Source organism: Dysidea avara, chromosome 13 (genome assembly GCF_963678975.1).
Source record: "Dysidea avara chromosome 13, odDysAvar1.4, whole genome shotgun sequence".
NCBI classification, from domain to species: Eukaryota; Metazoa; Porifera; class Demospongiae; order Dictyoceratida; family Dysideidae; genus Dysidea; species Dysidea avara.
The window spans coordinates 5,316,106-5,460,284 of record NC_089284.1 but is presented as its reverse complement, the minus strand read 5'-3'; the positions used below and the strand labels follow the sequence as shown (position 1 = coordinate 5,460,284).

Genomic DNA, 144,179 nt, shown 5'->3' with positions numbered 1-144,179 from the left:
AACTAAAGTTTGTATGTAAGTGCCTTTACTTGACACCAGAACAGTGTAACATATGGGACAGATGTAAGCAAGTGATTAGTGGTCCTTATGGAAGTGGTAAAACTATTTTATTACAGTGCAAAGCAATGGAACTGGCACGTGGAGGCCATGCAGTTCTTGTGATTGTACCACTTCATTTAAAACCAGCATATGAAAAGTTTTTCGCTGACAACCTTAAAGAAAAGAAACGTAATAATATTGAGGTATTTTCAGTGGAGGAGTTTTGTAAAAACTTCAGTGGCTATGAGGTATTAGCAAGAGTCAGTCACGTTTTTGTGGATGAACTGCTTTGGCGATACAAAAATTCTAGTAGTTCTTCAAGTGGTGAGTTGACGTATTATGGTAATACTAAAACGGCATACTATAAGCATGAACGTGGCAAATCTCATCTAGTGTCGGCCACACGATCAATACGGCATTATATTGAATCCGTGCGTGCAGATACTGAGGATCATCGTAAAAAATCAGAAATTAAATTATTGGATATGTTGCATTATCTTTTCAAATGTGACAATGACTTGCATGTATGGATTGTTCCTAGTGTATTTGCTATGCTTTCCAAGGTATTAGTTAACCAAGCACCATATGAAGTATACCACTTTGAAGAATTATTTTCTATTGAGCCTGTTTCAGAATTAAATACCATCATGCGTACATGTAGAGAGGTTCATGAACATATAACAAGAGCAGAATTTAAAGGTTTTTGTACGTGGTGTAAATATTGTGATGATGCATATTTTGATAAGATTTCAACGGACAACAGACTCAGAATAATGTTTGGTGGTTTTCTTGGTCATTCAATACCAGGGAATAAAGTAGAAGTAGTTAGCTGTCTTGAGGGAAATTTTCTAATACACTGTCTAAAAACACTACGAGATACAATAAATCGGTTATTAGGGTATAAAAGCATAATCAGAAACAACAGTGGATCTTTTAAATTAATTCAAACCTTTAAACCTAGATTCATTGCAGTTATTGCCAAAACTCAAGAAGAAAAATATATAAAATTGGATACTATTATGGACATTATAAATAAAAAGCAAAAAGATATAAAACAAATCTCTGATAAGAAATGGTATCTGTGTACAATTCAGGAATATCATAGTCAAAATGATGAATATGGAATCCCGATTTGTTATTCTAAAGATGTTGCATCCCTGGAATGGCCAGTAGTCATACATATTAGATATTCTAAGACAGTATTTATGTATGAAGGTGGCTTTATTACAAATTGTCCTAGTATAGAAGAAGAAGACAATGTGATCCCTTCACGGTGTATGTTATATTATATTTTAATATGTCGCGAAGACGAGAAAATTCCTGGAGGCTGTAATTCTCCTAAAAGTATCAAAGAGTGTAATGATTTTGCTGATTTGTTTAAGTTACCTGCACTACTTGATGAAAAGTGATTTTTTGTAACCATTTGCACACCAGTAGGCATTTGATTTACTTACAGGCATAGTTATGTAACTGCACTGTATGTGTATGCTTATAATTGTGATAACATAATTTATAACAATCTATCTATTTATATTAGGGTTTCCAACTCAAAATAGAAAGGTGCTTGTTTCTCGAGATGTTCAGTTTGTTCACACAGACTGACCTTTATAATAACAACCAAGCTTTAAACATCAGTGCCATTCATGCCATGCGGCATGCATGGTGATACCATTCTTAATACCACCATCTTGCAAAGTACCGAAGCATGCAGGTACTCCTGAGCCTGCAGAATTGCAGTACTGTAGTAATGTGTATGCTTATAACGTACAGGGTATGAACAATGCATGTGGATGGTTCTAGTATATAGTATCTGTCCTATTATGCAGGCTATATACATGTAGCATCATTTATTGGTACCTGCCCTACAATGCAGAAGCTGCCATATTGCATACTATTATTGTGTTGGGCACATAGCTAATGTAATGGAAACCATACATTAAAATTCATTGTAACAGTTGCATGTATAGTGAATATCACTTTTAAGAACATGGATATAACAGCAAAGCTGAGTGTATATAGTTGCCAACATTTAGCTTACTGATAACAAAAAGAAATTACATAAAGATGCAGTATACATGCCTACGGTGCAGGCTGAGTTAACAATACTACACTCCCTATAATGTTCCATTTACTACACTACAACCTATACCTATTGTCATCACCTCTAACCTCCATGATCCCTACATTCTGTATGATATTTTGATTAAACTATTATCACCTATTGTCATCACCTTTCTACAGCTACTATTAACTATCATCAACCAATACAGTGGAACCTGTTAATCAGGACACCTGCATAACCTGAACACTTGGTAATGGTCCTAAAGTATCTCTTAGCATGTAAGTTGACCTGAACAGTCAGGAAACCTTGATAATCAGGACAATTTTAATTTTGGTCAGTGCCAAGGTGTCCTTAATACACAGGTTTTACTATAAAAAAGCATGAAAAGAACACAGCCTGTTACCAAAATGGAAAAGAAGTAGTAGCAAAAAAGGTTGTTGAAGAAGGAAAAACTTGTAACCAAAAGCCGGGTTTGGAAAAAGAAAACAAAAAGCATTACAACTGGGATTTGAATTCATACCCTATATGCATTTATGACAAGGATTTATACAGCAAGGTTTCCAATTTTTTCTAAAAACATAGGTGTGTGTCTATAACACATGCATGTACAGAGTTACATGACGGTTTTGATATATATCAGTAAATTCTCCAACCCGCTTTCTTGTTTTGTTCATGAGTTCTTTGATTTCAGTTTTGTCCAAATTTCTGGATAGCCACAGGATCTGATAGATATTTTGTAAGTTCTTCCACAGTTGCTGAATCTTTTACCCATTTGGTAATTCTGGAAAATAAATCTGGTATTTCAATATTTTAAAACAAATTTCAACTTTTCAGGATCTGTCAAGTCCCTCCATTTTAAATGCTTAGATTCCTTGTCCATGTACATGTGAAATGAAATTTTGCAGGTTACATTTAAGAAGGTAATGTACTGATGTAAATTTTTAGCTTTTGTTTGGTTAAATTGATTTCCCTAAGCTTAAGCTTTTCTAGTCCATCCAATCTTCACAGCCCAAGTATCAGCAGATTAATCAACACATCACTGATCCTTAGGAACAGGTGCAATATGTCAGGAATGACATGGTCAATTGGAATGGATGGGAATAGGGGTTGTCTTATGCAGCCATACTTCTCAGTCTTTTTTTTCAAGGCAAGTTATTGAATTTCTTTGATTGTTCTTAATTTATCTTCCCATGATTTAGAGATCATGTGCCTTTCATCTGTGGGACACTTGCACCAGATACAAGAGTAATCGGCCCCAAACAGATTACTAGATATTTCATGTCTGCTCCAAAGAAATATTCAACGTGAATGTATGACCGTCAATGGTTAGAGATTGAGTTGACTTAATTTCATCTTCAATATCGTTTATTGTAACTGACAGCGGCTCATATTTCTCTTCTGCATTAAGCATGGTGATAGGATGATTTCCAGTAAGTGAGTTTGGGTTTTCATCCCCATGTAAAACACTAAAAGCAATTACAATTATATGCATGCTCCGACTAACCTGTAGGATATTGACTAATCACACATTCCTACCTATTAATTAATACATCATATGACTGCACTTGTATGGTAGCTATTACCACCTGTCTGTACAAATAGCGTGTCAATATACATCATGATCAGTTATCTAGGCTAACCAACTACCACCTGGGTCGTCACCGGCCCAGGTTCCTACATGGCGCTGCGAGCATAAACGACCTTGGCTGCTGCGAAGGAAGAGTGCTCGTATCAGACGAAGCACTTGTGTATCAGACACCAGGCCGCAGCGTGCGTCCGACCACAGGGTGTACGGTAGACTTCACCAAGCAAGAGCTACCCAGTTTCTTCGTACCCTTCTATCACAGGATACACAGGGATAACCAAGTGTCGCGTAAACAACCTAGGCGTGACTCAAGCACACCTAACAGCCTCGACGATAGCCTACGTGCCTACTGATGAGTCCCACGAGAGAAGGACAGAAATAACTCCTGACCATGCAACGAAGAAAAGAACATCGATTAATAAAGCCCCCACCCACCAATGACAGCCAAGAGAGCTATTCTACGCAACATCACGTCCCTTACGACAGTCAATGGGCTAACGGCAACCAGGCACAACATCCTCAGCGAGCAGGATCGCCAGGGACGCCAGAATCGCCGCCCGTTTGTGGAGATTCCTCGAGTCCAGTCTAGTCAATTTCGAAGACCATGCCGGCAAGACCTATCCTTCCAGTTGAGGTCAACCTTATCACTTACCTTTCCACCCCGCCATGGGGGAGGAGGAGGATGAACAGGGAACTTGAGGGGGAGATGTAGGATATTGACTAATCACACATTCCTACCTATTAATTAATACATCATATGACTGCACTTGTATGGTAGCTATTACCACCTGTCTGTATACAAATAGCGTGTCAATATACATCATGATCAGTTATCTAGGCTAACCAACTACCACCTGGGTCGTCACCGGCCCAGGTTCCTACATAACCCTTGTCCCATCTCCAGTTAGTTTGACCTTAATGTATGCCTTGTCTGTCATACTAGGGTACTTCTTGATCAATGTTGTGACCCTTGCTTATTTTCAATCGTTCTTTGAATGACTGCTGCACTCCTTCAATAAGCCCTGGAGTAGGGAATAGTGAACTTTTTGTATCCATTTTTTGACTGTTTTTTTTTTGTTTTCTTTTATACTGAGCACTGTACTCAGACCATGACTTATTGTGCATAGTAACAGTTTTTCTTGATAGCCTTTTGTTGGCTTCTTGTAATCTTTTTATTTCTATGTTAGCCATCTTCAATGATTCCTCACAGCTCTTTAATTCCTCTTTTGACAAAGCAATTTTCTTTACCTGGCTTTGCACAAATACGTTCTCAGCTTTATGTTTCTTTGATTTTGGTACAAATTCACCTTGATGTAATTCTATTGTCCATGTTGTTGCTTGCCATTGTTCAATTTGATTTGTTCTGCCCCCTCCACTCATTTGTTGCATAATTTTCACCATCCTATGCAACTTGTTTCGAACAATAACCTTATTCGATCATCGATGATGACATCACAATGGTGGTAAGCAAATGTCTTGCAAATTACTCTCTCAATCAGTAATTGGTTGTGTGTCAATGTAGATCCTGATGTTTTTATTATTTATTATTATTATTAGCACTTTACAGTGACCAGCACTGAAGGTCTGACAGCAACATGTGCTGCAGCCTTAGGATTACCTAACCTAATTTCAGGGACTTAGACCTAATGACTTGACTTACTGACTAACTGAAAAGGTGTAACAGAAAAGGGGCCAAAGTAAGGAAAAAAATCCCTCCAACCCCAGGATTCAAACTGCAGGTCACCCAATGTCTAGTCGGGGCCACACTCAGTCTTCCTCCAGGAGGGATGGATTTTCTTCCTTAAACCTAAAGTATTTATTATTAGCACATATTGCATTCTGCACATCTTTATCTGCTGACAAATCTACTTGAGGCACCCCATTCTTTGTTGGGCGACTGATGTTGTAGATGAAATAGCTGTAGCACATAATTTGCATAATGGTAAACTTATTTACTTACAGTATAGTTGCTAGTGTCTGTATGTACTACTAGTACGTTTGTAATATACTTGGAGGCGTGATTTTTCACAGTAGCACAAAGAAGTTTTTGTATCCTATTTCTGTAACACAAAGCTCTTTAGTAACATAAAGCACATCACTTAATTTTATTTTTCTAAAATTTCATGTATTAGTAAATGCATGGTTTCTGTACCACAAACCACAAGCTTGTACACAAACTACGCTATAACATCTAATACAGTTAAGTACTTGTTAATATCAGCTTTCGCTATGTACAGAAATCCTATTGATCACGTGATCACTATTTTAACCACAAAATGATGTTATACAGGAAACTTCACTTTTTGCATACTTGCACAATTTGCATGAAACTATTTATACTCTATGGAGTCAGTGGTGCTGCTAGGACTGCTGTAGCTACTTAGCTATGGAATGCCAAATGCGACATAAATCAGGTAAAATTTTTATTTAACATCGATATTTTGAATTTTGAATTTTTTAAAGTATCATACAGTACTATCGGACGACGAAGATGTGGGCATGGTCTACGAAGATAAATCAAGCCAAAATCATCTTTGCAAACCCTTCACGGCCACTTGACAGTATTGGTCAGGTATAACCAAACCCAAACAGGCCTTCAGAACGACCAGAAGCATTTTCGATTAGGTGCTACGAAATTTAAAAAAAAATTATTTTCGCGAATTTTCTACTGCCTCACTGCCTGCCTCACTGCCTGCCTGATGCGTTCAGTCAAGCGTAGCGGAAAATTGGCTACAGCTACAGCCTTACTTCTTTGGCGGAAATGCTTCAAATTTCATGGAGATGAAACTTTTAGTATTTTAAATATCCTACAATGTATGCGCTATTGCTTACTGATTTCCTTTGATCCTTCTTTATCGTGGCCATTGCTCAGCAGTAGGGCTTCCATAATCATTGTGAATACACGTGTTATCACACCAAACTTTTAGAATACATTTGTGATTTGACGTTTGGTTTATACAGGATCTATCGTACGTCGTCGACAAGATACACGCGTAAGACATCTTGTTTAGTATTAGTGTGTTTGTTGTTTAGCAGCTAGATTTATCTGCTTGCGTTTCTAAACGCATTTCTTTGCGACTAACACATTCTTCGCTATTACCATTTCTTTATGTATCCTTGCATGTGCTTACTATTGTCTACACAAGTCAGCAAAACCATATACATACATGATTGGAATAGTCAAATAACTATCTAAAGCTGTTAACACTATTAAGTGTAAAATGCATATACAAAACTTCTAATTCAATGCATGAATAATAATGTATTAAGTGCATAATCTCATAGAAACCCTGCATATTATGTTTTGTCACAATTCCTTGTCAGTTGTCAGTCGCTCCAGCAGCATCGTCCTTATGTGCAACAATTACTTGTTGTGTTTCACCATATTCCCACTACAATGATCAATGTGTACTGTATAGCTAACCTATGACAGGTACAAAGAAAGCATAGCTTATTTGGTAACATCATTGTTAACAAAGTTATAGCTAACGAATGCCGTAAAAGGTAGAGTAGGGCTTATCATACAGTATGATAGTAACTGTATAGTAGGGACCACAAAGGAGTAGGCGTGACACACAAAATAATATCACCCAAACATCAGCCTTAATTTTCCCTTATAACGAAGAGGTAGTATTGGTGAGGTAAAACTAAACCCAAACAAGCTTTCAGATCGACCCGAAATGCTTTCAACAAGTTCTTGATTAAAATGCTGTGTAACGGGGTTGAACATAGCTGACAACGAAGTGTAATGGTAACTTCACTTTTCACACAATAATTGATATAGCTGGGGCACGCGGTGCCTTTTCAGATGCAATATGCGTAGGGTCACCAGCTATAATAAAATTATTTACAAAAAAAGTTAACAAACAAGTACACGAAAAAATTTGGAATTTTCAACTAGAGTAGGGACGACAGCACAGTAGGGATATAACACATCTTATTATTTAACTGTATTTTAGTATTGTTCACTACTCCTATGCACTTGTTTCAGTACTTTTTATCAATGTACTGTCGTCCCTACTCTAGTTGAAAATTCCAAATTTTTTCGTGTACTTGTAATTAATTACAACATACACATGTGAGCTAAAACAATAAATATACTAATTAAACAGTCAAAATGGAAGGGAGATGCTGGGCATAGTGGGGAAGGATTGATTGATTGAGACCATTATTAATAAATAATGAGAAGACATACAAATCCACAAAAAAACCTCGGTCTCATGCAACCACAGAGTACAGGGTAAATGGGGAAAAGTGAGAACTGGTAGGTACCAGTGGATTGAATGAAGAGATGAATGGATGGTAATCATTGGGTAGCATTAAAGTCAGAAGCCAGTTCGTTAACAGATAGATCTAGTCCAGAAAGTGCTAAAGGTCTACTGGCGGATGATAAAGGGGCAATTCTAATGGGTAGTGAGCTTGTGCATCAAATCATGTGGTTGCCCATCACACAGAGTTTCAGAAGCAATTCCATCAGCAATAACTAAAGGAGAGTTCACAGTATCTGGGGGTGCTGAAGTTACCAAATGTTATTAACATCGATCAGATCGATTTAAAAACATCGATGCTGTAACTTTGATTACAAAACAGCGATCACATTAATATAAGGCCATACCTATTTGATCTTATGTTGCGCGGGCCCGACCGACTGTGTTTTTCTTCAAATGAAATAATTTTGAAAATCACGTGTGCGGATCACGTGTTCTTAATTACAGACAACACCCTCGTGATATAGTCCAAAAGGGACCATTGAAGATCGTCCAATGCTCTAAAATTGTAGAATACGATGGGAAAGCTCTTTTGGAGATTTATGTTTAAAACTGATGCTACTAGAACATGAAACCTAGATTATTAACTATGTATGTACTATTATAGCTACATTCATTAGGCCCCTATTCGGTGATTATTAGTTTCTCATCCAGCCTTTCTAATTATTATGATGCGGGCGGGAGGGTATTACCATTATGCCATTATTTTATAATATTAACACACTGATGTACAGACCTTGTCCAAATTGTCTTTCTTTCTTACTACAAACATTTCCTTCACCAGCTGATTCTACTTTTCGTGATCGCCAACTGTTTTTAGACAGTCAACTGAAAGCCTGCTTTGATGAAGTCGATAGAGCACGATTGCAACTGGCACTGCAGCAATTTGCTATGGAAACAACAGTTCTCCTGGCGATACATAGCGCATTTTAGCGTTCATCAACAAAAAATTATAACAGTTTGGTATCACGTGTTCTTCTGAGCATGCACAGGGTAAATAATGGCTTACCATGCGGTAGCTTAAGAAGGATGCGGGCGGTGGATGAGAAACTAATAATCACCAAATAGGGGCCTTATTTGCATTTTGTATGCTTGTGTTTAAAATTTTTATCATTTTCATTTTCAAACCAACCTACCTATAGCTACCCAAACTTAAAATAATTTTGCCCGCGCAACATAAGATCAAATAGGTATGGCCTAAAAACATCGATGTGATATGGTTTTATCGAATTCAAAATTTGGTCAGTTCACCCCCATTCTCAGGATGATTGGTTGCAGGGTTGTTCAGTGGGGATTTGCCCCAAGACGTTGTCGAGGGAGATGACAGTCAGCCCTGTGCAAGGGGCCACTCACGCTCAAAATCGCGTACGAAATTTGAAATTTCTCAGATTTTCATAAAAATTTCAAGGTTTGAGCTTGAAATTTCAAATAAACTTAATACTACCGTTTTGTGTTGCAATCATGTAAATCCAGGCAGTAAAAGATAGCAGTGCATGCAGGTAAGTAACAAACACAAGGCCGGAGGAGACGGTCCGGTTGGTCAGGCCTGAGCCGGACCAATAATCTGGAGTTGAACCAACTAACTGACCAGTTCGAACTAAATTACTCTCATGCAATCTTTGGACGATCACATCTACATGTAGATACGTACATTTTACAGATGTTATTGAAAATGCATGGTACGAGTAGTTACCTAGTTTCTCAGCCTAACTAAAGCACAGAACTACACGTATAGTACCTCCAATTACCTTACAGTACAGCATAGCATTCTTATCGTTTTGTACAGAAATGATTGTGGGTTCTACGTACAGTATCACGTGTGCCGACAGTTGGCATTTATCACGTGTAAGGCAGGTGCCTTCTTTGATTCTAAACCAGCATACTTATATCACAATTCAATCTTCATAAAATAATCATTAGCATTCCTTGGCTTGTCTCTCTTGGTTTCTTTTACTGGGCGAAGGGCTGGCAGTGACAAACCAGATGACTCATTCCGTGGCAAGAAGCTGTACACCCATACATTACATGGTGGCCATCTGGATAAGATGTTGAGTAGAAATCACTCCTCTTCAACTACCCACTCGTCCTGTCGAGATACTGAACAAACTCTCAGTCTCACCCACATCGTGCCATTTTCGAATACTGATTGGTCTCGTGACGGTCCACCAGTATATTTACGTGATGATCCGTTCACTTCATACAAACCAGTATAGTAGTATACTGTATTTTTGTAGCTGTGTAGCTTTTTATTGTAGCTGTGTGAATTCACTGTATAGTAATTATATCCTAACTAAAGGGGGCCATGCTGCTGTGAAATTTGGGGGGGAAAGTTGCTAGCTAGTTTTACTTTAAAATTTAGCATCAATTTTAAATTTTAAGGCATTTTCAAACCTATAAATTGCAAAAATTCTGCAGCTCCTGGGGGTTGCACCCCCAGACCCCCCTTGAACTTCTAATTGCTAGCTATAACTAAATGAACCATACAGCAAGTTTCATGCTGTGTCCCCTGTATGTCAGGTCTACAATTATACATAGTATAGAAAGTCTGAAGAACAACAGATAGGCTTGAGCATATTTATATAGCTAGCTAGCTAGCAGTGAAATATCACTAAAATTGCATATCTGAGTGTCTAAGTTTCAAAAATTTCCTGTGGAGGCATGCCCCCAGACCCCCTTAGGATGCTCGTGCTTCGCACTTCGCAGTGTGCAAAACAGCTCCTCTCTCATTGGCATGTATATAGTAGCAATTTCAACATTATAGTTAATGGCCTGACCAACTCAATTTTCCCTCCTCCGGCCCTGAAACAACATTAGCTATTATATAGTATGCAATACATTATTGTCTACATTGTTCACAGAACCAGTCATCATCTTTAACTTCATCATTTGGAGATATGCATTCGTCTTGGTGGAACCATTCTTGACATTGCTCACAAAACACCATTGTTCCTCCATCTAAACAGACCAGACAAATAAATAACTTCACCTGTGTTCTCATATCACTCATTAATCTTCTTTTTCTAACCACTGGAAACTCAGTCAAAATTCCATTTTCTATGCATGATATTGATATGCTGTACACCTTGGTCATCCCCTTGTACTTTTAGACCACCCAGAATTAATTACTGCAGGACTAAAATTAATATTTATACACTATATACTTGCGTGCAGACACAAAGGTATCACAGTACCATTAAATTAATGAATATACCCTAGCTACAGTATAGGTACCTTAGTTGGCACATGCAGTATACATACATATGTACATATGTAGAATTGTATAGAGCCATAAATGAGGTTATATACTGCCTTATAATTATCGTAAATCATAATAACAGCCACAAAATTAAGCCTATTCTCATTATATAATTATAAAGACATACTGCTTATGTCAACACAGTATGACTGTCACAAGTGCATGCTCAGTGCTGGATGTAAAATAGAAAGAATCCTACATAGCTAGCATCAGTTTTTTTTCAATATCACATTTATAAATAGCCAATTTAAGCTAACAGCCCATGCATTTCCCGACATGAAAGCTACCATACACAGATACAAAATCCAGTATAGCTAAATTTATATAGCTTGCATATATACCTCTTGAATGAATGTTAGCTACTAAAGCTGCAAACAAATCAGTTGTTCCTTGTGAGGTCCACTGAAATCTGCTATGCCTATAAAGACTGAAATCTGAGCTGTAAATTTTATTGAAGCAGTAAAAAATGAAGACACTACAGAATTGTGGTTTCTAAAATGCCTTATATGTACAACACTTAAATGATTTCTATTATGTAATAGCTTGCATAGACGTGGAAATACAGATGATGTTATGATAATTGGGCTAGCACTAATAAAAAGTCTGTGCCAAAAATTTCTGATTTCATTTCAAATTTTGAAATTAATTTCTGTGAGGTTGTACGAAATTTCATAGCGTGAGTGGCCCCTTGGCCCTGTGCCAATGTGAGTGAACAAAGTTGGACAAAACATATCAAAACATATGTATAGGATTTGTCAAATCAAGCATTTTCAGGTGGTCAACATTAAAAGTTTTCAAACACTGGGTTAAACCTTTAAAAATTAAGAATTATGCATTAAATAAATCTAATATCTGTTTAATATCCTTTTTGAAACCTCAACTTGGTAAAACAAGCTGATCATAAAATCTCATCATTTCTTGTCATTTTTTGTCCAATTATACAAAATACATGTATTTTACACTACACACAAAAACACTAATTTACAACCTTTAACTCACAAAATTTCTACTTATTATTATTATTATTATTATTATTTAATGGGCTTGTAGATGCCAAGGCAAGCTAACTTGCCAGGCTAGGCCGCAGGCCTTTGAAGGTGCCCATATCTAGATTGCTTCCAAAAATTATCCAAGCGCAGCTTGAAGGTTGCAACTGTTGGTGCTGAAATGATAAAGTCAGGTAAGGAGTTCCATAGATTGACTATTCTATTTGTAAAAAAGTTCTGCCTAACAAGTAATCTTGATCTTTCTTTAAAAAGCTTAAGAGAGTGGCCCCTGGTGGTAGCAGTATTTAAAGTAAAAAATGTAGATGGGTCCAAGTCATAATGTCGTTTAAGTATCTTATATGTTTCAATCATTTCACCCCTTTGACATCTGCAATACAGAGAATAAAGATCCAGAATTTCAAGACGGCTTTCATAAGTCAAGTGGGCTAATCCGCGAAGATGTTTAGTTGCACGTCTCTGAACCTTTTCAAGGGTGTCAATGTCTCTGGCCAAGTACGGACTCCAAGATTGCACACAATATTCCAAATGCGGTCGAACATACATCTTATACAGAAATATAAACATATCAGTAGAGTCAATTCTAAAAGATCGCCTAATAAGCCCAAGAACCTGTGTAGCCTTGACTGCAGCTTTTTGGCAGTGTAGAGATGGCTTGAGATCACTTGTGCACCACACTCCAAGGTCCTTCTCCTCGTTCACTAGTTCTAGGTCAGTAGATACATTTGTAGTGCCATCGTACATGGTGTATGATGCAGGAAGAGAGTTACCAATCTGCATTACTTTGCATTTGGCTGCGTTAAATCTAAGCAACCAAACACTTGACCATTGCATTAACTTGTTGATATCATGTTGTAGTTTAAGGCTGTCATGAAAAGATTTAATGACCGAGTATATCTTGGTGTCATCTGCAAACATCTTCAAATTACTCTCAATGAGGTCAGGCACATCGTTGACATACAGTATAAATAATAAGGGACCCAAGACTGAACCTTGAGGTACTCCACTCTGAACATCAACCCAATCTGACTGAGACCCATTAACCACTACTCTCTGAAAACGATTTGTGAGAAAATTGGATAACCACAGGGACAAGTTTCCACGCACACCGTATGCTTCAAGTTTAGAAATCAATCTACGATGTGGTACAGAGTCAAATGCCTTACTGTAATCCAGGTATACCACATCAACCCCATAACCCTGGTCCATCGCACTTGTCCAGTCCTCAAAGGTTTCCAACAAATTAGTTAAACATGACTTGTTGCACACAAAACCATGTTGCTGATGGTTAAGAATGTTATTTTCTAAAAGAAAGTCAAATAACTCCGTACGAATAATAGATTCTAAAATTTTAACCACAGTAGATGTCAGACTGATTGGTCTGTAGTTGGTAGCCTTAAACTTAGAACCTTTCTTATATACTGGTATTACGTGGGCTTTCTTCCATTCGCAAGGGAGATCTCCACTAGTCAAGGACTGATGGAATAGCATGGTTAAAGGAGTGCAAAGTGTATGGGCACAAGCCTTGAGGACATAAGAATGGATGCTATCTGGACCAGGAGCCTTATTATCTTTCAGAGTACTCAATTTCTCCAATACAATAGACTCAGATATGTTGACATCACATATAGATTCTTCATATCTAAAAGGAGGCGCTGGAATATACGATATATCTTCTTGAGTAAAAGTTGACTCAAAATATCTGTTGAGAACATTAGTAATTTCCTCATCACTGGTAGTGGAAGAGCCATCAGTCTTCTCTAAAGGGCCAATACTAGGCTTAACCTTTTGTTTAGATTTGACGTAGGAATAGAAGGCTTTTGGGTTGGACTTAAATTTATTTAAAAGTGATTGTTCGTATGACTTTTGGGCAGTTCTAAGTTTACATTTGACTATATATTATGTTTGGTCTTGTAGTTAGCATAGTCAGCACAAGACCTAGACCTCCTATATCTAGAGAAAGCAGAATGTTTAGCTTTGATTGCTACAGATATACTTTTTGTCCACCATGGAGGAGATTTGCTAGCCTTAGGAGTAGAGGTAGGAACAAACTGGACCGCAGCAACATTCACCAACTGTTTGAATACCTCCCAATTATCGTCTATGCTATCACTACACATACGATCTGCCCAGTCAATTCCCATGAAGTATTCATTCATACCTTGGTAGTCACCTTTTCGATAATTAAACATGGGAACTATAGGTTTCGAGAGAGGTGGTATGTCATAGCACTTGTATTTCCATACAAGGCAGTCGTGGTCACTGCTTCCCAAACCTGATAAATTAATAACTTCACAGCACACCATACAATAAAAGAAAGCCCTTGAATTTCTCTATCCAATTCCGACCGTACAAATGGGAAAATGTCGCCATAGCGACAGTTATTTACTGCTGATGATGACATAATACACGCTCCATACATTAACCTATTGGAAAATTAAATTATCTCACCGGGAAAATCCCAATTTACAAGTTGTTATCCTCAACCAAATTCGCTTAATTTGGTATCATTCTACGCAGCGAAGGATGCTTAATAAGATCCGACCGTACAAATTGTTAAACAGGTTAGGTTATAGAAATATGTTTAAAAACACGTGTTTTTATAGAAATGTTGCATCCCGTACGCGTATTTTGTCCCATACGCGTATGGGACAACCCATACGCGTATGGGATATCCCGTACGCGTATGGGCATTTTCCCTGTCCCATACGCGTATGGGAATCCCGTACGCGTACGGGACGATATAATTTAATTTTGAGGCGCTTAGCGTTGCTTGCATAGATTCAACTGGGTTTACAAATACGTAGCTTTTGCAGTTCAGTTTCATTAAATATACTTTTGTTTTGGCTGTACTACCTACTGGCATATACTATGTAGAAATTACATAGCTAGCACACTGCTGTCGCGCTTATTTGTAGCTAGCTATAGCTAGCTATTTGTTTGCCTCATAGTACTTCGCGCACGTTTCTTCTCCATGCTATAAGCTGCTATGTGCTGCATGTATCATATATCTGGCCTTCACCATTCAAATCATGTGGAGCATGCATATGTTGATTAAATCGGATGAACTTCTTGAGTAGTCTAGCAACCTTTTGGGCTAGCTAGTCACGAGTCCCTTGAACAAATCAGGCATCATTCTGCCTGTCCAGTAAAATATTTACTTATTTATTTATTTGCAATGTACAAACTCAATTTGAGTATTAATTCTATAATCTATAATTACTAATTGTTCTTAATGGAGTAGCGATGGGCATGTCAGTCTGCCTGTCCAGTATAATAGATAAATAGCAAATTATTTATATAGCACACCATAAATATCTAGCTATTCTATTATGTGACTGGACATATACCAGTGGTCAAATGCATGCTGGGTAGAAATTAATGTGAATTATTGTGTAAGCAGAACTATGGTAAGTTAGTATAAATAGCTACATGCACTTCGTGCATATATAGCACAACATGCAGTACCGGGTAAATCATTAAAATCGATTGAAAGCTGCAATTCCATGAATCAATATAATTATTATTAGCTATAACAAGCCAGGTCATAAATTAATGCATATAAATTAGACATGGACTAAGACTACATACTTATAACATAATAGTGCTGTCAGACCTTCAGTGCAGCTGGTCACTGTAAAGCTTTACAAACAAAAGCAAACAGCACAGCTAACATCTGACCATATCCATGGCTGGTGTACGACTTACAGTCTAGATAAACACATGATGAGTCACAGTGTACTCTTAGTACACTGTAGGCTAGCATACTGCACAGCATGCCCTGCTAGGAATAAAAGGGCATTCTTCCCAATTTTTGAATATCTACCTTCCTGAGATTAAAACTATAGAAGAAAATCTTTTAAGTCTAGGATTTGTTTAACTATTCTTACTACCAACTGCCTATGCTATATAGACTCACTTCTCCTCTACATGCTGTCAATGGTATGAAACTAGTATGTAAATGCATAGCCACAGTATTTTATTATTTTTTGGCAGGAAGTAAAGGCATGCCTATGCAATTCACAGGCCAAGCAAGGTGGGTGCCTAGCCACCCCATCCACTCCCTGGATCAGCCCTGGCCCTGCATGTGTGGCAAAGGCCACATGGGTGAGTGGTTGCTAGGAGCATGTTCGATTGTTGACTGCATGGATAGCCACTTCAGGGGCGGATCTAGGGGGTGGGCTTTGGGGGCTGAAGCCCCCCCCCTTCACTTTTAGGCTTTACTTGATCAATATGCTGAGGATTACAATGAAATTTTGTCTTAGCATAATTATATGATCACTAATACTATAAATACTCATAAAACCACCTTATAAACATCTTTCCAAGGCATTATCAGTGGATTTATGCTAAAAGTTATGCAACAAGGACCCAGATCAGCATTGAAGATGTACAAGATCGAGATACTCTAATAGAACAGTCACCAAACTACTCTAATAGAACATTCAGTGTAAGCATAAAACTTGGTTCTGTTATGGAATTTTTCCAAATCTGCCTGTGCCTATACGTACAATGAAGTGCATTGGTCTGTTTAAAAGGTTTGTTCATCTACTTGTGTAGTTATTACTGGTACCAGTATACTTAATTCAGGTACACAATTTCCATTGAAAATGCCCTCAGGTTCAATCTCGTATCATTCAAATTTCAGTTTCAACATTATTATTCTATCGTGCATGCAATTGTGAGAGGGTGCATCATGTATTGTACTTGGTTGTCTGAACCTACCCAAACCTTTCCGTTAGCAAATGCTGCAGAGAGCCATATATATATATATATATATATATAAAGGCAGTATATAAGATATATCTACAGGCAGAAATATGCATTTTATGTGGAAATGTCTCTAAAATTGCAGTATTGTAGCATCTATTTTTCAAAAATTTCCTGGGGGGGGGGGCATGCCCCCAGACCCCGCTAGTTCCAGCATGCGAAGCATGCTGGGAGGTGTGCTTTGCACGCCTCCACCCAAGAGATTAGTACCTTGAGTTAGCCCCCCCCTTTTATAAATCCTAGATCCGCCCCTGCACTTCACTTCCTGCTTGGATGGCTCCTTGAGGTATTGTTGCTCAGCAGTTGCTATCGGTGATGCTACATATTACTTAATTGCCCCATGCAATGAAGTAATTTTCTCTAGTTATAATGTTGTTTATGACCCACACTGTTAAAAAGGATGTTCCCAGTACACCTTTCGGGGTGTCCCCCACATGTTCCAGAATAGCTAGCTATATATACATTAGCTATACACTCCTGCATTTGTTGCACCTTTGCAATTTTAACTCTTCTAAGTGCTGATAGTTCAAATCAGGATTCAGGATACCAGCTGCTTTATCTATAAGTTAGTTTTGCATTAAGAATAAATATTATATTAAACTTGATATCATGCTATAGCTAGCTTTACTGTTTTATTCACATACAATAGACTGTGTACTACACCTTCATGCAAGTTCCAGTAAAACTATAAAAGTCATTTTTCTCTCCACGCCATGTCAACCCATTGAAGCTGTCGATAGCGAATTAAGCGCCTCTAAAATCATTTATCGTCTAGCCAATTCATTCAGTTACAGCTAGATAACAGTGATTTTGTAGTGCAACAAAGCTATTTGGACAAGATATAGGCGTGCATAGTAAGATGGAACCTATTTCAAAACATCGTCCCATACGCGTATGGGCATCCCATACTTCATTATTATTATTATTATTACTAGGACCGCGTCACATACAACCAAGTACATACACCAACGTGACAGCCCCCCGGTGAGGCTATTAGGTGGTGAATGCATTATCCCCAAATCAACTCAATATGTCACAGTAGTGACAGATATAACACAATAGTGGCATCGTAACTAAAGGCCACCAGTAGCTAAGTGCCAGTACATCATCGGTGTGGTATAAATGGCACAGTGATGTGTACAAAGTATATGTATACAAAACATACAGGAGAGAACTATACATTATTGCAGTATTGTATGCAGCAATACATTATAGGCAACATCACCATGCAGATAAAAATTATTAGCCAATATACAGCAATGCATATCAACATCAACTAGAGCTAAGTAAGGTTCATCAGTGATGTAGCAATGGCACAGTGATGGGTGACACACCATAGTTATGCATACACAACTTTCAGGAGATAGCTACACAATGCTGTAGGCGTATGCAAGCCAGATGAACCAGATAAAGGAAGACAGCCAAGCCACTAGAGCCTAGTAGCTACGCCAGGTGAAGGCAAGAAAGATTAAGCACGTATTGAATTGCCTGACACCAACACAAAGAAAGTTCGCCATGCCAGCTGCACAAGACAAAATTGTTTACTTGTATTTTATATGTAACTGTAAGCTTATTGTAAAGAGCGTGGCATATGTCAGTTTAATGTTTCCTTGTATTGTTTATTTACATGAATGAATCCACTGGCAGCTGGCATGGAGACTTGAGATGTTACAAACATAAAAACTTACTTGTAATCTTCTTGTTTACACAAGTGGCTTCTGGCTCTCCTGCACGGGCGTCACTAATCTTCTTCGCGCAATATGTAAGTAATTAAGCAAGGGTGTGGTACTGGGCGTTATATAGAATTACACGTATGGTCAAGTCATCAGCACAAACAGGAGCGATGATTATACGTTTGTGCCTTCATTCACAGGCGAATCTATCCCCGGTTAGTTCATGTCTCTAGGCCTCGTAGTTTTCTCAAACATTAATTATTAATTATTTAATTATTTATTTATTTAATTATTTATTTATTTATTTATGACGTAATTTTAACCGCGTTTCGTATTATTCTTAGTACTTGGTTATATAATTATTGCTTTATGGTGTAAACACACCAAAGGTCTGTTGGTAACATGTACCAACAGCCGCGAAAGTACATTACATTACATTACTTATTTACCTACTTACTTACTTATATACACACATACATACAGATTCTACAAGTAGTTCAGGTTTGAGGAGGGTGGACGTGACTGGTGGCATCTTGAGCAAGGACAGAGATAGTGTAATGAGCAATTGTTGTTATCTTCAAAGTTAGTTATAAAATGATCCCAGAGAAAAGTTTTTAGTTTTGATTTTAGCAGAGGAAACGTTAGATCCAAGTTAAGGATAGGCATGGCATTCCAGAGAATTGGTAATCTATGGAAATACGCGTACAGGCACCCCGTACGAGTATACGCGTATGGGCAAAATACGCATGAGGGATACAACAGAAATATGTTTAAAAACATGTTTAAAAACACGTGTTTTTATGGGCATTCTGAACACATAAATTTTGCGGTACAAGGCTCCTTTCTAGCTTCCCCTTCGTTTAATACTACACAAAGAAATTACACATGAATCGAATCGCCTTTCATCAAGGAATCTGATAAACCAAACTTCGTGTCCGTCAACCAAAGTACGCGGAAGTTATGGCGCCTTGTTTAGAAGACGGTGTTATTTTATACGAAACGCGGGCGTAACCCATTCGGAAATCCTTACACAAGCGAGTACACAAGTTTTGATATGAGTATCATCTGCACAGCAATAACGCACCTTGATTGTGGATAACGTACCCAGGGAATTAGACACCGCGTAGTTATGAGGAGTAATTAATGTCAAAAATGCATCGCCCAGGTGTGTACCGGTGTGGGTCGCATGCACAGATATGGCGGGGGGGTAACGCCGGGGCTTGTGCAGGCCGGGGCGCGCTAAACTGATACACAGTGCACTCCAGTTTCATTGAGGACGGAATGCTTGCATGCACTAAAAGAACAGGAATGATTAGTTCAGGTATGGCTACTTGTGGCTTTTAAAGCTCACTCAACCTTCTTCCAGGTCATTAGGGGGTGGGGTCTATTTTACGAAACGGAATGATGGACTAAACCACGGAACGGAACGCTTTCTCAAATTGAAGCTTGCAACTCACCATTGCTGAGACTGCCTTTACAAGTTATCAGTGGCACCTACAGTGGGTGATTAAACATAAGACAAAAAATCGATTGTGGGTTCTTGTTGGTTGTCATTAGTAACGAAGTAATGATTGTGGGATCATAGTATATTATCTATGGCATAGATAGTATAGTCATACCCGGGATTGGAAACGTCCAGTTGTCACACTTCTATCCGTGTCCCAACCATAAAAATAAACAAACGCATAGTGACAAAAGCTATACAACATCATGCCAGTACCACAATCAGTTTCTTGAACTTCGTTTTAAACTACACTGTGAATGGCAAGCTCTGATTCAGCGGAGAGAAGTTTGCCAAGTGACCTTACAACGTTTGTACAATATAATTCTTATTGTGTAGCTAGCTATGTTGACTATTATCATTGTTATATGTGTTCACTATTATATTTCACAGGAACTGTGAACACTTACAGATACTTCAAGAAACGATTGCTGGTGTTCTAACAGACCCCTACTTTGAAATCGCTACAAAAGAAGCACTGACGTGTTTAGAGGAAGCAAAAAGTGTTGTGCATACTTTTAGCCAGCCTGATGATACTCAGTTTCAAGCACAACAATCCTTTGCAGCTTGGCTATATAAGAGCTTAGCTGCTATTGTTAGTTCTGCACAAGTGAGTGCTCAGAAATTTAGCAAGGAGAAGATGTGGATCAAATTCCACGAGCTTACATCATCATTACAGTTTTCAGAGAAGTGGGAACTGTTTGCATCTGAATTAGGAATCAGATTGCTCTCACCACTGCTATACCAACACATCACTGGTGTAATATTTGAGAGAATAATTGAGAACAAGTTAACACCTGTATTCTCTGCTACTGATACTTTAGATGATGTCATTGAGGATATTGGCTTAACCTATGGCTTAACGTATGGAGAAGAGAATGCTGTACACTATGTTGGAGGGTATGTGATCAGGCAGTTGAAGTCTGATGTATAAATGCACTATCCCATAAAGACATGACATTTTCTACCTTATATGGTCAGTGGTATGATCTATTATTTTTAGCACTGTAAGTACAAGTATTATGTATATGAATCATAAGGGGTTGAGTCATTGTGCTCAAAAGTCATCATGTCTTTTCCAATGAGGTAGAAATCATTAGAAGAGCATCATATAAATTGCCAGTTTAGTTGACTTAATGTGTACTCTTTATTTCATTTTATTGAAGAGAAATGATATAGTCAGCACTTACCTTTCAGAAAATGATAAATTTTAATAATTCTGGAGCTAAACTCAATTGTTGTCTTTGTAACCTATAGGCTAAATAGGCAAACTTTTGTATTGATCTGGCATGCTGTTGCTGTACCTTTGTGCTGTGTGTCAACTTATATCCTGGCTTTTTATGCTGATTTGCTTTATCTTTGTGACACATTGGCCTTGAGAAAAAATTTATGTAATTATTCTCCTTGCTTCATAGTATAACTATAATTAGGACAGTGTTTCTGTGTCTTGACCTGACTTTTACAGAAAATTGTTCTTGACTCTTGATCTGTAAATTTACATCAAAAGTATCATTCTTACAAACCATGCTTTTCTTGTGACCAACTGCAAATTTCTATAGGCTTATGACTTCTGCTTTGACTGATCAGAGTACAGTATATTAGAGTATAACAATTCCTTGTGAAATCCTTTCCAAATTTACAGTCATCATCATCAAAGTAGTTGTGCCAGTGTATTATTTAATAGTTATACCATGGCCACAAGGGATTTGCCTGATATATATGCCCAAGCCCGAGGGCATATATATTAGGCAAATCCCGAGTGGCCATGGTATAAGTAATATATACCACTCTGGCATGCTCACCTAATAGGTGAAGGAAGACAAACCTGCATTCACCACATTACTTTTATACAGAGGTTTGCAAAAATCGATTGTGGATTTAAATTGTGGGCACAGAAAAGAAATGATTGTGGGTTTCACTGGTTGTAGTGATACCATTTTAAACCAAATAACCACTTTGTGGATGAATAAAGTTACCTAAGCTAGTAAAGTAAACACTTAGACATATAGGTTGTGAATGTTTGAGGCATCTTTTCATGCAGTTGAAATGTACTCTGTAGAAAAACAATCCGGGCCCCACATTGCAAAAATGATTATTTAGTGATTCTTAGTAACTGAACTATGCAATGCTGACTCATTCAATTCTTTTTACTTCACAACAATGCCCCTAACTAAATCAACATGTTTAACTCAAACCCACAATACAAAACTTTAAGCAGCTCTAACTCAAAACCACAATGTAAACCTTTAAGTATCTCTATATAAATAATCAAAGGGAACTGATGCTTTGTAGCTGCCTCAGCATCAAAGGCAGTTGTGGTCAGGGCTATATCATGATATTGCCCTAACCACAGGGCGATATCTAGATATCACCCTGTGGTCAGGGAAATATGTGATATATAACCCTGTGGTTTCCTTTGATCTGAGGTGTCAAAGTGGTATATAATAGCTATATTACATGTATGACCCACCAATGCAAAAAATACTTTGCACTATTCAATCTAACTAGAGCTATAATTGTATAATAGAGTTTGTTGGCAGTATTGCTCTGTGTATTACTCCTTTTACAGTCACCACACCTGGAGTTCTTTGGAAGGTGCTACTGAAACCTACAATGAAGGAGTCAGAGAGTCATTAATTGCTTCCAGAGAATTGAACTATGCAAAAGATTATTTTCGTCTGCATCCTATGAAGCTCGGTATGAAAATTAGATGCTAATCATATAGCTGATGCTTTCATAATGTTCTATGGATGACATTAATGTAGCTTAATGTAATAATTATTCAGTATTCAGTTTTTTTGTAAGCTGTGTATGTTGTTTGTAAAGTCATGCACACATATTATATGAAGCATCTAGCTATTGTGTGTGGTCGTGCATGTGGACGTACGTGTGTGTGCGTGTGTTTGTGTGTGTGCCCACATTATACATATGTTTTATTGCACTAATGTGTTACAGTTGAAGATACTGAAATACAACTTTGCCCACACGAGCTACATCGAAAATCTTTGGCTGAAGCCTTTTGGAATAGCGAAGTTGAAAATGAATTACAAGAAAGAGATGGAATTGATTTTATATTCACACAATTGATTCAAGAGAAACTTTAATGGATAAAATTGATAAGGAAAGAGCAGAACATGTTTATGAACACAACGAGTGCACAGAGGAATGCAAAAAGAGAGGTGGGGATATGTGGTATGTATGGAAACACACATAATTATACATAGTATCAAGACACACGGTAGTGTGTCGTGCGGCCCAAGAAGCCGGCGTGCCACCCGTGAGTATATTAACAGGAAGAAAGAAAACGCAATTTTCACACCTATGTAGCTCTGTGATCCCTTATCCGATTGGAACCAAATTTGCTAGAGAGGTGCCGGCCAGTAAGGGGAGTCTACACACCAAATTTGAAGAAAATCGCTCCAGCCATTTCCGAGATACGAGCGAACAAAATTTCGTTTTAATTTCTTCGTTTTTTTCTTCTACTTCTTCATTTCGCACACTTCGCAAAATCGGCCATAAAACACGAATGCGGACTCGGATCGGGCTGACATTTGGCACACTTAAAGGGCTCATTAAGGCGGATCTCTGTACCAACTGTGGTAGGAATCCGATGAACATTCACGGAGTTATGACCGATTATTTGCGTAAAATAAGGTCGAAGGTCTGTCACGCCTACAGGGTAAACTCCTTTGAGGAATCAGTTGAAAATTGCTATGTAGATGGAGCAACCATCGTAGGAGTGCCTTTTTGTGGTTTGAAAGGAATCGGGATAAAGACCACGGAGATATGACACAAAACCCGACCTGTGTCAAAATTACGCGATCGATTTTTATGAATAAAAAACTATTAGTTTTCGTGTCTATCAGGCAAACCGCTTAGAGCAATGAGCTGAAAATCAGTATGTAGCTGGAATAATCATCATAGAAAGTCCTTGCAGTAGTACAGAAGAATCGGATTACAAACCACTGAGTTATGATTCGAAAGGCAACTACGTGTAACAAATGCGAGATCGAGATACTCTAATAGAACAGTCACCCTAATAAAGCATTCAGCTGCATTTATAATTTACTCAATTATATTACATTGCAAGTTATTCTGTAGGGAATTCAGCTACAAAAAGTTACCCTGTATTCAGATCAGTCAGAAGAAGGTACCTAATAGAGAGTTCAGCTACAAAGAAACCATCATGTAGAGAGTTCAGCTCAAACAAATTGCCCTGTAGAGAGATCAGCTAGAAGAAGTTACCTTGTAGAGAGTTCAGTTACAAAGAAACAATCATGCAAAGAGTTCAGCTACAAACAAATCACCCAGTAGAAAGTTCCGCTATGAACAGATCACACTGTAGAGAGTTCAGTTAGAAACAAGTCATGTTGTAGAGAGATCAGCTAGAAGAAGTAACCTTGTAGAGAGTTCAGCTACAAAGAAACCACCATGTAAGAGAGTTCAGCTGCAAACAAATCACCTGTAGAGAGTTCAGCAGGAACAAGTCACCCTGTACAGAGATCAGCTAGAAACAAGTCACCCTGTAGAGAATTCAGCTACAAACAAATCACCCTGTAGAAAGATCAGGTAGAAGAAGTTACCGTGTAGAGAGTTCAGCTGCAAACAAACCCCCTGTAGAGAGTTCAGCTAGAAACAAATCACCCTGTAGAGAGATCAGCTAGAAACAAGTCACCTTGTAGAGAGTTCAGCTAGAAGAAGTCACATTGTAGAGAGATCAGCTACAAAGAAACTACCATGTAGAGAGTTCAGCTGCAAACAAATCACCCTGTAGAGAACTCAGCTACAAACAAATCACCCTGTAGAGAGTTCAGCTACAATGAAATCATCATGTAGAGAGTTCAGCTGCAAACAAATCATCTTGTAGAGAGTTCAGCTATGAAAAGATCACCCTGTAGAGAGTTCAGCTAGAACAAGTCACCTTTTAGAGAGTTCAGCTACAAAGCTACCACCATGTAGAGAGTTCAGCTGCAAAAAAAAAATCAATCACTCTGTAGAGAGTTCAGCTAGAAGAAGTCACCTTGTAGAGAGTTCAGCTGCAAATAAATCACCTTGTAGAGAATTCAGCTACAAACAAATCACCCTGTAGAAAGATCAGCTAGAAGAAGTTACCTTGTAGAGAGTTCAGCTACAAAGAAACCATAGTTCAGCTGCAAACAAATCACCTGTAGAGAGTTCAGCTAGAAACAAGTCACCCTGTAGAGAGATCAGCTAGAAACAAGTCACCCTGTAGAGAGTTCAGCTAGAAGAAGTCACATTGTAGAGAGTTCAGTTACAATGAAACTCCCATGTAGAGAGTTCAGCTGCAAACAAATCACCCTGTAGAGAACTCAGCTACAAACAAATATGCCCTGTAAAAAGATCAGCTAGAAGAAGTTACCTTGTAGAGAGTTCAGCTACAACAAAGCCATCATGTAGAGAGTTCAGCTACAAACAAATCACCTGTAGAGAGTTCAGCTAGAAACAAGTCACCCTGTAGAGAGATCAGCTAGAAAACAAGTCACCTTGTAGAGAGTTCAGCTAGAAGAAGTTACATTGTAGAGAATTCAGCTACAAAGAAACTACCATGTTGAGAGTTTAGCTACAAACAAATCACCCTGTAGAAAGTTCAGCTATGAACAGATCACCCTGCAGAGAGATCAGCTAGAAACAAGTCACCCTGTAGAGAGTTCAGCTAGAAGAAATTACCTTGTAGAGAGTTCAGCTACAAAGAAACCACCATGTAGAGAGTTCAGCTACAAACAAATCACCCAGTAGAAAGTTCGGCTATGAACAGATTACCCTGTTGAGAGTTCAGTTAGAAACAAGTCATCCTGTAGAGAGATCACCTAGAAGTATCACCTTGTAGAGAGTTCAGCTACAAACAAATCACCTGTAGAGAGTTCAGCTACAAACAAATCACCCTGTAGAGAGATCAGCTAGAAGAAGTCACCTTGTAGAGAGTTCAGCTATAAAGAAACCACCACGTAGAGAATTCAGCTGCAAACAAACACCCTGTAGAGAACTCAGCTACAAACAAATCGCCCTGTAGAAAGATCAGCTAGAAGAAGTTACCTTGTAGGGATTTCAGCTACAAACAAATCACCCTGTAGAGAGTTCAGCTACAAAGAAATCATCATGCAGAGAGTTCAGCTGCAAACAAATCATCCTGTAGAGAGTTCAGCTATGAAAAGATCACCCTGTAGAGAGTTCAGCTAGAAGAAGTCACTTTTTAGAGAGTTCAGCTACAAAGCAACCATCATGTAGAGAGTTCAGCTGCAAACACATCACCCTGTAGAGAATTCAGCTACAAACAAATCGCCCTGTAGAGAGACCAGCTAGAAACAAGTCACCCTGTAGACAGATCAGCTAGAAGAAGTTACCTTGTAGAGAGTTCATCAGCTGCAAACAAATCACCATGTAGAGAATTCAACTACAAACAGATAACCCTGCAGAGAGTTCAGCTAGAGTCAAGTCACCCTGTAGAGAGAATCCTGTAAAGAGTTCATCTACATACAAGCAGATCACCCTGTAGAGAGTTCAGCTACATTTCAAGTCACCCAGTAGAGAGATCAGCTGCAAATTATCCTGTGGGGATTAATTGACATGTAATAAATATATGCTCTCTTTTTATATTATGAACTCTTGATATATACATTATATATATAATTTGTACATTTACTGATAAAATCAGAATGAGTTAGAGTATTTATAAAATCTGCTTCATCTTTTTCTTTTTCCTGTGGTAAAGAAAAATATTTAGGTTAAAAAACCCCAAAGCTGGCCATAGGCCGGCTTTGGGGTATACAAATACAAAAAGAAGTGAAATCTAATCAAAAACAGCCAAGCTGTAAAAAAGGAGTGCGGCCCTTGAAAAGGCTATGGTGAAAAAAGATGTGAAATCCAAGGTGGCGGCCAAGAAATGGCTGTGATGGTAGGTTAATGGTAAAAATTTTAATAAAGACAATTCAGGTGAATTTTGTGCCAATTGACCAAGCGGCACCAAATTCACCTGAATTGTCGTTATTAAAATTTTTACCATTAACCTACCATCACAGCCATTTCTTGGCCGCCACCTTGGATTTCACATCTTTTTTCACCATAGCCTTTTCAAGGGCCGCACTCCTTTTTTACAGCTTGGCTGTTTTTGATTAGATAATAGCTTCATTGAGAATCTTACACGAGTTCATAGCAAACTGCAGTACTAGTGTGATATGAACAAGCCTTCAGTGAGCTAGCTGCCTTGTTTGCTATTTTGCCTGCAGTTGGATTAGCCAGAAAAAAAATTGTAATATGCAATGAGAGTCATATTCCACAATATATCCATATCATTTAAAGATTAAGCAATAAAATTATCAATTTTATGCATGTTATGTGCTGTGTAATATATAAACCTTGATCATAATTATGCATTTTAGGATGTGGAAAGTTGTGGTCATTTGATGGGAACTGGAAACTGGTGTATCCTGTTTGCATGTTCCGTGTTCCAAAAGATATTTCTGGATTCTCCGGCCAATTGCATTATGTGGATGCGTGTCCTAATGAGCCAAAGTTTGGTAAAGCATTTTGTAAAGATCATTGCATAGATGCCAGTGACAGGAACATTCCTACAAAGTTAAGGGAATACTTGAAGTACTGTGCTAGTGCTAACACCAAAGGTATACAGTATATACACAGAAGTATTAGTCATGGTATACAGTGCATTAATTATGTGCCGGTCATTATATATAATAATTTTTGCAAGCTTAAGGGTTTGATTTAATTCCTAGCATGATTAGAATCCTTAGATACTGACCTTGTCATTGATAAACATTCATGGACTTTGTAAAACTATATGGGCTATCACTATGCACGTTCAGGGGCATCAGAGTAAAAGTGAAAGTGGTACGGCTCAGTCTGGGGGGCATGTCCCCCAGGAAAAATTTGAAATTACACATTTTGAGATATGCAGTTTTGGACTGGAATACTGTGTGAATGGTGCTAGCTACTTAGCTAACTACCTGGCAGTTTTCAATGATAAAACTGGTCAGTGATCAAAAAGTACCTGTTTAACACTTAAATCTTACCATTTGAGTTTACCAATAAGAAATAAAGCGTAAGAAATGTTTCTAAAGCAGACACAAATCCAAACCTAAACATAATGATAATTATTTTAGAAGTGCTTAATACAGACACAGTCGACATGAAACTGTTTTGAGCGAAAACAGGTTTAATAAGTGTTGTTTCTGTCAATTGTTGCCATTACATATATGCTAAGTATTGCATGTTCACTACTTTTAGTCTTAGCTTCATCAAGTTTGCAAGTTTTATTTTATTCCAGCCAAAAAGTGGTGAGGCTCTGGCCTCACTGGTCACACCTACTCTGACACCCTTGTGCAAGTTTCTTACGTATGTACGCATACAGAATTGATCTTGCTTTTATTTGGGTTCATAGGGATTATGATTAAATTGCAATCACATAATATGCCACGTATATAATTACTGTGCAATAGGGATGGATGATTCTGAGAAGCAAAAAGAAAGAAGTACACAACAATCTACAAGTGTAGAAGGTAAGACGATTGGATCATCTGGTTCTATAGCTAGCCAAGCACACATGTCAGCTGCAGATTGGAAAGGTAAGTTTTGTAATTGCATAGCTACTGTATGTATGTATGTATATACAACCACAAAACATCATTTTAGTCTTATACTGTATTTATGTGCAGTAATACATACACACTAAGTATTGCAAGTAACAATGTACAAAGATACTAGACATATGTGATCAAATTTTTAAAAACAGTTCCAAACCACACATGAAATCCAGTGTATTTCTTCATGTATTTAATGATATTTCTATATATGCATACCTATTTCCAGGTATTTCTAATATCATAATCAGTAATTTAACCATGTTTGATTTGAAATATTATGGAAAATGTAACATTGCTTATGTGGCAGTAATAAATATACTGAAATAAAAATGTGTGATTTGGAACCATTTGTCAAAACCCAGTCACGTATATATACACCGTATTACAACTTCCTTATGTGTGATAAGTATGGTTGTACTGAATAAGTAGGCATTAGTAGGAAATCATATGGCTTCATATACTTCCGTGCTTTAAAAACAGCTTTGCAATAAATTTTACCTTGTTTTTCTACGAAATGTTGTTTTAGTTTATTTATGGGGTTTTCTATATACATTAAATTGTGACCACAAAATATGCTAACAAAATAATTTACAATAGATGCCGATATGGACGATTCTGAGAAGCAAAAAAAAACAGAAATATGCAACAGCCTGCAAGTATAGAAGATAAGATGATTGGATCATCTGGTGCTATAGCTAGTCAAGCATACATGTCAGCTGCAGATTGTCAAGGCATGTTTTATAATCATGTATATATGTATAAACATCCACAAATATCATAATTAGTCTTTTATGTGTAGTAATACATACATGTGATACTTACATATGCATGCTATTATATCTTCCCATGCCTGCATCTGTTCTACTAGGTGAAAATGCACAGCTTTATTAATTAATTAACCCCTAAATTCCCATACTTCAATTTACCATACATTTTGTAATTTAAAGTTTTAAACGTAGCCATAAAATAGTTTTTTTTTCAGTTTAAGTACAATTATATATATATATATATATATATATATATATATATACATATTCCTCATGTTGTTTCTATTGTAGGTGTAATGTCAGCGGTAAAATCATATCCCCAGCTAGGTGCTCAACTTGACATCAAACATAAAGATGATTATGTACCAGTTTGCAATAAAGATACTGGAGCTAAAAGACAACTGCAAAAGTGGAGCCGTGGTCACTTTTTTGTTGTTCGTGGAGGAGACTCATGGCAACCCCTATATCAGTAAGTAATTTCACAATACATAATAATCAGTAATACTATGCTGGGGTACTTGGTCCTAAATTCCATGACTTTTCTCAGATTAATAAATTAGTGATACTATAATCAGTGGCGGATACAGGGGGCTGCAATGGTTTTGACTGAAACCCCTCTGAAAAGTGCACATGCCACACAATTAATTTACTGAATTAGCAAGCAATAAAGTCGAGAGATTAATTACTCATTGTGTAGTGAAAAATGGACAACTTTCATACATTAGTCCCTTTAAAATCACCAAAAAATGCAACTACAGTGTTTAGCGCCTATTAAAATAATTATCGTTCTATTTAAGATTTTGGCAATATAGCCTGTGCACCAACTCATTATACAAATATGTACATGTCGTCTGTCCAATATGTATCCAGCTTGGCCTTGAAATTGTTTAAGGAGCATGATTCAATAACATGTTGTGCATTCACTACACGGTAACAGAAAAAATTACTTCATAACAAACAGGAAGAATGGTGCTTGTAAAAGTTTTAATTCATGCATGTCTTCTGGTAATTCCTGATGACCATGTGAATAAATCATTAACATCAATGTCTACTAAACTGTTGTTTTAATGATTACAAGCTATTTTAAGACTTTAAATCTTTCTGCAAAGGCCTGGAATGGTAAGATTCAACTACATATGAAACAATGTTTCGGGGTGATTTTATACATTTCTAGCTACCAATGGATGTTTGTTATATAAAACTGACACCCCTTCTGAAAATTCCTAAAATCCCACTGATAGCTAATTATACACTGCTATTATGTAATAATAAAAATAATATTTACCAGTGGCCAAATACTTTTTTTGCAACTACCCTAAACCTGAGGGTTGGCGGCTGGAATACAGTAATAATAATAATATTGTTCAAGGTACGTACATTATTCTGCATTCTGTACTGTCATGCTTGGGAGGCTAAGAGAAGTCTTCACCAATTGGGGGTCTGGGTGAATGCTTCCTATAGGAAATTTTAGTTGTGATGAGATTGAATCTGGAAACAATTTTTGAGAGAAATGAGATCTGAAATAGTGGCTGAAAGAGACAAATTAAAAGCTACATACATAGTAGTTAAGCTGAAGCTATGTTTAAAGGCGATTTTCTTTATGTGTTTATTAGTGGACTTTTAGAAAAGAAAGATTAAAATTAAGCATTTTTGAATTAAATGATGGAGCAACCACAAAAGAGAAATTTTTGAAAAATAGCTAGGTAGCTATCTCAAGATTGGATATGAAGACAATTTCAGTCAAACCACTCCAGGGACCATATAAGGGTAAACACGTGCACATACATAACTTTGACTATACATGATAGCCACAACTAGCCAAAAGTCATTTACAACTAGCCCCCTTTTATCTGCTGATATTTACAACTGATTTGAGCTAGTAATCCATGTATGATCATGTAAGCATAATAATTATATCTTAATAATTTTACATGGTCAACACATTTCCTATTCATGAAAAATTAATATGATGCATGCTGCATCATTGGTAAAGAAACTTGACTTTCATCCTTTCATATTGCTATAACAATGATTTGAATGTGCATCTATGTTATCTAAACTGTAGGTCTGAAGGCCCTGCCCAGGTGTTTCTAATAGCGCTTTCTTGGATGGTTGCAGCACTGGGAAAATTGAGTAGAGAAGAATGAAAAAAGATAACCATTTCCTATGATAACATGTGTCATGTGGATAATCTTCGAGTTGCTAGACAGCCACTTCCACTTCCAGGAGATCTTAGCCACCTTTGGCTTGATGTAAATAAAATAATTGATTCTCTACATATAAAGAATCATAAGGATAAAAAGTGCCATGAAAGGTATCATCCAAGCAAACTTAAGGATGATCACAGTGACTTTAATACTATGAGCTGTGAGCAAACTTTCGCGTGGATCTCCAGGTACAAGAAGATTGTATGCTCAATGGGAAAGCGTCATCATCACTTCTTCCTACATAGAATGGTGAAGAGAAGGAACAAATATATCTCATTCTGTTATGCAAACAATAGAAGGCCAATACAACTAAAAGTACACCATTGCACTGAACATTCTTTATAGTAATATACGTATGCAACAGTGAGATATATATATATATATATATATACAAATTCATCATTGTGTAGTTCAATATCACTTGTGCTAACTCTATAAGTCCCTGTGTATACTCAATATGCTTAGTTCTCACTCATTCCTCAATGCATGGCATGCAATTACTTCAGTTCTGGAGAAAATTCTCTAGTCACTTTGTTTTGAATTCTGATTTACCTTGCACACACAAAAGTCATGCAACCTTCAAAACCCAGAAACCTCTCGGCAAGCCAAGCTGTATATACTTCCCTTGATAATATTTATATCTTACAAACACTTGGTTGGCAAAAATGTCAAGTTTTCCAACCAAAAGCATCGCCTTACAAAGCATTAAATTTTTAATCTTTAAAAACCTAAAAACCTTTATGTCAGTCTAGCTTCATACTTCCCTTACTAACATTCCAACATTATAAAACCCTCGAAAACCTCTATGTCAGTCTAGCTTCATACTTCCCTTACTAAAATTTCAACATTATAAAACCCTCGAAACCCGAAAACCTCTAGCTTCATACTTCCCTTACTAACATTTCAACATTATAAAACCCTCAAAACCTGAAAACCTCTATGTCAGTCTAGCTTCATACTTCCCTTACTAACATTTCAACATTATAAAACCCTCAAAACCCAAAAACCTCTATTTCAGTCTAGCTTCATACTTCCCTTACTAACATTTCAACATTATAAAACCCTCAAAACCCAAAAACCTCTATGTCAGTCTAGCTTCATACTTCCCTTACTAACATTTCAACATTATAAAACCCTCAAAACCCAAAAACCTCTATTTCAGTCTAGCTTCATACTTCCCTTACTAACATTTCAACATTATAAAACCCTCAAAACCTGAAAACCTCTATGTCAGTCTAGCTTCATACTTCCCTTACTAACATTTCAACATTATAAAACCCTCAAAACCCAAAAACCTCTATTTCAGTCTAGCTTCATACTTCCCTTACTAACATTTCAACATTATAAAACCCTCAAAACCCAAAAACCTCTATGTCAGTCTAGCTTCATACTTCTCCTACTAACATTTCAACATTATAAAACCCTCAAAACCCAAAAACCTTTATGCCAGTCTAGCTTCATACTTCCCTTACTAACATTTCAACATTATAAAACCCTCAAAACCCAAAAACCTCTATGTCAGTCTAGCTTCATACTTCTCCTACTAACATTTCAACATTATAAAACCCTCAAAACCCAAAAACCTTTATGTCAGTCTAGCTTCATACTTCCCTTACTAACATTTAAACATTATAAAACTCTCAAAACTCAAAAACCTCTATGTCAGTCTAGCTTCATACTTCCCTTACTAACATTAAAACATTATAAAACCCGAAAACCTCTATGTCAGTCTAGCTTCATACTTCCCTTACTAACATTTCAACATTATAAAACCCTCAAAACCCAAAAACCTCTATGTCAGTCTAGCTTCATACTTCCCTTACTAACATTTAAACATTATAAAACCCTCAAAACTCAAAAACCTCTATTTCAGTCTAGCTTCATACTTCCCTTACTACCATTAAAACATTATAAAACCCGAAAACCTCTATGTCAGTCTAGCTTCATACTTCCCTTACTAACATTTCAACATTATAAAACCCTCAAAACCCAAAAACCTCTATGTCAGTCTAGCTTCATACTTCCCTTACTAACATTTCAACATTATAAAACCCAAAAACCTTTATGTCAGTCTAGCTTCATACTTCCCTTACTAACATTTCAACATTATAAAACCCAAAAACCTCTATGTCAGTCTAGCTTCATACTTCCCTTACTAACATTTCAACATTATAAAACCCAAAAACCTCTATGTCAGTCTAGCTTCATACTTCTCTTACTAACATTTCAACATTATAAAACCCAAAAACCTCTATGCCAGTCTAGCTTCATACTTCCCTTACTAACATTTAAACATTATAAAACCCGAAAACCTCTATGTCAGTCTAGCTTCATACTTCCCTTACTAACATTTAAACATTATAAAACCCAAAAACCTCTATGTCAGTCTAGCTTCATACTTCTCTTACTAACATTTCAACATTATATAACCCAAAAACCTCTATGCCAGTCTAGCTTCATACTTCCCTTACTAACATTTAAACATTATAAAACCCAAAAACCTCTATGTCAGTCTAGCTTCATACTTCTCTTACTAACATTTCAACATTATAAAACCCAAAAACCTCTATGCCAGTCTAGTTTCATACTTCCCTTACTAACATTTAAACATTATAAAACCCGAAAACCTCTATGTCAGTCTAGCTTCATACTTCCTTTACTAACATTTAAACATTATAAAATCCAAAAACCTCTATGCCAGTCTAGCTTCATACTTCTCTTACTAACATTTCAACATTATATAACCCAAAAACCTCTATGCCAGTCTAGCTTCATACTTCCCTTACTAACATTTAAACATTATAAAACCCGAAAACCTCTATGTCAGTCTAGCTTCATACTTCCCTTACTAGCATTTAAACATTATAAAACCCTCAAAACCCAAAAACCTCTACGTCAGTCTAGCTTCATACTTCCCTTACTAACATTTCAACATTATAAAACCCTCAAAACCCAAAAACCTCTATGCCAGTCTAGCTTCATACTTCCCTTACTAACATTTCAACATTATAAAACCCAAAAACCTCTATGCCAGTCTAGCTTCATACTTCCCTTACTAAGATTTCAACATTATAAAACCCGAAAACCTCTATGCCAGTCTAGCTTCATACTTCCCTTACTAACATTTCAACATTATAAAACCCAATAACCTCTATGCCAGTCTAGCTTCATACTTCCCTTACTAACATTTCAACATTATAAAACCCTCAAAACCCAAAAACCTCTATGTCAGTCTAGCTTCATACTTCCCCTACTGACATTTCAACATTATAAAACCCGAAAACCTCTATGCCAGTCTAGCTTCATACTTCCCTTACTAACATTTCAACATTATAAAACCCAAAAACCTCTATGCCAGTCTAGCTTCATACTTCCCTTACTAAGATTTCAACATTATAAAACCCGAAAACCTCTATGCCAGTCTAGCTTCATACTTCCCTTACTAACATTTCAACATTATAAAACCCAAAAACCTCTATGCCAGTCTAGCTTCATACTTCCCTTACTAACATTTCAACATTATAAAACCCTCAAAACCCAAAAACCTCTATGTCAGTCTAGCTTCATACTTCCCCTACTGACATTTCAACATTATAAAACCCGAAAACCTCTATGCCAGTCTAGCTTCATACTTCCCTTACTAACATTTCAACATTATAAAACCCAAAAACCTCTATGCCAGTCTAGCTTCATACTTCCCTTACTAACATTTAAACATTATAAAACCCGAAAACCTCTATGTCAGTCTAGCTTCATACTTCCCTTACTAGCATTTAAACATTATAAAACCCTCAAAACCCAAAAACCTCTACGTCAGTCTAGCTTCATACTTCCCTTACTAACATTTCAACATTATAAAACCCTCAAAACCCAAAAACCTCTATGCCAGTCTAGCTTCATACTTCCCTTACTAACATTTCAACATTATAAAACCCAAAAACCTCTATGCCAGTCTAGCTTCATACTTCCCTTACTAAGATTTCAACATTATAAAACCCGAAAACCTCTATGCCAGTCTAGCTTCATACTTCCCTTACTAACATTTCAACATTATAAAACCCAATAACCTCTATGCCAGTCTAGCTTCATACTTCCCTTACTAACATTTCAACATTATAAAACCCTCAAAACCCAAAAACCTCTATGTCAGTCTAGCTTCATACTTCCCCTACTGACATTTCAACATTATAAAACCCGAAAACCTCTATGCCAGTCTAGCTTCATACTTCCCTTACTAACATTTCAACATTATAAAACCCAAAAACCTCTATGCCAGTCTAGCTTCATACTTCCCTTACTAACATTTAAACATTATAAAACCCGAAAACCTCTATGTCAGTCTAGCTTCATACTTCCCTTACTAGCATTTAAACATTATAAAACCCTCAAAACCCAAAAACCTCTACGTCAGTCTAGCTTCATACTTCCCTTACTAACATTTCAACATTATAAAACCCTCAAAACCCAAAAACCTCTATGCCAGTCTAGCTTCATACTTCCCTTACTAACATTTCAACATTATAAAACCCAAAAACCTCTATGCCAGTCTAGCTTCATACTTCCCTTACTAAGATTTCAACATTATAAAACCCGAAAACCTCTATGCCAGTCTAGCTTCATACTTCCCTTACTAACATTTCAACATTATAAAACCCAATAACCTCTATGCCAGTCTAGCTTCATACTTCCCTTACTAACATTTCAACATTATAAAACCCTCAAAACCCAAAAACCTCTATGTCAGTCTAGCTTCATACTTCCCCTACTGACATTTCAACATTATAAAACCCGAAAACCTCTATGCCAGTCTAGCTTCATACTTCCCTTACTAACATTTCAACATTATAAAACCCGAAAACCTTTATGTCAGTCTAGCTTCATACTTCCCTTACTAACATTTCAACATTATAAAACCCTCAAAACCCAAAAACCTCTATATCAGTCTAGCTTCATACTTCTCTTACTAACATTTCAACATTATAAAACCCAAAAACCTCTATGCCAGTCTAGCTTCATACTTCCCTTACTAACATTTAAACATTATAAAACCCAAAAACCTCTATGTCAGTCTAGCTTCATACTTCCCTTACTAGCATTTAAACATTATAAAACCCTCAAAACCCAAAAACCTCTACGTCAGTCTAGCTTCATACTTCCCTTACTAACATTTCAACATTATAAAACCCTCAAAACCCAAAAACCTCTATGCCAGTCTAGCTTCATACTTCCCTTACTAACATTTAAACATTATAAAACCCTCAAAACCCAAAAACCTCTATGTCAGTCTAGCTTCATACTTCAATTCCCTTACTAACATGTCAACATTATAAAACCCGAAAACCTCTATGCCAGTCTAGCTTCATACTTCCTTTACTAACATTTCAACATTATAAAACCCAAAAACCTCTATGCCAGTCTAGCTTCATACTTCCCTTACTAACATTTCAACATTATAAAACCCGAAAACCTCTATGCCAGTCTAGCTTCATACTTCCCTTACTAGCATTTAAACATTATAAAACCCTCAAAACCCGAAAACCTCTATGCCAGTCTAGCTTCATACTTCCCTTACTGACATTTAAACATTGTAAAACCTTCAAAATCCATAAGCCTCTATAGGCCAGTCAAACTGTATACTTCTCCTGATGATAGCACTAAGCTATATCTTGCAAGCACTTCGTTGGCAACAATATCAAATTTTCCAACCAAATTAGCTAGCTAGTTACTATACTGTCTTAAGAAACATTTTAATCTTCAAAGCCCTCAACACCCAACAACCTCTTTAACATGCGAGTCAAGCTCCATGCATGCTTAATTTCTTCAACTACCAAAATTCAAAAAATATTATATATACAATCTTTAAAACCCAAAACCTCCTTCCCAATCAAGCTACACACTTCCACCACAGATTGAGTTCTCAATAAGCATCACCATGATCTCCTCCTTGTCAGTCAATCAACAACATATTGGTAAAAGCAGAAGTAAGGTTTCCAACCAACTTTTATACCGTATGTCTCTATATGGCGTTTCTGCTATATAGGACTACTTCCTACATCTTCCTAATCGTACATTGAAATCTTTCAACCCTCCACAGCTGTCTCCTGCATGTAGCTACACTTCTCCATTACCACTGCAATACCTTACAAGATTCCCAAAACCTTAAAACCTTTATAACCAGGCTTTATTCACATTTAATCAACTATTTTCCCCTATATTGAGCCATATCTAAGTACTGTAGGTATAAAAATAGTTAAGTAAAAATTAGGTACAATTAATTAAGTATTATTAAGTAAGTTAGTTGTTGATCCCATAATCATTAACAGAGTCACAAAATTTTCCAATAGTTTCTAATTTAACAGCATGATTGGGCTGGCTGTTCCATAATCTAAAGGTGGACGGAAAGAAACCAAATTTATGAACATTTATCCTTGAAAACAGTATCTGATATCTTCTGTCATGGCCTCTGGTAATGGACGTAAATGGGGATAATTCAGATGGTAAATTGAGCATTGCAAGTCCTTGAAGATCTATTTACTTTTCTTCTTGCTTCTAGGCGAGACCAGTTAAAAGATGTAATTTCAAGTGAATGATATACAGACAATATGATTCAAAGTTTTAAAGCCCTTGGTTATCTAGCTATTTATGCAGAAATATGTATAATGTCAAAACCCATAAAGCATTTTATTGTGCCTTAGGCACCCGTAATCTAACTGCTAACTCCTCCAGACCACTGTTGATATGAGTAAGCAATGGCAGCAATTGATTATCACATTACACCCTCAGTGAATATCTAGCTTCTCAAGTTGTCTCATATGTGTTAATTGACTTTCTGTCAATGCCAGTTGGTTTTCTCTCTCATGATTGATATTTTTTTCCCTTTGCAATTCAATTAAAACATCAATAGATAATATGGAAGAAGGCTGTGTTCATAACGTGTTGGAGTCATTTGGAGTACATATAAAATTACTGTCCTTACTTAACTAACAGCCTCTGTAGCTCAGGGTTGTTGTCGTAATGTTCATGATGTAGAACTAAGCCTCAGCCACTAGCATTATAGTGATGAAAATATGTATACATGTAAAGAACAAACACCACAAACTGAAATCAATGCTTTTGTTTCAGGTAAAACTTGAACCAATCTTGTAGGATACATGAGACATCATGATGTCATAATGATTTATTGTAATAAACTGGCTTGACAGGTTTGAGATCACGAGATCATGCCATAGTGCATGGCGTGTTTGCGGACAGAAAAACTTTTGTCCTTGGTGTCCAACCTATTATCTTAAGGTATATGGACATATAGTCCAAAGGTACATGTTGCGTTAGTATGGACTAACGGTCCATACGAGCACTGGATTAGTGTATGGTAGGGGGATACGGATTTGTTGGGTACCGGTATACTAAGCTTTTTTACCAACCTCCGATACTAGCTCGGATACTAGTTTTACAGTGCACCGTAGCCTAGACCAGGAGACCTGGGAGAGGTATAAACTGTGCAGTAGCTAGCTGAGCTACGTAATGTGACAAAATTACATGATCAATGGACACGAAAATTACACATTATAAAGGTTTTCGCTAATCCACGGAAATTTAATACCACAAATTTCTTGCCCTACGGTATCGAGTTATGCTTGTCTGAAGGCATCAGACAGTCAGTCAGTTACTCAGTCAGTAGAAAATTCCGTTAAATATATATATTTTTAAAATTCTGTAGCAACTTGTTGAAAGCGTTTCGGGTCGATCTGAAGGCTTGTTTGGGCTTAGTTTTACCAATACTGCCCCATCCTCGGCCCCATCATCATAATCGAGGCTGATTTTTGGGTGATGTTATTTCGTAGGCCATGCCCACTCCTTTGTGCTCCCTACTATACAGTACTATCATACTGTATGGTACAAATAGGCATGTGAGACCTCAGGCAGCGTGCGACCACAAAATGGAATACATAGAGAACCACTTAGTGCATGCATGGGCATGGCAAGGTGTTCCCCAGGGCACAGTCCTCGGCCCAACTCTGTTCTCTATCTACATAAACGATCTACCAGAAACTATAATACACAGCTCCAGCAACACATCATCATCATCAGCAGCAGCAGCATCTAGCCATGTTTTATAGTATGCCATTGTTTATTGTTTAGGCGGCAAAGTGTGCTGCGGCGTTTTGAAATTCTTGTTTACGATAAAAATGCCTTAGTTTGTCAGCACCGCGGTCGTTTACGCTGTATCACCCTCAGTACATGATGGTCGAGCGTAGCTATTAGAAGTCTACGGTCAGCAGGGGAGGATCCAGGGGGGGGGGGGGGGCTTTGGGGGCTGAAGCCCCCCCCTTCATATTTAGGCTTTACTTGATCAATATGATGAGTATTGTAATGAAATTTTGTCTTAGCATAATTATATGATCACTAATATACAAATACTCATAAAACCACCTTATAAACATCTTTCCAAGGTATTATCAGTGGATTTTTGCTAAAGTTTATGCAACAAGGAGCCGGATCAGCATTGGAGGTGTACAAGATCGAGATACTCTAATAGAGCAGTCAGCTAACTACTCTAATAGAACATTCACTAGAAACATGTAGTTGGTTCTGTTATGGAATTTTTCCAAATCTGCCTGCACCTATACATACAATGAAGTGCATTGGTCTGTTTAAAGGGCTTCATTCTGCTTGTGTAGTTAATATGTATGGAAATACTTAATTCAGGTACACAATTTCCATTGAAAATGCTCTCGGATTCAATCTTGTATTGTTCAAATTTCAAAATTTTCCACTTTCAACATAACATGCACCTATTCAGTGTTGTGCAATTGTGAGAAGGGTGCATCATGTACTTGGTTGTCTGTACCTACCCAAACTTTTCCATTAGCAAAATGCTTCAGAGAGACCTATATAATCTAAAGGCAGTATATAAAATATCTACAGGTATGAATTTTATGTGGAAATGTCTCCAAATTGCAGTATTTTAGCATCTATTTTTCAAAATTTTCCTGGGGGAGCATGCCCCCAGACCCCCCTAGTTCCAGCATGCTTCGCATGCTGGGAAGTGTGCTTCACACACCTCTACCCAAGAGATTAGTACCTTGAGTTAGCCCCCCCCCCCCCTTTTATAAATCCTAGATCCGCCCCTGGTCAGGTCCACCCGAGGTCCGCCGGTTCCCTGAGTACCAGTTGTAGTTAGCTATCAAGGTATTAGCTAGTCATGGCCGCCAACTTTACTGTTATTCTGAATGGTAAATCAAGTGAGTTTGCCAGTATCTCTGCAGTTGAATGATCAGGTATTTAAAGCTGTAAAAGAGCCATCCTAAAAAAAAAAAAAAAAAAAGAACCATCCTGAGGATGGCAATTTTGAAGATTCCGGAGGGTGTGACGTTTTTTCAGTTTAGACTGCATGGCAGACAAACTTAGTGCCATTATGGCACATGCACCTAATTATTTAATGATTTGAAGGGAGACTACATCAGTTCTAAGAACTGCTTTTCAGCAGTGCCCTATACAAAGTACACAATATTATACAACAACAACAAAAAATACTTACACAAGACAAAACAAAATTTACAAAACATAAATATGTACAACACAAAAATTCTTTAATTAACAAACAATTGTTTGTAGGTAGCCTTAAAATTTGACAAGCGGTCAGTACCACACAAATTGGGAGGCAAGCTATTCCAAATAAGTACTCCACAGTAGTAAAAACTACTCTTCCCAATTGATGAATGGATTTGCGGTACATACAATCGATGTTTATTTCTTCCAGTATGCCCTGTATATGCTTCAGTTGAAACAACCAGTCTTTTAAATACCTGGGAGATAGATGATGTAAAACTTTAACCACTTGCACAGCAGTATGAAAACGTCACCTCTCTGCTAGTGTTAACTTGACATAAGAAGAGCAAGCTGAAATACCTTTCAAAAAACGAGAATGTATGCGTTCCAGCCGCACTGTCAAGAAGCTAGGTATACTGCATTCAAGTATCCGAGATTTTTTGCTGGAACAGCTACCTGGCGCAGTTAAACTTGGCCCGCACCGGGCTTTGGGTACTGCACACAATGCCGGGAATATTTAAGGGATACATTGCCTTTAGGTCTAAAGAGAAGATTTTACGCTATGCTCCCCTTTTACTCTAAAGGGAAGATTTTATGCCACTCTTTGCTTTATGTACTTAATGGGAAAATTTTACACCAAACAAATGGCGTAAAACCCAATGCAAGCAATCTCTACAGTATCACACACAATGGGAAGATTTTACGCCAAACCCCACACATTACACAACACAAGAATACTACCACTGACATAGTTTCTATGGAAACAATGAAAAGCTGTGTACTGGGTAACCATGGCAACAAAAATAACTATTCTGACAGGTGGCTGAGATGCTCATTTCTTCAAACTTTCACCCTGTGGCCTGGGTCAAAAGCTGCTGCAAAGAAATTTTTCATTCAGGTCTCTTACTAAGACCAGACACTTATTTGAACCCTGTCACAAGCTATTCAAGACAATACAGTATGTACATTAGTGTATCCTACAAACAATTTTACAAATGCAGCCTCATTGTTGACTTACAATGACCAGTATCCATGGCAACAAGTACAACCTGACATCTGTATCAGGAAAATCTACTTCATGGGCACAGCTTAAATTTGCTTTTCGTCCAGTGGACCAAGCAAGCACTCACTGTCCTTAGCTGGTGCTTACTGTGCCTTCCTCTTAAGACTGAGCAGCATTAGAATGTAGTGTTAAGTCAGGTACACTCCTATAGGATGTTTTCACTCCATCATTTGCAGTAATGTACTAAAGAGCAATGGCTTTGTCATTTTCATAGAATGACTGCATGGCTCCATAGAGCGAAAATTTTCTGTCACAGCTTATGGCTAGAGCATTTGATTTCTCTTTACCATTCGTGTTATGTGGACGCTTGTCCACATGGACGCTTGTCCCAATTTCCAGAGGATATTTGGGAAAATGGTTTGCAAGGCATCTTCAAATGTTTCAGCCTGGTCCACCACTGGACCCAATGCTTTGCCCCTGCCATTTTGATGTCAACAGTCCTCATGCTTGATGGTGTCCAGACCTCCATGCAGTGCCTGCAGTAGTCAAAGATTTAAAATAGTTGTAACACGGGCATGAGGGCTTTGCCTGATATGTATGCTCAACTGCCAGAGGGCCACAGGCCCAAGTGCAGAGGACATACACATCAGGCAAACCCTGAATGCCCCATGTTACAGCTAATATGTAACACTTATCAGCCTGATAGCCTGTACAGGGTGATCAATCACCCAAGCCAATACGAGTGTAGGTACTGAATGTATTATAATTTATATATGCATACCTAAAGTTTTTGATTATGGGTCAGCAGCTAGTATGTCCTGGTCACGTTCAATTACGATGAACGGACATATCCTACAGATATCATGGAGATGCGAGTTTAATGTTTTAATCAGTGCTATTGAATTGTTTATGGACGAAGTACGGAGTTTGCCAAAGGCCTAGACAGGTAAGCTTGCTTGTAGAGTGGTTACTCTGTGCAGAGTGAGCTTCGTGATGGGGGCATGTCCATATTCGAAACTACGTCACAGTGCAGAAACGATCGTTGAATAAGCTATAGCATTACCTCAGCCCGATGTTTTTCAACTCATAGAATGGTGAAGATAACAAAACAGTCTCTCTGTTTAAGTGGTTTTCATGGCGAAATTCAAGCCGGCATGCATCCAAATCACACGAGTATTAATCAATCCCCACTATTGATTTTGGCCTCAACGTCTATATAATCACTGCCCAGTTGTAGCCCGGCTACATTTCGTATGTAGCCCGGCTAGCTGGGCTACATATGAAGTGTATCCCAGGTGGTTCCTTTGATCTGAGATCCCCCCCTTCAAGAAATTGTATACAAGATCGAGATACTCTAATAGAGCAGTCAATTACTTTAATAAAGCAGTCACAATGTCCATGAGGCAGTGTAGCTTACCTATGAAGCTATAAATAGGATTTTATTTTACATAACAGACGTGATATATTTGGTAAAGGATAACTAGCTATTATTGTTGTGACCTTTTTTGTTTGTTTGTTTGTTTGGTCTTCAACTGTTTTTCAGCAAGGTGCCCCCCTCTTTCCAAACTCTGGATCTGCCCCTGTATAGAGCTGCTTAGAGTTTTGCACTGTGGGTTTAAGTTGAACATGTTGGTTTAGTTAGGCTAGGCATTATTTTGAAGGAAAAATAATTGAGTCAGCATTGCATAGTTCAGTTACTAAGCATCACCAAATAATCATTTTTGCAACGTGGGGATTGTTTTTTTACAGAGTACATTTCAACTGCATGAAAAGATGCCTCAGACATTCCCAACCTATACACCAGTGGCGTAGCCAGGAAAAAATTTTACCGAGGCAAAGTTTATATATTGACCTAATTAAGAGGGTCTGCTTCTGACTCAACTGATTCACAATTACTTTCAATTTATTATTTATTATTAAGGCTTTACAGCACAAGTACTGAAGGTCTGTAGGACACCTGGTCCTACAGCCTGTTTAAAGTTGTTACATAAAGTGTGTTTGAAAAGGTGGGGAAAGGAGAAAAAATCCATGACTGGACCCAGGCAGCCTCAAACCTGCAGCCATCCGATTAACACTCGAACGCTTACAGGAGTCTGCCAGGCGGTCAGGATATTTTCTTCTTGTCAATTTTAAGTATATATATATCCATAAGAAAGTATGGGTGATGTAGCATTTTCAGGTTGACTATCTGGTTGGATAGAGGAAACTGTTTCAGAAGACTCTGAGCATTTTTCTACATGCCATAAGTAATGCTCCAGCTTAGTTAATGCTACAGTATACCATGCTTCAATCATTAGACTAGTTTAATTGCATTCAACACACCCTACTCCGGAGATATTTTGAGTGTCAGGCCATCCATGGAGGTCATAGTCATACACACTATACTTTTAAATTGATCTGATGTGATGTTTAAGTCACAGATTATCTCTATCATGTGATGCTCAACTGCATGTGCTAAGTATGTCAAGCTAGGAAGCCTGGGGGCATGCTCCCTCAAGGAAAATTTGAAAATATATACTTTGAAATGGCAAGTGGAGGCTGTTTTTTTGATTGTAACTGCTAATGTATGATACGGATGTAATGCATGATATGGATGATCAATTAGCTCAATGCAATGCCATGCAGTTGACTCATTGGAACTTTTGAAAAGTAATGTAAAGATAATTAACAAATGTAAATGATCAAGCAGTGTATTGAGAACAGTGGCTGTAATCTGTACTGAATGTTCTATTAGAGTATATTACGATGACTGCTCTATTAGAGTATCTCGATCTTTTTTAAATTACAAATTCAAGTAGTTGAAAAGTGGCTTGGTCCAACACCATGTCACCATGGGTTCCAGCCCTGCTTAGCACTACAGCCATAGATTCTCATATTTTGTGTGGTACAGTAATGCTGTCTAGCAACGTTTGAGTAGAAAATCCGGGGTGGCCTGCTATGCCTGTTGTTGAGCATTTTTACCGAGGCAGCTGCCTCGGTTGCCTCAATGGTAGCTACGCCACTGTACACCTAAGTATTTATTTTATCCACAAAGTGGTTAATTAGTTATTTGGTTTAAAATGGTATCACTACAACCAGTGAAACCCACAATCATTTCTTTTTGTTCCCAAAATTTAAACCTATGATTGATGTTTGCAAACCTCTGTATAAAAGTAATGTGGTGACTGCTGGTTTGTCTTTCTTCACCTATTAGGTGAGCATACCAGAATGGCATATACCATGACCACTCGGAATTTGCCTGATATATATGCCTGCACCCTCGGGCCTGCGGCTCTCAGGCTTGGGCATATATATCAGGCATATCCCTCATTGCCATGGTATAACTATTAAATATGACTATATTTTACAAAGTTAAAATAAACAAGTACATTCTTAGGTCATTACTACCAAAAAAATCAGTCATTTGAATTGCAGGTAAAACAACCCGAAATTTTGGGTCATTTGTACCCATTTGAATTTACAGTGTGCTAAACTGGTCCAATTCCCTAACTGCACGCTAATTGGCAATGTAAGTATTGAGATAAAGATTTTCATTGATGGTGTTTTGGATTGCAGATGTTACCATTGACAAGAGCTTTTGTGAGACAGACTTAAATTGACAGGATGATTGTGGAGGTTTCTGCTGGAAGATACCACATCGCTGTGAATAATTCCCCTTATCCACCTCGGCATCTGCAGGAAAAACATATACAAACTCTAATAGAAGTTCATGGATTCTGCAATTGTTTTTAATACAGACATTTGGCAAATGTGGTTGCATTCAGTACACTTCTGTACACCATTGCATTTGGCCATCCAGTAATTGATGGTCTCCTTCTTCCCATGCATTATCACTGATGTTGAATTCTTAGAAGTACTAGCTTTTCCAAATTGAATATCTTGTCACAGATAATGCTCTCCACTATGTTGTGGAAGCAAGGTGACATTTTCTGTGTAGTGAAGAGCATTGCCTACATTATTGTCATGCCAGCTAGGGAACAAGTATCTTTCTTTGTTAGTTGATGTTAACTTCAGCCAGTTTCCTCACCATCATGCAGTCTTTTCAATATTGATAGCATGTGGTTTCCTTTTCCTATTCAGAGCTTTGAATGGCTTTTTGTCCTTGCCCTTCACCTGCTATAGCATTTTGTCCTTTTTGCATAAGTAGCTAGCCTGGATGCTTGTTCCGAAGGTAGCTGGTTTAACAGACCGTAAAATGAAGCCAGCAGCAGAAGTCTGATGGATAAAGATTTTCCACCATTCTTTAGATAAGCTTGGTGGACTCCTGCTATGTGCAGATGGATCACTCCTTACTATCTTTTGCATCCAGGCAGTTTCACCTCCCCATACCCACTCTGTCAGTTTCATGTTCTTAGTTCATCAACTGCTCGAATTAGTAAAGGCGGCTTAGATGTTCTGTCTTCTTGTACCACTGCTGGCATCCAACAAAGATCACAGCAATACTCTGGACAAACAATGGCTACATTGTCTTCACCAAACAATTCAAGCAAAATCATTCTTCTGCACTTTCCTTAAAATGTGCACATGTATAAGGCAGGGCCAAGCTAAATTACTGTGCAGAGTTGTTTAAGTTTTAAAAGCTCTTGTAGCCACATCACCTGAACCTCATCATTATTCCATTTTTGTATGCATCTTGTTTTCCTATTTCCTTCATCTTCCCATAGTAGCCTAATCCCTTTAAATCAGTACAGTAACAATTGCACCTATATACATAACATGCAAAATCAGTGTACACTATGGTGCATTGATCACCAACTAACTGCTTAATTCAATCAGTAAAATTGTTGAAATCTCTTGAGTCTAGAGATACGGTTTGCCTAGATCCATCTTTCCTTTTGAAATTACATGGCTCAGCAGCTAAGTATGCATTGTCACAATTAACCACACTTCGTGACACTACCGGATCTCTTAAAAGAGACTTCAAGGCATCTTCTACTTGGACTGTGACTGTGGCAGAAAGTGTCATGATAGGAACATTTAACAGCAGTACATGCAGCTCTTCACATCTCTTATACTTCTGCCTGAAGTCCCATTCATACACCAAATGTGCCTTATCAATGGCTACTAAACCAAGTTGATTCTGTCTACATGTATATATTTACAGCCTGTATCTTTGCAAGATTTCTATCTGCAGAATCAAATAACCACTCTGGGCTAACAAACAAAAAAGATTATCAGAGATTTATCTGCCAGGGCTTTACTTTCAGCATGCTGGTGATCCTAAGTTGTATTGCAGGTCTCTTTTGTTCAATTCAATGGTGTGGTCTTGCAAAAGACTTATTGTTGGCGTAGCTAACAACTAAAGTTACCAAGTTGGATAGCACTTGCACACAGCAGTGAGTTAGCTGTTTGATATTATTAATGTTAGAACTCTTTTTGGTTCCTTGTAAACTATTATGTCAGACTGTAATGCTGGATTCTTACACCCTGAATACACCCTGAATAATCAGTGCTAGGACTTGGGAAGCATCTTGATCATAGGAAGGGGGGCTGAGGTGCCCCTCAGTCAGCTGAGGGGGGCTTAGCTCCCTCTCAGAATGGTATCTCACCAATATTATCCTTATAAGTGGGGCTGAAAACTGTGATAAAGATCGATATACTCTAATAGAATGCTCAAATACCCTAATAGAGCAGTCAAGGCCTTTGATAAAAACATGAGGAAAACATGCCTTCAGCGGGAATTGAACCAGGTACCTCTTAATTTGAGAGTTGGTATCTTACCACTGTACCAAGTGTCTACAGGTGGCTAAAGGCTGTTTTGTACTGCTTTATATTCATTAACTCTGTAGTCAACAGCTAAACCTTTGCTAAAAGAGGTTTTTATCAACTGTAAATAGCCTACTTTTGACTAAAAGTTGGTGTTTTAGTTAAAATGCTTCAAACTGTACCTATAAATTAAGTTTGGTGAACTTTGAAACATTGTGAAAACTAAAATGGCTAAACTTATGGGGGCGCAACCCCAGACCCCCTGCTGCCAGAGAGTCTATACTCTGGTCAGCCCCCTCGCATCAACTACTTTCTCTGCCACTGATCCTGACAACTGAAAATTGGTATGTTTGTGCTTGTGTGGTTTAATTGATGCACACTATTTGCAGTGCAAACACATGTATTTTTGTTACCATGGTTACCTAATAATGTATAGCTTGTTCTTGTTTCCATAGTAAACCATGTCAATTTGTGGTGTTACTGTTAGGTCATGCAGTGTGTGGGGTTTGGCGTAAAATCTTCCCATTATGTATGATACTGTAGAAACTGTTTGCATTGGGTTTTACGCTATGTGTTTGGCATAAAATTTTCCCATTAAGTACATAAAGCAAATAGTGGCGTAAAATCTTCCCTTTAGAATAAAAGGAATCAACTGTGTAAAATCTTCCCTTTAGACCAAAAGGCAACATACCCCCAAACTACGCTGTTATATGTACGACCCGGGCTTTGCCTTTGGTCGCCTATATAGTAAGTACTGCTTGGCCACCCAGCGGCACTCACATATAGCTATCAGCTCTTTTGTCGCCAGTTACTTTTTATTGGTGGGCCCCTTTTTTACAGCCAAACTGTTTTTTCATGGAGGATATAACTACACCTATAAAACAACTTGTTGTTATTGTTATTATCTACTTTACCAGTTAGGCACTGGAGGGTGTACACAGAAGGGAGAGCCTGTTTGAGGTGTTTACCCATAGCCTAGGAGCCTAAGCGAAAATCTTTGAGCTAAAATATCCTAAAGTGAAATGGGACAAATACTTAGAAGGGCTAAAAAAAAGTCAACCCCATCGTGACTTGATCCAGATTCCGGCCAAGCGCCACAACTTTGGGGAGGCCACCTAAGTAGGGAAATGTTCAGTGTTGGGAGTAACATGTTACTTATGTAACGCGTTACATAATATTATTACTTTTGTGGTAACTAAGTAATATAAACGAAATACACTATAAAAACAGGTAATATAACTCAAGTTACTTTACTTACAAATGTAACGCGTTACCTATGTAATATTGTTACTGTAACGAATCTAATATTACGTAATATTGCTACTACAAGTAACGAAGTTACTAATCTCGTTAGTGACTCTACTATGTCTTGGACCCATCATGTTGCTAATGTGTGCCGTAAAATGTCGTACTATCTATGTTTGCTTAGGTCTCATCGACATGTTGTTGATAATAGTTTGATGAAGATGTTATTAGAATCTCTGGTATTGTCTCATTTGTCTTAGTGTGTAACAGTTTGGGGACCATCACTGGGAAGCACTCTACTGCAAAGACTTCAGAGGATGCAGAACCATGCAGTAAGGTTGTGTTATGACCTAAGGAAATATGATCATGTGTCTGGATTTTATCAAAGATTGCGATGGTTGCTTTTTTTTTTTATTCAGTTTAAATCACTGTGTTTAATGTACCACCAGTACCACCAAGTTAAATGTATTCCACTTGAACCACTGATTGTTTTTGGTGGAACTACTTCTTATAGTACAAGGACACCAGTATATTTTGCGAACATACCTATGTTCCGCTTATGCTTTACTCAACGTTTTTTTCGTTATAAAACCATTCAATGGTGGAATGCATTACCATCATCTGTAACTGACTGTATTAATTCTCCATTTTATGAGTATGTGGATGTCCTTAAGCAGCACTGTGACTCACTCCTTTGATAACTTTAACCTGATTGTGTAACTATATGCATGTTTGTGTGTGCGTGTTGTAAGTTGTTTACCTTGGTTGTCTTTGTATTGGTTATACCTAGTTTTGTGTGTATTATTTATGTATTGTAATGTGTCCTTCCGGGCAAGGAAGAATGGCTGTAGCCGATTGCTCGGAGGTTAAATATATAAATCAAAATCAATCAAATCAAAATCGGTGGGGACTATTCTACGGAACGGAACGGAACGGAACGGAACGGAACGGAATGATGGACTAAACTGCGGAACGGAATGCTTTCTCAGATTGAAGCTTGCAGCTTACCATTGCTGTACAAGTTATCAGTGGCACTTCCAGCAGGTAATCAAACGTTACCCCAAGAAAGATAAAACGAATTTAAGGATCGATTGTGGGTTCTTGTTGGTTGTCATTAGTAAGTCTTAACGAAGTACTAATTGTGGGAATAGCTGACTCAGTGTGTTCATCTTCGGATATATCAAGTAGGGAACTAATGCATGACTTGTTTTTATTAGTATGTGAGTTATTTTTACTTACTTGACTTTAGAATGTACAGTCTGAGGCCCAGCTGCAGCCTTTCTAATCGGCATAAATCAGTATGTGTATAGCTACACTACAAAGGAAACAAGTATGGTGACTAGCTGAATCAACTCAGTCTAAGCAGAATCTAAAGGAATTTTGTGCAGTGTGTGAGGAGCAAACATTCAGATACCTCAAGGAGGCTATATTGTGTGAACATCAATGATTCATTAACAGAGTAGTGGACTATTGTCAGATATCTCAGCCTGAGTACTGAGTTGAATTCTGGATGGGGTCTATTTTACAGAATGGAATGCTTTCTGAATCAACTTGCAGCTTGGCTAGCTGCTATCATTGCTGAAATTGCATTTTATCAGTGGAACCTCCAGGAAAATGGAATAGGATAATTATAAAACATTAATTGATTGTTTAGGTAATCATGACTTTATTCAGTCTAATAAACAGATTATATGGTTGATTGAGTGAGGTATCACTTTCAGAATGTTCAGACGACCAGTGATGAGATGCATGGATTCATCGAATTTTTGTTGTGGTTGGAGACATTAAATATCCAAAAGCAAACTGACTGTATAATATTAATTCACTTTCTTTATATTTTCTCAATTTTGAGCCTGTATACAAATAATTGAATTTTCCTTGTCAATAGAAATCCTAGAATAAGATGGGAGAGAAACTTATCTTTGTTTACCTATACTGTACAACCAAGAGTTCGTAATACTGATTTGTATGGGAGAGAGTGTCTAACTCTCAGTATGGCCTGTACAAACACCCTGCGTAAAGTTCACCTTTCATCAAATCAACACCTTTACTGGGGGATAGAAAACTGTTGATTAGTGTTGCTGAAGAAGGTAAAGCCTTTGTTCTGAAATAAGGCCGAGGTGTTACTTTAAGCAGGGTGTTTGGTGAATGCGTTCAAGTTAGACACTCCACCTTATTATGAACTCTTGGTACAACTTCAAAGGAAAATGAAGAAAACGTACAGATGAATCAATAAAATCACTACAGTAGGGTGAATTACAGACTAGCGAGATCTTGGTTAATTAATGACAGTGGTTGGAGATTAAGTGTGGTAGCTTCTTGTTCTTGAATATGTTGCAAAGTGGAAGTACAAATCAAAATGGGATATCAATTTCATTATGAAAAATACATAAATAATCTAGCATTACTATTTCATTTGTCCTCCACTTAAACATGCTACAACAGTACTAGTGTCAGTACATTGGCAGTGAGTCTACCTTGAAATCTCAACTCTAGAGTAGATCCAACACAGGACAGCCCGCACTGTAACAAATACATGTGATCCCATTGTAATTTCATTGACCAGCTGGACTGGGAACCACTTGAAAATAGACGAACAAATTTAACCTGTTTTGTTTGAAGTGAAGCATGTGAAATGTTACACCTAGTATTCTTAGGTGGTATGTAATTAATGTGAGTGTTCCATTTCAAGTCTGACTAGATACATTGAAATTACACACACATCCTGGTCCAAATCACGCTTGCCTGGTGGCTACAGGCATGGTTTCACATGCGGCTTATAATAGAGATTTGGCTGATCTTGGAGTTTTGGCATTTAGCCTGATTCAAGGCTAGCAGTCAGACACATGTGCAACAGATAAAATCAGCTCACTATTGAATACGGCATTAGTCCACTGCACCAGCTGTTAATATATAAATAACTCCATGCATACACTTCAGTGATGTTTGCAGGATATACCCTCCTTGCGGTCTGCCAAAATATTTGCTCCTCACACACTGCACAAAATTCTTCAAGTTTTAATTCAGCTGGCTCTTTCCTGTTACCAGTATCTTCCTGCTTGCTTTATTTATACACTGACTTATGACTTGAAAGACCGGCCCAGACTGTTTTCTAAAGTCTAAATAAGAAAAACAGCTCACATAAAGTTCCCTTCCGTATGGATGAACATCACTGATACAGCTCATCCCACAATAATACTTCGTTACTAATGACAACCAACAAAAACCCACAATCGATCCGTTAATTCTTTTTATCTTATGTTTAATCACCCACTGGAGATGCCACTGCTAACTTATAAGGGAAGTTTCAGCAATGGTAAGTTGCAAGCTTCAATTTTAGAAAGCGTTCCGTTCCGTGGTTTAGTCCATCATTCCGTTCCGTTCCGTTCCGTTCCGTTCCGTAGAATAGTCCCCACCATCAAAATCAGTGATCCACTGAGTAACGCCTAGCCACAACGAAGTAATGAGGCCTACTGAATGAAGCTCATTCACCAGCTTCTTACTTATAATGCACCTATCAAAGTTTTGCCCCACCTACCCCCATGCGGGAAAACGAGGGGCCTAACGAAGGGATTAGACTAAAAATTTGACCCCGGGTGCGGGGCTTTAGACTATGCTGCTTATTTTAATCATATAACTTACTTCTGCACCAAGTTACCGTAACTCCAGCATACCATCTGTATATCGCCGTCATGAATTACAGAAGAAGCGAGAGTATGGCGAACGTGTCCAGGAGGTGGAACAGGCTTCCTTTACTCCTTTAGTATTTTCCACAACCGGCGGAATGGGAGGAGAAGCGCTAACATTCTATTGTCGTCTGGTCGACATGCTTTCTCGCCACAGCTCAACATCTTATAGTGGCACTCTGGCGTGGATTCGCTGCACATTGTCATTTTCATTGCTTCGTTCTGCTACAATGTGCATCCGGGGAACACGATCCATCCTTCATTGTTCCAACCATGCTTCCCAGAAAATGGGCCATATTGCTGGCCCTAGGGACTTCTAGTTGTCCCCCTTTCAGTTGTCCAGCACACTTGCTCCTATGTGCTGGGAGTGGTAGGCAAGGGCAGTACATCCAGCCCGGGAAAAAAAAAAACTTCTGTAAAGATATCTTGCTTTCGGCGTAGCTATAGCTATGTATTCAGTCAGTGTACAGAAGCTAAATAACTACCAGCATACCGGTTATTGAATTAATACCAACTGTGGCTGAAAATAGGAAAAGGGAGCAAAAAGAGCAGCAGCAACATGGAGAACTCAGCACCAGCAGTTGATAGAGAAGGGAAGCACGATGATAGTGATAATTTACTTAGTGATGATGATGACAATGAAGAGTACTGTGGAGTTTGTGGAACATTATATGAAGAAGAAACTGATGAAATTGAGAAATGGATTGCTTGTGATGCTGACTGCGGAACTTGGTATCATTGGGAATGTACAAACATTATGGTGGAACCAGAGTTTTATATATGTGTGAATTGTGAATAATGGAGTTATTATTATGTTTGTATTTGAAGAACCCCAGGTTATAAGGAGGGGGATATGTGGGAGAAAGGAGGGGGATTAGACTTGAAATTTTGCCCCAGACTAGGGGACTTAGACTGAGACTTTGGTCAAATCCCCACCTAATTCCCCTCCTTGCCCGCATGGGGGTAGGCGGGGCAAAACTTTGATAGGTGCATAACCAAGATTTGCACATTGCCTAACAACGCAATCACGTCACGTGATAAGGTGGTAGTTTCGCACATGACAGCTAAGGCTGTGGACACAAAGTAATATAATATGTAATATTATAATAGTTGCTTTATTTTATGGGTAATATGTAACTGTAACTAAATAGTTCAGTTGCAAGTAATATGTAACTAGTTACTTTTACAAAGTAACTTGCCCAACACTGGAAATGTTGTTATTCTCCGGCACAGCAAACTTTATGATAGCTCACAAGCTTTAGCTATACAAGTCACATTTTATTTAGTAGCAATAATGTAACTGGGTTAACTAGCTACATAAAATACTCATTTCTTATTACTATCCCACAGGAGATGAGAGACCATCATTGGCAGAGCTTTATCGCAGTGAAGTACCACAATATGCAGCACACTGGGAGGCTATTGGAATAGAACTTGGTCTAGAAAGACATCACATTGATAACATTTCTAAGAATCATGCTCACAATCCTCAAAGAGTATAGTAGGTGGGTGTAAAGAGATTCTGAAAATGTGGCTACAAACTGACACTTCTTCAACGTGGGGTAAACTAGATGATGCTATCAATGTTGCCAGGCAATTTCGAGTGTCGGATGATTGTACTCATGTCATAGGTAATGAATTAAATCATTAGAATGAGTGATATCACGTAGCTATACTATAGGAAAAAGTAAACTCTCAATCTCTTCTCACCTGAAGGACTACTACATCAATACAAGGTTCAGCACTGAGCATAACCAGTGGCCACCAGAACAACCTAAACATTTCATTCCACTAGTACTGGTTCACCAAGAATAGGCATGAAATCTAAGAAAGAGATTACTGATATGGCTTCAGCTACAATGAGAGGTAATATTGATCCATACATCACTGCAACTAACAGTAAGGCCACTAAAGATCTACAGGAGGTTCTACTCCTATTAGAACAGCCATGCAAGAGTGGACAACCACGAACCATTTTAATAGAAGGATCTCCTGGCATAGGAAAGTCAGTGTTGCTGAAGCAAATTTCATACCTGTGGTAGGCACCAGCCTATTATACTTTTAATTTTGCCTATTATGCTATGCTGCAGCGCTCAAATTTTTTGCCTATTATGCTCATAATTATGCTCAAATTTTTCTGATGTTTTGTTGCTTTCTAATGGATAATGATTAACTTTTGCTTATGAACAACTGATTAATAATGTAAAAGTTAATGCTCACTGCGTCGCAATTAAGAATTTGGCTGCATTGTAAACTATAATAATAGTCATGTCAAATAACTATACTCCACTGTGGCATTAACTGTTCTGTCCACCTTTTTCAGTGGCATGAATGTTTGCTTACAGTATGACAATTATTCTGCCTATTATGCTAGCATTATGTTTGATGCTTTCAGGTACCTATTATGCTCAAAATTATGCCGCCAGCATAATAGGCTGGTGCCTAACCTGTGGGCTGTTGGTACCTTATTAAAAGAAAGCGGTTTTCTATTTCTTCTTCATCTCCGAGACCCTGCTGTACAACAAATGAAGTCACTCGATTGTCTTGTCCTTCATTTCTATAAATATTACAAAGAAGCTAAACAAAATGACTTCTCTTGTATCACTCAAGATGGTGGAAAATCTGTCACTATTCTCCTTGATGGTTATGATGAGTTTCCAGCTGACTTAAGACAAAATAGTTTTGTTTCTGACTTACTACAGCGTAAAGTATTTCCGGCTAGTGCCATAGTAATCTCCTCCATCCTCATGTATCAACATGTCTTCACAACAATATCACTTTCCGAGTAGAAATACTAGGTTTCTCTGAAGAAGACCAAGCTCATTTTATTCAGCAATCACTAGATGGACAAAAAGACAAAATTTTACAACTTAATGAATACCTTGCAACTCACCCCAACATTGCAAGTATCTGTTTTGTCATGACCCTGCTTCTGTTCCTCTATAAACTACAAGAACTCCCAACTCGTTTGGTAGAACTGTACAATTTGTTTATCTACCTAACCATTTGTAGACATCTTGCTAAGTCAGGCCAAACTCTGCAAGAAGACATCAGAGATATTAACAGCTTACCACAGCCTTATATTGATATTATCAAACAGTTATCAAAACTCACCTTTGAATTAAGCTTTAGGAAAACATCAACTCACTTTCTCACTATCTGAGGTCAAGGAACACTGTCCAGCAATTGCTGCAGATTACCCTAATGGCTTTGGTCTCCTTCAAGTTTGTGAGTATATTAAACTAATGAGTAAAGCTTGCTCCTTTAACTTCCTTCATCAATGTGTACAAGAGTTTCTTGCTGCTCACTATGTTGGTAACCTTCCACCACACAAAGAACGATCCATCCTTAATGAGTACTTCTGGAGCAATATCCATTACAATATGTTTAATTTATATGTTTCACTTACCAAAGGGCAATGCTAATCATTCAAGCAGTTTCTTTGTGATGGAAATGAGTCAAATGACACGGTTGCTGTTTTACTTCGCAAGACAAGCTGTTATACTTTTTTGCCTCTACAGTGTATTCTATGAGGCTGATGATGATCAGATGTGTCACTTTATTGATGCAAAGTTTACTCAGAAAGAAATTAGTTTTGGGGGTACTACTCTGCTCCCTAATGACTTGGAAGATACAAAGACATTTCTAATCAGGTCACACAATAGAAACTGGAAAGCACTTGATTTCAACAGCTGCCATATTTTTTCAAGATCATGGATTCCGATTACTGCACCGTAACCTGTGTCACAGTAACATAACAATAGAGAGACTCAGGTTGGCTAACAATAATCTTTCTTCATCATCAGGCAGTCTCCTTAGTGATATGATCATTGCCTGTAAGGTAAAAGTAGTGAACATTGGCCACAATATAACTGTTGGAGAAACATATCACTTCATCGCTACCATATTGTCACATCCCTCAACCATGATAGAAGACCTGTACATGTACAAGAACAACTACTCCTCTACCAAATGGGCCACAAATTTGTTTCTTTCCTCGGAGATAACAAAACACTAAAGAGACTGATGATTCATAGGAACAACATTTCTGATGATGTGTGCTATGATATCTGTGAAGCCCTATCTACTAATGATACCTTGAAAGAACTATACATGTGGGATAATCCAATTACTGGACAAGCCTCACTATTGATTCTGGATTCCCTCAAGGACAATGATATGTTAGAAAAACTACAACTTCCCAAATACTCTGAGGATATTAACAAGGAGTTTGCATCGCTACAACAAGATGATGCTGTTTTTAATGTTATTTGTAGTATGTGGTTGAGTTGATGATGTTGATTCACTTAGCAGACCTGTCTATCATACCAGCTGGTTGGTAATATAGCTATCAACTTCACAATACTGTCAATTGATTAATGAGATCACATAGTCTATCACATTGATCTACACCATGATCACGATAAGGCAGCAAGCTCTATAATTTGAACGTAACCTTTCTTTGCTAGCACTAAAGAAGGTACTGAGTTTTTTTTTTGCTATATGCATTATCTACTATATATGCATTCCAGAATTATCAGTTCTTATTTTTGAAATACACCATACACTTATACCAAGAGTACATAATATAAATATATATATTATGTACTCTTGCTTATACTATTCACCTGTTGTGGTCATGATATACCAGTATTCATGCACATAATGTGCTTTTACATTGCAATACAATGCAAATTGTCTAACTCTTGTGCTATATGTATTTCACTCAGTTGCATGTAGTTATATTTATCACTTATTGAAAACATAAAATGATTGTCATTGGAAAGTTGTTTTAAATATAAAAAGTAATAAAAATGCAATAGGACAATTACATAATATAGCTACAGTAATATACATTAGTCAAACTTGCAAGCTTAGACATGTGTGTATGGAATGTTCAGGTTATTTCATCTACTTCTATATATAGCAACAAAGCATCTACTTTTTGCAAATTAGTCAGACTGCAAAACCTCCTCCAGTGGACTGTTTCCTGGATGGAAACTTCTCTTTCAGCATTCCTTTAAAGCTGTCAACACTATGAGATGCAGATCATCCTTAACAATGATATTATCAACAATGTGAAACGTCAGTAGTTTAGGACAGCTAACTGTACCTTCATACGTCACTGTGTGTGTGTACATAAAATATAACATGTAACAATCTGCCTTGAGCTGACACTGTACTCATGCAGGACAGAATAGTGATGAAATGTAAAGCTGCTGTAAATTGCATATAAATGGAAAGGATAGGAAGAGTGAAATAGCACCTCTAGAGTAATCAGTGTAGCCTGAGAAATGCTAACAACTGATCAGGATATTCTTAATAGTGTTGTCACACTGACCTGGCATATTGTGACTATTGTCCAACAAACAATAAACGAGAGATGAAAAGTGGGGCAGTGATGACAGTTAAATAATTTTTACAACTGGGACATCCTTGTCAAGCTCTTAGATGCAAAGCTTTTAAATTTGAACATTTTCATATAAACCAGCAAGGCTTTTCTGCATCACATGATACAATGACAGTATTACACAGCTCTATATGGCTAAATGGGTCAGCTTTATATTCTCATATAATTCTCTACCTCTGAAATTTACAATGATCAACAGCGCAATTTTTTTGGACTATTGCACATAATGGAACTAATAGCAGACCACACTGGTCACCTTAGGTTGTATAGTAGTTACAAGCTTCCCTTGACCTTTTCCTTCCTTTGCCAATATTTCAGCTTCAGTTTGCTAATCTTCCATTCTTAGATACAATAAAACAATTTGGATTGGCAGACCTATAGAACTGGTGCATTTGATGATGGTAGTCATGGTGATATAGCAGTGATACAGAAACAAAGTAATACTACCCAAAGGGATAAACTAAATAATATAATCTCAACTTTGTAACTGCATGTGGCTCATGTACATCGGTCACTTCATTTAAAACACTTTGGAGTCATTGGCTCTGTAATGTGTCCTAATCTTTGAAAACTGAATTTAAAGGGCAAATTCAGTAGATAATTGATAATTGGTACTGGTGTGAGTGGTGGTACTATTTCTTCCAGTAATGCAGTATTGTTAACACTACTACATACAAGTGGTGACATTTAGTCATTTACATGCAGTTACAGCAATGAGCCAGCCATCAAATTGATGGAGCCACACAACAATAAAGTTGGCAGAGAAAATAGCTAATGAAGAAGTATTATAATCTATCATGGCAGCCTTGTTTTGGTGCTAAAACACTTCTATACATAGAGCAGCTCAAAGAACATTGAATTAGTTGAAGCATGCTCAGACCTACCTACTTGCCTATACCTGCCTGGTTGATAACCCTATACTCTTTACATTTTCCCCGACCCATTTTAGCTACTTAGTGTGCCAGGTGTTAGTGACCATGGAGCTCTTAATGAATCAAAACTGGCAGTTTACATCATTTCCCCATCCAGAGAAAAGTTTACCTGTCACAGAGTAAGGATGACTTCTGTTACATTAATGATGATATGGCTTTAGCATAGCAGTCTAAGTCAGTCTTGATTAAATCCTAAAATTCTTTACAATTATTTTTTCCACACAAAGTTCCTGGATTGTTTAATTCTTCTGTATTCTCTTCCAAATGTCACAGCCATCAATCAATTATACTTATATCAAATGGCTAACTCTAAGGAAACATCGCCTGTGCAATAAAGCCTGCTATACCACAACATTGATTTTAACATATTGAACAATCAAGTAATAGCTATAGGCAGGCACAAAACCCTGTGTGCAGTATGAATTTGATCCGCAATCTGATCTCTTCTTGATCCACATTCAACCAGAGGGCACTATAGCGATTATTGGCTTATAAGTCAGTGTTTACTATAGGGAATGTTTTGATGGATACCCTACTATAGGTAATTTTTCCACCTACTAATCTACACAGCACCTACTGGATGAGATCTTGTGTAGTTCAAATATTCAAGAAATGTAGCCACACATCTCCAGCCAAGTATACTGACCAATTTCATTCATGATTAATCTGTAAATATTTGAACTAATTATCATAGTTTCTCTGACAATATTTACCATCCATTTAGTGCAAAAAGATTTTATGTGAACAGCAGCAACACAGCTTTAGAAAAAACATTGCATACTGTCAATGACTTTGCTTCAATAACATGACACACCAGAAGCTATCTCCTTTTATGGTATAAACACTAAAATTTTGTCTATCTAATAAACCTCAGCAAGTTCCAGTGTCCCATAGGGTGTTTTAGGCCCCCTATTTTTTTTCTCCTGTACATAACTAAAAGAATCATTTCAAGCTCTATGTTGATGATACCTTGCTGTGTCGTCTCATTTGAACAAGTGACTAATTCAGTTGTCTGTTGGTATTTAATTCAGACATGTGAACATCTTCAAATAACACTTCTTAAGAAGCACCCCCACAGCACAGTACAGTAAAACAGCCAACTGTAGATTTATGCTTCATCCATCTGCAAATACCATGATAATTACAAGTGATCTTATTTGGTTTGATCATGTAGTTTATAAGCTAACAATGCCAGAGCTTAAATTCTAATAAAAATCTAAAACGCTATGGTATGCTCGTCTCATTCTATATTATTGTTGCACTATGTTGGCTCCACGAACACCACAAGACAGTCTGAAATTTGAAGCAATTCAATGCTGCATACATGGCAAGATTGATTTAAACGACTTCTCTTTCACTACCAGCATCACTCATATGCTTGATAATCCCCACTAGGACACATGCAGTATAGTGACACTAAAACAATACAATCCCTACTCATAACATCCCACACCTTCAAATATCCTATTTTAAGCCGTTACACCTATCATTTTAATGCACCATTTGCAGAAATACAAGCATGTAACTATAGCTATCAGACTATCAAATTTTGTCATGTACTTTAACTAAAAACTGTTCAACAATGGGAATAATTGCTATTTGTAAGCTTATATATTTGCTTTCTAAGTAGCTAGTCTAGCATGTTGTTATGGATGCCATAGTGCAAATAGCTACGAGCCAGGTTTGGTTCACCTATCTAACCACGATCCACAAGGTCTCCAAAGATTTAAAAATTTCACTGTGGTGAACATAAACACACTCTAATTAGAGTGTGCACTATGTGGCTGACACAGATTCATAGGAAAGTAGGGTGTGTTGAGAACACCAAGGCGTGTAGATACTATTTGCTAGTCATTTGTTCAGAAGCCCTTTATGATATATTGCAATGTATCCTCTGCAATGAGGATATATATGTGTTCTATACAGACACTAACAATATAGTGACTGTGTGGAATTAAATACTGATAATTCACAAAACACCCTAACCAACAGACAGAATGTTCAAACAATTAAAGAACTGTGTCATAAGATGATAAATATAACACATTAACACTGAAAATTTGATGATTGTAACTATATTTATACAATTTAATATCATGCCTAGTAAGAATAATGGGTCAGAACTTCAAGGATCTGGCCAGTAATGATGCAAGAGCTAACTCCACATTACCCTGGGTCCTATGGAGTTCTTCAATAGCCTGTTGTCTGGAAAATCCTGCTGCCATTATCCTATGAATGTCTCCTTCTCTAAATTGTGTTTGAGATGACTGTGGTTGTGTTGTTTGTTGAGGTGAACGTGTTGGTTGTTGTGTAGAGTGTGTTGACGGACGTTGTGGTGACTGTACCAGCGGTTGCCGGGGAGATTGAGGTTGTTCAGATCTGGTAAGAGCCTCAGCCAGCTGACGATCTTCCGTTTCCATAGCATCAGAGCTAATACTGCTGGTCTGTCGTATTATTTTCTGATTCCTTGGGATATCCTTCTCTGCTAAAAATGGTGTCTGAGTGTCTGATGTTCTAATTTGTAGTACATTGTTCTTGAGATCGATGCAGCACTATGTAGCAAAGGGCAAGGAAGAATATGTGATTGTGTGTTGTTAGTCTGCATGTGATGTTTAAGTATACAATGACCTAACCAGCAAACTTGAGGTCTGAAATGTGTTTGCGGTTTGGTGGTACTTTTAATTATAATTTAGCCTCCTATTACTTTATATTACTTCAAGGAACACTTAATGTGGCCTACCCTTCCCTTACACACACCACCAACCCACAAACACATTTAGTAGTGTTGCCGAGCCTTAAAATACTGTAACACTTTATAAGAGTACTTTGACACTAACTAACCAGAACAAACCACCACATTGCTTTGAATTACAGCCAGTAAAAGGTTTGGCCATGTTTAGTCAGTCATGGTAACAGACACACGATAGTGTGTCGAGCAACCAAGTAAAGCCAGTGCAGTGCATAACAGACAAGTGTGTATTTTACAGGAACAAAGAAAACGCTGTTTTCACGCATCTGTAGCTCAATAGTACCTGAATGGAAATTAACCATTTTCGCTGTGGAAACCTCTTCAGGATAGGGTACCTCCTGTTCCAAATTTGAGTTGAATTTGTTCAGTCATCACTGAAATATGCGCCTTCAAAGTTAGTCTTACTTTCTTCATATTTTTCTTTATCTTCTTTTGCTTCCTTCTGCAACACTTCACAATTTATAGTCCAATTTTAGTATACACATCAGATACAGAACAAGGGAATTACGCATGATTTTTAAAAAATGCGAAAGCAATTTTTTTTATCATGGCCTCAGGGTAAATCACTGGAAGAAATAGCTTGAAAATCAGTTTGTACACAGAGTACCATTGCAGCGCAAACTTTTTGTGGTTTGAAAGAAATTGTGATAGCAATCATGGAGTTTACACCTAATGCAGGATAGACATACTCTAATAGTGCAGTCACCCTATTAGAACATTCAGCTAAATAATAAGTGACTCCATTAACGCATTGTAACAAGTCAGAGTACAACTGATATGCTGTGTGTTATATTAGAGTATATTGCACGTGAATCAGTGATATATGCAAGAATTGTACTGGTCGGATTTAAGAGGGTTCTGGTCGGTTTTTAGAGGTACTGGTCGCTTTGAACCACTGCCGACCAGTGTGGGGAGAACCTTGCAACTGTATTACAAGTCACCCTGTAGAGAGATCAGTTATGATCGCGTAGAGAGTTCACAAGTCACCTTGCAGAGCATTCAGCCAGGGAAATGTCAGCCTGTACATAGTTTATCTATACATAACACCCTGTACACAATAATCATTTCATTCAGTACAAATATTTCAAAGACACATAGTTGTAAAAAAAAAAGTTAAAAGGAAGCCTCAAAGCCAGCCATAGGCAGTTTGTAATTACAAAACAAAGTGAAATCTATAAACAACAAGTACGCAAAAAAATTTGGAATTTTCAACTAGAGTAGGGACCACAGCACATCGATAAAAAGTACTGGAACAAGTTGCAGTAGTCCATGATATTAAATCACAGTAAAACAATAGGAAGTGTTATATCCCTACTGTGCTCAAGGTACCATAACGGAAATGCACAGTAGGGATATAACACTTCTCATCAGACACTACAATAGTAGTGTATAGTAAGGACCACAAAGGAGTAGGTGTGACCCACGAAATAACAACACCCGAAAAACAGTCTCAATTTTCCCAGACGACGATGAGGCAGTATTGGTTAGGTAAAACTAAGCCCAAACAAGCTTTCAGATTGACCCGAAACACTTTCAACAAGTTGCTACAGAATTTTAAAAATAATTTATTTAACGGAATTTTCTACTGACTGACTGACTGACTGACTGACTGACTGACTGACTGATGCCTTCAGACAAGCGTAACTCGATAACAGCTAAGGCTACGGGCTTGATTTTTTTCATTGTTTGTTGTCGCTTTGGCCCGAGAGGTGCCTTTTGGCATACCACAATACGTACAATGCATTCTTCATGGACTTACCAGTGTCCTCCTTTGTGTCCCATTCATCTTTGCCGACAGCGAAAAGTGTCGATTTGGCAATAGCACGTGATGGCTTCCCTTCGTAACGGAAATCATCTGTGTTTTTAATAGTGGCTGTTTTGATTGCAGAGGGGCTTTTCAAACAGTTTTTGATTTGTACTGCTGTGTAACGAGTTGAACATAGCCAATAACGAAGCATAATGGATACTTCATTTTCAGACGATAATTTATATAACTGGGGCGCACGGCACCAACCCTTTCTTTCAGTATGTGTGGGTTGCAGAGGTGCTTTTCGATAGGCTTGCGCAAATTATGCCGGCATAATTTCGAGCATAATAGACTTACAAAAGCATCAAGCATAATGCCAGCATAATAGGATGATTTTCAAGATTTTAAATTAAATGTGCAATGCACGCGCCAAAAATGTGAACACACCACACTTTGATACTGCATTTCATACAAGAAATTGTGCGATGCTATTATTTTTATTGTTTCTTGGCTGATTATTCAGCTTTCACGGAAATAAGATCGAGATACTCTAATAGAGCAGTCACTTACTCTAATACAGCAGTCAGGAAAGGCTAATAAAACAGCTAACTCTAGAGCATAATCTTGATTCTGAAAGCATAATATGAGCATAATAGGCTGAATTTTTGAGCACTGCACAAAAGCATAATCCAACTTTTCAAACACACCTTAAGTAGTTAAAGTCTAAGTAGCTAAAGTCTTTGAGCAGGCTGTAGGACCAGGTGTCCTACAGACCTTCAGCACTTGTGCTGTAAAGCATTAATAAATAAATAAATAAATAATAGGCTATTTTCAAAGCATAATTGGCTCAAGCCTACTTTTCGAGTAGTTCTTGATTTGTACTGTTGTGTAATGGGTTGAACATAGCTGACAACGAAGCGTAATGGAAACTTTACTTTTCAGATGATATAGCTTGGACGTGTGGCACCATTTCAAATGCGGTATGTGTGGGTTCACCAATCATAATATTATTTACAAAAAGTTAACAAACAAGTATTTCAAAAAATTTGGAATTTTCAACTATAGAGTAGGGACCATACATAGCATATCGATAAAAAGTATTGAAACAAGCTGAAGTAGTGCACGATATTAAATCATAGTAAAACAATAAGAAGTGTTATATCCCTACTGTGCATTTCCATTATGGTATCTTGGAGCACAGTAGGGATATAACACTTCTTATTATGTTGTGCACTACTTCAGCTTGTTTCAGTACTTTTTATCGATGTGCTATGGTCCCTACTCTATAGTTGAAAATTTCAAAAATTTGAAATAATTGTTGTTTTACGGTGATTTAATATCATGGACTACTGCAACTTGTTTCAGTACTTTTATCGATGTGCTATGGTCCCTACTCTAGTTGAAAATCCCTAATTTTTTCGTGTACTTGTTTGTTAACTTTTTTTGTAAATAATTTTATTATGACTGGTGAACCCACGCATACCGCATCTGAAATGGCGCCACGCGCCCCAGCTATATCAATTATCGTCTGAGAAGTGAAGTGTCCATTACACTTGGTTGTCAGCTATGTTCAACCCGTTACACAGCATTTTGAATCAAGAACTTTTCCGGAAGCACCTCTACAATCTATGCATATCAAAAGGTGCTACGCCACAATTTTATTAATTATCGTCTGAAAAGTGAAGTATGCATTACGCTTCGCTGTCGGCTATGTTCAACCCGTTACACAGCAATACAAATCAAGAACTGTTTGAAAAGCACCTCTGCAATCAAAATAGCCACTATGAAAAATACGGACGATTTCCATTTAGAAGGGAAGCCATCACGTGCTTGTACCAAATCGACACCTTTCCCTGTCAGCAAAGATGAATGGGACACAAAGGAGGACACTGGTAAGTCGATGAAGAATGCATTGTATGTACTGCGGTATGCCAAAAGGTACCTGTTGGGCTGAAGCGACGTCGAACAGTGAAAAAATCAAGCCCGTAGCCTTAGCCGTTATTGAGTTACGCTTGTCTGAAGGCATCAGTCAGTTACTTACTTACTCAGTCAGTAGAAAATTCCGTCTAATAAAATTTTTTTTAAATTCTGTGGCAACTTGTTGAAAGCGTTTCAGGTCGATCTGAAAGCTTGTTTGGGCTTAGTTTTACCTCACCAATACTACCTCATCGTCGTCAGGGAAAATTGAGGCTGGTTTTTGGGTGATGTTATTTTGTGGGCCACGCCTACTCTGTGGTCCCTACTATACAGTTACTATCGTACTATATGATCAAGCTGTGAAAAAAGGGTGCAACCCCCCCCCACCCAAAAAAAAAAGCCAAAAAAGCTATGAAATCAAAGCTAGGTGGCAGACAAGAAATGGCTGCTTAAATCATATCTAATGATCACGTGATCCTAAAAAACAACAACAAAAGAAATAAATACTAAGTCTCAAGTTAATGTAAAGTGCTGACACTTTTATGTAATGCCATGAAACAGTGAGATTAAAGATGAATTGAGAAACATTTTATAATGAAGTACAACACAGAGGAGTGAAGTTGATTCCAAGGAATACATGAATGGTGGTCTCAATATATAAATGCTGGCCTTGTCTAGTAGTCATTGATCTTACTCAGTGACTGGAAAGATACAAACTTTCAAGGCAATATGGTAGTGATGATACAGTGGCTGACTTAGGTCAGGAACATCTTGTTGGAAGATGTTTGTTACAGTACAAAAGAGAACATGTGTTCACTCACTGGAGCTCAGTGTGAGTACACAGTGCCACACACACACACACACACACACACACGCACTAAATATGAACAGCTAGGCAACTCATTTTAAAAGCTACAGTTTGTTTATAGAACACTCAAGGTAAGTCACCTTGATAACACAACACTATTTACAGACTTAACTTGCACTTTACATACACACCTGGTGTCGCTTCAACATGTCCAATCCAAGAAGCATATCCATTGGCTGTTTTTTGAGAATGGAGAAAGACGAAGGTAAGAAAACATCCTCAATTTGTATTTGACACAAGTGAACACGCCCCACAATTTCCTGTGTTCCTACACCAACAGCAGTACCTGCCCACCTCCGATCAACCAATCGCATGATGTTACATCGTTCAGCACACTCCTCGCTCATAATGGTGCTCTGTGCTCCAGAGTCCACAAACGCCAACACAGGATGTCCATTAACTACACATTTGATGTACAGCATGACCACCTGACCAAACATCTCTGGAATGTGTTCAATGGCAGACTCCATATTGGCCTGTACATTAGTATGACGTATGTCCTCAGCTATCTTCTGTTGATATTGTGGGTCCATTGGGTCAGCATTGAGCATGCGAATTCTCTCTGCTTCTTGCTCTCTCCTCTGTTGCTGCTGCTTTTCTAAAACTTCATAAAATTTTTCTTTGTCCCCACTACTCAGAGCTTCAGCTAATGGTGGATTACGCTCTTTCAAGATGGCCAGTTCATGTGGAGTGTTCAGGAAGTGTTGACGTATCACCTCACGTTCATCTACCGGAGGTGATGCTTGTGCGGGGGCAGTACTACTTCCGGCCGCCATATTTGATGATGGCAGCCTTAATGATGCCCAGTCAATGTTAGGTACGGTCTCTCCACCCCCCTGAGGCTGCTCAGGCGGAGGTTCTGATGACTTTGTCATGATGACGACATCTCCATCACGCACGTTATAAGCACTTAGCGTTTGATCGTCAGCCATGACTGCCATGTTATAAACTAAAGCCATCTCACCACGGGGGGTCCCAAACTCCGCCTGAAGTATCTCCTTTAGCTCTCCCACGCTAAACTGCTCGCTAACATCCAGTAGAAACACTGCCCCGTCATCGTTCGTGATGTTAATTTTCATCGTGACGCTCCTCGTGACGTCACACACTCAGCAGTGGGTAGTATTAATTAGAATCACCATATTGTGAAATGCCAGATCACTTGGGGAGCGACCAGCGGAAGGTTAAGTCTGATGATGGGGACGAAAAAGAGATACAAAGTGAGTTTGTTATTGTTCTGGCGTTCTGGATTTATTCCTGAACATACAGCATTGGACGAAGGAGACATTGCACTTCTAAAATCATATGTGAGTTTGAGTAATATTATACTTAAGTATGTGCGTTATTGTAAGATACTGGTAAATAAGTAAAAGCTGTATAAGGCTTGTTGCATGTGCCTGTGTAGAGACTTGGGTGGCACCTAGACATTGAGAGAAATTAGCTACAACTAAGTAGACACAGCTTGGTTAACTGCTGTGTGATAATGCATGCAGAATGTGGCTTACATTATACTGTAAGTCTATTCATGGAGTCTGTGTGTGTGAATGTACCAACCCTTCTCATCAAGAGAAAATTAGACTGTTATTGTTACTGGTCCTGTTTGGCAGACAGTAGTCATGGAAACATGTTTTTAAGCTGGGAGTCTTAATTAGATAGTAGCTTATCTTAACAAGGTCAAATTAATTAGGACTTTAATGACAATTTGTATTACACCATTTTCCAGTTGCCAGATTTCAATTATCACTATTCAGTGAAAAGTACACCATGTCGATTATTGCCAATAAAACAATTACGATTATCACGATATTTGAATAATTGCCCGTCCCTATTGGGCAATAGTAAAAACTATAGGAAATCATATAGCATACTTGACAGAAAGCCATTCGTAATAGCAATTGACCTTGAGCAGTAACAAACTACAATATCCATTTATTTGTAGCCAAGAATATAGTATATGGTAATGTAGTCTTGCCATCCAGCCTGTATTTTTCTTTCGCCGTTTGGTTGGGAAAACGACGTGGGCTGGTTGGCGAGACTAATGGTGATGCAGTTAATTAAAACGTTTAGGGAGTAGGATGGTTGCATACGATTCTCGCACACTCAATGTGCACAGCATGATGTAGCTAGGGGTGGGGGTATCTGGAATCAAATGGTGGATGGTAAAATAGAGAACACTGCACAACTTTGAAGAATGTAAATCTTATGGCTACATGCATACACTACCAATAGGTGTAATGGCTATGTTTAAACCTTGAACTCTTGTTTATCAACATTAATAAATATATTCATTTGTGTCATCTATTATCAATTATTTTGCATTAGTCATTGCCATGGTAGTTGAGTTAATAATAAGTTCATAATCATATCTTTACAGACAGAAATCACACACATGTCCACTACTTGTATGGCATCATGTGTTATGATGCTAGAAGAAGACTTTGAAACTCTGCTGCACGACTTCAATCCTGTAATATATAGTCCCACGTTGTTTATGGCAAGCTTTTCCGCGTAACCCTGCCAGACATGGCTTACATTAAACTTAAGAGATAGTGTGAGCACTGTCAAGAGTTAATATGAGAGAGGAGAGCATAATTATGTGAGTAGATCTAGGAAAACTGGTCTTATCGCCCATTACAGCAGGTTTGATTTTTTTACCACGATCACAAAGCTACATGAATACATGAATACACTCACTGTCAAGGTTTAAGTGGTCTACTTTTGCTGGCTGCTTTTTCAAAGCCCAGTGGTGAACCGTACGAGTGGTCTGGGGAGCTCTGGCCAACCTGGGGATTGCTGTATGTGGTTATATAGAAAGACCAGTGTTGTAAATTAGCCAGTTTTGAGACCTGAATGGTCCATAATTTGACCTAATTTATCCCTACATGATCCTTTTTAATTTTGTGAGTGACCTCTTTTCCTCCTCTCCACACCCACCCATTATCCCTATTGGTACAGTCAACCTCGAGTTAAAAATAATCTAAAATGGTGGGAAACTTACCTTGTCCTCTTTTGTGTCCCATTTCTCTTCGCTGACTGCTCAAGTTGTTGATTTGCAGTAGCACATGATGTCTTTCCCATTTTTGTGATGGGTCTTTTCCATAGTAACTGGATTAATTGTTGAGGCATTTCTCGTATTGTTCTTCATTTGTAACGCTGTGCAACAGGCTGAACATAACTGAAAACAAAGCATGATGGCCACTTGACACTTTCAGTAACTAATAGTTGTGGCACGCATTCAGACAAAAGAAATAAGTCTGGTGCCATTTCCGGTATACAGGTATACCCTGCACGTATACCCTACATGGTCACGATTATGGTATACAAAAAAAGTAAACAAACAAGTACAAGAAAAAATTAGGACACATTACAGTGAGGTCTTGTTTACTATTCCAGTAGTATACCATGTCAGTAGTAATGACATCAGACATGTTAAACAATTCTATACAGTATGCTATTTGTGCAGCTACACCAAAGGCTCATAAATGCATCTAGAATAGATGGGAATTCACTGCTTGATTGGAATAAACACCACACCAGAATGGGCTGTAGTGAGACTATTCTTTCCTGAGTGATGTCCTTTTATACTGCAAGAACTGCAGTCTGCCAGAACACAGCTTAGAGCAAGCCAGAGGTGAAGGAGACCAGAACAAAGTTTCGAGAAAAGACAAGTGGTTGGTACCTAGCAGCGAGCTGGAACAACAATTAATGAAATCACAACTTCTACCATTCAATTCTATGTGCTTCCAGTAATTATTTTGCGAAGTATTTACTGACCTGCTAGCTGATGCCTCTAGATTTAAAACTGTATATGCTGCTTGATCAGATTTTTGACTGATAGTAGTTGCTTGGGTCTGGGATGTGCCTTTTATGCAGCCAATTTGGCTGCTGCTGCTAGTTGTTGTGCATATTTGTTTTCAGTTACCATCTGGAACTGTTGTGGTCATGACTTACAACTGATATTTTGATTAATTTTTGGCACATACAAACGATGATGCAGTGGTGGATCTAGGAATTTTCAGAGGAGGTTTCAGGTTCAGGAAGTTTTCAATAATTGATCCCACCCCAGCTGGGATTGTTAACTCAGTCTTATATAGCTCAGTGGCCTATAGCTACATAGATCTATAGTAAATCATAAAAATCACTCCAAAACATTGATTCATAGTTGATCCAGGCTGCAGAAAGTTTTGAAGCAAAACAACACTAAAAGGATAATTATTTTTTAGAGGCGCTTAACACGATTCAATGCCGTATTACCATCTGTAGTTCAATTTTTAGTGATTTCAAAGACAAAAGTAATGAAGTTTGGCGGTCCCAATGTGATACACTATGCATAACTGTTGGTGATTTTATCACTCACACAAATCGTAAATATATTAGGGGCACGTGCACTTTTTCAGAGGTGGTTTCAGCTGAAACCATTGTATCCGCCACTGTGATGGGGTAATGTTAGCTACAATACACAAACACACGAATACATATTTGACCAGAAAATTATAGTACAGTGAATTATAAGCTCCCGGAACAGGCCAGGTCAATAACAGCATCAGTGATGGAAGCATGGTAGTGATCCAAACAGTTTTATCAGTAAAAATTGTATGTGTTGTAACTGTATCATACTGCATTTGAGCCATGCAACCTAGTAGGTCTCCCCATGCTGATACCAATGTGTGGTATTTATTATTGTTAACCCTCGGGGTGCCGAGGGTTACTGTAGTTGTCTTGTGCGGCTGTGCAAATTTGTTGTTACCACTTTAACTGCTGCGTACTTCATTCATAGGTTTAAAACAAGATGCCATATGGCTTCTCTTGATGAGTTTAACAAATGGAACGTGTGGATTATTTTGCAAGCATTTTATTCAAAAATTGTGGCGATATGTGCTGTTTGTCTTGGCCTTCCTCGCTTCTTGATGAACTCTCGGTATACAAAAATGATAGCAATAAATTCTTTTCAACCGTAGTAGTGTATTAGATCTAGTGATTCTCCACTGATTCAGACGAGGGATCCAAAACTAGGGACGAGATTTTGAAATCTTTTGAGTGAGATTTCAAGATTTCTAAGATCTTAATTATTGTTAAAGGTCCACTGAAATGGTAAAATACACTTTGGCTATTATCAATCCTTGCTACTGGTGGGATAGGTTGGTGCATGTGATTTAGTTAGATTTTGTTTTGTTTAGTAGATATAACACATTTTAGTATATTGTGGTTTGTCAATTTTATTACATCATAATGCGTCAGACAAAGAAACTTTAGTACGCGTGAGGTACCATTGAAGCGACAGAAGCGTCCATGTCCAGCTAGATTTGATTCACGTCGTATCTAATGTAACAACTCAAAACATGGTAAGAACTTGTACTGCAACCAGTTACAAGCCAGTAAGTGAATTTACGCTGTTTCTTACATGTTTTGAATACACTGAAGGGTCCAATACAGCGGATGGAGGTAGATAAATGAGAGGAAACAATTGCGATGGCACCACTGGCAAGACATTATCTCTACCAGGCAGAGAAGCGACTCAGGAAAGTGTAATCTAGATACCATTGTTTGTTTCATGGTACTGCTAACGCAGCTTTGTAAACAAATCGAACTAATCTTACAGTGAAGCATAATGAATTCGATAGTTATGCACACAGGCCGAGCTGCTACAGGCATCTACAGGACAACTCCGCTATTGTTTGCCAGCAGAACGTTCAAGTAATCTTGGAACACTACGGAGTTGAAAAGGAGTGCTGGGTATTGCCACCTGCACGTTAGACTTTCAGTTTTTATCTACCTTTCCCATTGCAAAGTGTGTAATAACAGTACTTCCAGTGCTTTGTCTTGCGTCACAGCGTGACGTAACTAGACTTTGTGGCTTAATATCTCAGTACAACAACATAACTGAATTATTAAAAAGGTGTTTTTGTGCATTGCATGATACAGACAACCTATTTATTTAATAAAATGGTAAGTGAATTTTCCATTTCAGTGGACTTTTAAGGGTGCTCTGTACAGTTCGTACAAGGCTTCTCAAGACATAGTCTGTTTTGCGCTAAAAGAAATATTATGGTCACTTAATTAGTCTGTGACATGTTGACACATTTTAGTACCCATAAATCAGGTATCCCATAGCAACAAGCGCACGCATCTTGCTATTCTACACCCTCTCACTTAAATTAGAACTATTCCATCATGTTTAATCCAATGGACATGAAATTTTCACACAAGCTACTTTAGTAATTTTTCCAAAGAAGAGTGTTTGCCATTTTTAAATAGCAAGTTCAGATGATGAATAACATGGAAGTAAAGAAAAGGATTTCTGGGAGTGTCAACCCGAAAGATAAATATGTGATGAATGAGAAGCTAAAAGGCAAAAATAAAAATGCACAATGGTTTGTGCTGTTTAGCATAGTGTATCATAAAAGTATCAAGACTCTTGTGTGTAAACTGTAGGACTAGTTCTAGTATAAAGGGAAAAACTGTAACTCATGTTCTAAACAGACATGGGGCCAAGTACATTTAAAAGTACTTAAGTAAAGTACAAGTACTTTTGAATTTTCCAAGTACAAGTACAAGTACTCCTGCAGCACTCAAGATAGTACTTAAGTAAAGTACAAGTACATGCTGGAAGTACTTAAGTAAAGTACAAATACATTTTGCTGTAGTAAAATATACACTGTATTCAGTGTATTGTAGTATGTAAGTGTGCCTAGAGGGGTTGATACTTTCAGGTTTTTGTCAACCATTCTCTCTCTTATACTCTTAAAATGCACTGCCTTGAACAGCAGCATTGTTTTTGTTTGCTAGAAAGCTATGACATCATTAATCATGGCAACATGATACATAGTATGGTTGGGGAAAGCAGTAGAAGAATCGCAAGTAGTTGTAAATTGTACCTTCATACAATTTTGTTATTCTCATTGTACACCCACTGTGTACAAACTACATACAATGTTTGCAGTACTTACAAGTACTTAAAAGTACTCAAGTACATACAAGTACTTAGTGAAGTACTTGAGTATAAGTACAAGTACATTGGGGAAATTAAGAAAGTATTTAAGTAAAGTACAAGTACTTTCAAATTTGTACTTAAGTGTACTTAAGTATAAGTACTCATGTACTTGGCCCCATGTCTGGTTCTAAAGCAAATTTAGCAGTTGGGTTTGGACTAAACTGTGTACTAGTGTTAGCTTATATTCAGTAAAAAAGTACAGAACATTTGTTAAAACCATTTGTAAGTTATAGAACAAATTAAATTTCATGGGAAGCCATATAAGCGGACTGTACAGAGCACCCTAAACTAGTCCAGCAGACTACAACATTTTAGGCCAGGTTTCTTGCAGGTCCCTTGGATTTAGACTAAAGCTTCTTGGCTCTTTAAATTAATGAGCCTTCATGGATCACGTGGTTGGTACACTATATCAGGGTTAATGCCTAATGGGACTATGGTCCACGTGATGTCCAAGGTGTTGTCATGTAAAGACTAAGTCACTATGCTATTCGCTGCTGCTTGTTTTGTGCAAATCTATATATTTATTCATTGGGTACAAATTGCCTGGTTTGTGTGCTTATTGAGGTAATCATAGTAATCGTGGCCCTGCTATAGAAAACGGGACAAAGCAGCAATGCCAATCCACGTGTTGTCATCTGGCACTACGGATCTGGAGATAGTACATCCATATTTTTATTCAATTTCCCTGAGGGTTTTGCACAATAGTGCTTCATTTAGACTTTTTTGCAATGTAACGTATTAAACTGAAAAGCCATCTGTCTGCATTCCATTTGGAGTCACTATAGCTAATTATAATCTTCAACAATACACAAACACAATTCTATGCAACTCATTTAAGTCGCTCAGGCTCGCCCCATGATGTTGTTAACATCCGTCTAGTACCAAAGCAAAATCATCATCTGGGATTAAAAACTTTGATTAAAGCTCGTAATGGTAGGTAGAGCTGAGTTCATGGCAACCATATGTTGAACTGTACAGCACATAACTTGTAAACATGAGTGAAGGTTTGAATCGATCTAGGTAATGGTCTGTGTGTTACGTATGGCACCTGGCAAGTAGGAAATATATACCAAACAAGCATGTTAGTAAACTTTACATGTTCTTGATGTTTAAAATTGATGGACAAGTATGTGTAGGTATTACAGTGTTACCTGGACAACTAAAGGCTCTATTTAGATGGATAGAATTGCCAGCATCTTTTTTGAAAGTGATGTAGCATGAGGAAAATTGTGTACTTTCGACCAGTTATCAGAGTGTATTAGACAGGATATATCATAGAACCACTATAATCCAACACCTTTGTAATCCAGAATCCAGCATATATCCAGGATCAGGTCTGCCAAATGGCTAACATGATACATGCATCCAGGCATTCTATTTGCTGAAACAATCATTTAGTGATGATTCATTGACTGGGTCTGCAAGAATTCCACATGTTCGCACAAGCCTAATTTTACATTAAGCACAGTGCTTACACATTGCAAATAATAATAATAATTATAACAAAATTCATTACTTTTGAAAGGTCCTGTTTCACGATTAAGGAAGGTGCCAATGGAAAAAACCTTAGCATCATTGTATTCCCCAAAGCAAGAGGAGTTTGAATATCTTTCAGTGCTCCACACAAGATATGAGTAGTCGTGTTGGACATGTAGTTAATTCTCTTCCTTTTCTCATAGTTTTCACCTTCGTCCTTGTCATATTTAGGACTTGTAAGACAAAACTTACCTAACAATAGTGTTTATGTGGAATGTGATGGTTCAACCCACATCTCCGTATAAGACTGAATTTGTAAGTGCCTGATATATTTCACTGTACAAATCGATTTTCTGTTGTTATCACTGTAGCTTTTAATGCTCTCGTCTTCTAGGGCTGAAATTTTGGTTGATTATTCCTAAAGATAGTGTAATAAACTGGAAACGTGTGAACTTGTGGGGCTCTTACAGATCTGGTCACATATGGTATATTACAATGAAGCGGTTGTGTTTTGCAACTACACTTAGCCTACAACTGTAAAATTAAATCCCACCATATAAAGTTAGTTGCATATTGCTCAATGTAACAAGTCAGAGTGTACCAGATCTTTGCTGTTTGTTGTGCCAACATGTGGGATATTTTACCGATACACTAATAACCGATACATTAGCTTCAAAATTACTTATTCCGATACTAATACCGATATCTTTTAGTGTTGGATTGCATCTGAACATAAAAGGTTTTTAGTATGGGACTACAATAAAACAATAAATGTTAAAAAATTATGATGAAAAAGCTTAAAAGGTGGCTGCCAAAATGTTATTGTAAAAGGAAGAAAAAAAAAGACTTGAAAAGGTGCGATGAAAAGGTCTGAGTAACACTATCTCAATCAGCTGGGCCACACCCCCTCACTTTCATTGGTCAGTCCTTGTAACACAAAGGATTGAGTGTAGTCAATCACTCTAATAGAACAATCAGATTTTTATATCTCTTATTTCACTATACAGGGAATGGGTGCCTACAGTCAGAAGATCAAACAAGTTGAAGAGGACATCACTGGGATAATGAAGAAGGTCAATGATTTAACAGGTTACTGACAGTCAATCTTGACCAATGTGATCAGTAACTATTGTAGGAGTGAAGGAGTCAGACACTGGGATAGCTGTCCCAGCACTTTGGGACTTGGCGGCTGATAAACAAGCACTTCACCAGGAGGAGCCTTTACAGGTTTATATTTAACTGTTGCTATGGTGACGTGTGACCTCATTTCTGTTGTAGTATGTTGTCTTTTTTTGTGTAAGTATTAGTTGTAAGGTGTGTTGTCCATACATGTTGGTATTTATTTTTGTTGTACATTTTGATTGTCCTGCATGAGGCACTGTATAAATGTAATTGTATTCAGACAGTATTTTGCCTAGGATAATCAAAGTGCTAATGGTGCTGATAATGTACATATGTTGTGCATATACTGTTGGTCGAGTGCGCTACATTTTGAAACTACCGGCACTAGCTGAGACTATTCTACCACTATCACGATTTGTGTGGACACTTGCAATGATATGGTGGTTATGCGGAAAGTTAAGTTATAGTCATGTCCCCTTATGAGGGTAAATTACATGAGTTTGAGGCGGAGCCAAGAACGAGTGATATCATCTGAGTATAGTGCATGGGAGTCTATGGATATTACAGTGAGTTTCTGCTGTGTGCACAAGATTTTGTCCGGATTGTGTAGAGATTTGACTTCATAACTAATGGAGAGATTAAATATTATAGCAATGGATGATTTTATAAAGCAGCAGTGTTCAGGTATGATTCATTTTTGCCTGGGGTTGATGGAATAGCTTTGCATCACAGTACTAAAAAAATGAGGATTACTCTGAGATAAAATGATGAAGCCAAGAGAGTTATTGGAAAAGGTTGGTTCTTCACTGTACACTGCTGGGACTAGTAGCCGGATTGAAAATCAACGTAGACTATTTCTTGTGAGGTTTCTTGACATCATTTTAAACCACTGAAATAGTATAGTATCACTGTGTAAAGGATTATCATGTTGCTGTAACAGAAGTGTTGTACTGGTATGTATCTTATAACAACATTTCCATATTTGGCTATTTGCTCCATTGGTATATATACAATACCATTTGCGGTTGCTAGACTAGTCTGAGTGGCTCCGCCACAGGGTGGTAACTGATAAGTTAGTTATCACTATCACTTGGTGATAACTAACTCTTCATACAGTAGCAGAGCCACTGTCTGGTAGTTATCACCCAGTGCAGGCACTTTGACACTCTCACACATTGGGTTATAAGGACTTTAATAAGATAGGTGCGCAATAGTTGTACCATGGCTGCGAGGGATTTGCTGATATATACACCTGAAGCTGAGAGCTAAGGATATAACCATACTTCAAAAATAACCTGGTTCTCTGGCTCTAGAGGGATGTTTATTGTACAAGCTTTTGAAATTTAGGCCAGTCCCCTAGGAGGGTGGATAGACCATAAATAATTGCAGAGACCTGAGTCGGAGACTTGGTATTCCTCATGCAAAGTATGGTGTATGCATAGTGTAAAGTCCTGCAAGGCCAATGCAAGGGAGTACCCGGACCCTGCCTGGTCTCCACCACATGGCAGGGTTAGGGGTGCTGCATTAGCCACATGACCTACAAGTGTCCATCACAAGGAGGCTGGCAGTGCACACACGCACACAAGTGTGCACACGCATACATGCGTGCACTCCACAAAATGTTTATGCAGCTATATAATGCCAATGTAGGGATTTCCCATGAGTATACCATCATGTCTCTTGGTTTTACAACCTTTTCCTACTTCAATTGCTTTTTAAAATGGCTGTTATAAAGTTTTGTGACTATTCCATTAGAATAATAGGACTGCTTTAACCGGGCATCTTGGTCTCATCATTTGTATCAACTGTAGTTTTCGGGTGATGCTGTCCTGCACAATAAATCACTAAGTGCTGTGGTAACAGTGCCAGCACCAATCATTCTAAACACAGCTATCCACTTCTTTTAATATCAACTTCATGCCAAAGTAGGGATTTTCACACAAAAAGCTACATATGCCAACATGTCTGTTTCACTACTTTTAGTGCATGGATCCCTACTTCATTAAATTAAAGCTGTAGCTTCTACTGTAACTTTCAATATAAGTACCTTGGTTTGAGTAGTAGACTGCAGCATTATAAGGATTTTCGAATGATTACATTCCTTTCCAACCAGGTACAGCATCACTTAACTTCTCTCTGAGGTATTCTAGTGGATAGCTTGACTGAGGGTAGAGAGGATGAATTATTGGCCACAGGGCCGGAGTAGGGAAAATTGAGTTGGTCAGGTCATTGTATATGTTGAAATTGCTACTATATACATGGTGTTGCCAATGAGAGGAATTGCTGCACAGTTCGCACGCTCTGCAAAGCATGAGCATTCTAGGGGGGTCTGGGGGCATCCCCCCCCCAGGAAATTTTTGAAAATTAGACACTCAGATATGCAATTTTAGTGATATTTCACTGCTAGCTAGCTATATAAATATGTATACCTTTTTGTTCTTCAGACTTTCTATACTAGCTATAATAGGTACCTAGGTAATTGTAAACCTAGCTGACGTACAGGAGACACAGCATGAAACTTGCTATACATGGCTATATAGTTAGTTATAGTAAGTAGAAGTTCAAGGGGTTCTGGGTCCAGAAGCTGCAGATTTTTTGCAAATTAAAGGCTTGAAAATGCCTTAAAATTGATGCTAAAAGCAAGTAAAACCAGCAATGTCTTGCAACTGTTTTCCCCAAAGTTCACAGGGAACCCATGCAGCATGGCCCCTTATAGAATAACCTATAATTAATTTATTATTTATGTAGGCAGCTAGCTGTATACAGTGAATTCACATAGCTACAATAAAAAGGCTACACAGCTACAAAAATGTGGTATACTATACTGGATTGTATGTGTCACGATAAAGTGAACGGATCATTATGTAAATATACTGGTGGACAATCACGAGATCAATCACTATTCAAAAATGGCGTGATGTGGGGTGAGACTGAGACCCGAGAGTTTACTCAGTGTCTCAACCAGACAAGTGGGTAGTTGAAGAGGACTGATTTTTACTCAAAATCTCATCCAGACGGCTGCCATGTGATGCATGGATGTACAGCTTCATGTCGCGGAATGCCGGAGGCGTCTAGTTTGTCAATGCCAGCCCTTCGCCTAGTAAAAGAAGCCAAGAGTGACAAGCCAAGAAATACTAATGATTATTTTATGAAGACTGAATTGTGATTTAAGTGTGCTGGTTTAGAATCAAAGAAGGCACATGCCGTACACATGATAATTCCCAACTGTCAGCACACGTGATATGTAGAACCCACAATCATTACTATATAAAACGATGTGAATGCTATGCTGTGCTGTAAGGTACATGTAGTTTTATGCTTTAGTTAGGCTGAGAAACTATATGGGTAACTACTCATGCCGTGCATTTTCAACAGCATCTGTAAAATGTACGTGCAGATATTTGATCGTTCATAGATTGCATGAGAGTAATATAGTTCGAGCTGGTCATCCAATTGGTACAGCTCCAGATTATTGGTCCGGCTCAGGCCTGACCAACCGGACCGTCTCCTCCGGCCTTGGGCCATCAAACATTTACCGGTTAAACCGCCTGCCCGATTACCTACTGGGTCATGATTGATATACTCTAATTGAACAGTCAACTACTTTAGTAGAGCAGTCAAGATACTTTTCAGCTAAAAAACTAATGTTATCAGGTGGGATTGAACTTCTTGCTGCCTCTCAGTTTATAAGCTGTACCACTGTACATTCATTCATCAACAATTGTAATAGTGTGTGTTAAATGTAATACAGTGATAGTAGATGAAGTAAGAAAGTAACAGCACAAGTGCATACAGGACTGCTAAATGACACACATCATTACAGACTTATTTTAAGAGAAATTACTGGACCATCTATGTATGTATGTATGTATGTGTGTATGTATGTATGTATGTATGTATGTAGAAGTAGAATCATTAATTGCAAGTATAAGGAAAAGTATGTTTGAGTAGGGATCATAGAAATAAAAATCAATGAAACAGGAGAGATCACTTGTACCTGTAGCTATACTATAGGACATTTAGTACATTTAGTTTCTACTTCAGTCATATACAACCTGTCGATAATATAACCATGACTGGAATAGGGATTAATTTTTCACTAGTATAGCTGCAGGTGTAGATGACCTTCCTTGTTTCATTGCATTTTATTTCTATGATCCCTACACTTGTTTGTTTACAGTATGGTAGTACTGATCATGAAGAACTGGGCTTTTTCATCCGAAATTATCACCCTAAAACCAGCCTCAATTTCCCTTCATGACAGCTTGGCAGTATTGGTTAGGCATAGCCAAGCCCAAAAATGTCTTCAGACTAGTCCCCAAACCCTTCCAAAAAGTTTCTATGGAATTTAAAAAAAAACCTTTTAACAGAATTTTACACTGACTGACTGACTAACTGATGCCAAGCCAAGCTTAACTTGACAATGGATAAGGCTACGGGCTTGATTTCTTCACTGTTCAATGTCACTTCATCCGAGATGTGTCTTTTTGCCAACTACAGTACATGCAATACACGCATCATGGACTTGCCTTTGTCCTCCTTTGTGTTCCAATTCTCTTTGCTGGCAACGCAAGGTGTCAATTCGTGATAGTGTGAAGCAGCTTCCCTGTGGCTGTGTTGGGTTAACACCTTATTTTCCATAGTGACTGAATTACTACAGAGACGCTTCTCATACTATTCTTCATTTGTAATGCTGTGTAATGGCTGAAAACACCACCTCCCTTTCTGTTACATAATTGATTGTTACGTAACAGAAACAATCTTAAGTAAAACAACCTTACTAAAGCATGCTTTCTAAACCCTAGACTAAAATTGCCTGCGTTTTTGTCAGATAGTGAAAAGACTGAATTGATCAGTGACATGAAAGCAGAACTTGAGTTACTGGCTCAGCAAAATATAGCATCACCACAGTTATCAAGTGCATCACAATCACAGAATGCAAAACCACCCAAAGGAGAACATTTATTACTGTCCTTGGTAAGTGACATAATCCAATCTGACACCAAAAATACTTTACTAGAAGCTTCACAACCTACTGTTTGTGAAAAATAGACCTGGAGATTGTTCGTTACCATTCTGAACCACCAGCTGAATTGGATTATAAAAATACAAGTACCTTACTGTAAATTGGTAGAAGCAAAAATTTTTAGATACCCTTATTTGGCATGACTGGTATGCAAGTATTTGTTGGTGCCACACATCTGTGCCATCAGAAAGGGCATTCAGTTGTGCTGGTCATATTGTAAATGACCAACGAGTTTGTCTTCTTCCCCTAGCATGCTGGTGTTCTTGGAAAATAAACCTGTAAAAAATATTCAATAAACATGTAATATGATTTTTTTTTTGTAGAGATGTTATGTTATCACTGTAAACCATTTGCTTACTATCTGTACATTTTAGGAATATTATTAACACTATAGCTGTAACTGGATTTTATAACATGTGTCACTGGTGAAAATTGTCTTTGGTAATATTGTGATACTATCGTAATCATGATGTAGCAGTTACTATTCTATCGTGATAGTGATAGTTGTACTATTGCTCAGCTCTATACAGCATTAAAAATGAAGTACACTATGAGAAGTGCCTCTGCAATCAATCCAGCCTCTACGAAAATTACGACTGAACATGCATGCGCCCCAGCTATCAATTGCTGAAGTGCAAAGTGGCCATTTTGCTTCAGTTTTAGCTGTGTTCTACCTGTTACAAATGAAAAACAGTATGAGAAGTGCCTCTGCAATCTATGGAATTGAAGCACTGAAGTCTTGGCATGTTACCGTGAATCAACACCTACCTATTAGTGGAGGAATAGGACACAAAGTTAAGTCCATCATGCATGCATTGTAGTTGCTGCATGGGTTTGGCAAAAAAACACATCTTGGGCCAAAGCAATGTCAAACGGTGAAGAAATCAAGCCTGTAGCCATGCTTGGCTGAAAGCATTGGTTAGCTAATTAGCAGAATTTTTTAAATAGAAACTTGTTGGAAGGGTTTGGAGTTGCTCTGAAGATGTTTATGGGCTTGGTTTTTTGCTATCCAATACTGCCAAGCTGTCGTGAAGGAAAAGTGAGGCTCGCACTTTGATTCAGCAACTTGTAATAACCAGAAATGGAATAGCGGTCTGTCTACTATTTCACTTGGTAACTATGCAGCTGCGTATATTGATTGTCTCACTTAATGTACTACACGTCAAGACTGTGTTTTCTTATTTTTTGATGATTGAATTACTCTAATAAAAGACTCAACAATTGTAAATATTCTCTAATTAGTTAAGTCTGGCTTAGTTTTAATCCTTGTATAGTAGATCTTTATTTATCCAACCCTCGCTTATCTGTACCCTTGTTTATCCGAAAGACTGTTTGTTCTATTAGAGTATTTTGAGTACAGGTGTATGTATCATTGGAGTATTTCAACAGAGCTGTGTATATAAATTAACAGGCTTCAGCTATTTGAACAATTCACTTGTCTGAATACTTTGCCATTACCTGAGACACATTGGGGTTCGGATAACCGAGGGTCCACTGTGAACACTGACTTGTAGCTATTTATGATTCTGATTCTAAGATTATTAGATTTAAATGTTGAGAGCAAAAAATAGCAGAAAATACTGGGGAGTTGATGACTGTTTTATTACAAATGCTGGTTGCTCTAGCTGTTAAAGTAAAGCTGCTGCATGACTGACACACCAGTGCAAGCCTGACAGCAAATTTGCAAGTTCAGTTATTTCATTCTGTTCCATTCCAGATTCCGGTTCCAGTTATTATAACTTTCCCATTTGACTATGAGCTAACATACACAATGCCATGTCAATGAAAAAATAGCTCTGTGGAGGGTGCATGGCTGTGATTATGTATAGGGACTGAAATATGGCTTCTAAATATAAAGTAACTTTTGTTTAGCTGGAGGTTATAATTGATAAAACTTATGTTCCATTAATAATCAGTAGTGGAAATGATGCTACTGGATTAGCCAGGATTTGAAAGACATGTATTTTTCTATGGCTGGTTTCAGTAATAGTATATTATTGGTCTTGTAGCCATCAAGCTAACTTAGACATGACATACACTGTAATATTTAAAAATGTTTATTTAGCTACACTTGTACGTTTAGCACCATTTTTATGTTTTCTGCTTCAACGTTTTAAGTGCTTAATGTGTTTTAAGTGTGTCTTGTAGTACAAACATTATTTGTACTTCCTGTAAGTAAAAGCCGACAGAGTGCTTGAAGGATATAGATGATTACTGCAGCAAGTGACCGAATGAAGAAACTATGCAACTAAACGTAATATATTACTGGGACCTACTTGACATAGTGACTATAATGAGGTAGTCTTTTTAACTGAGATAGCACTTAGTGATATTTCACTTTTTTTATCAACAACTAGCTGCTCCAATCAGTTGCTGGCAGTTACAATTCATTGTACAAAGCACATGTAAACATGGAGAATGTGATGTAAACATGGAGAATATGATGGCTTCATAAAATGCTGTCGCCTATTAGTTATCCAAGAGGTTTTTCATTACAATGTTATGGCTAAGTGTGGGCAGATCAAGGATGGATTAATAGTATACCTTTAAGAAGTTTTATTAAATTTGGTACTGACTTCATCTTCTGGTTGCTGCCTTTGTCATAGCTACTGTTACCAGAGACCAAGTGAGATTAGTAAACCATTGTTAATGAAAGCACTATTTTGCAAAACTCTCGGGGGAATTGAAATCAATAAATGGATTATTGAAGGCTACCAATTATTGTTATGAGTATATACGTAGGGAACTTGAGTATAGGTGAGTATTTTGAGGGACATACAGAAAGGCTACAGAGCTGTGTTGAGAAATATAACTGAAAGATGATAACAGTGATTATTATTATTAATAAAGGGAATGATAGCAAGAATGATTGTAGTATTTATATCCCAGTGAATACGACAATGAGAGTGCCACACTGGGTGATAAGTGAAGTGATTACAACTCTAGTCAAGTAATGTGTGGGAGCAAACCATGTCACATGAGTATAGAGGCAGAATGGTTTAGATGCATTTATTACATGTAACATTAGTAGCTTAGTGTGGCCATGATGCTACTTAAGTGGCTTTGTGGTGGAAGAATTAATTAGAATGTGTAGCTTAATGATGGCTTATTGACTTTTGATTCATGCTGTGATATTCCAGTATAATTTAGCAATATCTATATAGTTATTATCGTTGTACTGGGATATAACTATAACATATAAGCTAAGTTTATAAAATTAATAATAATTTATAATGCAGTGATAAAGAAATGTGATCAAGAATGATATGAGGATGTACTAATCAATGCTAGTTAGTCACCAGACGTCAGATTCATCAAGAGTGAATCCGGTAATGATGTTATTATCAAATGTGATGATGTCAAATGTGGGTCTAAAAATGAAATGACGTGCATTTACTTGATCTGATGGTATATTTCCATCCAGCTTATAAACAGTAGGACCAAAAGCCCATAGGTAGATTGATTTCTTATCTGTATCACCATGTTGAATGAAAAGCTGAGCAGACACTTGAGTAGGGCACTTGTGAATTCATTGAAATATGCCACATTCTTTCCTAGAGCAACATCCTCCTGGAGGAATTTTAGGCTCGACTCTATCTTTGCAATTTACGCAACCACTAAATGTTTCTAATTGTTTAACAGCAATAATGTCAGCATTGCAAATGCAATTAGAATTTTCCAACTTGAGGTGGTTGCTGAATTTCTTGTACAGGGCTTATGTCAGCTACTTCCCCAATACTTGAACCTTGTCTACAGAGTGTGAGATTCTTTGTCATGTTGAACTCTTGAAGCATAAAGTCAGTACGCTTGTAGGATTTTGAAACTACTAGGATATCTACTTTTTCTTCCCATAACGTGACAATGATTACACCAGAAGAATTTGCAACTACAACTTCCTGCTTAGTTTTGCCATTCTCTAGTTTAACAGGTTTACTGTTCAATATCACCTTCACAACAGTAGCGACTTTGGAGTATTCAGACATTTTGTGTACTTTTGCAAGAGTAACCAGTGTTGGTTGTGCATTGGTATCATTAGATAGGTCAAAGGTGTTTGTTGATGGCTTGATAATGGTTGTAAAGTTTTTAAGAGTACTTCCATTTCATGGCCTTGTCTAGATCATTTTATCTGGCAATTTTGTCCTTCTCAGTAAATGGCAACAGTCTTCTGTTGCTCAGCTTTGGAGCCAACGAAATGAATTCTACAGGAGCCATCACTCATTTCTCCATCAAAATATGGTGCTTTCTTTCCTTGGAGACAGGTTTTTAGGAACTCCATGAATGTTCACTGATTGAATTTCACTATCTCCAAGTTTGCAGTAGTGTGCTTTATTAACCTCATGAGTAGAATTGCTTGCCATAATGATGAGATGATGAATTATTAATCTAGTAAAGATGTAGATGGTTATATATATACAGGTAATGGTAAAGTAGTACAACATAAACCAACAATACAATGAAAGTAACTTTGGCTCCAATTTGAGCAAAAGCGAAATAGCTGGCAAATTGCTAGTTTGTGACGTCGATCTTAGTCCCATTGGCTTTCTCATTTTATAGCAGGCACAATATATATCATCTCGATTAGAACAGAAAATAAAAATGCAATGAAAACAACCTACCATAACTTTGGTTCCGATTTGCACAAAAGTGAAACCCTTGGTATAACTTGTGACAACGCATGGCATTATAGGCACTAACCTTTTATGACACTCTTTATAGTCTATAAATAAATTGATAAATGTAGAATAGGTAGTACGCATGTGTGGTAAAAAAATTATCATGCGCACGTGCTTGCCATAGTAGTCCACTGACCATGTGATATGTGAAGGTGCAATATGATTAGCCAAGAAGCTTCTAGTCTAGGGATTCACAAGAAGTGTGCTAGATCATGGATAAGTTAACAATAATTAAAATCTGGAAATCTTTAATTCTCACTTAAAAGCTTTTGAAATCTCATTCCTGGTTTTGGTCGAGTTTGTTGATCCCTCATCTGAATTAGTGGAGTATTGCTAGATGTATCACTACTATGGTTGAAAAGAATTTATTACTATCACTTCTGTACATCAAGACTTCATCAAGAAGCAAGGAAGGCCAAGACAAACAGCAAATATCACCATGACTTTTGAATAAAGCTCTTGCAGAACAATCCACATGTTTCATTTGTTAAACTCAGCCTGTGGCACCTTGTTTTTAACCTATGAATGAAGTGTGCAGCAGTTAAAGTAGTGAGCCGCGCAAGACAACTACAGTAACTGTCAGTGCCCCGAGGGTTAATTAATTAAGGGAGAGAGAGTGTGTTTGTGGTTACATACTACCATCACTTATTGGTATAAATTATACATTTATCAGAACTAAAAAATATATATATTAAATGGTCATACAAATGTTGTTTGCATTTGGTGAGCTCATATTCAGGAAGAGTGCTTTTAGCATTTAATCTTTTACGTCACTTCCTACATATGATCCTAGTGTGTCTCCCAAATTAATTCGAAAGCATCCTCATTTGTCCAGATGTCAGGTGTTCCCTCAGGGTGCATATCACACTGTACAGTTACACATGCAACACATCTTTTGTTGCTTCTACCCACGTTGTTATGACTGTGTACTGTTAGTTTGTAGAATATGAAAAGAAAACAAACGAGAAATAGTTCCATTTTCAGTTTGCTTTTGTTACATCATATCATACACTGTTTTGTAATGCTGAGATGATGCAATGAGTCTTTAAGTGTTGGTTGTCCCAGACATGTGATGTAACTAATGTTACCCACCTCAGCAAAAAGATTGTGGGTTTGTTATTGTGTCTGTTGCCAATCACATTTGTGTGAATTTATTCCAGTACTGCAGGTAGAGTACCTCAAGACCAGTCACTACAGTGGTAATGCAACACTTTGTAGTGCAGATGTTATCTACTCTCTGTCCATTGTTTACTTGCAAAAAATCAGATTGTCTTAATTAAATCACAAGATTTTGCAGCAAAATTCAATTAAATTGACACATGTTTTATTGCCAGTACCTTGGCTATGTTGGTAATTGTAGAATTGTGTTAGAAGACATCAGGCTCTATAAAGTAATATGACATTTTATTGTTGCTCAGTGTAACTGCCAAATTTTGGTATCCGTGCAGCAAAATCTCTTACCAGTTTATCACTAAGACGATAATATAAATTTTTTATCAAGCAGTATGTACTGCTAACACACTTTTTTCTATGATGCTGTTTACCCTATAGCTCAACAGCATGGTTCAGAGCAGTATGGCTTGATAAACTGTGCAACATGAACAGCTTGCATACCTTCTTGTCCAATCGAACTGAGCCAACCCACTCAATAATTATCCAGTAGGTGCATTAAAATTATAATCTCAAAGTTTGAAGAAGAAATCCAAGAAATTCAATGCCATTTGACACAAAGAGAAGTCACATGACTAGTTACAGTCATTATGATCACTGCTTGTTGTCATGTCAGCTGCTGTTTCATAATTTTGATTTGCTGCCTTGGTTTTCTAATAGGGAGAAGTAAATAAGCTTGAAGCACAAGAGCTTCTTCCATTTTCATATTTATTACAAGTGTAAGGAAAAAATGAGAAATTTACATTTGCCATAGAACCAAAAAGCAATGAAAACAGGGTGGTCATCTAGGTGTGCAACTATACTAGTGCACATTTAATTCCTACAGCCAAGACTAAAGTAGTAAAATAGGGATTAAATGTCCACTAGTAACTATAGCTACGGTTATACATGACCTTCCTTGCTTCATTGCATGCAAAGTGGGGCATTCCGCTTTGATTTCAGATATTTTCCACCCATTATACGGCATTACAAATAGCAGTATCTCTACATACATTGAATCCAGTCACACTATGGAAACTAAAGCGCTGAAGCCATGATGCATTACCAGTAATCAACACCTATTTGGTAGTGGAGAAAGAAGTGGGATACAAAGGAGGACAAGGTAAGTACATGATGTACACATTGTAGCTACTGCAGTTGGCAAAAGGTGCATCTCAGGCTGAAGTGACATCAAACAGTAAAGAAATCAAGCCCGTAGCCTTGTCCATAGTCGAGTTATGCTTCGCTGAAGGTATCATAAGTACAAAATTCAGTAAATAAAAAAAATTTAAATTTTGTAGAAACCTATTGAAAGGGTTTGGGATCATTCTGAAGACATTTAAGACATTTATGTCCCTAACCAATATTACCAAGCTGTTATGAGGGAAAAGTGATGTACGCATGGTGTATTTTGTGTTATAAATGTATATACTTGTTCAGGGCACAGCTGAAAAACAGCTTTGACTGATGCTGTCTCCCTATTGAATAAAATAACTATTTAATATATACATGCTTATATGAACTGGGTGCCGTACTGAGCCATGGACCATGATATCATGCCAATGTGAACACAGTGTATATCTGGAGTCTTGCAGTCAGTATGGAAAGAAATTTAAGATTAGGTCAACACATACGTATTAGCTGGGCCAGTTAACCAGCCTACATGTTATTTCATGGAAAGAGTTAAGTAGTGCCTCTCATCCAGTACACTTGCATACCTTTCCTCACTTTTGTCTTAATTTCATATTATCAGGATCATTGAGACATCTGCTAATTACTTGTTAAAGTTTTGTTTTAATACACTGTGTTACCAATCAATACATTAGCGCAATATCCTTTTTTAAACAACGGTATAAGCTGTTGACTGTGATATAGTGCTGAGTAATAGCTAAAAGATTATGAAAGTGGCTGCCATTGGCTTCTTTGCTCGTAACTTACTCTAATAGAACATTCAACGTTTTATATCAGTTATGGCATGTGCCCGTTGTATTTGATCTCACTGAGTACAATATTCTTTAAAGGTTTCTTAACACTGGAAAATAATTGAAGTTTATAGCCCAGTACCATGCTATACATTTCAAAGAAAATGGTTAGTTAGGTTTCTAATGGACGTGAGAAATGACATTGGTGGCTTCATCACTAAGTTAGCTAGCTAACTCAGAGTTTATATTTGGTTCATTTGCTAACCAATTTATCTGATTGACCTATGCCCTATCGTTCCCACATTTCACACATTTGTAGTGTTTCTTGAAAAAATGGGACTGTAAAACAGCAGGTCAATAGCCTGCATGTTTACTACTAAATGTGCGCAAGTTTTTTTCATTTACAGTATTGCTGAATGATGTAATTGGGGGGTGGGGGTGGGAGGAGAGAGTAAGGTATCAAAGTCCCCTGCAGAATGGTTTATAGAACCTGAATGAAGCAATGATGATTGCTCATTTCTATCATAATTTCTCTTCACAGGTGTGCGATAACATATCTTGATATTTCCTTTCGAGCTTATCTCGGTTATCTAACATACCAGTATCTAGATTTAGATAATTGAAACAAATACATATTTTAGTTAACCGCCAGTAATCTAACCAGTAAAGTGAGCATATTACAAGTTGAAGAGTATAAAGAAGCAATAAATGTTCATTTTAGCATTGTGCTCAAGTGGTAGGAGAGTTGGGGGTGTCTACACCATCAGGTACACAAATAATTTATGGAAGTTTACTATTATCGAGATAAATAAACCTATCATCCTTATCTCAGTAAGTCTTATGATATCTCAATAATCGGATATATCTAGATATTTACAAAGCTCTAACTATTATCAGTTCTAGCAAACAAAATTCATCTCTCCAATAGTGTAGTACAAAGGATTGCCCACTGATGAGTGTGGTGTAGTGCGGTCACCCTGAGTAGTGATAACTAATTTGCTACGTGACGTTCACATAGACACTTGACGTTACACAACTGCAGTGAAACATGTGGTGTTGACTAGTGTGTGGCTGGCTGTGGTAGTGATGTTATGATAGGTAAATAATTTAACATGATCTTATCAGTTAGGCAGGGTTAGTCCTAAAGTTATTAATTAGTTGCACTAATTTTCTGTTTAGATCATAATGTATCTGTAGTAACAAAATGACAAACAATATATTGTAACTAAATTGCATGTGATTGCCATGTGATCATCATTGAGAGCATAACTGTACACTACGGTCATCAGCCATAATGGCACCTCTTACTGTTCAACATTCTGCTAATGTATATTATGTTTAGTATACATGTGAAATGACAATATGTTAGTTTTCTCCCCAGAAACACTTTTTTAACTTAATATGGAAAACGCTTTTGTAGTTTTACAAATATGGGAAAGTTATTATAAGTGAAGCTTCCCCAGTGTGTTGACATCACATTGTCCTATGGGCCAGTGGTGCTAGGAGGCTGATTGAATTAAATGGCAGTGTTTTCACTATGGTCAGGGTTCATGCCAACTCACTCTCAACTCCTATACCACGCAGTGTGTGTGTGTGTATGTGTGTGTGTGTCTGCTGAACCCATTATCCTTAGTTGATGATATAACTGTTAATGTTCTCACTGCGGATTTCGCTATAGAAGCAGGAGAGTTAGAATGGACCAAGTCAGTTATAAGTTTTTCATCAGTAAATGTGACTAGAAAGCCATTTTATATATCAATGGGTATTTGCTAGGCTCATAGCTGCAGAGTCAATCATCTTGGAATCTGATCTTCTATGCAGTAGATGTCTCTTCCTGTAGACATGGTGTGTTCTTAAGAAATTCTTTTAATGAGATAACATATCTGATTGTGGCAATGACCACAACTGCATGGTTGATAGCTGTTACAATGTTGAACATTTCTGAGAATATTGTCATGCACTTTTAAGCTTGTAATGCAAATTTTTGACCATTTTAAGTAATTGTCAATATAATTCCAATTTTCTTATTCAATATTCTGGTTTAACAGCCTGTTGCATGTCCATTGGTCAAAGCTACAAAACACAGTTAACAAAGCTGATAAAAGTCACCTTACAAAATGAGAAGTCACCTTACGCAATGAGAGGTCACCTTACAAACTGAAAATATATGAAAATGACTTAAGTAAAGCTCTTATGTTATCTGTCAGTCCAATAGACCAGCTAGGAAGTGACATGGTAAACAGGTGTTGTACACATGCCTTAATATGGTCATATGATCATGATTGGTGAAAATATATCATGAATATTAATAGGCAACTGAAGCAGTAAAAAGCCAAGACAGACTTTTTATTAGCTGAGTCAACCTGACTTTGTTTCAGTAAATCTAATTTGTACGCTAGCCTGCATGGTTAAAGCATTAGTCCCCTGGACCTCAGTAAAGAGATTCATTGAGTGCACATGATAGAGTTACCATGGTAAACATGTTGTTCTGGTGATTGTTGAAATTTGTTAGAAAAGTTGATGTGTCTGTCTAAACGAGATTACTCCATGTCAGTTTCGTTATCTGGGAAAATGTTATTGCGTTAGTTAATAGTGTTAAATCAGGTGTGAGAGTGGGTGGTGGATTTTAAACATCTATATATATTTGTGTTTGTGTGTGTGTGTGTGTGTGTGTGTGTGTGTGTGTGTGTGTGTGTGTGTGTGTGTGTGTGTGTGTGTGTGTGTGTGTGTGTGTGTGTGTGTGTGTGTGTGTGTGTGTGTGTGTGTGTGTGTGTGTGTGAGTTTGTGTGTGAGTTTGTGTGTAGTTTGTCAAGTGTCTGTTTGTGTGTGCATTTAAAAGAACCTTTAACCCTTAAACGCGCATGAAACTTTTAAGGAATTAAGCCGTGAATGCGCACGTAACTTTTAAGGAATACGTGTTTAGACGAAGCAAACTTATATGGTGAGGCAAGATAGCCTTTCTAAACTCTATTAGCCTAAAACGAGATATCAATAGAAAGCTTATTCATTGGCCTACTTGGGGAAGGCTAAATAACCACTGTAACAACAAAGGCTTACTTGCTATAAAGCGAAGAAGAATAATGTCTCACTTTATCGCAACAGCACATTCTTTGTTTTCCCTGTCATATTGATTGTGGGTTTAATCACGTGAGCTATACAGTATATGACCTGATTCGCCATTGAATGGTAATTCGACTAATACTTGTTTGTAGCAATTCAGACCAACTGGCAAGGAGTTATGGATCATTTTCTAAAGGTATGTAGCACATTTTTACAGTTCTTTGTTAAGAATTATTTTCACGGCGAGTTTTAGTTCCTATACTTTGGTCGTAGGGTAAACCCCTAGGTATCATTTTAATGCTTATTACATCACGAGTAGTATGGCACAAATTACAAAGCCATACGATGAACGCTTCGAAAGTTACAGCACTTTGTTTATAGCCATGCGTAAAAGCCTATATATAGGCTTATGCATTTTTCAGGGGCACGCGTAATCTGCCTATATATAGGCTTATGCGCATTTAAGGGTTAAGTTGCTCCTAAATCTCTTCTATAGGAATACATTTACTGTATAGCGTAAGTTACCGATTATCATCATGAACTTTCGGAACTTAGTGCATTTTGCCAATATTCAAACTTTTTTCACTCCACTGCCTTCCAAATTTATTGAATTTTTGGGTTTTCGGTTTGTATGACGTTGTTTCTGTTGGGCATTAATGAACGTTAGGCAATGTAAGTAATCATTTATTGTCACCGCACATGTATTATCTACATTTCTCAGCATCAATTATCGGCACTTAGGTTACATTTGGGCCTGTTGATCCTACCAAGCATGAATGGTCATTTTGGTGTCCACTTAGGGTCATAGCCATGGCACCAAGAAGTCTAAAAATCCACTCACAATTTCCATATATGGGTATAATTACAGTACACTTACATTTTAAAAAGACTTGTTAACAAAATGTAATTCACGATACAGTAAGAAAAGCAGTTTTTGGCTAACATACTGTACATAGTGTGGTAAATAAAAATGGTTACAAGTAGGGTAAAACATACATGTTTTGGTAAACAAAGTAGTTACAAGTGGGATAGAATACAGTACGGACAAAACTACACTGGTACTTATACAACACAAAGTGAGGAAAAGCGTTCATCAATAATCACTTCATCAATACAATTCTCGTGTATCCACCTCTTACAAACACAACGGACCTATTCTTCTCCAAAGCCATCAAGCATCATCTTCATAGGATACATTCACAACAAACCACATCTTCATCTCTCACAATTCCATTTTCACCATCTTCATCTCTCACAACTCCAGTTGAAAGTTCCATAAATTCATCAGACTCTGACATGTTTTTCATTTCTGTATGGTCAGTATCCTGAAACTTTTGCGCATTACCACTCTTCTTCTTTCAGCAACAGTAGTAGCTGCAGTCTTCTTTTTTTGCTTTTCATCAGCCTTTTGTCTTGCTAACCTTTCTTTTTCCTTCTTCTTGTTTTCTCTGTCCTTTTTCTCTGTTCTATTTCTTGAGATTTCTTTACCTTCTTCTCTTCTTTTTCTTTTAGTAAAGCCAAGTCTTCTGTTCTTGTTAGCTAATTAGCACTCTTTGTCCTGTCATTTTTTTCAAACTGTTATTCTTCCTGACTGGAGTTTCAGGAACATATTGTATCAAACACTTCGAAATTCTTTCTGTTGTGTTTGGTGCTAAATTACTACTGCTACCAGACTGAGTAGTAGCAGCAGAATTTCTACTGCCACTAGCTATTCTATTTGAGGTAGGAGTTCCTCCAGTGGCATTAGTCTCACTACTAGTATGAGTAGTTGTATTCCAACTCTCACCTGATGAGTACCCATCAATAGGTACAGGAGATCTATGCTCTTCTGGAGAGCCTATTATCTTAGTACTTGTGATGACTTACTTGCATCTGGTGCACTATTATATCTGTTGTCTATGGCATTCATACGTGTCTGAGAAGTACAATCCCCTTCTGCAATGACAATTTTGCCTAGTATTCTGTGTTGTAGTGTGGACCTGGGTACTGCGTGCTCTTCTGCAGCTCTTTTCACACTCATTCATTTTTTAACAGCATCTATGGCTGCCTTCATTTGGCTATCAGTCCACTTCTTTCTTTTCGTTTTGTGAGGTGAGTGTAAAAGAGCAGGTGCCGACTGTGAACGGCGCAAGTGACATTTCCTCCTACCCTACGATCAGGTTTATGTATCGTCTATATAGCAAAAATAAAACAATGTAAACATAACTAGAAAACACTCTTTGCAGTTTAACATACATAGTGAAGGTTAAATCCGATGGATTCAGCATACATGAGGCAGCTCGGGTGATACCTAACTCAGTAACTGCTGTAAAATCCTGAATATTACTGTGACGATAATTCATGCACTTTTTGCCGATAATAGATGATGCCGATAATTCGTAACTTATGCTACATACCTATAACTTGTGTGAAATATATGCTTTTCTGTAATTTTATCAAGGCTTCGTGGCAAATGCTCTTATTTTTTTCTGTAGTTACAGAGCAGCTTATAACAACAGTACCCTATAAACAATATCTGCATTAAAAGTTAAAGTAAAAATTAAATGCTTTTATCAACCATATAACCTATATTTATTTTGCAAAGCCATACAAGTTATGAATTCTATAATTTGAGACCACTGTATTAGTAGGGAATGATGTACCAACTGGTAAATGAGGATAACTGTACAAATTTATTCCCAACCATTTTCTGCTTCAGAGATTTGATGTGTGCATGTAGTTATTGTAATGTAATGCTATACAGCAGAAGGCGTGCTGCGGTACTTGGAAATGTTTTGCTACCAATTTGTACATGATCGGGCTCTTAAGTGATTCTCTATACATCACTAATTGTGCCAAACATGCATGCTACGCTGATTGCATAGGTGGTTAATGATAACATTAAACATTTGTAGAGTATTTAATTGGTCTACTTAGAGGAATGATGTCTTTACAGGCATGTAATGTTTGATGCAAGCTGCAATGGGTTATGATCAATTCACACCATAAACGTGTTACTTCTATAATTAAAATATCCTTATAAATTGTTTGTGTAGTGGTTTTGTTAAATAGCAACATATCTGTGATATGAAACTCTTCCTTTCCTCACTTTCTTAACTTTCCTAAACAACCCACTTTATGTGATATTTGTCATTTTACTGTTATCACAATTAGTGTGGGTGTCATTGTACACAAGGCCAACCACTGGTGGGCTATGTTACCTCAGCAGAGGACACGAGATTATGGGCTTATCCTTTGATGTCCACCATTCACATAAGCTTGTTATCAGACATAATTGCTATTGAAATTGTTGTCGTTACTTGAAGGGATGCTGCAAGTGTTTGTCTGATAATTTACACATTCCAAAGATTTTAGTAAAGTCGTATGTGCCAGATCATCAGCCAGGTTGAGCCACTGTTCTACCAGTGAACATTAGAAGCCTGTGATGGAATTAATACTGTTTAGAACTGTTTGACCTGCTAACTGTTTCATAATTTGCCCAGATGGAGACCAGTCACATGTAAATGGATACAGTTGATGTCTACTTTATATCTTCATGTTACAAACATTTCTTGTTTGCTTTTATCAGAATTATATTTTTAGAATGTTTTTATGTGGTAACTGCATACAATGTTATTATTTAAATCTAGTTGTCCTCTTTGTGTTCGTGGTCTGCTCAATGGCTGACATGTGGTGGGTAGAAATACGCATCCACGCATTGCCCAAACAATTATTTTAATCATTTGTTGTTCAACTAATCGAAACTTAGCAACTACACTGAGCCTAATCTGTTAACCCAAACCCACAATTAAGCGCTTTGTGTTGCTCAATATAATAAGTCAAAGCGTGTCTTATCTTTGAACTGGTTGGGCATTAGCCAGTGCCACACTAAACTTGATGCCTTGCCGGGCATGTGTATAGAAATACTATATACTAACATACTGCACATGACTACTATCATACAGTATGATAGTACTGTATAGTAGGGACATCGAAGGTGTGGGCGTGGCCAGTGATATGATATAACCCAAAAACCTGCCTTGATTTTTCCTCACAAAAACATGACAGTATTGGTTGGGTAAAACCTGAAACATTTCCATCAAGTTGCTACAGAATTTTTTTTTTAATTATTCAATAGAATTTTCTACAGCCTGCCTGCCTGACGCTGCGTAGTGGAAAACTGGCTACAGCTATAGCCCTAGTTCTTTCGCAGAAACGTTTCTAGTTCGCTTAAGAAAAACCTTTGGTATATTGATAAACATACAATGCTTGCACTATTGTCTTACCTTTTAACCTACTTTACCATGGCCATCAGTCAAGGTTCTACTGCTGAGTGTTAATAAACTAAAGTAGGGCTTCCATCTACGGGTGTATATTACATCAAACTATTCGAATACACGTGGTCGTTGCACCAAACTATTTGAACACACGTGGCTCGCTGGTTTTCAAAGTTGGTAGTTGATATCGATCAGTGAGAGCAACTCGCGGTTAACTAGTAATGTTTAAGCGTTAATCGGATGGCTACAGGTTCGAGGCTGCCTAGGTCCAGTTATGGATTTTTCTCCTTTCTCCACTTTTTCAAACACACTTTCTGTAGCTGCCTAGGTCCAGTCATGGATTTTTTCTCCTTTCTCCACTTTTTTAAACACACTTTCTGTAACAACTTTAAACAGGTTGTAGGACCAGGTGTCCTACAGACCTTCAGCACTTGTGCTGTAAAAGCCTTAATAAATAAATTTTTAAAGTTTTTAAAAAGTAAGTCATTTAGTAACAATGTTAAAACCGAATCGGGTCATCCAGGTCCCGCTTTACAGATTATCCGGGTCTGACTCCACGTGGTAAATTAATTAGTGTAGCGATGTGAATGTGTAGTAACACGTCATAGCGAAGCCCTGTTTCTTTTGTGAGCCATGCCCACTTATGTAAATTACTGTCTGTAGACATATGGTAGCCACACCCATTCGTCAGTCTGTAGGTATGCACGAATCCACATCCATTATTGTCTGCAGGCTTATGTAGATCCACGCCCACTGATCAGTTGTTATTGTATGAGTCATGATCTAGTATAATAGCGCTGTGATTAACTCTTTTAAAATATTGTGACTGGTTTTGTGAAAAGCTGGCTATTTAGTGGTCATGAGCTTGCAAAAAGACTTCACAAACAAGTATAAGAAAAAATTAGGAATTTTAAATTAGAGTAGGGACAATGTATAGTGCTGCAATAAAAAGTACCGAAACAAGCTGGATCGGAGTAGAACATAATGTCCAAATACTGTAAAACAGTAAGAAGTGAGTATCCCTACTGTGCTACTCAATTTTCAGTACTTTTTATTGCAGCATTATACACTGTCCCTACTCTAATTTAAAATTCCTAATTTTTTCTTATACTTGTTGCTATTTAAACATAGCACTTTGCTACATTTGAATTGCTTTTTATGGACATGGTGGACATGAATAATGCTCTCTTAGCAGAAACTTCTTGCAGTTATTTATAAGTGCATGTTTAACAAGGTAGACTTATGACAAAATGACATCTTGGCAATACATATTCAAAACCAATTGTGCCTTCAGAGTGCTTCCAACAGCGAATTTAAAAAAATTAAATTTGTATTCACTTACAGACTGATGCCTTCTGATCTGAAGGTATCATATTATTGCTTGTACTGTATCATGGCAATCATGTGTAGGTTAATTGATTGCAAAGATGCTTCTCATACAATTCTTTAGTTGTAATGCTATATATCAGGTGGAACAGCTGGGAATGAAGCAGAATGGTTACTTCAGTAATTGATGTGGAGCATATTCACTCACTCAGTTAATTTATAACATGTCTGGCATCATTCTTTCCTTATGTCCAGTGTACACTAGTTCACCAGTAGTGAATTATGTTAAATAATCAAATATGAGGAAGAATATTTACATTCGAGTACTTCATTCCCAGCTGTTCCACCTGATATATAGCATTACAACTAAAGAATTGTATGAGAAGCATCTAACAAGGGAGGTCACATCTACAGCTACAGTTATACTATTTGACATTTAATCCCTACTTCAGGGCTATACTATTGATAGGTATAAATGAGTGAAGTAGGAATCGAAATGTGCACTAGTATAGCTGCAGTTGTAGACGATCTTCCTGCTCAAATGTACTTTTCCCTATAGTACTTACTATGTTGATTGAAAGCAAACAATGTTGTTATAAAGATTTGTAACTAGGGGAAGATCTGGTAAGGGTTTTTTAAGGAAATAATGAAGGATTTTGTCTTGAAGACCTTAAGGTTGCCCAAAGCTCTCACTCTTAATGGTGGCAAAATTTTTAAAAAATATTTATAGTTCAGACTGCCTACTCATCACAAGTCAATTGACAGATGTAGCTGTTCCAATGAGAAATCATGGTGCATATTAATTGGAAACACACAGCATAACATCATGAAGGAGCAACAGTCCAACTCAGAGGAAGAATGGTATCTATTACAGTTAGTTTGATAGTAAAGTGCAGCTTTCACCATGACATCTGACGTGCATGCCTACAATATAACTGTGCATGATATCCTTCAATGCTTATTGAGGATTGGTGTCATTTTAGCTAGCAATTATCATTCTTCTCCGAAAGTAAAGATTAAGATTAAATGTTTTTACCAAAGAACATCCAGCATTATCTTTAAAGTTCACAAGTGTTTTTCTCTTGCTCCTACTGACTTCCAGTAAATATGAAACAATTCCTTATGAGTAGCATTATGTGATTGGAGTTGCTCTTCGTGCATTCTCAAAATGACTTTTTAAAAATATTATTCCAATAAATGTACAATTTCCTAAGAAATAATGTACCTTACATGACCAGCATGAGTTCTTTGATTTGGAAAACATTTTTCTGGAGTTATCTACGGTAAACTTATGCTTGTTGACTAGCAGTCCAGTTACTATTAGTATATGTTCATTGTACAAGTATCAGCAAACCTCTCAATCCAATTACTTTGTACATCTGTTCTACATGGGATAATGTCACCACATCAGACATATTAAGTGTTCCTAGAAGTGTGGCTGGTTTGTCTTGTCTGCAGTTCTAACATTATTGCTTCATATGTGGTGCACACACCTGCATGGTGTATTGAAGTGTTGGACGCCACAAGATGTGGCTAGTCATAACTCCCTGATGAAATTGTACGCTTACTCTCTGAATATTCAAAATTTTATTTTGTGACTTGCGTGTGGTTACATAAACAGTTTATTACTGGACGCTTTATGAGATACTATCATTGTTGTTTGTTTTGTGTCATTTGTTAATTTAATATACTGCACATTTTCAAATAGTTGCTGGGGGCATTGTTTTCCCTACAAATACTGTTCTGTTTGTGTATCCGCTACCCAACACAGTGTAACTATGTTGTTTTTAACTTCTATCAAGCTACGTAATAAGTCATGTACAGTAATATCCCATAAGATAAAATACTTATATAGATATTCTACTGAGTACTAGTTACAAATCGGCAAGGTATGACTATCAATGATGTAATATTTATAAGTAGTTTTTATGCATGTATACACCTTGAGTTCCATTTGCCAAAGAGTTTGTATTCAGGGACTATATGCAGTATGTACATGCACTCATGGATGTATGTAAAGAGATGGATTGAAGTTTACCTCAACCAATTTTATTTATTGTTTATCTGATTTTGAATTGTATTGCTTTTTAATTGTAGTAGGCTGTTAATAATTTAGCTTCAAACAATGTTTATCAAAGCAAAGAAATAGTAGAAAGCATGTTTATCTAGAATTTATAAAGTTCAGCCTGTGATGTGTGTTTACCAAGATACGGGCCATATGTAATGGGATGTAATAGTTGAACTCATGAATATATTGAACATGTTTTATTTATGGTGATGTGCCACTTCAAATGGACACATTCCCACCATAAGGAAATTACATTGATGTTCAGTGTGTAGACAGAAGCCTTATCAGTGCTTGTGGTAGCCAATCTCATTGGTGCAATAGTCTGTGTACCCCATGTAAACCCATCATATGAGATGTTATGTCATCTCGTTTCTCGTTTCCCAGCACTGCCCCTCAGGTCAGAGTTTGTCTTGTGGAATGGTTTGTCTTTAAATGGTGTTCATCATACATTGTGTGTGCACCTTGTGCATGCAATATGTACAGTATCAAGTTTAATTACCAAGCTAATTCAATTGTTGCCACAATTTTCAGCTTGCTAGCTGATGCTTGTTGGTAACTATGGAAGCATCTGACCACTGATGTTCACAGCTTGTTTATTAAGCTTGCCAAAACCAACATTAATTTCTTTTGTGAGAGATGAATCTGTTAATATTATGCGCTGTCACATAATCGAAGAGCTGACACGTGTTAAAGTTAATTGTGTTGCCTCAGAACACACACACACTACCCACTTAAAGGATTGCTTGGGATACATATCTGACATAACATATACTATGTCTGATGTGACATGCACTGAATTGTGATAGAAACTATATTATTGCCAATACTTAGTAATGGTCATTAACTCATTTTACATCAAATTACATACTTATTTTGTATAAAAAGTCAAATGCAATTATGATGTGTTTTTGAGTAGCTATATATCACTTGTGTCAATTAACTATTTTAAGTTCATTTCATAGCCATACAACTGTAAAAAAATATTGAGAGGTAATACCAGAAAAGGCTGGCTGCTCTCAAATTATTTCCTGCAGAGTTACAAAACAGGTCTGTAGTCAGGATTGTGTTGGCTGGCAGTGTTTCCAATTGAATCATACGCTGGAAGTATTTTTTGCTGACTGTTGGTAATATTTTGTGAGTCACAACCAAGCAGCTTTTTTATCTCATTGAAAGTTGTCAAGGAGTGGTTAAGATTGGCCACAAGCCATACCAAGACAGGCACGTCCTGGCAGTAAAAGAGAAAATCCAAGTCTGCATAATTTGTTGGAGTAATGAGTGATTCATGATGCAAAGAAAATTTCTATTGCACAGTTTTTGATGTCTGCATGCAACTAGTGGAATAACATTTTGTTGGTTTGTTTACTGGGCACTAAGTTTGATGTATATGACTTGCCAGTACAAACATGTGTACACACAGTGTTACTTCATTTATTAGCCCAATCTGCATGCCTGGCCACACAGCATCCACTGAAATTTCTTAATTTCTTCTTGCAATGTAACCCAGCATAGCTAACACTTTCAATTTTCATATAGGTATGCAATTAATCAGATTTGATAAAATTTAGAAGGCTTTTATAATTAGATTATTAATTTCTTTAACTTGATTGTGTGTTGTTGATAGGTACAAGTTTACCAGACAGAGTAGTATAGTTCATGTCAACAGTGTTTTGAAGTATATGACCAATGCCATTCAGTAATTTGTGCTTAAATTATTGTAAAAATATCCAGATACTTATACTAGGTGTTTGTGCTTGAGAGCTCTTGATAATGATTTGCTAGAATTTTGTGTGCTGAACCTACCTTATAAAAAACTGTTGATATTTTACTGAGATTTGTGCAATGTGAATCTTTTTACATTGGCAATATGTAATTACTCCATTTTATATCTATATCCTTTTGTTAATTTTATAGATTTTTGCATTAATTACCTTATTGTGGGAATGCTTCCATGGTAACCATAGTACATCATATATGTACTGTGGCCACTGATTGGCTGAGTTCATTGATGACATGGTTAACCTCATACGAAGCCATACATTTTCATAACTGCTGTTTGATCTTTACATTTATTACATCAAACTGCTTGCTTAGAAACATGATATAATCTTAGTTGTACATATCTAGTAACTTGATAGTTAGAGTGGGAATAAGAAACGTCAGCATGGTGCAGTGGTACATTAAATATGCTAATAGAGGTAGTGAAATGATGTTAACTACGAGAACCACAAGTGAATGAGCTCACAGATATGTTTAGAATATTATTTGACTACATTTTTTTGGCCAGGACTATGCAATATAAAATAGTGGCATCTTGGACCTTTGGTTTCTCTTATTAGATGTTTGTAAATCCTGGACAGACATAATCAGGTTTATATTACTGTGTCTCTAGTTTTGATAGCGAAAAAAATGGATTAGTGATCATATCTGATTACTCAATTGGTAAATGATTTTTTGGTTTATACAGTTGATGAAAGTTGTCCTGAGACATTAGAAGCCCTACTAGCCAGCGAGACTCAGATGTGTCATTCAATCAAAGCAAACTATTGAGTAATACTTGTAAACATCTCTTCTATGGTTGCAAAACATTCTCGTGATTTTTTAAGCAAAGGAAAAAAATGCATTTTTGTGTTTAGTCAGGTGTCTATAAAACTGTTTGATCAATATAATTTATCCAGCTTCCCTTGTAACCTAACTCAATTAAGCTGATTCCAATCCTTTAGCATTTGAGGATTGTTCTGTAACATAGTATAGCCAATGCTGAGTATTGGAAATTTTTCATAGTTCAGCTACAACGTTGTTTACATGGTGTGCTATTCAATGTCGTATTAAGTTGTGTGGTTTCTGACAATATTCCCTTGTGCCTTGTTGGTATGTGCTTTGTTGGTCTCATACCTGTTGGCATGGCATGGTGGGTAATGATGACACATATTTGACTTGTTGTTGTGGTTACTCCCTGTAGGTGGCTCGCTGCACAAAGATCATCAACCCTGAAAGTGATGATCCGAAATACATCATCAACGTCAAGCAGTTTGCCAAGTTTGTGGTCAACCTCCACAAGAACCTTGCACCGACTGATGTAGAGGAGGGCATGAGAGTTGGGTAAGGCCTTTGTGTAAATGTGTTGTGGTTACATAACCCTATTCATCTGTTGGATTAATCCTGTGTATAATGGGTACTCAGTTTGGGGGATGGTGAGATCTTTGTCTAGCACTACAAGAGTTCAGTTGCTGTGGTCCATGTAGGACTCTCTGTACTTACACCGCTAATAGTAGCTTTAGTATACTGTTACCATGAGAACCTGTAATGATAATCATCTGTTTCATTGACTGACTTGCTGGGCTGTCTTTGGTACATATGAATATCAGAAATTAGTAAGACGAGCTGCCAACAAATAAACTGGTTAACAGTTTACGTGTGTATGGGATGGGCCTAAGTGTTGCTGGCCTTTGGATCATGTTACAGTTGGTGTTTGCTCTATCTTTGCTCTTGTGTCCTGTGTCGGTTTGACAAATTTGAGGTAGACACTACATGTGTTTGTAACACCAGTGTGGTCCCCTTAGTGACAGCTGTTTGGTCAACAATTTGCTTGGATAAACCAACTATCAATAAAATTGGTGGTAGAAAATGGACGCCATTCACGTCACATTGTTTCATAATTTTCGATTCGATTACACAGTAAGTGGGCAATGAATCTCAGCGTAGGTTGGGTGATCTTCCTTTTGTCTCGTGTTCTCAAGAGAACTCTTGGAGCTGCAATGTAATCAGTACCAATCAATCTACTTTGTTAACTTCATTTTGTATACTGTTTTAAAGTTTGACCAAAAGTATGTACATGCATGCATGTGCCATGTGCATGCATATATGTGCACATGCCTGTGAACTGAGTGAATGAACCCATGTGTGCACACATGTATAGAGATCGTGCATTGCAGCACACAACTGCACTGCCTAAATGTGCATGTTTAATTCACATGTGTACTTTACACGACTGCCTGTTCTCTCTTTCTTTCACTAATGTCATAAAATATACACATGGATTGCGTCATGCTGCTGTTGCTGCCATATGTTACAAAGAACCAACAAGACTGTGGGACTGTTATGACGGTCTGAGGCAGTCCTAAGTCCAGCTTGTATTCCAAGTGGTAATTTGTTCATTAACCTGTAGCTGACTATTGTGGTCACTCGCTGAAAAGGAAAGCAGAAATCTAATGCAGATCACTGTCCATGGTTAGGTAGATCAGGTTGTTTTTTCAAGTAATGAATCAAATTAAAAATGATTGGCTGGCTATAGTGCCAACAGATGTTCTACTTTATTCCAACTGTGTCAATTTGGCTGTTGTTGTTGTGATCATCATCTAAATACAACTTTAATTGTTTTAATTTTCATTTGTTGCAGAGCTAGCCATTTATATTAGCCACTAATTGTAATCTAATTTATTTCTACATGATTTTCACACTGTTTGTATACAATGTAGAACCTAGTTGTATTTTTATTTTTACCAGCTCTGTGTGTACATAAGGATCAGCATATGAAGATTGACAAGGACATTATAGATAGGGAATTTCATAAAACTTTTTCTTAATTAGTTTACATAGAAGGCCCTAGTCCAGTCTTATCAAGCTACCTTGCATAAACACTGTAATAAAACATGAGAAGACATAACAGTTCTTTTTTCTGTAGAATAAATAAAGCTGGTAGGAATTTGTCTGTCTTGGTAGTGTAATGCATTTAGCATGCGATTATTATGACAGGAGTGGTAGCTTATGGGCTCCTGTTGTGATTATGCTGTTATTGTATTGTTGGTGTCTATAGGGTAGGCGACCGCAACAAGTATGAGATACACCTTCCTCTTCCACCAAAGATAGACCCCACAGTGACAATGTGGCAGGTATAACATTATTAACATCTGCTGTTACCAACTGTACACCATGCTGTTGATCAAAACATCAATATTTGGCACTCCCTAGGTGGAGGAAAAACCAGATGTGACATATTCAGATGTGGGGGGATGTAAGGAGCAGATAGAGAAATTGCGGGAAGTTGTAGAAACCCCACTACTGCACGTAAGCGGCTGCACGTGTGGTCTCACATTAGCTCTTCTGTTGTCATCCCCTAATGAAACAATGTTATTTTCCATGTAGCCAGAGAAATACATCAACCTTGGCATTGATCCACCAAAGGGGGTGCTGTTGTTTGGCTCCCCAGGAACTGGGAAGACCCTGTGTGCCAGAGCTGTTGCCAACCGTACAGATGCATGTTTCATCAGAGTGATAGGCTCAGAGTTGGTGCAGAAGTATGTGGGAGAGGTAAGCCATAGTGTAGAGGGAGGCCAGTTGTTGCCCTCTATAGGCAGTCCTTAGTGATTAACCTATAGACCATTAGTGAAATCACTGCTATGAATATCCTGAACAGGAGGAGCAGAAATTTGACTGCCTGTTGCTTCTCATGACTGTTCTATTTCAATTTCATTGTTGTAATCTTATCGCTTTCTGATAAATCTGTTTATTGTGCCCTGAAATTTGTTTGTGGCTTTTAATCATTCCTGTATCTCTTCTATGTAGCCTAGTCAGTCTTCTGTCCCATCACTTGTACTCAATGTAATATTATATCTTGTTTGTTGTTGACCATATTTTGTTGATAATTCCCTAGATTCCATCATATCTTTCTCAATTTTTTGTTGATAATTCTTGAAATTCATTTTTAGTGCAATTGTTTACTGTACATTACAGGGAGCTCGTATGGTGAGGGAACTGTTTGAGATGGCAAGGTCAAAGAAAGCCTGTATTATATTTTTCGATGAGATCGATGCCATAGGAGGTGAGAATTGTTTTTATTCCTGGTTCCTTACTTAGCCTAATGTCATCATCGACACCAGATGTGGTAGCATGAATACTATTTGATAATGTAGACTATTAGTAAATTAGGATATTGGATGAAATAATCAATGGATCACTACAAACTGCTAGACTGAATTATAGACCTGTTTACTGCAATGGTCGGTATTATTAAGGTGGTCCCAGCCATCACAGGTTAGCTGGTCTGTCATTAGAGGCCATTGCTATGAGACAGGGACTAACCACTCTTGTATTCATGGTCACCTATCATAGCAATCACTTATTGGCTCATTTTGTTACCATGGTGGCATAGGTCATAAAGGCGTTTTAACTAATCAGTTTTGCTTTCATTCAGAGACTTTGTAATAGGAAGTAACATGTTTCTTATTGCTAAGGTGACAATCGGTGTTTTGTAGTGGTATTAAACTGGTTTAGCTGTAGACTTTAATTGTGTGTTCTCCCACAGGTACCCGCTATAGTGATGGGGACGGTAGTTCCAATGAAGTCCAGCGTACTATGCTGGAGTTGATTAACCAGTTAGACGGGTTTGATCCTCGTGGCAACATTAAAGTGTTGATGGCCACTAACAGGTCCTCTGAGAAACACTGCACACACAATGCACATGGCACTCACAACACAGTTTTTCTTTTTTTTGTTAATGCTTACAGCTGGTAGTTGTGTATCTTACCCTATAATTAAATTTCCTGTCTATTACTGTTGTAGGCCTGATACACTTGATCCTGCATTGTTGAGGCCAGGAAGGTTGGACAGAAAAGTGGAGTTTTCACTTCCTGAACTGGAGGTGTTTACAATAACAACTGTTGTTATATGTGATTCATATCTCTCATGCATGTCCTGATCTTGTTCTGGTGGCCTCTTTATTGTGGTCCAGTGGCCTCTCATAGAGGTAACTGGTCACAAGGAAAGCCAGGGTAGTGTGAGGCGGTGTGGCCACCTATGGCTGCTAGCCATGGTCCATCAGATCATTCATCAACAGTTTCAACATTACCATGGCAGGCTTCAATGATTGGGCATTGAAAATTAGTGTTAATAGAAGCTTACAATGCTAATGAACAGGTGTAGGGTATGTGGCTTGTGCCATGTCAGGTGGCCTGTGATGTTGGATTATACAGTGGTCAGTGACAGGGCTAGTGTTTGTTGTGTAACTGTGATCTTGCCTACACCTAACCAGTTGCTTGGTCACCATCATGGTCTTCACCTCTGCGTATGGTGTTAATTGAACAGAACCATTCAAGCATATTTGCAGGCACAAGGTGTAAAAAATTTTATCTTATCAGCAATTTAAGTGTTATCAGATCCTAAACTTTACTTATGGACCAAAACAGATATTTTGAAAATATGATGAGTAAATTTCAAGTCAGGTCAAAGTTAATAAGTAACACCACAACATTAGTGGAGAACAGTACAGAAGTGTGTCAGTGGCATTGCGGACTATTTTAAGGGATTCGTTTCTTTGTTTAGGTTCATGGTTTACAGTGTATGAACTATAATGTGATATAAGAACTGTGAAAATGATTAATTGGTGTTAATGTGACAGTTTGTCATTTCGACTTACCAAGGTCTCTTGAATATAAAGAATGTTTGTTTTCCTTATAATAGTCACCTCCCCCTTGTCTGTTCTCTCACCACTCCTCCAAAAGGATATTGCTGTGAATGTATCCTTGTAGGGCCGGACCCACATTTTCAAGATTCATGCTCAGAAGATGAATGTGGAAAAGGATATTCGATTTGAGCTGCTGGCACGTCTGTGTCCCAACAGCACTGGTGGGTAAACAAGTAGCTATGGTCACTGCATGACCACATTAAGAGTGCATTTTCCACATGCTAATTTTCTCTTTAATATTTATTAGCTTTTTAGAAACCTTTAAAGCCAGACAGATCATTTTTAGTGGTTGCACGTTCCCAGGCCACTATGACATTATCCTACTAATGTGGTCAAAATTTACTTTGTGTGCGAAATTAAGCAACACTGAAGATGATTTATTGCGGAAATGAAGCCAAGTGTTATTTTCCATGTTGCTAGGGTGCCAACTTCATTGTGCCATCACAACCTAGCAATAGTTAGTAATTCAACAAGACAGTTGCTAGTGATTATTGCATGTACCAGCTGTTAATTAATATGTTTTACAGGTGCTGACATAAGAAGCGTCTGTACAGAAGCTGGGATGTTTGCAATCAGGGCACGCAGAAAGGTGCAGACTTCTTGCATCATTATTTTTTCTCCTTGCTACATCCTGCATGCAATATCCATATATAACTGCATGAGATTCCATTATATTAGGACATGGCATGTATAGTATACCTTTAAATGTGTGTCTTGTGATTGTTAAATCATTGCTCCAAGTATGGAGTGTATGTTTTTGGTTATATGCCATGTTTATAGTCCCAAAGCTAATGACAACACTAAACACTACACTGTAAAATGTTCTGTGAGTGTACGTAAGGTGTACACCATGTTTGGAAAAAATGTGGATGGCCAATTTGTGTTTAGTAAAGTGTGGGTTGTTCAAGTGTTTTTATTAGTAATAGCTGTTTATGTAAGCTAGAGGTTATATAGTATGTGATACCACAAGGGAGGGCCTGTGTTTTTACTTCTAAGTGTGTAGGAAAGAGTTAATAGTGGTAGTTCTTGGTGTAGGTGTATACTGTTATTCTTATGCCTCTGCAGGTAGCAACTGAAAAGGATTTTCTGGATGCTATTCAGAAAGTGATCAAGGCTTACGCCAAGTTCAGCTCAACTCCACGTTATATGACATACAACTGAACACGTCAATAGGATAATATTATTTGTTATGATTCACAACATATTGCATAATACTCTTTAAACCTGGTACACTGTGTACTCTGATAGTAAGACCCACAAGTGCTAATGATATATAACTATTAGCTGTGCTAATAATATCAAATTAACTATATCAAAGTGAACAAATAATAGCCTCATTGGTTACAATTAACAACATGTGTAGTGCTATAACCAAGCTTTATACTTTGTCCAGAGGGGATATACAACTGTAAATGATATGCAGTAGTGCTTTGTGCTTCACATTTTTGCTCTAAATGTTGTTGCAGTTTGTATTATTTCATTGAATGTGGATGTGGAGAGAGAAAATCATACACGTGAAAAGTTTTGTAAAAAGTAAAATGTGCATTCATAATACAGCCTATTATTATAAGGTGTTCAAAATTAATAAGCTATATTCATTGATTGCATAACTGCATACATGCATTTGTTACTGTCATTGCATAACAACGGATTTATTATAATGAAATTATTCCAGATGTGAAAAGTATTGCGTCACATTACGCGATGTTACTTGTATAAAAGCACAAGGCCGAGTGCCTGCTTTCAAATTTGTTCCTTGTGAAAACGATCTAGCAATTCAAGTGAGAAGCAACGCGGCAATGATTAAGATTGGCACTGCTACTATGTTACTGCTAGCTCTGCTTGCAGTGCAGCTGCCTTCCGGTTTCTGCCAGGATTGGTGGTCAGTATAGCTAAAGCTGTTTGCATGTGGCACGTTAACTATGGTATGTGTCTTACTGCAGGTCTCTTGTGACCCAAGCGGCGGTGATAAACCCGAGTGATGTGACATCGCCTGTTAGTCAAAGCTGTACCAACCCAAATTTGTTCAGTGGCATCTTATGCGGCAACCAGATCAACATGTGCAAGCGAGACACCAAGCTATTGTCCACTATCGCCATTGGAATGCTGCGATCTCTCAATGTGTGCCAAAAACTGTTTAAGGACAGACCCTGGAATTGCAGTGTTTTTGACTCCGGTCCTTACCTCGGAAAATTTACTGAACAAGGTGCGTTCATATAAGGAGATCACGGCTATGGCTATATAGCTAATATTAAACGTGCATGCCTTGATAGTGGCTTATTTACTTGCAGGAACGCGCGAAACAGCCTTCCTTAATGCACTTATCAGCGCGGGGATAGCCAGAGAGGTTGCAAGAAAATGCAAAGAGCAGAACTTAGAATTATGTGCTTGCGACTTCACCGATGAAAGACCGAAAAATGTGGACGAAACAACCACCATCATATCTGGATGCGGAGACAACTGTGATTATGGCAAAAAAGTTGCGGAGGAGTTCACTAACTGTGGACAAGCTGCTGATTCCTGTACTGGACTAATTGCATCACAAAATAACAAAGTTGGAAGAGAGGTGAGATTGTAGCTAGCTCACTGTCATGCATTTAAAGCAGCATGCAACCCACGTGCATCTGTGCACATGCACATATTCAAACTAGTATTTAGCTGTTATACTGTGTTTTGATCTGTTGTGTAGTTGGTAATGAATGATGCAAAGATTGAATGTGTTTGTCATGGACTATCAGGAAGTTGTTCTGTCCAAACCTGCTTCAAGAAAGTACCAGATATGGAGGATATTGGAAAGAAGCTATCTGAGAAGTATGACATTGCCAAACGTGTTAAAAGTGGCCCTAACAACAATCTGATTCCAGCTGATCCTAATTCACCACAGTTAGGCTCTACTGAGCTAGGGTATTGTGAATTTTCTCCAAACTTTTGCAAGCGTAACTTGACAAATGGAATCTATGGCTCGTCTGGGAGGCAGTGTTGGCCAGACAGAAACGGTCCTTCAAGTTGCAGTGTGTTGTGCTGTGGGGGTCCAGTAGAATCAAGGCAAGTAGAGAAGGAAGAAACTGATTGCAAGTTTGTGTGGTGCTGCGAAATCAAGTGCACTGTGATCCGTAGATATAATGAAACAGAGTATTACTGCAAGTGATGGACATTGTCTGCAATTGCTGCATGTGAAGCTCCCCTCAATGACTCCTCTTGCTTCACTGACAGTTTTTATCTATACTATAATTTATTAGTACAATTATAGATACTTGACTACTTCCCCTTTTTTGTACGTATGTAAATATTGTAAATATTGTCCATGCCCTGGCGATTTATATTTTTTTGTTCTATTTGTACTGAATTTTCTATTATGTTGTGTTGCTTGTATATATTTTTAAAAATGAAAATGAAATACATGATGAAGCATGACAACTTTGAACTCCATGCATATAGTTAACGCAAGCTTTGCAACCTGAACACCATTAAAAAAGCTATTATCATAGGGAGCCGTGAGAAAGCAAAACAAACTGATACTTGCAGAAAAAAATCCCAGAACCCATGCAGTTGAATCCCCCACAAGCCTCTGCCCACAAACAGATACTCCACTGGGATTTCTATGTATGCATGTCTACAACCTATAGATTATTGCCGTGACGTCATTGTGCACGTGCAGTATTGTCCGCCTGTGTATAAGACGGTAAGAGCTACTGTGGTAAATCATTTTGTTATACCAGCAAGTGTGAAAATTTATTGTGTGATATGTTCAAGACCGGCTACCCTTCTTTCCTACTACTAACGGTGATAGTAGTACAAATTCCCTCCGGCTATACCTGGTGGTAAGTGGCCCAGAGGTGTCAATGACATCATGTTGACTATGCTATTCTACAGGTCTCTTGTCACCAAAACGAACGAATTATTTGATCCGGTAGACGTGACATCGCCCATCCGTCAAAACTGTGCTGATCCCGCCTTGTTCAGTGGAATCTTGAGTGACACCCAGATAAATTTGTGCCGGAGTGATGCCAAGCTATTGTCAACTACCGCCATCGGGGTACTACGAGCTCTCAATGAGTGCCAAAAACAGTTTAAGAACAGGCCTTGGAATTGTAGCGTGTTCGACTCTGGTCCATACCTTGGAAGATTTGTTGAACGAGGTATACGTACGTAGCTGACTATAGCTATAGTCAATACTTATATCTGCATCCACAGGAACGCGCGAAACAGCCTTCCTCAATGCCATCATCAGTGCTGGAATAGCTAGAGAGGTGGCAAGACAATGCAAGGAGCAAACTTTGGATTCGTGTGCTTGTGATTTTTCTGTGCTACCAAGCAACAATAATGGCATCACTATCATATCAGGGTGTGGAGACAACCGTAAATATGGCAATCAAGTTGCCACAAAGTTCACTGATACAGGAATAGCTGATGATACCTGCACTGGACTAGCAGCATTGCACAATAATAAAATCGGAAGGATGGTAAGTATATTATGGCTTTCCTGTCAGTAATTTAAGAAGCCTTATACATTGTTTTTACAAACCCACCTCATTGTGTTAGACACCATGCAGCTGTTATGATGTGTTCTGGTACCTTTGTATAGATAGTTGATGAAAGTATTAGTGAGTCATGTGTGTGCCATGGACTGTCAGGGAGTTGTTCTGTCAAGACCTGTTTTAAGAAAGTACCAGACATTGAAGAGATTGGAAAGCAACTGTTATTACAATATGATATAGCAAAACGTGTTGAGAAAGGCACCAGTAACATTCTGAAACCTGCTGAACCCAGTGCACCACCGTTAAATTCTTCTGAACTGGCATACTGTGAATTTTCACCAAACTTTTGCCAACGTAACGTGACATATGGTATCTATGGCTCATCTGGTAGGCAGTGTTGGCAAAACAGTGCTGCGGGTCCATCAAGTTGTGCTGTCTTGTGCTGTGGGGGTCCGGTAATACAGAAGCAAGTGAAAAAGGAGGAGGAAGTGTGTGAGTTTGTGTGGTGCTGCGAGATCAAGTGCAGAGTAGCTCGTACCTATTATGTCACCGAGTATTACTGCAAGTGATGGACATTGTCACCTTCAATCCTGCATGTTGAGCTTTCCCTTAATGATTCCTCTGCTTCAACGACAACTTTTTAAAATTCTATAATATTGCTACATACTTTATGAACAATGCCTAATATTATGTATATATTGTAAATAGTATCAACTCTATTAAAGCAATTTTTTTGTAAGAATTTTTTGTAGACTCATTATTTGTTTGTACATTTTTAAAATGTGTCTGAAAAGTTATACATGACGAATTTTGTACAGTATCAATATGTGTGGTAATCAATGGGAAAACGCAAGGGCTGGAAATGTGTCTCAAATGACACATGCAGCATTAATTGGTCTGCTAAAACACATGCCTTACACTTGTTACTGAACTGTTTTTTCAGGTACATTTCTTAATAGACTATTGCCAATTCTTTGTGGTTACATGATCGATCATGTGGGATATTTCATTTACCTTGTAGCTTCTAAACCTGGAGTAGGTTTGTAATGCTATCAAAGCTTGCAATGTGAGACTTCTATAATCATTCATTGGTACCAATGCATTGTGTTCTGTTGGTAAAGATGTCAAATTTAAAGTGGTGTTACATAGTAATTATCCTGCATTAGTGTGGCCGCAAACCCACTTTACAAAACAAGGCATTTTGGACCACAGAGGCACTGAATTTTGTAATTGGAAAACTTGAGATTTCACTGTCCTACAAGCCTGCAAAATATGGACCGTCTTTAGATGCTACTTTGTGTTTGCTGCTAGTTGAGGCAGATCAACTACATGCATGTGTATATGTGTATATATGAAGTATAAATTGCACAATATGAATTTATACGAATAGAATTTATGTCACCATATATGATACGCTTGCTATATAGTGGTATATGGTGCATGTCGTTCAGTCTTCAAACATATGCTACTTCTCCGCAGTTAACACTCATCAGTCAAAAGTGATGGGCACTTAATCAATGAGTACACTTGAGGTTGTAGCAGGTGACTGAAATCAGAATGACAAGGGCTGTCTATGCATGAGCTGCTTAGCTATAATTATGTACATATAATATGCCTATACCATTGTGCTGGCATGACAGTGACATGCTGTTGCAATATTCTCAATGTGTATTAGCCATGAGTACATACATGCATGTATACATAGCCATGCAATTCTAAGTTATATAGCAAGGTATATATACAATCAGAATTTTTTATATAGCCAGATATGTATAGTGATCACAGAGATACTGACATTGTTGACTTCAGTACATAATACATGATGGATAGATTCAATAAAGCTAAGCACATGACTATATGGTAATATGAATGTCATGTAGGATATGCTGTTTGATGACAGATGCACATAGGGGAGCATATTGCTATAGCTATATGCTGTTCAAATGCATGCAGCAGTGAAAGCAACAACTTGAATAGGAATTTTTACAGTACTATGATATCATTGCTGTAATTTCTGTAAGCTGAGCCTTAGCTAAGAGCTTTATAAGTCTATAACTATATCTGGACTGCACGTTCAACCTCTATACTGAACCTATAGTATAGGTTCAATATAGTAATAGCTCCAGTATACAGTCAGATTTGTGAAAATGTTGAATTGCATTTGGTGCTTCCTCTGAAATAGTGTGCACCCCTACGAAAAATTACAAAAAGTTATACATACTGTATTATAGCATGGCTTTTTGTACTGGCAAAACTTCATACTTTGCCTTTGAAATCACCTTCACAGTGTTCAAAACCACGTAGTGACCTTTTTTTTTTTTTTTTTTGGTATTCAACTTGCAGCTAGGCTGAAGTCGCAATTCCAGAGAACCTGAAACCCCCTCTGAAAATTTCTAGATCCACCCCTGTGCTGTATGCTGCAGATTGCCTGCAACAGTATTTTCTCTGGTTAAATCATGAGTTCAGTGTCAATTGTCATGGTGTAATCCATTTTTGACATCTGCAGCAAAACTTTTGACAGTGACATGTCTCATAACATCATAGCTATACACTGCATGTGGTCAAATTGGCTATGCCGGCTATAGCTATAGTTCAAAGAGTAGCTATATGGGATTAATAACTGTCACACTAATATCTGATCTCAGCTATTGCCAGTATAGTTTCAGAGTTGATGATACTGCTACTTAAATAGCTACCAACTCTGGAAATTCTAGATACCAATAATGGTGAATTTCTGAACAACCTTCAAGCTACTACTAATGTGTTATACTCATACTGAACTGCAGGCAGTAGTAGTAGTAGAAATAACATGGCTGGATATTTTCAGATGGCCAAACAAAATATTTTACTGCACATTTGTAATGGAGAAGCCATTTACCCTGAAAACTAGTAGTGTAATGCGCATGTGTATGCTGACACCATTGTATATTTTGGACTGACTCGGAGTTATTGTCAAGCTGTTGTGAGTTGTATGATGTACAGTGGTGTTTTGCTCAAGCTTGTCTATCCGCTGTTGTTGTTTGAGTGATTTACATTTGTTGATTAATAAAAAAAGTTACTAATTACTATACCCACAATACCACAAAACAACTATTTAAAAAAAAAATCTATATGAGGCTATATAAGTACCGGCTGCTCTAGACTCAAACTTTGAATTCAAATTGGTGGTAAAGTTATCATTCAAGCATAACATCTATACCTTAAATTTAACTGTGACACATATATGTTCAGCATGACTGTAAGTGTATAATAAATGTGAGGCAATAGAATCTCCCTCTGTTGGTGATCTGTGAAATACTAGGGGTTTCTGGGAACCCCAAACCCCCCCCTAAAACTGCCCCTGCAGTAGTTTATTCAGTGACAAATCACCGTCTGTGACCTGTGGTTGTGCAGTAATTTAATGGTCACGTGTCCATAGAGTGCTGTTACGTCACAATCACGTGCACAGGCCCTTAAAAGCTTGCAGCTTCCTCATTTTGCTGGCATTGTACATCAGCAAAACAAGGATTGCATGCAATGGTTGGCTTTACTACTGTCTTACTGCTAGCTCTGCTAACAGTGCAAACATTGTCAGTTTCATCTGATCAGAATTCCAGTCTATGTTCGGACTGGTGGTAAGTGCCGGGCTGTCCGGACTATAAGCTTGGTTGCTAACACTTGACTGCATGGTTTGCTTTCTTGCAGGTCTATCGTGGCCCATGGGAACCAAGTATTTGATTCAGAAGAAGTGCCATCGCCGATCAGTGTCGATCCTACCTTGTTTGGTAGCATCTTGAATAGCAATCAGATCAAGATGTGTCAGAAAGACCCTAAGCTGTTGTCAACTATCGCCATTGGGGTACTGCGAGCTCTCAATGAGTGTCAGAAACTATTTAAGAACAGGCCTTGGAATTGCAGTATTTTCGAAACTGGGCCCGCTTACCTCGGAAAGTTTATCGAACGAGGTAGCTATGCTAATTAGCTGATGGTTCAGTAAATTTGAGTGTTTCTGTTGTTTCTCTCCTGTGTAGGAACTCGCGAAACAGGCTTCCTTAATGCCATCATCAGCGCTGGGATATCTAGAGAGGTTGCAAGGAAATGCAAAGAGCAGGACTTGCAATCGTGTTCTTGTGATTTTTCTGCCGAAAAACCGCCGCCGGATGACAAAACCACTATCATATCAGGGTGTGGGGATAACTGCGCTTATGGCAATGAAATTGCTAAGAATTTCGCTTATTGTGGTACCACTGGCTGTGTTGGACTAGTTGCTAAACACAATAACAAACTTGGAAGAAAAGTGAGGTTGCAACATAGCTATATTTAAAGCCCTTAGCTATAAATGATCTCTGTGTGTGTACATGTGTTAGGTGGTGCAGGATAACACTGGGATTGATTGTGTTTGCCATGGACTATCAGGGAGCTGTACTGTCCAGACTTGTTTTAAGAAAGTACCAGATATGGAGGAGATTGGAGAGAAACTGCTGGCAAAATATGATGTAGCCCAACAAGCACCATCGCTGCCAGGTCAATCCACCCTTGCGTATTGTGAATTCTCTCCTAACTTTTGTCAACGTAACTTGCCAAATGGAATTTATGGTTCATCTGGTCGGCAGTGTTGGCCAGACAGAGATGGTCCATCAAATTGTAACGTCTTGTGCTGTGGGGGTCCAGTAGTACAGAGGCAGGTGAAAAAAGAAACTGAAAAGTGCGAGTTTGTGTGGTGCTGTAGACTTGAGTGCAAAGTGGTCAATACCTATTATGAAACTGAGTATTACTGCAAATAATAACATGGTCATCTTCAATTGCTGCACGTGGAGCTCCCCTTCAATGATTCCTCTTGCTTCACTGACAGTTTTTATTTTAATTTAGACTCAGTACACAATTATTCCCTTATAATTATGTATGTCACAACCCTATTGTACAGACAATATTATTTTTATACAATAATTCTCCCCAGTTGTTACATTATTCTAACTTTATTATTGGTAAATACATTATTGTCAAATGTGTATAGTTACCTCAGAATGTTGTTGATTTTATACATGGGATATAACATTAGGTAGATTAATGTGACCACATTTCTTAATGTGGTCACAGGCAGGCAACATGTGGGGTACACAACTGCATGTGGTATTTGAAGCCATGTGACATTGGTGGGCTCAATGAAACACTGTAAATGGTCAGGTGTATTACTATTAAATTATGGAATTACAGAAAACACAAATATAGTGACAAATTATATAGACCAAAATTCTTTTTACTCTGTCCCAGACCATAGAAGTTCCTGTTATGTATATTTGCTATGGCCACAAAAGATATTTACAATGTAAATGATAATAGCCAAAGTTCTTGGAAGTGTGTATGCATGGGTATTTATAAATCACTAATACAATCATAATCACTGCATATACTGTTGTGTTAGCTAATTACATTACATAAGCCAGTGCATGTGACCGCATCATGCATGTGACTTGCATGCTATAGAGACATGCACACGTACATGCACACGTACATGCACAGCATGCACATTTGATCACATAACTGCATGTGCACACACTCATGATCAGTACAATGTACCCATACGCACACACACACACACACACACACACACACACACACACACACACACACACACACACACACACACACACACACACACACACACACACACACACACACACACGCGCACATGCACAAACAGACCACACAGCATTATGCACAAACACATCCAGTTTCACAGTAATAAAAAAAAATTGCCACAAACTCATTCAGTACATGCTCATAACTGCATGTGTAATAATTATTATTATTATTGTTTAATGTGCAAAACCTCTTACAAAGAGTATGTACAAACACAGATAATGAATCAACAAAATTAATTGTGTGATTAATTGATGTTCAGCTAGCCTTGCTTTAAATTGGTCTAAACTTGAACAGATGATGAGGTCGTTGGGTAAATTGTTCCAGATCTTTAAACTTGATGGAAAGAATGAGTTAAGATATGAGTTTACTCTTGTGTTTTGCTGTAACAGCCTCAATAGGTGACCTCATAAACAGTAGTTAGATGGAGCTGGTATGAGTATGGTATGAGTCGGTATATCTGTTAATTGGTGCATGATCTTAAACATTACGATCGTTTTCAGCTGGTTTCTGCAGTGAGCCAGAGGTGGCCAATTCAAATTTTGCAACATATTTGTGACACTTTGCATATGAAGAATACACAAACCTTGCACACCATCTTTGAACTGATTCAATAGCTAAGATGTCCTTTTGTGTATAAGGGTCCCAGACTACATAGGTGGATTCTAGGATTGGTTTAATAAGTGACTTGTAACAACTCACTTTGACCGAAATCGGGCAGCTATGAAGGTTACGTTGTAAAAACCCTTTGATACTGTTAGCTTTGTTAGTTATTGTCTAATGTGTTTAGACCAGGATAGCTTTGAGTCAATAGTAAGACCTAGGTACTTGGTGTGTGTCACCTCCTGCACAACAGTGTCATACACAGTGTCATGGTAAAGAATAGGCTTTTACTTGTGTGTGTTGTGGAATGTCATATGAAAAGAATTAACATTCTTGTATCATGCATGGTGCCTCACTAGACAGAAACTTCATCAAGAATTTCTCCATTCTTTATATCTGTCCATAACCTATACAAACTACAAGAGCAAGTGACCTCCATCACAGACCTCTGTGCCCTTTTTCATAATATTCTCACAGGATAGCATTCACAGAATAAAAAACAGAATAGTGAATTGTTCACTAGCATACTCAACAGTTATTTCAAATAGATGATTGCAGTGCACAATAATTAGTAGGTGCAGTGGAAATAGAGGAGAAATTTCTCTCCCCTTGTTTTGTTAGACCAAAATACACACATTTTATGCAGATACCCAGGCTTTGCCTTTACATCCTCACAACAATAGATGTAGCAAAGATACTCTAATAGAGCAGTCAACTACTCTAATGAGCAGTCAACTACTCTAATAGAACAGCCATATTCTGTGAAATTAATCAAAAACCTTGAAATTTTTCTTAAGTGAATGCCTCCAAAAGCCTCCAGAATAGTGTCCATATCTGTTGCATGCTGACTTTGAATTCCTAATACAAAAGTTTCTTATGCAAAATATTTAGGATTGCAAAATTATTAATTTTAAAGTGTGAAGTTCAGGGTTGCTAGGGTTGCCACGAAACAATTTCTGATGGTATTTAAGCTTTCTGCATAATTTATTTTAGAGAAAAGATACTGCAATTGCAAATTCTGATTTGATGGTATTACAGCCATGACTAAATTCTATTGTATTATAAAATTATGGCTAGCTGTATCGATAATTTGTGGGATCTGGCCTTTGCCAATTGCAAGAAGTTGAAAACAAATGCAAGGGTATGCAGAACTAGTTATGTGTGTGCCAGTAATAGTTGGTGAAAAACTTTATTATACCAGATATCTGTGACTTACGGTTCTGCAGTTACTGAATAGTTTACTGATTGTAATTCTGCTTGTATATGCTGACTAACTGCATTACATAATAACAAATATGAAAGAGAAGCGAAAGGTTGTACAGTTTATACTTTACAACTACCATAAAATACTTAAAATACATAAAATCACATGTTGTTTGGTGCTATTGGTGAGAAACTGATTCCTTAGCTTATATATTTGCCTCCACTGAAATTCACACCGTGTAAAATACATGTAAAATACATGTAAAATACATGTAAAATACTTAAAAGGTATAGAAATCCGCTATAGTTCACAATAATCTAGTCTTCAAGACAAATTACGCATGTAGACAATCCTAAGGAATAAGTCTCAATGAGTCTCAATATACATGTACACAGTATATTCTTCCCTCTATATAGTTAAACAGAGTCACAGACATACTTAAAGTGGTGGCAAAATCCAGTGTCAATTCGTATATATATATATATATATGTATGTATGTGTGTGTGTGTGTGCATGTATTCCAGCAAAAAGAGCAAGTACATACCACACCCATATGAGACAAATTACTTAAAATGTGTATATCTGCACCCATAAAGCTGTTGTGAAGCACATATTTAATCCATTTTTAGTCTGTGGCCTTGTTATATTCACACAACAAAAAAAACTGCCAAGCTGTGAAAAAAGAGTGCAGCCTTCCAAAGCCTGGATAAAACTTAAAATCCCTAACAGTCAGTCTGGCTATGATCATGTAAGCATCAGGTGGGGACTTGATCACTGCCAGTATTATTCCAATCCACTAGTATGCACTATATATAAAACTGCTGCAACATGTATGACATAATTCGCATGACACATATCCATGTACCAATTTCAGCCTGTATAATATTATGTTTAGCTCAGTCAAAGTAGAATAACAATAACAGATGTATTTAATTTTTAGAAGGCTTTACAGCACAAGTGCTGAAGGTATGTATACTTTCAATTGATTTGTGTCACCATTTTACTCATTTGTTGTAACCGCTAGCTTGAAAACTCATTTGTAATACATCTAGGTGATGCACTTCAGATCATGTATTGCTTGTAGTTCTTGTGTAATTCTCCTGGAATATTACTTTAGACATGTTACAGAGCCAGATGGTAGGCCAAGCAGGCAAAAGAGTTGGGGAGGTAATGTAGCAATGAAAATACACAGTGGAACGATGGATTTATTTGTTTATTACTGCATATGGATGCTCTGCATAGGATATGATGCACAGATATACAGTAGTCACTAAATGACAATAAATAATAATACAAGGATGGCTGGTTGACAATCTTTTCTGGAGATTGTTCATGCTCTAATTGTTGCAGGTCAGAAAGAGCTATATGCTATATAGAGATAAGTGTTAATTTTGACAAATGGTGTTCTAAAATGCTGGGAGTGGATGATGACACTGGAGTTAGTGATAAGGATGGGACAACAATGAGATTATTATTTAGTTAGATGCATCATTCAAGTGAAAGCTAATTAAATATGTTAAGCGTAGTGGTGGCAAGAGTAGTTGCTCATTGCATGTCATGCTGCAGTGTGTTGTACCTGCTATAGCAAGGTGTCCATATTGCATGGAGATGCATATTTGAAGATATAGGTTGAACAAAACTTAAGGTTTTGTAGCAGTTGGGCATTCCTTCTTATGAGGGCATGAGCAGTTGGTACAGAGAGTTATGTGGCTGGTCTCCTTCTGGATGGTGTAGCTATATGCTTTGGATTTGGAATTCCTTTTGAAAAAACAAATAAAGATATATAGCTACTGGAAGTAAAACATAGTCCATAAATGAAAGTAACATATATAAAATGGGCCTTGTCAAGACCTGCATGAAGCAAAAAGGATTTACGACACTAGTTTTTCTGGTTATTAGCTAGTGTTTCATGACTGCATCTGGCACCATTCTTCCCTTTGATGCAGTCATTGCTAGCTAGACACTATCTCAAGGCATATATCACTTAATGACATTTTTGTAGAAAATTCAGTAAATTTAAAAAATTTTTTTTAGAAACTTGTTGGAAGGAGGTTACTCTGAAGGAATTTTGGGCTTGTTTATGCCTCCAAATAAAGATCTACATAAACTCAACCCCACCTTCCAAGTTTTTCTAGGGGTATGTCTCCCAGACCATGTCTGCTGTTTTACTCATATATACTTCGGTTAATTTTCATTGCCAAAGTTGACTCCCAACTCTTTGGCCTGCTCCAGCATATCATGCATCTCTATGGCTGAAGTAAATGGCAAACTTAATCTTTGAAAAATTAATCCAATAGCTACACTCATTAGTTGATCATGGTCCAAGTGTATTTAGCGGGGTACTTGGAAGTCTAAAGCACACCACATCATAAATTTTACCAATGTAAGACTAAAGTACGCAGCTAAGCTAGTCAGTAGGGAGCTACCTGTGTAATTGCATCTTAAACAAAGGAAATGAAGACAGAAAGAACAAAGGCCCATTTAAGAATCAACAGGAACAGTTGAAATCACATTTGTGAGAAGATAATTTAAATATTCTAATAAAACAGTCAACCACTCTAATAGGACATTCAAAAGATATTCATGGAAACTCTCTGTTGACTAGAGTGTAAATGGTGAAGTTGAATATGAACTCTGTGACTGTGGACTGGATCAAGTTCTACCAACTTGATCCAGTTATAATAATTCACAGGTGCAATTAATTTCATAAACCCAATATGGTATAAATATAATAGAGAACAGTGATCCTCAATAACAACCTTTTAAAACACAAGAACCTAACCGTATCTAACAGACCCTTAAATACCAGTTGTAATTGTGATGTAGAAGCTTTCCAGGTGAAATTTCATTGATACATAGAGTTCATGCATATAGAAAGATGGAGGTTCATATGTATACAGACAGTATAATTATTTGAAGGGTTATTTAAGAGAGCCGGGTAATGAAGCAAAACTGGATGAAGTATAGCTATGGCGTGTGTTTCATTATGGGAAGGTTTTCAAGAGTTTCTGACTTTAATAAAATAATTCAGTATAGCTAGAAATTTTAAGTAAAGATCATAGAAATAAAAGTAAGGAGGTCTAGTTATAGCTACTATAGTGAACATTTAATTCCTTCTTCGGTCATATTGTTTGTTAATTAATGTCATAGCCATAAGTGAATAATATATCTGCAGGTGTAAACAACCTCCCTTGTTTCATTAATTTTTACTTGTGTAATCCATACTCAGACTTTACTTCCTTTTATTTTGTTAAACATAATTATCACAGCGCACCATATTAAAAGATATAGAATGGTGTCTGATGTTATAATAATCTGAACCTGCATTGTGGTGCACCCCAACTACGAATAAACACCTTGCGCTGTCGGCATGGAACACAAAGTCCATGATGCAGGCATTGCACATAGATCTACTGCAGTATGCCAAAAGGCGCCTGTCAGATTGAAGTGACATCTATATAGTATGTACAAGTTGAGCTGGATCCTGAAAAACAGCTAAAAATTAAAAGTGGACAGAGTTAACATTTCAGCCATGGTTTGGCTCCATTACAAGTTCGGAAAAGGGCTGTAATGGACATTGCACTTTTATGGCTTCTCATAGGAAATGTATGGTGAAAATTTTGATTCATCATAAATAGTATGTTAGACATTTGAACAAAAAGATTTTGAAATCTTTTTAGTGGGTCAAGCAGTACTACAAATGAGTAAAATTTCAAGATTGTGTGTAATTGCATCCATGAGTTATTAAATGTTTTTGATGATTCAGCTCAACACGTACATTCTATAACAGTGCAAAGCACCATATGCTGTATCAGTCAGTCAGTTGATCAGTCAATCAGCCAGTCAACAGGAAATTCCCACAGAAAAACTGATTTCGTAGTGATGACAACCTACATCATGAAGTTTCAGACAACATATACAAAGTATAAGAGATTGGAAACCTATATATAGTCTCAAGGGTACCAAGTTATAAACCTGGAGCTCTGGAAAAGGCATAATACTGAAATTAAAATAAACAACATCGACAAAACAATTGTGACAGCAACCAAGATCAGCAGTGATGCAACCTATTGAAAGTCTTTTGGGTCAAACTGAAGGAACTATTGTGCTTGATTATTCCTACCATGCAAAGGTATATGTGAGACTGGTCTCTGGTTTCATTCAAACCTCCTGTTATTCACCGTATATAACTATGATTATCAGCTTGCAGTATATATAGCTACAGCAAGCATAGCTTGCTGGTAGCTAAAACTTTGTTTGTGATCAACCTTGATTGATGTGTCAGCATGCAAGTTGATTAACTTTGTAACTAAGTTAACTGTGACCATGTCTAGTATCTACACTGTAACCATAGAAACCAGTCATGTGTACATGACATGATTGTTTGCATGCGGGCGCCCCGTGATGAACGCACAGTAAAAACGCACTGATGCTGACAAAACAGCACAAAATTATTAGCCAACGCGACAAATGGGCAAGAAAAACCCTGTTCTTTTCTTACTGGTAGCATTGCTAACAGTGCAGTTCCATATCAGCTATTGTGAGAAGTGGTGGTAAGTGGCTAGCCATAGCTACATCTTCACATTGCAGCTGTCTCGTATGGCTATTAGCTAGCTATTGTGTTGATTATTCCACTGCTCCTTTTCAGGCGCATTGTGACGAAAGGGGACGCGGTACTGAATGCAAATAATACAGAGTTGCCGATTGATCAAGACTGTACCAACCAAACCATATTCTCTGACATCTTGAACCACCGCCAGATCAGGTTGTGCCAGCACAATCGCGACAACAAGCTATTGTCAACCATCGCCATTGGAGTACTTCGAGCTCTCCACCAGTGCCAGAAACTCTTTAAAGACAGGCCGTGGAATTGTACCGTGTTTGACTCTGGCCCCTACTTTGGAAGATTTGTTGAACGAGGTAAACCTAGCTAGCTCATTGCACTGGTACAATTAGCTAGTTGCTCTTTTGGTTTATTCTTAGGAACACGAGAAACAGCTTTTCTCAATGCCATCATAAGTGCTGGGATAGCTAGAGAAGTCGCAAGAAAATGCAAAGAGCAGAGTTTGGAGTGGTGCACCTGCGACTTCTCTTTGCCATCGGATTGGCGGCAGACATATGGCGCGACCCTCGGCGCCCGAGCCACCATCGTACCAGCATGTGGAGATAACGACAATTATGGCATTGAACTTGCTAAGCAGTTCACTGATGCTGGATTAAGGGTTAACTCCTGCACTGGACGAGCTGCATTACACAATAACAGAGTTGGAAGAAAGGTATAGCTATACTCAATATAGACCAGTGACTGCCTCAATAGGGGGAAACTTTGGCGGGGGTAAACTTTGGCGAATAGCAAGCTAAATCGCATTTGGTGAAATAAACTTTGGCGAATTCAAGCTCAATCTGTAGCTATGAAGATACTAATCTCAGGCGCTACGAGTAATTCGCGGGTTAAACTTTGGCGAATTTGTAGCGAATCGCCAAAGTTTCTAGTTTCCCTCTATACGGTATGCACAGCACTAACTGGATAGCTAAACTCGTACAAATTGTTTGTCATTACCAAGTTATAGCTACTGCTAAGTCTTCTGTAGCTATAATGATATTTTCTGCAGAGCTGTTCTTATAGTTAGGGGCAGTTGTAGAAAAATTGCCAGTGTTGGGAGTAACGCGCTACTTATGTAACGCGTTACATAATATTATTACTTTTGTGGTAACAAAGTAATATAATGAAATACGCTATAAAAACAGGTAATATAACGCAAGCTACTTTACTTACAAATGTAACGCGTTACCTAAGTAATATAGTTACTGTAACGAGTCTAATATTACATAATATTATTACTACAAGTAACGAAGTTACTAATCTCGTTAGTTATCCTCTGAGTAATGCCTAGCCACAGCGAAGTAACGAGGCCTACTGAATGAAGCTTATTCACCAGCTTCTTACTTATAACCAAAATTTGCATATTGTCCAACAGCGCAATCATGTCACGTGATAAGGTGGTAGTTTCACACGTGACAGCTTAAGGCTGTGGACACAAAGTAATATAATATGTAATATTATTACAGTTACTTTATTTTATGGGTAATATGTAACTGTAACTAAATAGTTCAGTTGCAAGTAATATGTAATATGTAACTAGTTACTTTTACAAAGTAACTTGCCCAACATTGAAAATTGCTGACTAGTTTCCAACTTTAAGCCAGTAGTGGCGGGGTCCATACACATGGTATTGGAATTAGAACCTAATATACAGTTTATTTAGTTAACTACGAGTGAAAATCATCCTAAAATGTAGAATCTGCTGATTCTAAGTCTATACAGAGAGATTTAATACCAGTCACAGAAAGTATGAAATCAAGAACGATAATTATTTTTAGAGACACTTAATTTGCTTGAAGGTACAAAAGAAACATTTTGGATTGTTTTGTGGTGGAGAGAGCAATTTTTTATGACTAACAGTTATACCAAGAGTTAATAATAAGAGAGGAGAGTGTCTAACGCAGTGTAGTCCTGTAATAGATGATTGTGCAGAAGTTAAATGGCTTCTTTTCCACGTAACGTACAGACTGGCTAGTATATTTTCGCATTTAACCACAAAGGCTATCCCAGACACAAGGGCGTGATGTTCAAGTTTACCACAAAAAGCATCGCTCTGTTGCGTAAAGAAGTGTGGCTGTTAACCTCGAAGATGACTCTGGGGGAGAGCGTCTGAGAAACCAATAAACACTGAACCAAAAGCGGAGTATTGCTTCGAATTTTCACTGCATCGCCATGTTACCCTACCTTTGAGCATTCTTGAATTGAAGGAGCACTGTTCCCTGTACATACAGCTCAGTCTTTAGTTCAGTCTTCGAATATTCTCGAGGATTCATCACGGTGCGGCTAAATTAATTGCGGTAAGGAAACGAACAAATACTAGAACCCTATACGTTACACAGAAAGGAAGCCATTTAACTTCTGCGCAATCATCTATTACAGGCCTATACAGCGTTAGACACTCTCTTATTATTAACTCTTGGTTATACGTAATAAACTATCCAAATAGTTAAACACATTATTTTGGGCTTAAAGTTCGAACGTTTTGATTATTTTTTTGATCTCAACTGAAAAGTTGACTAGTTTCCAGAAATCGGTAAAACCCCCTTAGAACTGTACCTGCTTATAGTTCAATAAAATATAGCTAGTTGGCAGTTCAAAGTAGTTATACCTATATTCAGTGAGTGTATAGTATGCAGGTAAGCCAGGTATATATATATATATATATATATACCATGATCACGTGAAACTTCAAAGGCACTGCTGGTTGCATATAGGGCATATATACACCCCAAACCCACAGGTGAGTATATATATACCTACCTGAGGTGAGTATATATATATATATATACTCACCTAGGTATGTAAGTATATATTTACTCACCTGGGAAGTCATGTGACACATTACTGTGTCATGATTACGAGCTGATAGCCTGATGTGGACACACAAATGATGCCCGTGCTAGCATGACTAATCACCCAGTTGACTCAGGTTAATAGCCTTCGTCGTGCTAGGCAATCAATCACCCCAGCCAGTAAGAGTCCAACCACTGGGTTCATTTTATAACCATACCTCGCAACTTCGATGATGGGTGGCAGCAAGTAACATTGCTCCTACGTTTGTTGATATGAACAGAAAAGTCCTGGGGATATATGGAGATATGTTTACTAAGTCCCACAATCAATTCGATTCTTCATTGTGTGCTGAATTGCGAGAGGAACGCTACCAGTGTGTCTACCATGCCAAACTATGGTTAATTAAGTGTAAGTATATACTTTAAGTTGGTTTGTGTGCATATGGGTTGTTAGTAAGTAATGTAGTGCAGTAGAAACATGGTATATATCATATGAACCATGGTTCACTTCAGTGTATTGCACTTATATACACCCCTCCTCCTCAGTCATCGAAAGTTTACTGTTGATAAGTGCAATACAGCTCATAGCCATGGTTTATATATTACATATATTATTGGACTATTGGTTAGGAATTAGGAATCTTTGCAAAACTTATACTTTAGCTGCATGGCTATATGGGATTTGGAATCTCTTGTATTAATATATATGGTGTTGGGGCTGTTACTTTTTAAATGTAACTCGTTACATATTATTTACAACTGAACTATTTAGTTACAGTTACATATTACCCATTATAATAAAGTAACTATAATAATATTACATATTATATTACTTTGTGTCCACAGCCTTAAACTGTCACAAGTGAAACTACCACTTTAACACATGACATGATTGTGTTGTTGGACAATGTGCAAATCTTGGTTATCAGCAAGAAGCTGGTGAGTAAGCTTCATTCAGTAGGCTTCATTACTTCGTTGTGGCTAGGCATTACTCAGTGGATTACTAATGAGATTAAAGTAATACAGGTTTTTGCAATTGAATTTGTCGCCTTTGCAATTGAATTCGTCCCATTTGCAATTGAATTCGTCGGTATTGCAATTGAATTTGTCCCGTTTGCAATTGAATTCGTTGGTTTTGCAGTTGAATTAGTCGGTTTTGCAATAGAATTCGTCGCGTTTGCATTACAATTCGTCATAAACAAAACGGCTCCAAGAAACCAACCCGTTCATTAAGAAATGAACTATTTATGCCGTGGAGAGTTACACTTGAGACACTAGAAGGTAATTGAAGCTGGTAGTACACGAAGCTGATAGCTGTCTGACAAGTTAATTAGCTTGCTCGCGAGTTACCACACCCATCGCGAATGGCGTAGTAGAGTTTGGAATGTTGCTGGAGAGGCTGCAGAGGAAGAATTATTGCCTTATAAAGAGTTGTTTACTACTGTTGTACTTGAACAAGTTCTTGTAGCAGCTGCTACATCATGTTTTCATGTTTCCTCCAGCTGCCATTCTTGTTACGGACGAATTTAACTGCAAAAGCGATGAATTCAATTGCAAAACCGATGAATTCAATTGCAAACGGGACGAATTCAATTGCAAAAGCGACGAACTCAATTGCAAATGGGACGAATTCAATTGCAAAACCGACGAATTCAATTGCAAACGGGGACGAATTCAATTGCAAAGTCACCGAATTCAATTGCAAAAACCTGTAATATTACATATTATTAGACTCGTTACAGTAACTTCATTACTTAGGTAACGCTTTACATTTGCAAGCAAAGTAACTGAGTTATATTACCTGTTTTTACAGCATATTTCGTTATATTACTTCGTTACCACAAAAGTAATAATCATTACGTAACGTGTTACCCCCAACACTGTATATATATATATGCAATTTTAAATTGGTGTTAAATTCCTTCCATTGCTGTGATAAGTCAAGTATACAAGGAAAGTTAAGAACTTTAAGTTGATAGAAATAAAAGCAGTGAAAATTGCAGACATCACCTACACCTGCAAATATTTGATCCCTATACTTCAGTCTATATATATAGCTATTATACCATTGGCTGAATTATGGGATTAAATGACTACTAGTATCACTTTGTATTTCTATGATTCCTAATGAAACTTCTACACAGCGTTACAAATGAAGAACAGTATGAAAAGTGCCAATCAGTTAATCCGGTCACACTACAAAGACCTTTTCCGTGATAGCTAACTAGCTAGTTAGCAAAGCGAAAGCCATAATTTGGTACCACGAATTGACACTTTGCACTGTCAGTGGAATTGCACTGTATGTAAGTATATTGTAGTATGCCAATTAAAAGACACCTGTTCTGCTGAAGTGACAGGCAGCAGTGAAGCTCATAGCTGGTCAGTTAGCTAGTAAGTGAGCTGGTAGAAAATTCCACTGAATATTTTAAAATCTTTTGTAGCAATCTGTATATATGTATATTAGAAGAGTTTTGGGTTGCAATAAAGGTATTTTTGGGCATGATTATGGCTATTTAAGTTTATCATGACTAGCTTGAGACCCAAAGCTCTATTGTATGATATATCATATACGGACTGTATATATTACAGGGATCATGAAAGTTTGCACTTTCTCACAAAACATTGACCAGAAACCATCCAACAATGCTTTCATGGCACTTTGGTATATCTAATTAGGAACTAGACATTACACAAAAAAAAAACTATTGTCTACGAAAAGGGGTCTTATAGCCTTTTCAATGCATGTACTTGGCAACCTGTAGCTTGACTTGTGAATGTGGTATCGCCCAGTGGCTAAAAATTTTTACAACTAGCCCAAACCTGAAATGGGGGGGTAGTAGTACATATAAACAAAATTTACTTTTGCATTAGAATTACATATTTTGTATTTTGTGCTCTATAGTATCACAATTGTTGTGTAGTGAAATGTCCGCAGTGAAGGGAATGATTGAAGGGATTTCAGGGGCATGCATATTTAATTGTGACAAGGGGAAGCAATTTGAGATAACTGAATGTGATCTGGAACTAGGAAATAGCAAACAAACTTACAGTGACGTACTAGCCAACTCTTTATATCAAACTATATTGTTGTATTAGTTTTAAGGCAATTATTTTATGTCTATAGTGGACTGTGAAAATGACCATAACTTATAAGTTTCAATTTTAGTGGACCACAAATGGAAAATTCTGAAAATGGCCATCTCAAGTTTGGATCTTAAGTTACATTTTCAAATTTCAACATTACACTGTAAACATGCACAGCACATATAAAATTATGTAACTTTTGACTTTTTTTTTTTCTGCGATGCAGCTTGCTATTTAGAGTCTGACTTTTACAACTAACCAAATCACCATTTACAACTAGCCAAAAAGTCATTTACAACTAGCTTTTTGGCCACAACTAGCCCCTTTTTTTAGCCCCTGGTATCACCCTGAAATTTAGTCCCCTTATACCCCTAACATATATATAGCACTATGGCTTGGTGTAATATGAAGGTGATAGGTTGAAAACATGAGGAGTTATGATTAGTCAAACTTGACAATTTGAAAGGCTATTAGATCCCTTTTCGCAGACCTGGTCACATTATTTTAGCCAAAACCCATGCATAATGTACAAGTATATTCAGTATAATGATATAACTTACCATGTGTGTATATGTGTAATGTATAGCAATAGCATGGGCATAATTGTAATAGCTCTTGTTGTTTTGTAGTTGCTAAATGATGAAACTAAAGTCGAATGCATTTGCCATGGGTTATCAGGTACCTGCACAGTGGTAACCTGCTATAAGAAAGTGCCAGATATTGAGGAAATTGGACAGCAACTGTTGACAAAATATGACGATGCTAAGCATATTGAAAGTGACAAAATTAATGCATTGATTTCTAATGAACCCTCACTGAGTTCTTCTGAACTGGTATACTGCAAATTCTCTCCCAATTTTTGCCAACGTAACTTGAATTATGGAATCTATGGCACTTCTGGTAGGCAGTGCTGGTTGGGCATAAACGGTCCTTCAAGTTGTAGTGGCATGTGCTGTGGAGGTCCTGTAGATCATAAATTAGTGATAAAGAACAAAGAACAATGCAAGTTTGTTTGGTGCTGTTCTGTCACATGTGAAGTAGTTGGCAATTATACTGCTACTGAGTACTACTGCCAGTAATGATGAATGATTCCAATTGCTGCCCATGAACACAATATGCATACACTAACATTTAGAAAAATGCACACTTGTATCTGTTGCATTTGAACTCTTTGCTGTATTAGAATATTATAAAATTATTAACAGCCATATAAAATGTGCAATACAAAATGACTATAACTTTAGCTCTTCATTAATTGTGCTTACAAACCAGAAAAACAAGCTCCAAAGCTTGTATGCATGTGGCTGGGTTTGGGTAACAAAAAATAGTTCAGGAAATTAATCTATGCCAAACAGTCCTTCTTTAAAAGTATTACAGCCTCAAAGAATATAATGATGACATCCTCAATGTCATCATTATAATTGACAAACAGTAACATTAATCGTTCTATATTAATGGCATTGAGTGTTCTATTAGAATATTTACAAAGTGGGCCTTTTATTATAATCTTTACAGGCTGACTGCTTGACCACTTTCTGGAAACCTAGCTCAGATCATAGATATAATAATGCTTACCTGCTCAGATGCCTCCTCAGATCTATATACCCCTGATACCTGAGTGGCTTTGTATAGGACTTTTGGTACAGAATTCTTGTGTACACTTTTTTCTGTATTGGTAGAGCACTAGTTTGTCATATCATCTTCATTGCATCTGTAGATAAGAAGAACAATGATTTGTGTAAAAAACAAACCTCAAAGTCAGTTTATGGTTGGCTAGCTTTGGGTATATACTATATATTTAAACTATAAAAAAGAAGTGAACTCCATTCAAAAACAGCCAAGTTGTATAAAAGGGTGCGGCCTTTAGGGTGCAGATTTCACAACTTTGGCTTTTTGAGGCTGCACCTTTTTATACAGCCTGGCTGTTTTGCATGGATATACTAAATGGAAGATACAGCATAAAAATGAAGTAGTGCATGAGACTACTGTGTAGCAATGAGTCAGGGGGTACAGCCAGGAGATTATCAAGTCCAGCTACTGAATACTTTGAATTAACTTTGAGATTGCTGTATATCGTAGGAAATCATTAATAGTCGCAAAGCAGTGAATCTTTTAAAAACTTTATGCATCCACAATGTCTAAACTGAAATTTGATTTCTAAAACATAGTTACAAAGGTGCATGTAATCCTATGTGTAGATTTTACTTGAAGAATATACGTTGACTGTTCTATTACACATATTAAAATTTGTGTTACATCAACTGATGAGGGAATTGTTCCCGGTGCATCAGGTTGATCAATTCCTCCCTCGTATGCTTTTAATTTTCATTTTGTGCTTGTATGATTGTATTTCACTGTATAATTATTATACAATTTCACTAATTTAAACATCTTTGGAATAATTTATGATTGCCTTTAAATCAGTGAAAACACATATTTGACAATGTGTACATGTGTCTTCATAATTATGACTACTTGCTATATTCATCCAGCACTATATCTATATTTACTTGAAAATTGTGAAATTTGAATTTATAACCACAACTGAAATGTTAATGTGTTTATAACACGCCATTTCTATTAATGTCAAAATATACACAGCATATTGTAAAGACAATATTCTAAATGAATGTTCTAAGACAGGTAAGTTGACAACACATTCAGGGAGAGCATTCCACTTCATCGTAAAGTTATTGAAGGTAATAATAGAAGTTACTCTGGCTATTACTGGTACAGTAAAAATAATAGTGAGGACTTAATGTCACAATATGTTTATGTAGTGATGGTCACTAGCTATCTAAAAATAATGAGAGTTGTGGCAGAATTACTGTGAATATGGAAACCAAACATTTTAAGATATAGACCAATCAGTTGTATGTTTTATTAGAGTATTTTGTAGTTACTCCTTATCATGATATTTCCAGAGAATTATGTCAGTAACATATTTATTATCACTTGGCACCATAAAAAAACTAGCAATAGTAGCTATTAGCAGGATACAAAAGTTTCTTGCATGAGTATTAGTTAACAAATCTAAGGTTGCATGATACTTGACCCGTTATGGAATCCTTAGAAGCCTTCCACCTAGCTGGCATGCCAGCAAGTTACTATAGCTATTCACCTAGCTGCTTGCAGATATGTACAGATATGTATACATATAGACAAAACAGCTAGCCTAATTCCCTATTTAGTGTATTGACAGTGCAAGGACAATTGTATAAGTGGACTGATCATTACATTAGGTCAAGTTACAATAGTTAGACATTTGGTTCTTAACAGTGTCATCTTGCTATTGTAGGGTGTGTACATCACATTATGAGGCAAAGAATTCCATATAATCCATACTAGTAGAGCGGCATAGTGCGATAGTTGTGCACTTTTTGATACAATTATGGAATTTTCCATATAAGTTGTACTCCTTGTTACATATTTTTTTGGATATAGAGCCATTGCATATTTGACCTTTGGTGACCTTTACAGCCATTTTTTGTATTGAAAATTCATTATTTTTGTCTATCTCCCTGAGGCATCATTTTGCACAGTTTCAAATTAAAGATGCTGCTAAAACGAACTACTCGGCTTTTATTTGAAGTCAATAGGTGATTGCATTCCAAAGTTATGATTGTTTATATTAACTATGAAATTCTATGAATAACTTGCCCATTAGTAGTTTACACCCCAAGGGCAAAGAATTTTATGATTTACAAAAATGATCATAACTTTGTAGTGGAATGAGACACAAACTTCAAACAAAAGTCAATATAGTTCTTAGATCAACACCTTTAATTTGATACCATGTTTTAGTAATGCCTCAGGGAGATAAAGACAAAAATGATAAATTTTCAGTGAAAAATGGCTCTAAAGGTCACCAAAGGTAAAATCTGTGATGGCTCTATATCAAATAACATATGTCATGAGGAGCACAATTTGTGTGGAAAGTTTTATAATTGTATCAAAAAGTGCACGAAGTGCCCATTTTTTTGGTACTATGCTGCTCTACTATACAGGGTTGTCACTAAATAAATTTAGGGTAATTGAGACCACTTCGGATGGTAATTAATTAAGCATTTGGCTTTCTATTTCATTTTGGTCAAGTTGAAAATCATCGCTAGGACTAGCACTGATATTGCTCACATCTAACCTGTTTTAACTGTTCATAAAGGAAATAATCATGAGCAGATGTAAACAGTTGTGCTGATTTTATCAATTTGGCATTTGTGTTGGAATGATGCAACAAGAATACTCTACAGTTGGTGTAATATATGCAACATATTTGATATAAATCAACCCAGCAACCTTTTTTGTAACCTTTCAGTTGTTTATTATTTCAATGTTTATTATTCACTTAAATGGCTATATATTGGTTACAGGAAAATTACAATACACACTGATGTAAAATTCAATTCATCAACTTTTTTTTACAATCTGTTGACTTGTCATAGTTTCATTAATAAGTAAATGTTACATGTGTAAACATTAAATTGAGCATGTAGTCCAAACTGTTACTATGTTGATCTGATGATTTGCCATTGCCATCTTAAAATAGTATATGCTAACTTGCTATCAAATCTAAGCAGTGAAAGTGCTATACAGACAGACAGACTGACATGGTCCAAATGCATTGAAGTACCTGGTTTAAAAGTAGTGAACATCCCTTCTTTTCAAAAAGCCCATCCATATCAAATATTGTGGCAAGTGTAGTGATTATCACTAAAGAACTACCTGTCACAATTAATACTCATCTGAATTAGTGTACTTAGTTTGTACTACATGTGAATTACCTGCATTCTAATATTCTATTAAGAATTACGCTTAAAAAGCATGCATATGGTCATGTTTGATTGATTGATTGTTTGATTGATTGATTGTTTGATTGATTGATTGATTTGTCACTGGGATAGGCAGCTTATGCTGATATTATCCCAGGGAGCTGTGAAACATTACAGCTCCAGAGCATGCATGCAATTTACAATTTATATACATATACATACAAGAAACTTATAACTAAAAAGTAAAGTATTAATCATTGGTCCAGCCATTACAATCATGATAATCTATTATGCAGCAATAGCTTGACTTGGTAGTGGAAAGCTATGAATATGGCCATAAGTCTGCCTGAATGGCTCTATATATATCTGGACTATTAGTTTGGTTGACTGAAGGTGGTCGAGCTTTATCAGACCACTAATCAAAATGTGGGTCATTTAGTTGACTAAGTTTTAGGTAGATATATTTTCCTCCAAATATGGAAGGTTATGGTGATAGTATAATATTGTTGCATCAGATTTAGTGATAAACAGCATTACAGTTGTATATGCTTGGCCATGCAACCTGCACGTATAGTTCTACAGCACATTTATAGCTCAGTACAACTCTCTGGGTGTAGATATAGACATGCATCTGTAATGTTTGTATAAGCTATGGCTGTACATTGAATTCCTGAATATTCAATTAAATAGTGAAAATTAAATTTGACGGATTGAAAATTAAATTTGACGGATTGAGGCAGCGAGGTATTATAATGCTCAATAGGTAACAATGTCAATTACTGAAAATTTTCTTGAAGCCATGTCCACCACAGACTAAACTATTTCCATAAAAAAGAAGAAAAGCTAACAAAGTGTAGAACTTATAGAGCATGTATAGGTGTAGGAGCTAGACTGCACCTGCAGTCTAAGAAGCTTTGATAGTGTAATGTACAACAGTAGAACTGCTGATCTGACATTATATCCTCTATGTTCAACCCTATAGCTATAGGCCATAGGAAGAAAATACTTTAGGTTTAAAGAAGAAAATCCATCCCTCGTGGAGGAGTGTGGCCCTGACTAGACATTGGGTGACCTGCAGTTTGAATTCGGGATTTTTTTCCTTACTTTGGCCCCTTTTCTGTTATACCTTATTTGCTATAAGTCATTGAAGTCTAAGTCTTTGCAATTAGGTTAGGTAATCCTAAGGCTGCAGCACGAGTTGCCGTCAGACCTTCAGTGCTGGTCACTCAATAATAATAAGAACATATACCCAAGGTACAAGATGACTGGGACACACTTATAGTATAGAATGAAAATCCTGAGAGTAAAAGGATGCCTTAGCATAAGAAAGGTGGTATTTCATGAACTTTCTATAATTATGGTTGATGGGACTCTGACATAGCTACAGATACAAAAGATTTCAAGTGAGTGTTTACACAAGAGGATTGTATAGAAAACATACCCAGTGCTCACACGGAGCAACAACTCTATATATGTATATACTGAAATCCTTTTATAGTGTGCATGGATTCAGGATACGCCACTCTGTGTCACCCAGCAATGGAAGACATTTCATATGCTCTTGATCATCAAGAACAAAATTTATATATATATATATATATTTCTTGAGCTATATTGCCCATTGCCAAGCTTCAGTTCTATGGGATTAAATAACATTGCAATAATGTATGGCTTATCGACCACACCTGATTGCATAACATCTAGCTACATCTGCCATAAGGCACAGTTCTTATGCATGTTGTTATTCCAGCATAAAGTCATCGCACGATGTGAAATTTGTGGGTCAATAGCATACAGAGTGGTCAAGTTACAAACGTTTAAAGTCAAGGAATTGGATATGTATATGGAAGCCTGGTTATGTCAAATCTGGTTGCCAACCTCTGCTTGTACTAAAACATGCACTTTTATGCCAACAACATGCTCATCACTCGGGACTAAAGTCACTTTTAAATACAGCTTCTGACAGCTTATTAGTAATTGTCTGCATTGACAAGTTAGTTACTCACCATATGATGCTGCACAATTATGTATATAGTCTCACGTGCCAAGGCTTTTTAACATACATCATGTTGTCTGCAATCTCTGCATGCATTAATTTGTATTGAGTAGAGCAAACTCATTTCATAGGTTTTTCACAGGCCATGAAATGCCTATGAATCTCTGGCCTTTTGGTAGCACTGTTAAGATTCCATGGGTGTAGTGCCCATGAAAAGTCATAATTCATGAGAAGCAGTACTCATGAAAAAGTAAAATTCATGGGAAAACCATATGAATTTTTTCATGAACATTTCATGGCAATTTCACACAAACATTTCATGGCAGTTTCATATGGTAGTGAATTTAATGCTTGGTAAAAAACTGAAATGTATAGTATAAATAGGGAAAAAATGTGCCTTGGGCAGGTACCAATACTGTATACTGAACTGATACAACTATACAATACAGCACTGATCATGACCTATACTAACTCCATCTTGACTGACCATCATTTCAACTATATACTGCCTTAGATAGTGACAAAATGGACCACTGGTGGCCAGTATTGGGATCAGTGATCTGTTTATTGTAGCAGTAGTACTATTTGAAATTATGGCACCAAGATGGAATGAAGACACGTAGAGTAAGTAGTAGTAAGTACACAGTATTTATGCATGACAGTGTTGGGCAAGTTACTTTGTAAAAGTAACTAGTTACATATTACAAATTACTTGCAACAGAACTATTTAGTTACAGTTACATATTACCCATAAAATAAAGTAACTGTAATAATATTACATATTATATTACTTTGTGTCCACAGCCTTAAGCTGTCACGTGTGAAACTACCACCTTATCACGTGACATGATTGCGTTGTTGGACAATGTGCAAACCTTGGTTATAAGTAAGAAGCTAGTGAATAAGCTTCATTCAGTAGGCCTCGTTACTTCGTTGTGGTTAGGCGTTACTCAGAGGATTACTAACGAGATTAGTAACTTCGTTACTTTTAATAATAATATTACGTCATATATTAGACTCGTTACAGTAATTATATTACTTAGGTAACGCGTTACGTTTGTAAGTAAAGTATCTTGCGTTATATTACCTGTTTTCATAGCGTATTTCGTTATATTACTTTGTTACCACAAAAGTAATAATATTACGTAACGCGTTACATAAGTAGCGCGTTACTCCCAACACTGATGCATGAGATATGTTGTACAAGTTAATACAGGAATGTGCACTATAATTGCAAACAGTACATATTCCCAATTTCCCACATGAAAGTGATAAAAGTTAATTTACAAGTTATGGTATACTTGCGGATGTATCAAATTGTGTGCTGAATTCTACTAAACATGTTGGATGTGATTCCATCATGTGAAAACATTCCATCATGTAGAGTACACTAATTAGCTACAGACTGAAAATGTAGAGTATACACACAACCAATTAGTGCATTTTACATGCCATGATGTCTGTTTCACAATTCGATGTATGCATCATTCCATATTGTTTTTTATATCACATTCATGTGGGAATTATGCAATCATAGATACACCCCCCTACACAATGTTTATGGGATATTAAGAAAAATTGAAATTCAGTTATATTATGGTTTTGTTCACTAAAAGTCCCACCAAATTTTGGATTCATAAAATTTATATCCATAAATAGCCAAGCAGAAAAGCCATGGTGAGAACTGATCTCAGATGGTGGCCAGAAGATGCTATAAAATCACTCCGTGATGCTGTTATAATTAACATCATTACAGCCATTTTTGGCTGCCACCTTTAATTTTTTTGCATGGCTCTTTTGAAGACCATGCCTTGTAAAGCTCCTCTGCTTTTTGCCTATAGAGGATGTGAATGAGCTGCCAAAGTATTTCTTTGATTCAGACCCATGCACATGTATAATTATCATAAAAGCTGTCATTTGTTCTAAGAATGGTTTTAAAGGTGAACAGCTCACATCATAATCATGGGTCCTTTTGTTGGAGACATGTAAGATAAATAGTCATTATCATGATCACCTCTTATAGCTATGTCTGACCGCCTCAATAAGCACATCAGAGCATAAAAGTTCTAAAGCGCATTTAAGTGACAACTCAACGGTAGGACTTTACTACAACATCAACTGATGCGAACAAACAGACATGAGCAGCAGCCAGGTGTCGAGTGCTACTGCTACAATATATATATATATATATATATATATATATATATATAGCTCTGTTCCATCAATGTTGAATCAATTATCTTAGCCTAGCAGACTGTAAAATTTTTCACCATCATGCAACGTTATCGACCTGCTATAGCCACATTACATACACATTACATATAAGACAACCAAGATAGTCTAATTCTTTTCATTTTATAGTATACCCATGCATAATCGTATTTTTGAAGAGTAGAATAATATTCACCCAGCCATGCACACTACCGAGATCTGATTGACTATATACAACCAATTCTCACCTCCTTCTAATCAACGTATACATGTGCTTATGCTGTGATTGTTTTCTGCAGATACCAGCTGTGTAGCTCATTGTAGTTGTTTAGTTTTCATGTATACTTATAACTATAAGATATACGTAGGTAGCTAATTTTGTACAAAGGTTATTTTCATGCAGGCAGTACCAGCGCAAGTCACTGGTAGACCCTCAGAATCACCCTGTCACCCACCCCACACTTATATTGTATGATTCTGTAAAGTAATTAAACTAAATCAAATTCGTAGTCTGATCATGCAGTGTCAGTAAATACTAAAGCAAAATATTCTAATAGAGCAGTCAGAAGCAGTCACACTGACTAGGCTGTCATATATGGTTATATCCTTTTACCTATTTTCTTCTTCATATATGTGTACATTGATGTATGCAATGACATCATAATTATAGCTAATGAATAATGTAGTGATGTAAGGTAAATGCGGGTATTTCCGGACAGCGCACAATTCCGGACACTTCGTGTATAGCACCCAAGAATGAATCAACTAGAACACACTTTTCGATTTTTATAATCCCTATAAGAATAGCTATTCACAGCAGAAATTTCAAGGCAATCCGTTGTTTCGTTACTCGGCTAGCTTGATAAAGGTACCAAAGTGTCCGGAATTGTACGCTGTCCGGAAATACCCGCATTTACCTTACCTCCTACTCCGGAGTTTAAATTTTACGGACCTGATGTCCTACGTTAACGAGATTTCGGCTAGACAATCAACTAATTTATAGCTATATAAAGTTGTCGTGGAGTTGCTGTATTATAAATTACTTCAAAAGTGAAAAGATGTGCAGAACAAGTTCTCCTACCGTCTTGCTACTAGCAGTGCTAGTACAAATCCATCCCGGTTATGGTTCGAGCTGGTGGTAAGTATAGTTTGCCGCTAACTACAACATGTTTAATATACAATGTCGTGTTATACAACATATTGACTATTGTAATATATGACCTGCAGGTCTGTTGTTACCAAAACGAACGAACTGTTGGACCCGAAAGATGTGACATCTCCTATCGATCAAACTTGTCTCGATCCCTCCTTGTTTGATGGCATTTTGAGTGACACCCAGATCAGACTGTGTCAGAGAGACGCTAAGCTATTGTCAACTACCACCATTGGAATACTGCGAGCTCTTAATGAGTGCCAGAAGCTGTTTAGGGACAGGCCTTGGAATTGCAGCGTGTTCGACTCTGGTCCCTCCTACCTTGGAAAATTTGTTGAACGAGGTGTGTTAGCTACGGAGTTAATCGTACCGATACGTAGCTATAGATATGATAGCTGAGAGTATATATCTGAAACACTAGTATGCTAGAGCAGTAATCTGTGAAAATGATTGTACAAATGAAACTGCTGCAAGATGAATTCTATTGTAGCACGGAAGGGCGTCAAAGCACTTAGAGGGTTTCTGTAAAAACTCAAAGGGGGATGTGAAATGAGGCTAGCATGCACTGCAGGAGTTCATTTGTGATAACAAATCTACACATGTACAGACTATATTCATACACTCTTCTAAAAACACTTCCAACCATAAAGTACATCTTTATCAGTTTTTTCTTTGCACAGGTACACGTGAAACAGCTTTTCTCAATGCCATCACCAGTGCTGGGATAGCCAGAGAGGTGGCAAAGCAATGTAAAGAGCAGAACTTGGAGTCATGTGCATGCGACTACTCTGTGCCATCAAGCAATATAAATGGCGTCGTCATCATATCAGGCTGTGGGGACAACTGTGCATATGGCAGTCAAGTTGCTGAACAGTTCACCGACACAGGAGTAGCTGATGATACCTGCACTGGACTAGCAGCATTGCAAAATAATAAAGTTGGAAGAATGGTAAGTTAATATCGTATGGTTTCAATTAATTGAAGAAGCCTTAAAGGGTTGTTATTGCAAACCCACCCAAGAACCCACTTCATTACTGAGACGCCATACAGCTGTTATGGTATGTGTTATCCATTGTACAGGTAATGGGTGAGACCACTACTGAATGTGTTTGTCATGGATTATCAGGGAGTTGTTCAGTCAAGACCTGCTTTAAGTCAGTAGCGGATATTGAAGAGATCGGGAAAAAACTGTTGTCACAATATGATGTGGCAAAACGTGTTGAGAAAAGCAATGGGAGTAAACTAGAACCTGCTGAACCCAGTGCACCTGCACTGACATCTTCTGAACTGGCATACTGTGAATTCTCTCCAAACTTTTGCAGGCGTAATTTGACATATGGAATCTATGGCTCATCTGGTAGGCAGTGTTGGAAGGACAAAAATGGTCCATCAAGTTGTGCTGTTTTGTGCTGTGGTGGTCCGGTAATACAGAAGCAAGTGAAAAAGGAAGAGGAAGTGTGTGAGTTTGTGTGGTGCTGCGAGATCAAGTGCAGAATAGTTCATACCTATTATGTCACTGAATTTTATTGCAAGTAATGAATTCATCAATCACTGCACGTGGAGCTCCCCTTCAATGATTCTTCTGCTTCACTGTTTTTATAAATTACAAATAAACACAATTTATTTAATTTGTATCTGTGTACATTATATAGAGTGACCTTATGAACTAGCTGACTGTATAACAGTAATTTGTACATACATTTTCTCTTTGTCTTTATATGTTTTGTTAGTATGTTTTATATGGAGATGGGTGTGATAGTGCAAATATGCATGATGAAATCATGATCACTGGTGCATGTCTATACAGCATGGACTTCTCACATTACTATCCTACACGCTTGGTTAGTCACAACATTCATATATAGCAGACAATATGTAGCTACCTTATATTTACTGAAAACGCCTCAATATAATAAGCTATACCGAAAACAGATATAACTTGTATGGCTGCATGTGTATTTTGTTAGACTATAGACAGATGCTTGATACATTACAGGGCAAGCCTGAGCAGGCAGCTATCTGCTACTCTATATAAACGGCTGTTAGATGTGATATATTATACATGGCTAGGCTTGCCCGGCTAATATGTCCTTCCTGTAAACATTATCCTGAGGCCTCTGGTTTGCTATGTTATATTACATAAGACCTTAGCTACTGGTTCTGATATTCTTTCTTTGTATGGACTGTCTGAGGGATATACATAATACATTCAGGAATGTATTTTAAGTATTCTCAACTTGATGTATACTATTAATAACAATGAGCTTTCAAAAAAACTGTAGCTATATTCAAATGTGGACACGATCTATTGCATGAAGATGTATGTCCCTGGCAGTTTTTTGAATGACCTAAAAATAGCTCTACAAGGGTTGTAAGTGCTACTATAATTTCTCCAGCCAGCCTGTATTCTTTCTTTTGTCATTTGTTCATTTTCCTGAACAAACAACAGACAATTCAGGCTTGCTGACTGAGACCGTGGGATACTGTGATGTATGATGATGTCACACATGTTATAGTAGTGTGTGTGTGTGCGTACGTGTGTGTGTGTGTGTGTGTGTGTGTGTGTGTGTGTGTGTGTGTGTGTAGTATGTGAGTGTGTAGTATGTGTGTGTATGTGTGCGTGCGTGCGTATAGTGTGTTTTCATGATGATGTATTTATTATAGCCATGGATTTAACATACGTAGCTAATACTGGTAGTGATAGGCAATGCTAAATTAGTTAGCTGATACTTTCAAGTCACCATCTGACCAATGAGGGACTGACACTTGCACTGAACTGATGTGCATTAAGATGTGCCTATCGCTGCCATGTTAGAAATTTTATCTGCACTTCAATTAAACTTGTAGTGGGTTTCAGTTCAATGCACTACCGAAATAGTATTGTACTGAACACAGAACAGGCCGAAAAATGCTTTGGGAGCAGATATGGTTTTGGGTACAAATATGGTATAGGGTGCAGATACAATCCTTGCTTCAGTGCTTTTCTTATTACTGTGATCTCTAGCATTTCAAGAGTATTGCTTTAACAAACATATAATATACAAACATGCAATTCTTTAGATGTGGTGACACATGATACTATTACTAAGGTGCACATTTTTATTGGATTGTCTATGGGTGCGGCACTTGCTCCATTTTGCTGGAATGTATATACGTACTTTGATTTGGCAAGCTAATGGATCAGAAAGTTTTATTTTTGGTATAGCCTATGTCTATATTCCTAACTCATCACAGACATCTTGTCTGTAATGAGTTAGCAATATAAGAATTTAAAAGTTGCTTTCCTCAAGGATTGGCTGCATGCACACCTGCCTTATAGATTACTTCCTTACTAGCTAGATTTGATTTACAGCTGCATGGGAACTATACGTATAGTGGGTTTTTGTATCTCAGGTTATGATTTCTTATGCCGGCTGGAATAGTGCTGTATTCCATGGGTTGAATGCATATTGTTGTTCTGTAGTCTCCTTCTGGATGGCATAACTATATGGAATTGAGGTTCCTGTGTGTCTTTCCGAAAAGCAGACTAAAGTTACTAGAACCGAATTGAACTAGTTATAGGCTATGCTGAAGCTAGCTATACAGTAAATTAATTTTTGTGTCACAATACTCAGCCCACAAATGAGCATATCTCATCAAAACCTGAAAGGAAAAGGGATTATTGACACTAGATATTAGTTCAGCTAACATTTTCATCATCATAGCTAGTTACAACCGCATCAAAAGAGGGAAAGTGGCGCCAGACGTAGCTGCAGTCTCGTCATCCAGACACTTTCTCAAGTACGTTTGTCGATTGATGACGTTAAGATCAAAATAAGCTAATTACAGGAAACAACTACATACAGACTCAGAGCCAGTTGCAGCGCGCGACAGACAAGTGTGCAGTTCTGCTGAACAAAACGTAAACGCGGTATATTTCCCTCGTAGTGGGACACTATCCATACTGAATCTGAGCTAAAACTATGCAGTCAGTTCGGTTTGTACGTCACGTAATCGCAAGGCATGGCGGCGCCCGCCAGTTCGGCGAATACGAATTAATATTTACAGGAATTACCTCCTCGTTACAATTTACAGGCATTAGTCTACCTCCTCTTTGTAGGATTTTTACAATGTCCTGAGTTGAACTTATAATGTTGCATAGCTATTTGTGGACTCTGCACTCTCTCTTGCATGTTTACTATTAAGTTATTCTGTACAATGGCAATATAGTTAGATGTGTCCAAGGCAAGGTAATTGAGTCATCTTTTACTGATGCATGATGTAAATGGTCTAGAAATGCATGTATTCCAGGGCTCTAGACACACACTATGTGTGCACACTACCGTGACACGTGTCATGTCACACAATGTGGCTGAATAAGTTAGTTTGTTTCAAGGTTCTCTGGTGGTCCTGTTAGCTAATGCTACCATCATTTGCATCAAGTCCCATGCTTATTGCTTAGATTTTTTGTCATAGCTAACAGAGAAGACTATATGACACATTACAGAATGTTTTGAATCTACTAAACAGGTGGCCGGTCACAACGCTAACAGTTGAAATTAACATTTCCAGATGTAGACACCTTCATTTTTCCCATTATGTAT

The 144,179-nt window shown here is 37.4% G+C and overlaps 6 protein-coding genes and 1 pseudogene across 6 annotated transcripts; 6 read left to right on the top strand and 1 right to left on the bottom strand.

Annotated features, from left to right (window-relative positions):
• Positions 1-20,418: 20,418 nt before the first annotated feature.
• Positions 20,419-49,599, top strand: LOC136243430 (uncharacterized; annotated as a pseudogene).
• Positions 49,600-61,278: 11,679 nt separating this feature from the next.
• Positions 61,279-67,680, bottom strand: LOC136243386 (protein DDI1 homolog 2-like). The gene is made up of 2 exons (XM_066034901.1): positions 66,691-67,680; positions 61,279-61,830 (listed from the first exon to the last, which is right to left on the bottom strand). Exons 1-2 carry the CDS (start codon positions 67,636-67,638, stop codon positions 61,396-61,398), a joined length of 1,383 nt encoding a protein of 460 aa, XP_065890973.1. The 5' UTR covers positions 67,639-67,680; the 3' UTR covers positions 61,279-61,395.
• LOC136243387 (26S proteasome regulatory subunit 7) lies at positions 67,633-108,312 on the top strand. The gene is made up of 14 exons (XM_066034902.1): positions 67,633-67,776; positions 67,826-67,863; positions 76,031-76,112; positions 76,159-76,250; positions 102,585-102,724; positions 104,439-104,514; positions 104,594-104,689; positions 104,768-104,932; positions 105,356-105,443; positions 105,927-106,050; positions 106,184-106,262; positions 107,149-107,245; positions 107,612-107,673; positions 108,150-108,312. Exons 1-14 carry the CDS (start codon positions 67,707-67,709, stop codon positions 108,243-108,245), a joined length of 1,305 nt encoding a protein of 434 aa, XP_065890974.1. The 5' UTR covers positions 67,633-67,706; the 3' UTR covers positions 108,246-108,312.
• A 140-nt stretch (positions 108,313-108,452) lies between these two features.
• On the top strand, positions 108,453-112,382 carry LOC136243428 (uncharacterized). The gene is made up of 8 exons (XM_066034935.1): positions 108,453-108,966; positions 109,028-109,290; positions 109,376-109,650; positions 109,774-110,230; positions 110,764-110,905; positions 110,958-111,223; positions 111,279-111,547; positions 111,670-112,382. The coding sequence occupies exons 1-8, from the start codon at positions 108,884-108,886 to the stop codon at positions 112,129-112,131; spliced, it is 2,217 nt and encodes a 738-aa protein (XP_065891007.1). The 5' UTR covers positions 108,453-108,883; the 3' UTR covers positions 112,132-112,382.
• Positions 112,383-115,049: 2,667 nt separating this feature from the next.
• Positions 115,050-116,531, top strand: LOC136243391 (protein Wnt-1-like). The gene is made up of 4 exons (XM_066034905.1): positions 115,050-115,176; positions 115,247-115,506; positions 115,573-115,838; positions 115,909-116,531. Exons 1-4 carry the CDS (start codon positions 115,079-115,081, stop codon positions 116,323-116,325), a joined length of 1,041 nt encoding a protein of 346 aa, XP_065890977.1. The 5' UTR covers positions 115,050-115,078; the 3' UTR covers positions 116,326-116,531.
• Positions 116,532-123,426: 6,895 nt separating this feature from the next.
• LOC136243388 (protein Wnt-4-like) lies at positions 123,427-130,665 on the top strand. The gene is made up of 4 exons (XM_066034903.1): positions 123,427-123,541; positions 123,637-123,908; positions 123,972-124,264; positions 130,097-130,665. Exons 1-4 carry the CDS (start codon positions 123,459-123,461, stop codon positions 130,544-130,546), a joined length of 1,098 nt encoding a protein of 365 aa, XP_065890975.1. The 5' UTR covers positions 123,427-123,458; the 3' UTR covers positions 130,547-130,665.
• An 8,753-nt stretch (positions 130,666-139,418) lies between these two features.
• Positions 139,419-141,341, top strand: LOC136243389 (protein Wnt-4-like). Its single transcript, XM_066034904.1, has 4 exons — positions 139,419-139,581; positions 139,671-139,939; positions 140,277-140,545; positions 140,677-141,341. The coding sequence occupies exons 1-4, from the start codon at positions 139,502-139,504 to the stop codon at positions 141,130-141,132; spliced, it is 1,074 nt and encodes a 357-aa protein (XP_065890976.1). The 5' UTR covers positions 139,419-139,501; the 3' UTR covers positions 141,133-141,341.
• The last annotated feature ends 2,838 nt before the right edge of the window (positions 141,342-144,179 follow it).

Excerpts from the sequence above, each read along its gene's own strand:
- LOC136243386 (XM_066034901.1), bottom strand. The coding sequence starts at position 67,638 with ATGAAAATTAACATCACGAACGATGACGGGGCAGTGTTTCTACTGGAT. Across the intron at positions 61,831-66,690 it reads ACATGTTGAAGCGACACCAG|TGCTGCATCGATCTCAAGAA; the intron begins GTGTGTATGTAA and ends TTTGCTACATAG.
- LOC136243387 (XM_066034902.1), top strand. The coding sequence starts at position 67,707 with ATGCCAGATCACTTGGGGAGCGACCAGCGGAAGGTTAAGTCTGATGAT. Across the intron at positions 67,777-67,825 it reads GGACGAAAAAGAGATACAAA|CATTGGACGAAGGAGACATT; the intron begins GTGAGTTTGTTA and ends CTGAACATACAG. Across the intron at positions 106,263-107,148 it reads TTTCACTTCCTGAACTGGAG|GGCCGGACCCACATTTTCAA; the intron begins GTGTTTACAATA and ends GTATCCTTGTAG.
- LOC136243428 (XM_066034935.1), top strand. The coding sequence starts at position 108,884 with ATGATTAAGATTGGCACTGCTACTATGTTACTGCTAGCTCTGCTTGCA. Across the intron at positions 109,651-109,773 it reads ATAACAAAGTTGGAAGAGAG|TTGGTAATGAATGATGCAAA; the intron begins GTGAGATTGTAG and ends TCTGTTGTGTAG. Across the intron at positions 111,548-111,669 it reads ATAATAAAATCGGAAGGATG|ATAGTTGATGAAAGTATTAG; the intron begins GTAAGTATATTA and ends ACCTTTGTATAG.
- LOC136243391 (XM_066034905.1), top strand. The coding sequence starts at position 115,079 with ATGGTTGGCTTTACTACTGTCTTACTGCTAGCTCTGCTAACAGTGCAA. Across the intron at positions 115,177-115,246 it reads AGTCTATGTTCGGACTGGTG|GTCTATCGTGGCCCATGGGA; the intron begins GTAAGTGCCGGG and ends GCTTTCTTGCAG. Across the intron at positions 115,839-115,908 it reads ATAACAAACTTGGAAGAAAA|GTGGTGCAGGATAACACTGG; the intron begins GTGAGGTTGCAA and ends TACATGTGTTAG.
- LOC136243388 (XM_066034903.1), top strand. The coding sequence starts at position 123,459 with ATGGGCAAGAAAAACCCTGTTCTTTTCTTACTGGTAGCATTGCTAACA. Across the intron at positions 123,542-123,636 it reads AGCTATTGTGAGAAGTGGTG|GCGCATTGTGACGAAAGGGG; the intron begins GTAAGTGGCTAG and ends GCTCCTTTTCAG. Across the intron at positions 123,909-123,971 it reads TGGAAGATTTGTTGAACGAG|GAACACGAGAAACAGCTTTT; the intron begins GTAAACCTAGCT and ends GTTTATTCTTAG.
- LOC136243389 (XM_066034904.1), top strand. The coding sequence starts at position 139,502 with ATGTGCAGAACAAGTTCTCCTACCGTCTTGCTACTAGCAGTGCTAGTA. Across the intron at positions 139,940-140,276 it reads TGGAAAATTTGTTGAACGAG|GTACACGTGAAACAGCTTTT; the intron begins GTGTGTTAGCTA and ends TTCTTTGCACAG. Across the intron at positions 140,546-140,676 it reads ATAATAAAGTTGGAAGAATG|GTAATGGGTGAGACCACTAC; the intron begins GTAAGTTAATAT and ends TCCATTGTACAG.